The sequence below is a fragment of the Neodiprion lecontei genome, chromosome 4 (assembly GCF_021901455.1).
Source record: "Neodiprion lecontei isolate iyNeoLeco1 chromosome 4, iyNeoLeco1.1, whole genome shotgun sequence".
Taxonomy (NCBI): domain Eukaryota; kingdom Metazoa; phylum Arthropoda; class Insecta; order Hymenoptera; family Diprionidae; genus Neodiprion; species Neodiprion lecontei.
In genome coordinates, this window is record NC_060263.1 from 20,782,511 (window position 1) to 20,906,661 (window position 124,151).

Here is a 124,151-nt window from a genome sequence, read left to right on the forward strand (position 1 = left end):
CAGCCAAAAAACCAGAACCTCAGATTTCGACATTTTTCAGCAGGCGCATTTTCCTTCGTAACTTCTTTCCTGTTGATCCCACGCTCTTTTCGCTGCGTTCTCTGAGTTCCTGGGGATCCAATAAGTCAGGAAAGGGTCATACAAATCGAATTTGAGACCACAAATTTTTGGCTCTAAAAATGAAGAAAAAAGTAAGGCTAACCCCTTTGCATTTTTGGCGAAAATTTTCGAGATTTTGAAAAGTGCTGGAATAGATTCTTGCATGCCTTATTCCGACGTAATTTTGCGAGAGAAATCGATTGGGCGCAGTCCCAATACGCTGCGATCAACGCATCGAAAGTTACAGCCAAAAAACGATAACCTGTGTTTTCGTCATTTTTCAGCAGGTGCTCTTTTCCTCGTATCTTCTTTCCCGTTGATCCCACGCTCCTTTCGCTGCGTTTTCTGAGTTCCTGGGGGTCCGTTCAATCAGGAAAGGGTCATACAAATCGAATCGGAGACGAAAAGTTTTTCGCTCAAAAAAACAGCAAGGCCCCAGGTAACCCCTTAGTATTTTTTGCGAAAAATTTGGCGATTTTGAAAAGTGCTGGAATAAATTCGTTTATGCACTATATTGACGTAATTTTGAGGAATCGATCGGGCGCAGTCCCAATGCGATGCGAGCAACGGATCAGAAGTCACAGTGAAAAACCAGAACCTGTGTTTTTTGATATTTTTCAGCTTGTGCTCCTTCCTTTGTAACTTCTTCGCTGTTGATCCCAGGCTCTTTTTGTGCATTTTTTGAGTTCCTGGGGGCCTACTCAGTCGGATAACGATCATACAAATCGAATCTCAGATGAAAAATGTTTTGCACAAAAAAACAGTGAGCTCCAGGAGGGAGCCTTCTTTAGAGGCGTCAAAAAATCGGTATTTTCGAGGATTTTTTGGGGAAGGAAAGAAATATCCGATTAAAACGAAACTTCCAGGGTTTATTGTTATGTATTTCAACAGTCTTCTCGAATTTTTTCATTAGGATACATGTCATATTATGCCTGGTACAAGCATTTCACCGAGGCGTCTCGAGTATGCATTTGTCGTGCGGCGGGAAAGGTGCAGGTCGCAATTTCCATCTGAAACAAAGAAATCAAAAAATTTTTTATTTCTCAATAGTATAGCTTCTAGTTAAACCAAGAAAATTCCACAAGAATTGAAAAATTCAACAATTTTTTGCAAATTAAAAAAAAATTCATTCTTCTTGGGAAAAGAATTTACTTTAGATTGCTTAAAAAGTGGGTCAATCTTAACTTTCTTAAGGTTTTTTAGGTTCAACTAGAAGAGAATTTCATCCCGAGTACAATGCAATTTGTCTCGTTTCGATAGGACGTTTAGTTTTTTCCCTATCTTCCCGCCAATTAGGAAAAAGCGTAAAAATGAAAAATGGAGAAATCGTGCGTCAAAGTTTTCGTACATAAAAAATCGTAATTTTCTTGAACTTACCGCATTGATATGCTATTCAGCGATTCCTGGTCCATAGAGTTGCCCTTCAGACTCTTCAAAAAACTAGTTCAAAACTTCAAAAAACTGGTTCAGACTCTTCAAAAAACTTCAAAAAACCGCTCGTATACCTGCTCGACGCTTGCTCACTATTTCTTCTGTAACTCCGAAAATATTCCGAATTTGCGTCTGAAATTTCAGGGACACATTCTTGGATAGTTTGGGAAGACATTTATGCAAAAAAATGTACAGTACTGTATGGACGCCGTATACTTTACAACTACGCAAATTCATTCGGGCCAAATTCAGCAATATCAATCTTACTTCATCGGATCGACAAAATAATGTTACCGAAATAGATGCACGATAAACATACACCTGATCGACTGTTCACAGAACTCAAAACTTCTTCATGCAAACAATATGAGAAATAGTTGAAGAAGTTAATCAAAGGATGTAGATATGTATACAGTTGTATCTATCTGTTGTACCTCATGTTATTTGTGTACATATGTTCAATATACATAACTCATACCGTTGACTGGAAATATATATCTTCACTCACGCTCATACCTTCATTGTGACCGAATAGGCGGGTGACATATTAAAACAACTTCTTAACTTACGTTAGGATTTCCGTGGTTTTTTTTCAAATGAAGTTTATTTGCATCGGAAAACCTAGACCATTCTACACAAAACCACTACTTGTAAATATTTTTTGGAAATAAGGTAACACTCGATTGTTACTAATGTGCGAGCCCATGCTGTAACAAACCCCAATTAACCTCAGGTAACCATTATCACAAAAGCAATAAAAAATTAATTTAAAGATGATAAGGGTTGCTTTGTTCAACTTCTACTTAGATTAACTGGTTAGATTGGGACTCTGTCCGCTGATCCAAACACAAGATTGTTCATAAATTTATTAGCAAGTGGCCCAGATTATAATTACCCATATCTGTCCGCTTTATTATAGATCTGTGGCAGTGCCCGTGTTGATTATTAAGAATTTCGAGTTTGATAGTATGCATTCTCGACAAAGTCGATACTGTTTCATCCGGAATTGTGGCACTTTTGCGGTAACCCCTAATAAAAATATTACCCAGAGGATACAATTGTGTAATAATACTATACAGAATATCAGAAACTAACGACTTATATCACCTAAAGGTGGATTTTCTGAATTCTTTATATTCAAATTCTCATCAATTATCTACGATATCTCTGTCAAAAAAATATAGATGAAAGGTTGTAAGACCTATCGGAAGCTTCAAGAGTGTTCTGGATTCCAACAATTCATTAGTATTTTCTGAGACAAGATTCTGATCTATCGAAGTGTTTCTATAGTTTTCCGGAAATAGAATTTACAGATTTTTCGAACTTGGGTAGAAGAAGAGTTTTACGAAGGGAAGAGGAGACATTGGTGGAACGTTAATGAGTTACTTTATACATGTTAAAATTACAAGGAACTTATTAGAAATTTATGTAATTCCTTATTAATCATCGAAGAAATATGCATCGTTGATGAGTTATTGGAACGGCAACGGGTTCTGGTGATGGGCTCATTGTCCGTTTTGGAGAAATGTACGTAGCACCGTTACATTCCAAGTAATAGTCTTCCAATGCAAGTTATGATATTAGTTGCATTTATTTTTACGTATGTGATCACCCGTATCTCAAACGAAATAAATTTGAACATCGTTCTTTTTGTCATACTTAGTAGCCGGTATTGAATAAGCTTGGTTTTTTGTTCTTTAGTCACGGGAAACTTGCGCATTTGGTATCTAAATATCGTGTTTTATTGTAACAACTTGATCCTAGCACCGTGTTGATTGCGAATGAATATGATTCGACACAAACAGTAGTTGATAATTGTATGATCAATATCTGTACGTGACGCGTGTCAGCCACAGCAAAAGGCGCGGTTAAATTTGAATTTACGAATTCTTGTAATACAAAAAATTCAAGAAAGAAATGCTGTGCCGGATAGGCAATTGAAATTGAACTAATTTTATCGAAAAGTCGAGTTGTTCAATGAGTAGCGAGTAAAACTTTCGAATTTTACAATTCAACAATTTTACCGTGTCGACTGCGAAAGGTCAATCGGGGGAGAAAGTTATAGGAATTGCCAAACTCTAAATTTCCAAAGGTATGTGCACCTTATTGGCTTTAATTAGAAAACGAAATTAATCAAAAACAGAAAATGTATTTACGTGGAATTCACTCCGACTAAACTAGGGAAGTCCGAAGGTATTACGATTCCACATACGTTACACATCATCGAAACACGAGTTTTATTGACAATGAGTCAAATTTACGCAAGAATAAAATTGTCATTTGAAAAACTACGATACGTTAGTATTTGAACAGTGAAAATAAATTTACTTATGCTCGTTTCCACACCACCGCAAGCGGTAGAGCACACTAGTGCGTTTTTTTTACGTGGTATTCCCAGTAGGCCTACTACACGGAGAACAGTTGCAAGATCGATCTTACGTTCGTCGAAAAATTGCTGATAACTTTTTTTCACATATTAATTATGGTAAATCATTTACCCAATCAATTTGTACTCGTGTATATTCGCTGTTTATTCGAAATTTTTCAGTTCATATAACCCGTTGACTATTTATTATCGATAAAAGATGACTGTTTTAATTATGGATGAAATATGGCCGTTTTAGTTATGGATAATCACTAAAATAGAGGACCTGGGGAATACGCGAAACAATCAACAACTAAACCAAGATCGAAAACACGAATCGCTGTAAGATGTTGTCATTTGCCTATCGGAAGACGATACAGAAATCTTCGAAGAAATAGCAACAAATCGGAGTATAATAAGCACAACCACCAAAATACGACAGAGCTGTATTTTTAGCATTAATTGAATTGTTTTATTTCAGTAAAACGTAGGTGGTAAATTTATTAGTATCAGTGGTCAAACACATTATAAAACAGTGGAAAATGAATATTAATTGGCACAAAAAAATTCGTTACTTACAAATAGGCTGCTTGAAAAATGAGTAACAATTTGAAGCAAGCGCAAAAGTGAACCTGTGATTAGTTCGCTTCCGACTTGAACTTTTCCCACAGTACAAGCACTACACCATTATTATTAATTTACTTACTTTTTCTTAGCGTTAAGCACTAGGCTTTACCATTTATCGCAATTTGTTAACTTGCTCACTTCTATTTTATGTTCCGCCGCCATCGACCAATACACGCGTGAAATTGGTTAGCTTTGAATTGCCCGCTTCGAAACGGACCTGTAAAAATTGCAAATGGCGCTAATAGAGATTAGTGCGATTTCCTGTCAGAAGATGCTACTCAGGGTGCGTTCTAAAATTAGCTTCCAGTGTCGTTAACTATCTCTTTTGCGCTGCTGAGTTTGTAATTAGCTCTGCCTCTGTCCTAGGGAGTTTTCTACTCTGCCAGCTAGTTTCGAAAAGCACCTTGACTAGGGGATATGAAAATGCGATCGTGAGTTCTCTTCCCGGGTCTGAATCTGAATACTTTCGCTGTAGTTGAAGCAGAGAGGACACCGTGAAATGAACGATGAGGAAATTTATTTTGACAATTTGTTAACAATCAAGAGTCCATTATTTCGTTGCTCACATACAAATTGAACAGATTGAAATAAATGCATGGTAAGTATTGTTGGATCAATAACGTGCTAGACGAATTGACAGCTTGCTTCGTAACACAAAAACTATTAATTCATGATCACAGCCACTCACGAATCCAGCGTCCTACTGTCAATTTGCATTTTCTTGTCATGTTATTAGCATTTATTACATTATTCAAAAGTTTCAATCCATAAAGTTCAACTTCAGCAACGGTTCACTATTTATCACACCAACAATATGGGTATTTCCGAAAGTAACAACAATCGCACGACATAACCACAAAATCAGGAGATGAAAAATTTGAAACATCAATTCGTTATGTTTTCTATAAAATTTTACAAATTCCAGTTAAATGAGCGCCCCAAAAAGGCCGTCGGACGACCAAGATCCTGATTACGCATCGCCCGAACCACCAAATGCGAAGCAGCAAAAAATATATGAGGACACAGCGCGGGCCCATACGGCTAATAAGATAGTGACGATAGTAGAGAAGGAATTTACCAAGGAGATAGACCAGAAAGAGAAGGAGGTCCTAGAGATTCAGAGCAGGCTGCAGAAGGCTCTAAAGACATTGCACCTGCTGCGCTACGTTGTTGTAACAGACTTTTACAATCGCAAACAATGCCAGGCACCACAAGCTGCCGTCGAATCGAATCAGTCCCAAATACATCCAGCGATAAAACGTCTCATTGGTAAGACGCCGAGGCGGCAAAGAGTTGGACTTGCAGATCCTGGTCCATCGACTTCTAACAGCTATGAGAACGAGGTACAGGCCAGTCCCGATGTCTTGGAGATCAAGAAGCGATTGGGCCTGGACCTGGAGATCAAGAGTGAGAAGAGAATCTCGCCCGAAAAGAGCAATGCCGAAGTTAAAACTGATTCTGACCCACCTAAAAAAATTCCTAGATATATTCCACCGAAAAGCAACACTCCTGCCGTTACTAGCCCTGCCAGAGGAGTGAGGCATAAAGTCTGGAAACGAATCGTCATAGGCAACATATCCAAGTGGATTCCACCAGACTGGAGGGAGGACGGAGCTAGTCATAAATGGATGATGTACGTCAGAGGGAGTAAAGAGGCCCCTGACATCACTGACTTTGTTAGCAAAGTCAGGTTCTTTCTGCATCCTAGCTATCAGCCAAATGACGTCGTCCAAGTAACGTGAGTTTGAGTAAATTCTAAATAACAGTAAATATATTGTTATCAATACATGTTCTGATGTTCAATTAACGTTCTTACAGATCTCCTCCGTTTCATTTGTCCCGAAGAGGCTGGGGTGAATTTCCACTGAGAGTGCAGCTGCATTTTAAAAACGCATTGAATAAGCCAATGGATGTTATTCACTACCTAAAATTAGATCGGACTTATACTGGTCTGCAGACTCTTGGTAAATAGCTGGCCTCTTCACTGTGCATTAGTTTCTGTTTCAAACCCAAGTAGGTAAATTTAAAACTTCTACATTCCAGGCTCGGAGACAGTTGTCAACATTTGGATCCATACAACGAATCCCCAGAATTTCAAAAAGAGTCTGGATACAGTGCTTGACTGTGAAGATGATCCTAGTAAAAGAAATGACGCTAAAATGGTGCAGGAAAATAGTGAAATAAATTTATCAATTGTAAAAGAAGAATTTCAACCAACTGATTCACTAAACAATGTATCGAGCGTATTTGAAAGGTCTGTTAAGGTGGAACGGACTGAAAGCCAAGTCGTCAATGAGAACTGTATAAAAATCGAGCACAATTACGTCAGTAGTATGCTCAAAGAGGACGACCATGTAGATGTAGTAAATTGTATAGAAAATAATGTAACAATCAGACATTCTACGAATGATAAATGCCACACTATAGATAGGTCTTCTAAAAATGCAGGAAATTTGATAAATAACAACGTAAACTGTGACTTATTGAAGTTAGACGAAAATAATGCCGAATCCGTCGAGAAAATTGAAGATAATGAACAATGTGATGATAACATCAGACAGGATACAACGAGCAATGGGCAGTGCGTGGTTGAAACGAGTGTTTGCGAATCTTTGGTTACCACCAAAACCGACAAGGGTGTACACGTTTCTGAAAATACTTCGAAAACCAAGGAAATTGTCGAATCGAAACAGAAGAACTTTTCAAACAATGTAGAAACTAATGGCATTGTTTCACCAATTCCTATAAAACTGGTGAAATGTAACGATAAGTTTTTTTTCATGACTGATGTAGGAAAATTGGCAAGCAATTCGGTCGACTTAGCAAAAATGTCAAATGCTAACGTAGTTGAAAATATTTTAGCAAAGAAAATTCAGCCAGCAAAAGTAGCGCTGGTAAGAAAAGCTAGCACTGAATTAAAAAGACCTATTACTGAGGCTGTAGAGTTATTAAATAGTCAAAACGGAACGGAGAAAAATATCTCGATCACTGCGTCCAGTCGCAGGTCAGAGTATTTAACTTCGGGGTCCGAATTAGGAATGGATTCAAGCGCTAAATTATTGAAAATTGATACACAGCGATTGGAAATGCAGAGATTAGCTTCCAGCCTCAAATGCATGCCATCCAAATCTAAGCCGTTAAAGATTACAATACCACCACTAGACGAGCCGCAAAGAAAAAAGCAGAAATTAGTTTTGGAGAACAGTCAGTTCATTTCTATAAAGACTGGAAACAGCTCGTCATTAACTGCCGTCGTTAATCCAAGGCAATTATCAGCTAGGTCTATTCTTTACGATAAAAAAAGTCAAGACGGTATTGGAAAGGTTTCAATTTTTAACAAAGGTGTGAAGACCATGGAGAGAGTATCTCTGCTCAAGCCGAGTATTAGTATACTAAAAAAGTCAGATGGAAACAATAAATTAGACATGAATAACCAAAGCAAACCAGCTATAGTACTGAACATAAATCCATCTAAAAGCTTGTTACTTAATTCAAATTCCACTGTACCTGTACTCCAGATAGCTAAACCGTTGTATAACAATTTGCAAATTGATAAGCGAAACGTGATCGTGCCGAATCGAGTCGGACAGCTGAAGCTGAAACAATTACCTAGAACTGTGAAAATCGATGATCAGGACGATTCTAAGACCGTAAAAGTTAGCGTCACCCTTGGAAAAGATAAACAAAAGCTACTGAGCAAAAAGGAAAAATACGAGGACATTCTGAGGTAATTTATAAACTGAAAGAATATTGGATGTACAGCAAAAACTGAGATTTTGTTAGTTGTGAGTTAATTTTTTCTATTTTTAATCCACACAGGTCAATAGAAACTGTCGAAATAAAAGATATCATCGGAGCGCTGCGATACATCATGAAGCGAACTCCTCTGATTACCCAGGAGGCAAAAGACCCCGATTACAGACAATTACATCCTTACGCTTGCTGCACTCAAGAGGAATTTTTGAATTATCATTTGGGAAAGCAAAGAGCACATGAGGTGAAAATTGAATTATCATTGCCAGCCAAGTTTATACAGTTCTATGTTTTCACTACTAAACAATAGAAATTTTACAGTGGTTCAGAGCAAAGATGGTTAGATCGTTTCTAAAGAAGAAAGGATTCCAAGACAATCAGCTCTGGAGTGTTAAAGAGATTTTGAACTGGGCCAGAATTCACGGATACACACCTGTCCAAACCTCGCTAGATGTTGGAAACGCTGCGAAAACTAGTAAAAAAATACCTGAGGCTAGTAACAGCGTCCCGGTATCGACTTGTACCGAATCTCTGCAGTTCAATAAGTGGTTGGAAAACTGTAAGGATTTAAATATCTCAAACGAAGATAGCGACATAGAAGTTGATGTCGTTCACATAACGGAACCGAAAACAAAGATGGAGCGTAAGTTTTATTCCTGCGCATGCATACAAACTGGAAAGCTGTAACTCTGACCGCGTGAATAATTGACACAAACGCTCACTCGTTATATTTTTACAGTTAAAATCAAAGCAACAGGGCTGACGAAAGACACAATCACTCTGGACAGCGATCCTCTCCTCGAGCTGCCGTCAGTGTTTGTAGATGAAACAGCCAGGGAAATCGGTGTCCGGTTGCAGAGAGAAGAGATCATCCCTGGAGTCTTGCATTCGACTGCCGAACGAATGATGGTTGAGGTAAAATCCGCAGTTTTATTTGACTCTGAAGTTCATTTCCGATTTGTGCATTTGGAAAAGAAAAAAACAAGAGAAACATTGAATTTTACAGGCAATGCGATGTTTCGTCGACGACCTGATGCGGCGATCTCATGCTAAGGCCTGGGAAAGAAGCAACAACAAGTGAGTGTTTCCGTTTTTCTTTCGAACAGTTTTTATCAACTTTCAATGTGATTATAAGAGCAGGTATAATGAATAATTCTTATTTTGTTTATTCAGATTTCCAGATACAATAAAACTGGACGATGTACGAGGCGCTTTATTAACTCGTGATGAATTTGACGTATTCACGAACGAAGGGTTGGGATCGTCACAAAACATGGGTTGAAACGAGAATAAATCGTTTGGTTTACCTAACGGAAACTGCCATTCAAGTATTAAATAATCATTCGACATTGCTAGGAATTTTTCAAGCCATGCATTTATGTAGCAAAAAAGAAAAGAAAACAAATAGCTGAAAACAACTGGAAGTTAAGAAGTTAATTACCTACTTGAATCAGAACAACTGTTGGCGTCTGATTTTTATATTCTAACTATAATAGTTATCATTTTTTAAACTATTCTATGACTGTGTCATTGTAAATTTTAATCCCACTTTGTCATAATAACGATTATTATCGTTTTTACCATCATTACCAATACTGTGTAAAATTGTATAAGATATTATTACTTTTTCTAATTGCATTATACCTGCCTTTACTGGTCAAGAGAATTACCGTTACCTATGCCACATTGCTAATAGCTTCGTCCCAACCAACAGGAATGTCGTAATATTTCACTTGAAGCTTGAGCCACCTATATATTGGTTCATAATATTCCAGAAACGGTTCGACTCGATAGTTTTTAGTACCAGTCGCCAAGAAGAGTGGATATTTCCAATTCATGCTGCTCCCGAGCTCCATAAGATGTCTTGAATAAGAAACAACATTTCGATTAGACTATGTGATTTAGATATTTGAAAAAACAGCACAAGAATCGTGCTTATTACTTCCAGTAATTATGTTGCAAATATTGAGTAAACAAATGAACTAAATAATTATACTATGCGCTCTTCTAATTTGATCAGATTTGATGACGCACTTTTTTTTACCGATCCCTAATTCATAAGCCAAAATGATTATTATAATAGGAAATTTGTATTTATGATTACCTGCAATCACACTACGGTAAATTTTTTTATTATTATTTGTTTTTTACCAAACTGTTTTCTATTGTTTTCATAAGTAAAAATTACGAAAGAAATAGAAAATAAAAATACGTGAAAAGAAATTATGGTCGACGAATTTTGTAACACTAACGCCTAATCCAAAATCCCTGCATTCTAGTCTATTTCCATTTGAACCAATTCAGAAAAAATATTTGAGGTAAAACTTACTTCAACTTGTTCCCAGCGTTTTTTGATCCGTAAATATCGCATCTGTGTAGAGGAATATCGAAATTCGGATCGCCAACTTTACCCGTGACCGCAGCCTCGCACATGCCTTTGAAAATTTGCACTTGCAATATGTATCCGAGAAAATATCTGTTCGCAAAATAGAACAACAAAAAAATACGTAAACATGCGTATAATATGTATATTTAATAATAAATATAATACAAGGAACACAAACGGCGTTAGCGTTTTATTTCGACTAAGTGAATAAAAATACCGCTGATCTCTTTACTTGAAAAATACTCACCTAACGTAGGGTGTGTTGTCGGTAACGTGAAACTTTGCTGCGGGGTCGAAAAAGAAATCTGAGCGAGGTAAAGGCGGCTCGATTCCTTGATACCGCCTCGTTATCGCCCACCAAGCCTCGTTGTACTCAGACGATTTGATTTCCCCATTGAATACTTTCCATCGCCACTTATCAATGACTAAGCTGTGCGGAAGCTGCGGTACCTTGGATAGAGCTTGTCTCAAAAGAAATGGCAAATCTGTTAATAAAACAACCACATTTCGTTCGATATCATTTTGTCCGGAGATTTCAAATAGAAAACTCAATCTGCGCTCCGACCGCGCTCCCAAGTAGTAAACTCTACGTTATGATCAGCCAATAGATACGGCTGAACCACGACTAGACGAAGTGGTAAAACCTGGAATGGTCGGACGTACAGGCACGTAAATTTAGTTGCCGATAGTCAGGCGCAAGGCAATCGTGATTAGTAATGGCTGGCCTGTTGTGGAAACGGCTTGTTACGAACTGCGAGATCTTTCGTGAAACAGTTGTCAAACTTTCGGCCAATGTTTTTTAGAGATAAACGATTTATGAAAAAATAGAAAGGCAGGTATCAGTTCGGTTAACTAACCGACATTCCGTAGCGGTAAATCTGTCATGGATTAGACTGCTGATGTGTACGATTGGTTGCGGATCGGCGGACGCATTGTGGTTCAGATTTACTAAATTACGAATTTTTATACTCAACAATATACTGACCATCGTCCGGAGTCGAATCGGAAATGAGTCCGAGCCTCTGCATATGCTGCGGAGTCATGACACCGTACATCACGGCGTCGCCAACTGCCTCGTGAAATGCTGAATTCGCACCGTCCTACAGTATAAGAGCGATTAGCAAGAGACATTGTGTATAAAATGGAAAATGAGGATTGTTTACAGTCAGCGGTAATGATTCAACGAATCTCGCCAACAGACGGCAAAAAGAGAATTGCCACAGTGTATAGTATAAATTAATTTCACCATAAATATAGTAGGCTGGTCTTTATAAGCCATATAATAGTATACGTGGCCGAGTTCATGATGAATTACGTAAAAGTCTTCGGCGTTAACTTCAGCGCAGATGAGTATTCTGAAAAGGAGTAATTTTCCAGTAATTAACCAGCTAATTAGCTGTAAACTGAAAGCACCGAATGCTATTCAATGGGACAATTGTTATCTTCATAAAATCGATTTCTACCCCATCCGCTTACCTGTAGTCATTGTCTCGATACATGTTCGCGGCAGTGCCGTGACAGGCTATTTCCGACCTATTTTCTCTCTCGAACACGGAGTTCTCCCAAAACGAGGAAGTCAGCTGCGGCAGACCCATCGATACGTAAAAGTCCTCGGCAAGCTTCACCATCTTCGTAACAGTGACATTCTTTCTTTTCAAGGCGCCTGTGACGCTACCGTTGTCTTTTGCACGTGGCCAAATAATATCAATGAGAGATGCCCAGTTTTGAGCCCACATGTTACCTGAAAATGTAAAATCAGCGAATCGATTAGATAGACGAACAAATCCGATGGATAAATGGATCGATAACCTGACAATGAAATATGATTCGATAATTATAAGATTCACCAAGCAGGTGCGCTGGTATTGGTCCTCGAGGATCAACGATGTCCGGGTATTTTTGAACTAATCGAAACCGGGCAACCGCGTGGAGCAGCTTGTAAAGCGGTTCTATTTGCCGATACAAATCCTCCACCACGTTCTCCAAATCCGAAGTTTCCAGCTCCTCGCGCCAGCACTCGCCAATATCGAGGTATCCTGGTTTCCAGATTATACACACCATTACATTTTCGCATATGATACAAGATTCTGGACAGACAAAGACATGAAATAAAAATTTTCAGGTATGTCATCACCGTTGTTCCAGGCTCCCTGGTTCTGCAGAGCGACCGAGGTCGTGAAGAGTCCTTTCACTTTGCTCATTTCGTTCCTCCACGAGACCCAGGCCCATCGAAGTTCACTCTCGTTTCTAATTTGGCACCAAAAAGAAGATAATGCAATGTTCAAAAGTTACAGAATATCAGTCGAGCTGTCTGAACGATTTATACTAAAGATCATTTCACCTTGAGGTAGCGACGAGCCTCTCGAGTTCAGGTTCTCCGTGATAACATTTCTGCTCGTCATGTTCTTCGCTTCTGCAGACCAAAGCGTTGGCGTAGCTGGATGAGAGTTTTTCGAAAACGCTGGTCAACGCTCTGAAATATGAAAAACAGCGTTTTTATTTTCAATCAATCACAGCTAGCAACCGATGTACGGAGAATTACTCGCCTGGCTTGATACGGTGTGTATTTCGGACCCCTGCAGAGTAGACGAATCATCCTCTTCTCGGAGAAACCGAGACCGTTCGACTCTTTTCCGAGGTTCTTCATCCTGGAGCACCAAGTGTTTCGCCAGGTGGTTTTGAACCGCGACATCCCAGCGTTCAGACCTGAAACCTGCGACGATGGGCTCGTCGCGCTTTGCCATTCCAAAATCGCAATGGCTCGGTTCAAAACCAGCAGCTCGTCGTTCATTTGTTTCAAAAGACGTCCGGGGTGGTGATTCTTTTCGGCTGTGAAAAGACTCGGATAAGGACTTCGTGTGTTTCGTTCTTCATTTCGGATATCATAGAAAAAGAAAAGTCAATTGTGGTAGCCAGAGTTTCGAAGAAAAAGTTCGTTTTTCACGAATTGCTTTAATCAGACTTTTCCATCGCAAATTTGATTAATATACTCACCGATCACGTCGAGTCCGTAGATTATTCCATGCTGCAGGTGGTCGTGATCAAAAAACTGGGAGGCGAGCAACAAGTGAAACGAAGAGAAAATAAACCCGACTGCGAGGATCATTTTGAACGGATTGTTATATTCCGCCGTTCACTTCAGGGTTCGCATATTTTAAAATCGCTCTAGTTGCGAGCCTCGAGTAAACGAGACGATTTCGTTGCAATGGTGTCGCTTTCAAAACCTTAAACAAATCAGAACCGGAGCCTCGACTCGAACTTCCTTTTATCCCGTATTCTCCCGCCCCTTGCTGTCCTGCATCCGAAGCGCATGCTTCGCCCTGCCACCTGCTACCCAGATAACTGATGACGATTCCCCCGGTTCTTTAATTTCGCTCACTTATTTCCCTCTCTTCCTCAGTCCTTAATCTTCCCCTAAATCTCCGCTGATATTTCGAGTCCACTTTTTCTTTTTTTACTACTGCGCAGTTGATTTTTTAACGAGATGAATGTTTAATTTTTTACCTCCGCATTTTTTTTTTATCATTTTTTTTCGATTGGTAAACTGCGTGGGAGTAAACACTGCTGCAGGATAATTTAATTATAGCCCCCAATGTCACAGCGGCTCCCGTCGCGATTCGTATATCTTACGACGGGGCTCAAAAGGGATCAGAGCAAATTGAGAGAAAGAGAGTATTCTCGTCCGCTGGAGGACATTTATTGCGCAACGTTCCTTGAATAACAAAGGTCGCTCCTTCTACCTGGTATATAGAGCAGATGAGAAGGAGAACGGAGTACTAGAAAGCCTCACTCTTCTCTCACGATGTGTGTTTCTCTACGTGAACTTAATTACACAAACGTATATAAGCGTTAAATTGTTTCGTTGACTATTAAAGGTATATAAGAAAGGAAAGAGAGAGCGAGAGTGAAGAAAAGAAAAAGAAAAGCAAAAACGCTGAATTAATTTATCTAGAAGCCAAACCGCAGCTGATTTGCGGTACGCGATGTTAACACCAGATATAAGGTATCGCTATACGGGATAATAAAATTTGATTTTAATTAAAATTTATCAGTATAAACAAAGCGGTGATGCGTTTTTAATGTCACGTTGAAAAGATTAGATTCGTACCACTTCAGCGCAGCGCCAGGATTAACTTGGTCACACGTGTAAACACGTGTAATGATAATATTTTATCAACGAGTGGTTTCACTTCCAGGAATAAATACACTTTCCAGGTGAGATGATTCCATCGTATAAAAGATTACTCAGTTACTGTCCGATGATTCAGTACGATTTGCGAAATGATTAAATAAATACGAAATACGAAAGACACGCCGAGAAGTAGTATACCTATCAAATTACCTCAACCAGCCAATATTTGCGAAAGGAAAATTGGCGTCGCGCTTCTCGCCTCTCGGTTTCGTTGTCGTGTTTAAAATACATTCTATTCGAAGCGAACAGCAGCGTACTCAAATTTCTTACAAGCACTTTTTCCATCTGGATTAAAAAAAATTTCATCAAAGATTTTCAAGGGGATACAATTAAAATGCTGGAAAAAGAGTAATAAATTAAAGAATGAACAATGTATGAACGATCGATATCGAAGACACAAGATCATTTTTACGGTCTTGCTAGATTTTTACGATCGCGACACGACCTTTCTAATCTCACAAAGTGATCTGTGCGTATAGTATAAACGTTTTATTGTATCACCTGAGGATCGAGGAGAGACGGATTTATAACCAGTTCGTGGAAAAACAAAGATCCGACTTCGTGACTCTCGATGATCATTAAATTGTTCATTCGCCAAATGTCGACCTGAAGTTGCAGCATTTATATATCAAACGATACGAGCCCGTTAACCTGATAAAAATCACCGACAAATATGAGGAAATGTGGATGCTTCTCGTCTGCAGTCTGTTATCTTTCGTAACATACTCGGGGAGTTTGGAAAATGAAGAAAATCGAGTCGAAACAATCAAGATGAACGATTTCGCTGCGGAGCAGGAAAGATCAGGTAAAAGTTTCTGCCTCCTGTGAAATTCCCGTAAAAACCGTGCGACATAAAGCGTCCGGTGCACTTCAGAAAAACTGCAGGGTAAAAGAAGTATCATGGGCGATTCAGGGGACCGGAACTCAGCCGATCTGCGGCCTTTCGGGTTGCCAAACCGCCCTTACGGTATGGGAGAAGGAGCGAGACTGCGGCTCGATTTTTCACGTCCAAGTTTAAACGACTCTTCTCAGAACTTCCGGGGCTCGGCGGAGCTGCTGACGGGTTCGTGGGGCCTGATTCGACCGGAAGTGGCCAGGGACTGGTTGCCGGTGACGAGCACGAAGGAACCAGAACCGATGACGACGCCGAAGAAGGTCGGCTTCTTCAAGGGGATTCAGGAATTCTTCAGGAATTCGTTTCACCCCGGAAACACTACGCCGTCTCTTCGTTCGACGACCGTAATCCCGATGTCGGATTATCGGTTTCCGGGAATCCGGCTGCAACCACCCCTAATTCCTTTCCTGTCCAGAGAAAATCCGTTGCTTGGAGGCCACGACGCTACTTTTAACCTCCACATCAAGGCCGTGGCTATTCCTCAACCTCTATCAGGAATCCAGCTGAAGGGCCTCAAGGCCCTGAAAAACGGGGGTGAAACTGGATTAGTCCGTGCGAAAAGAAGGCCTAGTTTCGGTATCGGGAAAAGAAGATCTCGCCGGGCGAAGAGGCATGGAATTTGTTAATGAGTTTTCAAACTTACTTGCGTAATTACCGATTTCCAACCTTGATACTGATTATTTTTGCGACATGTGTATTATGTATTACATGCTATGTTTCTTGGGCGGGATCACGGCTTATTACAATATACAAATTATAATTATTGTTTTTGAAAATTGTGTATGTTGAAAAACGAAATGAAATAATAGTAGTAATAATAATAATAAATCTTTTATGTACAGTGGGAGTTAATAACGAGTGGAATTGACTTGCGAATATTTCTTATATAACGGCAGCTAATTATTGTTCGCATTTATATGTTCTGCTGATACGCGTGTATTTTCTTTGGTTTCCGTCCATTATCGTCTGACCTTTTGTAGCTTTGAAGTGGGGATCTCCATCCTTCGGCTTCGTAACCAGCAGCTATTATCTCGGCCAGCATTGAGGGGCTTGGATGAAGAGAGTTTTATGTATGACTTCTTTCTTAATTTTTTTTACTTATCGTTAATAATATTGTGACTAGGCTGTACAGATGAAATTCGAAAAGGTGTAAATCAAATTATAGAAGTTTACAAGATTCTCTTTTCAATGACTTCAATAAATCGTACATACAAGTTTTGGGAAACGATTAACGACAGTATACCTTTATCACCTTTATCAGTGCGAAGTTGAACGCATGCTGAAGATGAAGGGTAAGGAAGTTGGCCAAAGATAAAATTGCGTTGTTCTTTTTATCTCGATGGAAAATGAATCGACCTGTCAAAAAAAGATGATAGAAAAAACAAACATTGGAAGTGACACGAGTGTTACTCGGCAAACAGAGCGACCATATTTTATCAAGTACAATTTAATAAGAGGTTTAATTTACACAGGGATATAGCCATATACATACACACTGAACTTGGTGATCGAGGACCGATCGTAGTTATTTAGAAATACATATAATATACATATATATTTATTTTTATTTATTTATCTATGTTTCTTTTTTTTCATTTAAATGATAATCGCGGAGTGGGGTGAAAAAACCGCATGGTCAGCGACCGTCGGACAAACGTATTTTTTAAATTCTTTTCTATCGACTGTATTCTGAATCTGTGTATTGCTATAAACGTGGATAAAACGGAACGAGAAAAAAAAAGATAAGTAGACATCATTACACGGAAAACACGACGTCGAATTTTATACTATGACGAATGACATCGGCTACGCGGGCAAATGCGATATCACGTAATATACGGGTGAGTGTTCATGATCGACCCATTTGCATCCGCATAGTTTTACTCTTAACGGTGAACATTTGTTCTCTGAAAAATTTTACAGTGTGCTTTATACTATAATGTACGTTGCTCGAGGATCCGGGGACTACGAAACACTCAGTGGCATAACATCATCAGGAAATGTCGAGGCACCCCTGATATCGTATGAGGGTGAAGACGAAGTCCTGGGCCCGACAGACCCGAAGCTGTGCAGCTTCGATGACAGAGGATCACGTGAGTACGAAAGGGATGCCGAGTACGCAGGTCAAATTCACAGGTACAACAGGAGAAAGCGGGGCGGTGAAAGTGTCCGTAAAGCACTGCCCCGATTGCGTAGAAGGTACAGGAAAAAACCGCGACACAAAGCGAAGCACCGAAAGGACGGTAATAGGAAAAAAATCCATCACGAGAAACGCGATGACGAGGAGGAAATGATCATCGACAGTGACGGAATATTCACGCCGAATTCTGCAGGGTACAGATACGATAAAAAAGAGGAACTGTTTGGTGCCGGAGAAAGTGGAGAAGCCAAAAGTCTGTCGAACGATGAAAAGCAGGTGGAAAAACGCGCTGCAAACACAACGAGAAAACCGAGCACCAAGTTTCTGAAGCGAAAAGCTGCCGCACCTAGACATACGGCGATCAGGAACGAGAAATCGATTTCTGAGGACGAGCAAAGACTGCAGAGAGCTTATACAGCGGGTTTTGAAGTAGGCGTCCCGGAGGGTCAAGGATTTTCTGAAGGTTCGCTCGGCTCCTGGAATGCCGTCGGAAAATATCCGGGAGAAAGTTACCCAGCCGCTGAGCCAGCCTACATTTTGCCGTATGTGGCGACGGTGAATCTGGAGGCAGCAACCGACGAGACGTTGAATCAAAGATACCCGAATCAAGGCTTGGTGCACGAGCCGCAGCCCACGGAGCTGGCCCAAAATACAAGCTTGATAAACGTTTCCACAGAGACTATAAAGACCGCGATCAAAACGACAACCCCGACTCAAGGGCAGAGCGTGATTCAATCCGTGCTGCAGAAGCCGCTCCAGGAAGCGATTAACGGCACGAAAAGCTACGTGGTCAACTTCGGAATCTCTCAAATCCCGAACCGTGATCAGGCCCCTGATTCCGCGGCCTCGTCAAAGCCGCCCAGTGCCGGTCCCAATGTCGAGGTCAACGTGAAGGCCAAATTCCAGCCACCGCCGGCCCGCCGTCCCCCGAGCGGGGTCCGATACCTTCAGAATACTCGGGCCCCCGGGAATCGTTTCAGTCCAGTGCCCGTGTCTCTTCAGTACCTTCCAGTGCCGTACAACAGCTATAAGCCGTTGGTTCAGAGTGACCTGGAGGAAGATCAGGCCAAATTCAAGCGGGGATTTCGGCTGGTTCCATTGCCACAGAACATCTATGCTCTCGGAGCCGACGACCAGAGAACCGGCGACAGTGCCCAGTGGAGATCGAAGCTGAAGAACCAGGAGAAGAACGATAAGACGTCGGCCATGCTTTCCTTCAAGGCTCACATGCACCACCGCGTTCAGGACATCGGAAAGCCCTTTTTGAGGTACGGCCAGCCGCCGTACGGGCCGATTTACGGAAACCAGGAGCTCACCGACCCTTTGAACACTATCGACAACTCTTCGGTAGGGTTGCTGGGTTATGGTGAAGTCGACCCGGTTTTGTTTTACCCCGGTCAATGGTCGGATAGAATTGCACCGGGACTGGAATACGTGCCAAACCCTTATGGATTGGAGCAAGTAGAGAGTGTCGGACCTGAAGGGTACAACGAGTATCCGGTGGCAAACGTTGTGCCTGGGGTGACCGTCGACAATCCGACGCTGCAACGACCTCCACTTCGGGATCAAGGTGGGCAGAAAGAGCGATCATTCTCGACCGTGATAAAACCGCTCACTAACGAGCTGCAGAAGTTACTGGCAACTATTAAGCTGGTAAACAAAGATTTGATGGTCAGCGAGAAGAAACGGTCTCTTGAAAATGCCGCGGTGTCACCGAGGATAAAGAGGACCGATTGGGGAAAGGAGGCTTCTGCCGATCGCGATACCAAGGTCGATGATGTTCTGGAGAAGCTGAGTATCACCGAACCACCCCAGGCAAAGATACGGAAGTTTTTGGTCGAGGTCAACACGGAGCGCGACGCGGACCAGGAATCCACGTCGAAGAAACGGGCTATGGATCTTTACGCCAACGATCGTAAGTTCGAGGAGAACGTCGAAATGGAGAAGAAACTGTACGATAAAACGAAAATCGACAATACCGATCGCGATTCAACGATTCCGGAACGCTTGACCACAACCAGCCCTGAAAATGTGAAAGCAACAGTGCAAGCAAAGACTGACGGGACCTCGAAAAACTTGGAGACAACTGGCGTGGACAAGAATTCACCGACAAATCGAGACACGATACCAGCTGCTGACGCGTCTACAACGGAAGGACCAGAAACCTCATTAATGGTGATGATGACCATGGGGTCAGAAAACGATTCAACGACTGTACCACCATCGATAACAATGCATGATAATGATAATGGAACTCCGGTAACGGGTTCACCGGGTGAAATTAGGAGCAGTTCAGAATTGACGACGAAGTCAATGTCAAGTGTTATTACTCCCCGATTAACGACTACCGATAAAAGCGGAGAACACAGCACGACGGTGAAAAGTGGAGCAAGTGGGAAAAAAACGACTTGGGACATTGTGGTGGACAGGCAGCCGACAGTAAACATGATTTCCCAGCTTGGTACCAGCCCCACAACTGCCATTTCTGGTGAAACAATTGGTACGGGATCCACTGAGGCATCTTACACCTCGACGTTAAGTGGCTCGTCGGCTGTGAAAAATGTTGGGAATCTGGTTAACCCGCTGCCTGAAGAAAATTTTAATGAACGCGAAGACGAACGGTACGACAAGCTACTCGCTGAGATAAAACGTATCGAGACTGAGATGGAGGAGATGAAGGATGATGGTGAGAATGATCACGCTGTTGATGAGAGGTCACCTCGTGACGTTGTAGAAGCTGACGATGACTGGGACTCTCAGAGATCGATGGAAAGTCGCAACTACGAAAATGCCGAAGGTGGTGATAATCGAGGATCGGAGAAACGAAATTCACCAGATGTGAACAAGATCAGTGCGAGAATAAGTAGAGGATCGGTGAAAAAGAAACACAATTCCGATTCAGCGAAGAGACAGATGAAAAATAGCAAATCAACATCAGTGTCCAAGGGCACGCAGGCCATAAAGCCTCGGAAAGATAGCGCTACGAATGAGAATAAAAGTTCGTTAAAAAACCGTGGAAATGGCAGACGAAGAACGGCAGAGAAAAAATCGAAAGGTACTAGGAAGGGGATTAATGACAGTAATAATGCGAAAAAGAGGCAGTTCAAAAGCCAGCAAGAACGCGTCGCTCATTATCAAAGACGGATACAGTCCGCCGATCCGGAAGATAACGCGGGAGATTATGGCGAATTGGAAATTCAGGCCGAGCAAATAAAGACTCGAAATACTGATAACAAACTATCGACCGTTGACGAGGTACCCAAGTTCATACAGCGCAACCTAAGCTCGGACCGAGACCCATTTGAACAACCGACTTTTTGGGCTCGAAACGAAAAAGTGCCTCGACAATGGCTTACGGATTTGAAAAAACGTTTCATTGGCACAACGAGCCCTTTGAAGTATCGGGAAAAATCGTTCACGCCGTTCGAAAGAGGAAGTAAATGGATCACGCGTTCTACACAGGGTGAAAAATCCGAGGATTTGGTGAATAGGATTATCCTTAATCCTTACCTTCCAATCGTGGCGAATACTGAGACCAACCTGAAGGTCCATGAGACTGGTTCCGTCGAAGCGACAAAAAGTGGTCCCAGAAACTCTAAGACATCGGAGGACAGCCTGAAACAGAAAGAAACAGGTTACAATAGTCCAGGCTACGTGAGACTGGGTAGAAGTTTGAAATCCGTCGAAGAGTTTGTTCAACCGGAGGAGACAAGGATCGATGAAATTCAGGAGCCGGTACACCGGAAGCTGAAAGCATTGGGTTACAATATTTCGAGCTTACGTGATGATTTGGCGCCGCAAAAGGAGTCGAATTATTTAAACTCGGGCGATCAAAATTTACAGTATTACGATGGCCTTGATGAATACTTTCTGCCTTTTGAGGAACTCCAGAATCTCGATCTTCACGGGGTAGTCGGGCTCGAGCCAGCCGATTCTGGTGTAATTGTACACCGGGAAAAAGTTAGGAAGAAAAGGCAGCCGGAAGTACGAAACGCCAAAAGTAAAACGAAAGCTAAAACTGCTACGTCCAATAGTTTAGATCCGCAAATGCGTAAAAATGAGCAAATTAGTTTTAAAACTGAAAGTATGGAAAATAGGGCCAACAAAGACAGTAGCCATGGTCTGAATTACCGTGAATACGATGCGGAAAATGATGATGAGGAAAAAAAGTTTGCCTTCGAAGACAGCAGTGATAATCCGAGTTACAGAGATTATGGCGAATACGGTGGGGAGAATGGAGAAGTTGGGCTCACGCGAAACTACCAAGAGAAGGGCGAGACAACTACGGTAAAAACGTCAAGCGAAAATATCACCGCTGCATCAATCACCAGTTCCAAGGCACTGATTGCCAAAACGACGGCAAAAACCAGCACGAAGCAGGCAGTAAGTAGTACCGAATCCAAAACAACGAGCAAGCCACTTGGAGGAGCTTCAACTACGTCGAGTACCTCCGACATAGAAATTGAACTGGAATCTACAACTCAGAGCACCGCTAAGACTGCGGGGAAAACCAGCCCGTCTGAAATTACTGCCAGAAGCACAATTGACAAGGGAAACACAAAGGTGAAAAGTAACACAGAAGCTGTAACTGCAATGCTAAATGCGACCACAACTGAAAGTAAACCTGAACTATTATCGAGCAATGAAAAAACAGTACCGGAGTTCAATTCTTCAGAGATTGCGACAACTGCAGGACTTCAACTACAATCTGAATTTACGACTGCGACAACAATCTCCAGCAAAGAAATCACTGCAGGATTGGAAACCACGTCTGGAATGGTAAATGAATTGAGTTTCACCAACCAAAGTGCAAGTACAACGAGTACGATTGGATCTCAATTCGAACCTGAATCAACGGAGAACTTCATGCTTTCAAGCGATGCAACAACTCTGCCTGAAATTCCGTTTATATGGAGTGAAAACCATAAAACTATAAACGAAAGTACGGCGGTCTCGGAAATTATAGTGATACCGGAATCGACAAACATTGAGCCAAAATTCGTGCCTGATAGTACAAGAGCAGTCAAAGATGCGACTGCAGAATTTAAATTAATCTATGAATCTAGTTCCGAATCTACATTTGAGAAAATGGGTGAATCCACACTTGCAGCAAAGACAACTACCGATTTGATTCTCACTGTAGATAAGACTTCAACTGAATTTATTCAGGCAACAACTGTGCTTCAAGTGAATTTGAAAACGACTGCAGCATCAGAACTTACAACTGAAAGTACGAACGAACTAATCCAAGCAGCTGCTACCACCTCACAATCTGGCGAGACATTCGAGACAGCTACTACCATATTCAACAGTCTAGAAAGTACAACAAACACAGAAACTTCGATGGAAATAACAAGCACTGAAGTACAAGTCACGTCTGAGTCAACAACAAAAATGTCAACTTCGTCTGAAGAAACAACCACAACAGAATTGAGTTCATCAGGGACTGCAGCGCCGAAGAATACTAAACAAAGTTCCAGAGAGTTTGAAGTATTAACGACAGCGACCCTAATGACTGCAGAACAAACGCCTGAAACTAAAACTACGTCGCAGAAAACGAGCGAATCTACATTCGAAAAAAATACAACTTCTGAATTGATAATCGCCCAAGAAAAGAGTTCGACCGAATTTTTACAGGAAACAGGTGCGTCGCAAGTGAGCTTAAAACAGTCCGAAGTGCCAGAAGTTGCGAGTGAAAGTACAACCGAATTAATCAGCTCAACTGCGACCACCGCTAAACCTTACGAAGCATTCGAAACAAAAGCTAATATTTTGAGCACTGTAGCAGGGACAACAAAATTAGAAATTGCGATGGGGATAACGAGCAGTGAAGAACGACCTACGTCTGAGTCTACAGTAAAAATGTCAACTTCGATCGAAGAAACTACCACGTCAAAATTGAGTTCATCAGAAACTGCAGAACTAGAGAATACTAGACAAAGTACTAGAGAGTCTGAAGCATCAATGAGTGTAGTAGTCGTAACGACAGCTGAACAAACGCCTGGATCTCCGTCTCCCCAAATTAGCGAATCTACATTTGAAACACAAACAACAACTGAGTTGATAATCACAGAAGACAGGAGTTCGACCGAATTTTTACAGGAAACTACTGCGTCACAACCAAATTTGAAAACAGCCGACATGTCGGAAATTGCGACTGAAAGTACTGACGAACTAATCAGCTCAACTGCTGCCACCTCTCAATCTCACGAGGCATACGAGACAACTGTTAACATATTGAGCAGTCCGCACAGTACAACAAACTCAGAAACATCGATGAGAATAACGAGCACTGAAGTACAAGTCGCGTCTGAGTCAACAACAAAAATGTCAACGTCGAGCGAAGAAATGATGACAACAAAATTGAGCTTATCAGAGACTGCAGAGCTAGAGAATACTAGTCAAAGTACGAAAGAGTCTGAAGCATTAACGAACGTGATCGTAACGACTTCAGAACAAATACCTGAAATTCAAATTACATCTCAGAAAATGAGTAAATCTACATCCCAAGGAAACATAGCGACCGACTTGATAATCACTGAAGAAAAGGGCCCGACCGAATTTTATCAGCAAACGAGTACGTCAAATGTGAATTCGAGAACGTTTGAAATGTCAGAAGTTGTGACTGAGAGTACGACCGAATTAATAAGCTCAAATCCATCAACTACTAAATCTAGCGAAGCATTCGAACTAAATGTTGATATCTTTAGCACTACGGAAGGTACAACAAAAGCAGAATCTGCGATGGAGATAACGAGCACCGAAGTACAATTCACATCTGAGTCGATAGCAAAAATGTCAAGTTTGACCGAAGAAACAACCACGACAAAATTGGGTTCATCAGAAACTGCAGAGTCAAAGAATACTAGACACAGTACCAGAGAGTCTCAAGCATCAACCACTTTAGTAATTGTAACGAGTGCAGAACAAACACCTAAAACAGAAACTACGTCTCCGAAAATCGGCGAATATACATTCGAATCAAAACCAACGACAGAGTTGATAATCACCGAAGACAGGAGTTCGACCGAATTCGTACGGGAAACAACTGCGTCGCAAGTGAATTCAAAAACGACTCAAAGTACGACCGAGCTAATTATCAATTCAAGTACTACCACCGCTGAACCCCATGGTGAACTCGAGTTAACTGCTAATATCTTGAGTACTACGGAAGGCACAACAAAATCAGAAACTCTGACGGAGATAACGAGCACGGAAGAACAAGTCACGTCTCAGTCGACGAGAAATATGGCAACTTCGCCGAATGAAACGACGGCGACAGAATTTGGTTCATCGGAAACTGCAGAGCTAGAACGTACTAAACAAATCACCGCAGAATCTGAAACATCAACGACTGAAATCATAACGAAACCTGAACCAACAACTGAAAAACTAACCACTGGCACTAAAATTACGTCTCAGGCAATCGGCGAATCTACATTCGAAGCAGAGAGAACGGCCTCTTTAATAACGACGGAAAAAAGTACAACCGAACCTGACGAAACATTTGCGTCGCAGCTCACTTCCGAAGTGAATAAAGGATCTGAAGTTACAAGTACTGAGACCGAAATTTTAGAAGCAAGTAGTCAATCAACCACAACAAAATCGAGTTCGTTAGAGTCAGAATACATGGAAAATGCCAACAAAAGTACAACAAGATCGAAAACTTCGTTAGAAACCGTATCTGAAGTTGTAGCGGAAACCAGCGGAGGAACGACTGAACAAAAAACTACAAATGAGAAATTGAGCGGGTCATTCGAATTAACGTCAACGACCGAAGCTACATACTCGTCAGAAAATGGTACGACTGAATCTGGAATGACTTCGGAATCCACGATGGAATCGTCATCATCAAGCCAGGGATTAACCACAGTAGAGTTCAATTCTGTAATGATTGGTGAATCAGAAGTTTCAAATGAGAAAAGTACCGAATTAACCAGCGTGATATCTACGAACACCGAATCAAACAAATTGGTCTCCACGTCAACTTCGGAAGCAAAAGAATCTACGACTGACACCGCGGTCTACAGTGAACTAGAAATCACGATTAAATCCACTGCAGAAGTCGCGAGTTCATCGCAAGATACAACCGAGTTGGAAATCGTCTCCCAATATGAAAGTAGTACTCGAGTTTCGACGAAATCCATGGACGGACAAACGGTATCCAGTAAAGTAATGACAGAGCCGAAACAATCGATCACGGTACCCGGATCCTCATCAAAAACAGCTAACGAACTAGAAAAAGTCACTAAAAGTAGTGTGAAGCCTGAAACAACTAGGAAAGTGTCTGGCGTTACAGAATTTGCAAAGAAAACAACAAAAGAAGCAACGATTTCTAGTGGTTTGGAACATAATACTCAATCAACAATTAGTAAGAATTTGGAAACAGAAGTTAAAACTACTGAAAGACTCAAAAACTACACCGAATCGATAGTCACAGAGCCAAAATTCAGTCAGAGTTCTGGCCCGAAATTAACTACCACAGTTACTTCTGGATTTAAGACTGTATCAGAAGAATTCATAGAAACCGATGGCCCGACGGAATCAGACAAAGTAACTCGAAGCACTACTGAGTCAGAATTTTTCGAAGAAATTGACTCAGGTACTGAAACTACTTCGCAGATCGGCGTTACGGAATCAACGGAGTTGTCTGTTTCCCTAACTGAAGAAACATCTCAGGCTACTAACACTACTATATCTACCGAAAACTCGATAGTGTCTACGGAAACGCCTGTTACAACCGAAGTTTTAATTGAGCAGACCAGCGAAACTGATAATACTATCTCTGAATTGCCAACTGCAGGTTCATCTGAACCTGGTACAACAACTGAATTTTCATCAACACAAACAAATGAATTAGAGTCTGCAAAGAGCAGCGATACTGAATCGACGATAGAATCAGCAGTTTCATCTGGACGGACGACTATAACCTTGATGATGACCACTACACTTGAAGTTACGGAAAGTAGTTTTAACGAATTCACAGAAGAACCGACTGCTCTGAGTCAAAAAATTACTACGGTTGAAACTACAAAACAGACAAGCAAACTAAGATCAGAAATTTCAAGTGTAAACGCGACTTCGAATCAGTATGAATCTGAGGAGACAGGTGCTCGAAGCAGCACGAAAGAATACGGAACTCAAGAAACAACGCAAGGAAAATCTGAATCTCAATCAACGTCAAAAACGTCGATAGAAAATGAAGAAACTTCGAAATACACGAAAGAATCTGTAATTTCAAGTGAAGAAACAAACCCGACAGAAACTTCGCTAAAAAATATTAACGAGTCGACTGGAGAGTCTGTAGCTTCTTCCGTGAAAACAACTGTGACTCAATTTTTATCAACCCAGACAGTCAACTCAGAACCTAATAGCGAAATGAGTAGTAGTATCAGCCCGACCCAGGAATCAGTAGTTCCGATGGGAGAAGCGACTCCATCAGAATTTTCTACAAGCAGTGTTGTACGTGAAATGAAAAAGAAGTTGACAACTTCTTCAGAAGAAACAATTTCCACAAAACAAACTGGTGAATCGGAGTCAACGCAGAGTATTTCTGAATCTACAACTACCCAATTTGTTTCAACGAAAGAAGCCGATTCTTCTCCAGGGATTACAATTGAATCCATAGATACATCATCAACGGCAAAATTTACAGAAAGCAGCGTCACCGAAGTGACAAATGAGTTGGGAAGTTTTTCGAAAGACTTTCTCACTTCGTTATCTGTAACAACGGCTAGATCGAGCTCTGGTATCGAAAGTACAAGTGACAGTGAAATTTATCAACATTCTCATTCAACAAACGCAGAAGAATTTTCAAATTCAAATGACGAAACTGCTTCGTCAGAATCACAGATGACAGTTCGATTTTCGCCAGTAAAGACGAGCACTACCGTAGGTTTAACAGAGATAAGTAAAAATGCGGATTTGACTAAAGAGTCGATAGTTTCCTCGACAAAAACAACTTTGAATGAATATTCAGGAAAGGAAACAGACGAATCACGACCAAAAAGTGAAGAGCCTACTAAATCGAGTGAAACATACACTACCGAATCACCAATATTGTCTGAATCAACAAAAGAATCGATATCTTCGGAAGCTTCTAGTGGAGAAACTACTCTGTATATTTCCACATTAGAATTAATGCAGCGTGGGGAATCTGAAACTGCATCAGTCACGACTGGAAAAACAATATTTTCAGAATCAACAATGCATTCGTTATTTTCTAGTACCAAAACGATCTCAACTGGTTTTTCGGTTAGGGAATCAATGAATACAGATACATTCGAGATCTCATCGACTGAACCTGCTTCAACTGGGACAAAATATAAAAATCCTGAGCAAACGAAAAACAAGAACAATTTACAAAGTACAGAAAAAATCAATAGCAGTTCTGAAACAACCCTGTTAGAGAATTTAACAACCGGAAATGATCGACCATCGAATACTCACGAGTATTCGACTTCTTCAACTGGGACGATATCTGAAAATACTGAGCAAACGGAAAGTGGGAGCAATTCAGAAAGTACAGAAATAATCAACAGCAGTACTGAAACAACCCTGGTAGAGAATATAACAACCGGAAATGATCGATCATCGAATACTCACGAGTTGACTTCTTCAACTGGGACGGTATCCGAAAATTCTGTGCAAACGAAAAATGAGAACAATTTAGAAAGTACAGTAAAAATCAATAGCAGTACTGAAACAGCTCGGGTAGAAAATTTGACAACCGCAAATGATCGGTCATCGAATACTTACGAGTCGACTTCTTTAACTGGGACGATATCTGAAAATACTGAGCAAACGGAAAGTGGGAACAATTTACAAAGTACAGAAAAAATCAGTAGCAGTACTGAAACAACTCTGGTAGAGAATTTAACAACCGGAAATGATCGATCATCGAATACTCTCGAGTATTCGACTTCTTCAACTGGGACGATATCTGGATATTCTGAGCAAACGGAAAATGAAAACAATTTACAAAGTACAGAAAAAATCAATAGCAGTACTGAAACAACTCTGGTAGAGAATTTAACAACCGGAAATGATCGATCATCGAATACTCACGAGATGACTTCTTCAACTGGGATGATATTTGAAAATACTGAGCAAACGGAAAGTGGGAACAATTTACAAAGTACAGAAAAAATCAGTAGCACTACTGAAACGACTCTGGTAGAGAATTTAACAACCGGAAATGATCGATCATCGAATACTCACGAGTTGACTTCTTCAATTGGGACGGTATCCGAAAATTCTGAGCAAACGAAAAATGAGAACCAATCAGAAGGTACAGAAAAAATCAATAGCAGTACTGAAACAACCCTGGTAGAGAATTTAACAACCGGAAATGATCGATCATCGAATAGTCTCGAGTATTCGACTTCTTCAACTGGGACGATATCTGGATATTCTGAGCACACGGAGAGTGGGAGCAATTCAGAAAGTACAGAAATAATCAACAGCAGTACTGAAACAACCCTGGTGGAGAATTTAACAACCGGAAATGATCGACCATCGAATACTCTCGAGTATTCGACTTCTTCAACTGGGACGATATCTGGATATTCTGAGCAAACGGAAAATGAAAACAATTTACAAAGTACAGAAAAAATCAATAGCAGTACTGAAACAACTCTGGTAAAGAATTTAACAACCGGAAATGATCGATCATCGAATAGTCTCGAGTATTCGACTTCTTCAACTGGGACGATATCTGGATATTCTGAGCAAACGGAAAATGAAAACAATTTACAAAGTACAGAAAAAATCAATAGCAGTACTGAAACAACTCTGGTAGAGAATTTAACAACCGGAAATGATCGATCATCGAATACTCACGAGATGACTTCTTCAACTGGGATGATATTTGAAAATACTGAGCAAACGGAAAGTGGGAACAATTCACAAAGTACAGAAAAAATCAGTAGCACTACTGAAACGACTCTGGTAGAGAATTTAACAACCGGAAATGATCGATCATCGAATACTCACGAGTTGACTTCTTCAATTGGGACGGTATCCGAAAATTCTGAGCAAACGAAAAATGAGAACCAATCAGAAGGTACAGAAAAAATCAATAGCAGTACTGAAACAACCCTGGTAGAGAATTTAACAACCGGAAATGATCGATCATCGAATAGTCTCGAGTATTCGACTTCTTCAACTGGGACGATATCTGGATATTCTGAGCACACGGAGAGTGGGAGCAATTCAGAAAGTACAGAAATAATCAACAGCAGTACTGAAACAACCCTGGTGGAGAATTTAACAACCGGAAATGATCGACCATCGAATACTCTCGAGTATTCGACTTCTTCAACTGGGACGATATCTGGATATTCTGAGCAAACGGAAAATGAAAACAATTTAGAAAGTACAGAAAAAATTAATAGCACTACTGAAACAACCCTGCTTGAGAATTTAACAACCGGAAATGATCGATCATCGAATACTCTCGAGTATTCGACTTCTTCAACTGGGACGATATCTGGATATTCTGAGCAAACGGAAAATGAAAACAATTTACAAAGTACAGAAAAAATCAATAGCACTACTGAAACAACCCTGGTTGAGAATTTAACAACCGGAAATGATCGATCATCGAATACTCTCGAGTATTCGACTTCTTCAACTAGGTCGATATCTGAAAATCCTGAGCAAACGAAAAATGAGAACAAATTACAAAGTACAGAAAAAATCAGTAGCAGTTCTGAAACAACTCTGGTAGAGAATTTAACAACCGGAAGTGATCGATCATCGAATACTCTCGAGTATTCGACTTCTTCAATTGGGTCGATATCTGAAAATACTGAGCGAACGGAAAATGAGAACAATTTACAAAGTACAGAAAAAATCAATAGCAGTTCTGAAACAACCCTGGTAGAGAATTTAACGACCGGAAATGATCGACCATCGAATACTCACGAGTATTCGACTTCTTCAATTGGGTCGATATCTGAAAATACTGAGCGAACGGAAAATGAGAACAATTTACAAAGTACAGAAAAAATCAATAGCAGTTCTGAAACAACCCTGGTAGAGAATTTAACGACCGTAAATGATCGATCATCGAATAATCACGAGTTGACTTCTTCAACTGGGAGGATATTTAAAAATACTGAGCAAACGGAAAGTGGGAACAACTTACAAAGTACAGAAAAAATCAGTAGCACTACTGAAACAACTCTGGTAGAGAATTTAACAACCGGAAATGATCGATCATCGAATACCGACGAGTTGACTTCTTCAACTAGGACGGTATCTGAAAATTCTGAGCAAACGAAAAATGAGAACAATTTACAAAGTACAGAAAAAATCAGTAGCAGTACTGAAACAACTCTGGTAGAGAATTTAACAACCGGAAATGATCGATCATCGAATACTCACGAGTATTTGACTTCTTCAACTGGGATGATATCTGGATATTCTGAGCACACGGAGAGTGGGAGCAATTCAGAAAGTACAGAAATAATCAGTAGCAGTTCTGAAACAACTCTGGTAGAGAATTTAACAACCGGAAGTGATCGATCATCGAATACTCACGAGTATTTAACTTCTTCAACTGGGACGGTATCTCAAAATTCTGAGCAAACGAAAAATGAGAACCAATCAGAAGGTACAGAAATAATCAACAGCAGTACTGAAACAACCCTGGTAGAGAATATAACAACCGGAAATGATCGATCATCGAATACTCACGAGTATTCGGCTTCTTCAACTGGGACGATATCTGAAAATACTGAGCAAACGGAAAATGAGAACAATTTACAAAGTACAGAAAAAATGAATAACAGTACTGAAACAACGTTGGAAGAAAATTCCACAACCGGAAGTGATTTATCATCTAATATCCAAAAGCTTTCGACTGAATCTACAACTGGTACGGTATCTGAAAATTACGAAAAAACGGAATACGAGAATAATTTAGGAAGTACAGAACCAATTAATAACAGTACCGAAAAAACAATGGAAGAGAATTCAACAACCGAGAGTGATCTATCATCTATTACCCAAGAGTTTTCAACTGAAACTTCTGAGCAAACAGGAAACGAAAATGATTTGATAAAGACAGAAGTGACTGATAGTACTTCTGAATCAACACCGACTGTAAACATATCGACGGAAAAAGATCTATCATCTACTACCCAAGAGTCTTCAAGTGAATCTACTTCAACTGAAACTTCTGAGCAAACAGGAAACGAAAATGATTTGGTAAAGTCAGAAGTGACTGACAGTACTTCTGAATCAACAGCGACTGTAAACATATCGACGGAAAAAGATCTATCATCTACTACCCAAGAGTCTTCAAGTAAAACGGATACAATTGACTCGACTTCTGAAAGCACCGGACAAACTGAAATTGAAAGCGATTCAGGATACGAAGATGAAGAGTATGAGGTGAAAGAAGATGTACAGTATGAGGTAAATGAAGAAGATGAAACAACAGAGTCTAATACCCAAGAGCTTTCGACTGAATCTACGCCACCTGTTACGGTATCTGAAAATTCTGAACAAACGGAGGATGAGACTAATTCAGGAAGTACAGAAACAATTAATAGCACTACTGAAAGAACGATGGAAGAGAATTCAACAACCGAGAGTGATCTATCATCTATTACCCAAGAGTTTTCAACTGAAACTTCTGAGCAAACAGGAAACGAAAATGATTTGATAAAGACAGAAGTGACTGACAGTACTTCTGAATCAACACCGACTGTAAACATATCGACGGAAATTGATCTATCATCTACTACCCAAGAGTCTTCAAGTGAATCTACTTCAACTGAAACTTCTGAGCAAACAGGAAACGAAAATGATTTGGTAAAGTCAGAAGTGACTGACAGTACTTCTGAATCAACAGCGACTGTAAACATATCGACGGAAAAAGATCTATCATCTACTACCCAAGAGTCTTCAAGTAAAACGGATACAATTGACTCGACTTCTGAAAGCACCGGACAAACTGAAACTGAAAGCGATTCAGGATACGAAGGTGAAGAGTATGAGGTGAAAGAAGATGTACAGTATGAGGTAAATGAAGAAGATGAAACAACAGAGTCTAATACCCAAGAGCTTTCGACTGAATCTACGCCACCTGTTACGGTATCTGAAAATTCTGAACAAACGGAGGATGAGACTAATTCAGGAAGTACAGAAACAATTAATAGCACTACTGAAAGAACGATGGAAGAGAATTCAACAACCGAGAGTGATCTATCATCTAATACCCAAGAAGTTTCAACTGAAACTTCAGGGCAAACAGAAAACGAAAATGATTTGGTAAAAACAGAAGTGGCTGACAGTATTTCTAAATCAACGCCTACGGATTATGTATCAACGGAAAATGATCTATCATCCACTACCCAAGAGTCTTCGAGTGAATCGGATACAATTGACTGGATATCTGCAAGCACCGGACAAACTGAAACTGAAAGCGATTCAGAGTACGAAGATGAAGGCTATGAGGCTAAAGATGAATATGAAGACTATGAGGTAAATGAAGAAGATGAAACAACAGAGTCTAATACCCAAGATCTTTCGACTGAATCTATTCTATTTGTTACGGTATCTGAAAATTCTGAACAAACGGAATACGAGAATAATTCAGGAAGTACAAAAACAATTAATAGCAGTACTAAAAGAACGATGGAAGAGAATTCAACAACCGAGAGTGATCGATCATCTAATACCCAAGAATTTTCAACTAACTCTACTTCAACTGGAAGTTCTGAGCAAACAGAAAGCGAAAATGATTTGGTAAAGACAGAAGTGTCTGACACTACTTCTGAATCAACGCAGACAGATGACGTATCAACGGATAATGATCTATCATCTACTACCCAAGAATCTTCGAGTAAATCAGATACAATTGACTCGACATCTGAAAGCACCGAACAAACTGAACCTGAAAGCGATTCAGGGTACGAAGATGAAGAGTATGAGACAAAAGAAGATGAACAGTATGAGGTAAATGAAGAAGACGAAACAACAGAGTCATCAATCACTACAGTTGCGACATTTGTTTCACCAGCACACGCGAAGCTTCGTAAAGTATCAGCAAGTGGAAAAGTAAAATCTGGATATGAACCAAAGAAAGGTCCAACGCCTGCACCAGTTGTCGAAACTCCGTTTCCGTCGCCTGTACCCCCCGAGGAAACAACGTGCCCTACACAAACGGGTGAAACGAGAAAACCGCGTGTTACCTCCAGAATGAGAAGTGAAAGTACAGATTACGACGACGAGGAAACAACCGAAGCCGAAGAAATCACCGAAGAAAACGAAACCTTGTTACCGGATGAAGAGACGAATGATAATAATGATGAATACGACGAATCGGATGATGAAACTGAAACCAAAGACGAATATGACGGATGGGCAGAGACTACATCTACGGAATTAGGTGCCGAAGAAACGATTTCAGAAAATTCAGAAGAATCTACCGAGGAAAAAACTGCTTCGACAGAAGAATCGACAATTTCAGGTGAAGAAACTACAGCTTCAACAACACCCACTACGGAAGAATCGAGCGAATCTACGCTTTCTTCGAGTACGGGGTCCGAAATGACACAAGAAGTAACGACACTATCTGCAACATCTGGCATAACGGAATCCACGACTTCCACGCTGGATCTCGAAACTGCCATATCGCAGAGTACAGAAGGAACAGAAAATACTGAAGATGTAACATCAAGTAAACCCTCGACGACTGGCGACGAGACCAATGAAATTACGGATACAGAAAACCTAACTACAGAAATAAACACACCTTCAGAAACGACGGGTTCCTTGGACAAAAAGTCGTTAACTGAGGAAGTAGAGGATACGACACAAGCTACAAGCGTTGGCGGCAGAACAGAAACAACTGTTAGTGAATTTAGTATCGCTTCAAAGGAACAGCAAAGCTCTTCAAGCACATCGTCAAGTTCTAGCTACTCTATAATCGCTACAGATGTGACAGAAATACATAAAGAGACAAAAGGAAAAGTTGGAACAATCACAAGTCAATCTAGTACGGTTTCCACCATGGCAGAAGAGCAAGCTACTGGAGATAGTACAACATCGAGTATTAGTCAGACCAAAATTCAAACGGATGAAAAGATGCTGACGGAAACAGGGCGAACTAACATCTGGACATCCGATACAGCTGCGTCTACTTCTGAAAGTATGAGCGGAGCCTCGAGTTCGGAACATTCTCCTAATTTAACTGAAGGTGTAAGCCATGCGGATAACACGGGAACAATCGATGGTGAAGCAAACGAATCGACTATTGTGACAGAGAAGGAAAGTCCGACCCCAAAACCAGCAACGGAAAGCTACCTGACTACATCCTTCACCACAGCGCCGGGAAAAGGTGGAGAGTATACAATGGGTACGACGAAATCAGTGGAAGAAAAGAATGAAATGGATGATCTGGAGAAGAAGAGAAAAGATTTGGAAAAGAAGGAAAAAGAGTTGGATGAGAAATCGAAAGAGAAGGAAGAGACAGATTTGAAGAGAAAAGAAAACGAGTTAACTAACCAGCTGGATAAAGAACATGTGTGTGAAAAGAAGCTAATCGATCATGAGAACAGGGAAAAACATCTAGAGCAAGTTGTGACGGAAGTGAAAAAGCAGGCTGACGAGAAGATTCAAGTTAAGGAAAAAACGCTGAAGACGGAGATAGAAGAGAGAAAGGAGACTGAGGCGAAAATGAAGGAGTGCGAAGAAAGAAGAAAGGATCTGGAAGAAAAAGTGAGAGGAGTGGAGAAAATTGTCAATGGTGAAGTGAAGAAAAAAAATGATGCGCAAGAGAAATTGAAAAATGTGGTGATAGGAGTAAAAAACAAAGAAAAATATCTCGAAGAAAAGGAGAAAGCTTTAAACGAGAAGTTGAACGAAGATTTATACGATGAGCAGAAAAAAGCTGATGATCTAAAAAGAACGGTCACGGAAAGGAATATACAAGTATCGGAATTAGAAAATGAAAAGAATAGCTTAGCCAAAAAGTTGGAAATAAAGGAAAAAAAGTTAGACGATGATTCAAAGGAAAAGAGAAAGCTGGAAGAAAAGTTGAAAAACGAGAAGATGAAGAGATATAATGTAAAAAAAGGGGAGGAAGAATTAGAGGATAAGAAAATAGATTTGAAAAACAAGGTAAAAGATCTGTCACGGAAGTTGAAAGAGGTGGACGAAATGAACAGAAAATTAAGGGAAAAAGAAAAAAAGGAAAAAGACCTCGAAGAAAAAGAGACGAAGGTAGAAACGCAGGAGAAGGAATTAGAAGAAAAAGAAGAAAGCTTGGCTGACAATTTGGTGAAGAAGAAGAAAAATCTTGAGAAAGATGAGGAGAATAAATTGAAGGAAATAGAAGAAAGAGAGAAGGAGCTTAATGAAAAGGAAACTGACATAGATAAGAAGTGGAATGGCTTGGAGAAAAAAAGAATCAAGGATGAATTGGAAGGTAAAAACAAGAAGGAGAACGACTTGCGCGAAATAGAGGTAAAAGAGAAAGATCTTGAACGTGAGCGAGAGGAAATGAACGAAAGAAAAGACGAGTGGGTAAATCGAGAAGAAAAAGAGTTGGCAGACAGGATTGATAGGGAAAAAAAGCTGGACATAAAAGAGAAGGCGATAGAAGATGAGAGAAAAAAATTAAAGGAGAAAGAAAAAGACATAATAAATAACCGCGAAAACTGGGAAGTCGGTGCTGAGCGAACGACGAAAAAACACGCAATAGAAGAAACTGACGAAAAGGAAAAGTATAATGAAAACGCAGTTTGGACAACCGGTGAGGAAAAAACCATCGTAATGGAATCGCCAAAGATACAGTCTGAATGGACCGCGGAAAACTCAATGTCGACTGAAACAAAGACCGCAGACAACGGCGCAAGTTTAAAATCAACTGGCGAGGAAGGGAATAAGCATGACGCATTTGACACAGCAGAAAAGGACGATGAAGGAGGAAGTCAATATGGAGAACTTGAACGAACCACAGAAGAACCAGAAGTCACCGAAGAAACTGAAAGAACAACGGTGTTCGAAGAAAGCACGGGAAGATCGCAAGGATTTTTTCACTACGACGAGGACGAAGACATTTGGAAGTCTGGAGGTGGCGATGAAGAAAATCAGAATGAGTACAATGAAGACGCTGATGATGAAGAAAAGACAAATGACGAAGCAGAGGACTACAATGAAGATGGTAGAGTCACTTCAGAGAAGGTGAAGAAGAAAGTTTGCCTGAACGTTTTGGACTCGGAGGATGAACCAATTCCTCGCAGTCCGGTGAAGAAAAAGGTCTGTGTAAAATATTACCCAGATAAAAATACCAACGACAAATTGCCTTGGGGTGAACGTGGCCGTCTGGTGAGAAACCTTTTGAACTACGAGAACCGAGACGAGGATGAATCAAAAACTTTCAGACGGGATCAAGCAAGGCATAACCCAACGATTGAAAAACCGTTCAGAAGTTACACAAGAGAATACGAAATAACGAATGATAAAAATGAAAATCCTGAGGTCCAAAAACCGAAAAATAAGTTCATGCATGACAACTGGATCGTGAACGAGCAGGAAGAGAATCTTCAGCTGACGCCAGTTGGCCGTTTGAAGGAGGGAGACTTGAATGAGACTCCCATAAATGTGCCCGACTTAATTTACTATAAGATTAACGAGGGCAATGGAAATCGTGATTGTCGGGACAGGAATAGCAAGGATAAAGTGAAGAGGAGTGGCTACGGCACACCGGCGGAAGGACAATGTCCTGTGCCAACTGCACGGAGAAATCACGGTCCTGGAAATACTCCTAGCCCTGTTGCCGAAACAACGTTTTTGACACCTCGACCTCCCAAGGAAAAATACTGCTGCCAAAAAGACTACAAGCCTCCGGTCTGTACGAAAAAGCAACCGACGAACAATGAGAGCCAGGATGAAACTGACAAGGATAACGGTGATTACGATGACAATGGAAACGGGAACGACGATCTGAATGCAGGTGGGAACACCCCAGATGATAACAACGAAGAGAACGATGAGCAGGATACAGGGAAGAATAACCCGAATGATAACGATGAAGAGAACAATGAGCGGGATACAGAGGAGAATAACCCGGGTGATAACGCTGACCAGGATTCAGGGGAAAATAACCCGGATGATAACGGTGAAGAGAACGATGACCAGGATACATGGGAGAATAACCCAGATGATAACGATGAAGAGAACAATGAGCAGGATACAGGAGAGAATAACCCAGATGATAACGATGAAGAGAACAATGACCAGGATATATGGGAGAATAACCCAGATGATAACGATGAAGAGAACAATGAGCAGAATACAGGGGAGAATAACCCAGATGATAACGATGAAGAGAACAATGAGCAGGATACAGGGGAGAATAACCCGGATGATAACGACGAAGAAAAGGATGAAAACGACGAAGAAAAGGATGAAAACGACGAATACAAGGAAGGGGGCGACAATGGTGATGACGATTATAGTGGTGTGGAAACCGAGGCCCCCCATGGAGGTGACGAATATAACGACGAAGACGGAGGCGGCGAGAACTCAGTAACGGTGCCTGATGACATGAATGATTACGAAAGCAAGACTGCTGAAAACGACGATGAAGATCGAAATGCGACACCGAATACCGATTTGTATATAATGCCAACTACTGGAGAACCAGGAGTGTCGGATGAGGAAGATAAGCATGATCATACGGGGACGAGCAAACGGCCCGAAAACGATAACGATAAATTTAACGTTGGTGGGAAGTGTAAGGATGGTATTGATTATGATTACGGTGATGAATATTTTGAGTATAGTAACGGAGAACCGTTTTGGAGTGATTACGAATGGGACGAGACGATAAGTGATGCTGAATTTACGACAACTGGAACTGAAGTTTCGATAAACGAATTTGAAGCGACAACAAACACGGATGAAGTTACGACGACTGAAACGGGAATCACAACAAATGAAGTTAAATTTACGGGTAAGATCGAATTTCCAACGAATCAAGATGACCTTATAACAAGTAAAGATGAAATTAATATAAGTGGAGTTGAAGTTACGGGTAAGTTCGATTTTTCAACAAATCCAGTTCATCTTACAACGAAGAAAGATGAAGTTAATACGATCGACATTGGAGTTACGGGTAATTTTGAAATTACAATGAGCCCAGTTGAAGTTACGACAAGCAAAGTTGAAGTTACCACAAGCGAACTTCAGGTGACAAGAAACAAAGTTGAAGCCACGACAAGCAAAATTGAACTTACAAAAGACCAGGCTGATGTTGCAACAGGTAAAATTGACGTAACAACAAGCACCAGTGGAATTTCACCAGGCACGAATGAAATTTCAACACCTAAAGTTCAAGCGACACCTATACAGATTGAATTCACAACTATCGCTATTGGGGTTCAAACACCTGAGATTCACGCAACACCTGTGCAGATTGAATTCACAACCAGCGCAGTTGGAGTACCGACTGAGGAAAACATCGTTCAGTCGGAAGGAAAAGCGGAGGAAAAAATAGGAATGGCGATGAAGAACAGCGCGCAAAAGGTGAAGATACTGGAAAAGAGAGAAGGTGAAATAATAGAGATGGAGGAAGACCTATTGAAGGCTAAGAAAAAACTGCTAGAGAGGGAGGAAAAGTTGACAGCGACAGAGATACATGAATTGGCAAAGAAGGATAGAATGCCGATGGTGAACAAAAACGAGAAAATTACGAAGGGTGCGGATTCCATTGCGCCATCGCTGCCCGAGTACCCGGCCGTAATTATTCAAGGAACAACGAGTCGGTCCGACAGACACAAAACCTGGCTCCCCAAATACCAAGTAAGAAACAATAAGCGAAAGATGAATTTCGCGAGTAGAAGTAGCGCCAGAAATCCAAGTGCAACAATCGGGGTGTGGAGACAATCCGGAAAAAAAGTGGTCGGAGACAATTCGGAACCTGAATACGAGGGCGAGTATATCTACGTTGACAAAGAAAATGCAGACGCCGAACCGGAGAAGATGGAAGTTCAGAATTCGCAACCGACGATCCTGAACTATACGAGAAACTTCCGCCCGCGCACAAATCCGAGTAGAAAAACGTGTCTGAGATTTGATTGGAATACCGGCAAATGCGCAGACAAGACGTCAAAGAATGGCGAGACAAAGAAGAAGGAAATCTGCGCTGGGTGTGATAGTTTGAGATCGTCGAAGAAAAAATGGGCCAGGATATTGTCATCGATGATATCATCTCGGGTCAAAGAAGCAGCAAAGACCAAGGAAAACGGCGGAGAACGTTCGCCGGACGGTACCAAAGGTGAACAATACGTGGCATTTATACAATTATTGTTCCTGATTGCGTATTAGAAAAATGAACTTTTGATCAATTCGCGATGTATTCAGACATTCTACCGGCTTATTTCTATGATTTGCCTCATAAAGACCGAAATAACCCGGTATAATGACATGTTATAAAAATTTGTAACGCGTGACGGATTTTCAGACAACCCGGATGAACATCACGTCGCGAAACGAAGCGCCGATTCTCGTATACCGAAACCTAGAGTAACACCGGGACCGGAATGGCGGACCAAAGGTTACATGCAGCATCACATCGGGGTTGCAAAAACATGGGGTAAGGAGGTGGAACCCGACTCTTTGAGGTTGACGAAAAACAAGGATGGAGGCGATTGGGAAGGTGTAGAAGCTGAGGCTGATTCCAGGGGAACGGCAACGTGCTTCACGGTAGTCCTGCGAGAAGCCAAAGAGGGAAGCAAGGAATCTCGGGGAGGAAAGGAAATGGACCAAATTGAGAGACCATTTGTTGGAGATTCGAAAAGTCACTGGCCAAAACGACGGGCGGTAAAGACGATCGAAAATGTTAAAAAACCCCATCCATTCAACAGTCCGAACTTTAGAGGCGTTCGAAGGATGGTGAATAAACACTCGCGAAGGACCAGTCAGAATAGAGGACTCGTGAAGAAGGCTCGTCGGAAAAAGAAAATTTTAAAACACCCGTCTGTGGATTCGAACGAAAATGACGACGATGCAGCATCGGTCAAAAGTGAATCGTCAATTGACAGCGACTACTCGAAGCTCCGGAAAAATGACTGGAGTAACTTCTTGATTACTTCGAGACTAAATGAGTGGGAAATGAACAATCCTGAAGTCGGTTTGAACTTCGAGAAAAAAGAAAAGATCGATCCTGGATTAAAATCGGTAAATTTCGAAATGGAGAAGCCAGCCAGTGTCGAAGTATCGATAAAAAAGTATGAAGAAGCGTCTAAAAATGATGAATCCATCGCAACTACTACGGAAAGCGCAAACTACAAGTGGAATTTCCTCAAGAAGCCAGTCACAGTGAGAATAAACCTCGGTGATATTCTGCGAAAGGGTGGCATGGCAATGGTGGTAAAAAATTCCGAATCTGAAAGACAACCGATGAAAAAAAGGAGGGTGAAAAGCATGGGGGAAAACGATAACTCAATTCCCGAAGACACATTGGCTGAATTGACCGATGATTTGACGACCGAAGAAACTTCAACTATAGGGAATTTGGAAAATCGGCGAAAGCTATCCGCGGACGAATTTGAGTGTATTGGGGAAAACAGAGAGCCGGAAATTTTTGCCGCGTACGAAGTGCAGCACGGCTCTGAATCGGTTGCGAATAAACGGCGAGGACAGTACCTCCTGGAGTACGAAAACGGAGGGAATAGAAACGACGGTGAAATCGAGAGCCAGCAGGAAATACGGAGAGAGGCGACGGGCCCGACGGAGACGACGGGCGAAGATCGCACCTCGGAGATGATTGAACTGACGGAAACTACGTCGCGAGAAAAATCGACGGTATCTACGACGGAGTGCGATTTCTGCGACGAAATGATGGACCTTGAGTCTACCTCTCCGGCGGGGTCGACGGTCGCCGAAGCCGATTACCTGGCACTGAAAGAAAAGTACAAAAAAGCTATGGCGGCCCTAGCGACGCGGAAAATCGGCGTCACGCGGCAACCGAATCGGCAGAAATCGACACGGGACGGCGAACCGATCGACTTCTGGACGTCGTCAACCACCGGCGTTGGGGATTTCGGTCACTTCGTGCTCGACGTCGACGTCAACGTCATGACAGCGACGGAAATCGGCACCACGCGATCGCCGATCAACCCCTTCGGCTTGTTCCGGTCCAGACGGGGTGGAAAATCGCGGCTACCGGAAGCAAGGAGGGGTGGATTTTATCCCTGGGAAAAACAAATCCATCGATCGCTATTGGGTATTGAAAAAAGTCGGGAAGATTTGGAAGAATACTCGAAAAAGAACAAGGGATCTGAATCTTGTCACGAGATGTCGAGTGGTGAGAGCGGGCAACGCCGGTTATATCACTATTCGAAATTGATCAGGGATCCGGAAATAGAACCGACCCTGATCTCGCGAAATTTAAAAAATCCTGCGCTAATTGCTGGTAGTTATTCTCCGAATCGGCTGGAACCTCGAAGTCTCCTGGCCAAGGTGAAAGAGATACTGAACAAGGTTATAGGAGAATCCAGAGATAATAATGCCGATGAAAATAGTAACGAGAACATAGAAGAATTGAAAAGAATTGAGGGTAGTGCAAAATCGGGAGTTAATCACGACCGAGTACTGGAGCGGGAGGCGTCTTCGTTGAGTAAAAACGAATCGACCGAAAAACGATCGCCAGAGACGGGAATACACAGGGTACAAAAAGACGTGAAAAAAGTGCGCAAAAAATTGGGAGCGAACAGCAGCGATAAAAAAAAAAAATCGAAAGAAATAAAGCCGGATACGATGAAGGAGCAGTTCATACTTGTTACCAAGAAATTGAAGAGTTTTAAAAAACCGAGTGGTGAAAAACAAGTGGAAAAAGTAAAGATAAGCGCGAAGGAGAAGAAAGATGATAAGAAAGATCGAAATCACGGCAAGGCGCACGCGTCGAAAGGCAAAAAGGCGGTGAGTGCGAGGGTATTTTTATCGGATAAATGAATTTCTTGTGTGCGTTCTTCTTATTTTTGTTTTCCAGAAACCAAAAAGCGAGAAATCCACGACAGACGACGAAGATTCGGATATCAGCGAGGTTTTGCCGATGTTGAAAAAGTTGGTGAAAGACAACAACCTTGGGAATATCGAGAAGATAATTGTCTACATAGATAAGAATAAAAACGGCGATCATCTAATGAATAATAAGATCGAGAGCGGGCAGGAAGACGAAGAGTCGGAAGCTCCTGAAATCGAGGTGCTCGAATATCCGAGAAACAACACGACGAGGGGAAATTCTGAGAGGATTATGGAACGAAGTATCACGGAGCAAAGAAGAAAACCGGAAGTGAATGACTCGGCGAAGGTTTCAAAATCCTTGAACGCGGGGTCAAGATACGGCAAAGAGCTACGAATGAATTTAGCAAACGTACCAAATAAAAAACGCGCGAATTGGTTCGAGAAGATAAACCGCAACGGAAAAACGGACCTGAGAAAATTACGGCAAGCAATGATTCGCGAATTGAAACGGAGCGTAGAAATTGAAGGGAAATCTGTGACGAGACGAAAGTTAGATCGGGAGAAATCCAAGGTGGAAGAAGTTCCAAAGTCCCCGAAAAAACCGAGCGCGAAATTAAAGCAGCGTCAAAAGAGTGACGAAACGAAGGGAAAAGCTAAAGCGACGACGAAAGGTCGAGCAGTGGAGGGAAACATAAATGAGAAGATTAAGATTCTAGCGTCGCTTTTACGGGGAAAAAAATCGGGGAAACTAAACCGAACAACTACCGATCACGATCATCGTCATAATCGAACGACGCGAAGTTCGATACGAAATTTGTGGCTGGAGCGAAAACGCGACGAGCTCCGAATTCTGAACAACGAGAGAGAACGGATGGAGGAAGCGAGGCGTCGTCGAGACGAAAAAAGCGGAGAAGAAATTAAGCGGAAGTTTACCATTTCTGTTTTCGAGGGTAAAAACCGGGTCCGACGAAACGATTTTGACGGGAAAAATCTCTACGAAAATAAGGTGAAAATCGTCGGAAGCGTAGGTGAGGGTGGAATTGGTAAAATCGATCGAGGCGAGTCGGTAAAGAAAGAAGCGTCGAGTAAAAGATCTAGGTCTGATCGGTTCGGCGACGATATAACGGAGATGGCAAATGGGATCGCTCAGAAGTTAGTGAAATTCGCGATCGAGTTGCGTTCGAAGTTCGGCGAGAGATCGAAAAAGCGGGCGAGAGACGTCAGCGCAGCGGAAAACGATCGAGACGTAAATTTGCTCGTTGACGATTTTGGGAGCGATATTTTGGGCCTGACCGACGAACACGACAAGCAATCGCTGCGCAAGCTAATCAACGACATTGTAAACGTAGAGAAGAACGTTAATACAACTCTGGAGATAATTGAGGCCAGATTGAAGGACATGGAAACTCCGACGACAACGAGGTCAACGATAATTACGGCGAAGGCGCTTCCGACGATGGTGAAGAACTTGACGACGACGAAAATCTACAAGACGAAACGGAAAAAAATCCCCGAAAGCAAAACTGCCCATAAAATCAAAGCAATCCTTGACGGTCTCGTCAATATAAAGAATGGAACTAACGGTGATGAGAGAGAAGGTCTAATCGAGGCCAGGAAGAAGATGGAAAGCATTCTCGAAGATATTCTCAACAGCGAGGAGAAAGACGAACGGAAAGGGAAAGGCCAGGATAAAAATCACGACGCGGTTCACGTGCGGAAGCTTAATGAAACAAAAATTGAGAATGGAAAACGGGGCGGTGAAAAAAAGCACAAAAAAAAATTGGCAACAAAAGAAAAACCGTTGGCAAAAGATGAAGGTGGAAAGCACGGAAAATCGAGGCAGGATTCGATTAATAAAGAAAATTCTCCTTCACCTTCTACTTCTAGTACTCCTGTTCCGAAAGAAAAACTGTTGGCGAAGGATGAAGGTAGAAAGCACGAAAAATTGAGGCATGATTCGATTAACAAACAAAATTCTCCTTCTTCATCTTCTACTTCTATTACTCCTGCTCCAAAAGAAAAACTGTTGGCAAAGGGTGCAGGTAGAAAGCACGAAAAATTGAGTCAGGATTTGATTGAGAGAAAAAATTCTCCGTCTTCATTTTCTACTTCTATTACATCTGCTCCGAAAGAAAGACTGTTGGTGAAGCATAAAGGTGAAAAGCACAAAAAATTGAAGCAGGATTCGATTTATAAGGAACCTTCTCTTTCTCCGACTTCTACTTCTACTACTTCTGCTCCGAAAAAGACGGTAAAAATTGCGAAGTCGAAAGGAATTGAAAAAAGTGAGAAGAATAAAAAAAAGGAACCGAAGAAGCAGAAGAAAAAAACGAAAAAAGGGGAGAATGGTAAACCGAAAAGCGTGAAACCAAAAAACGACGAAGCTGAGGAAAAGAAGGTCGATCAGGAGATAAAGAGTATATTTTTAGAGGATGCAAAATTGCGCGAAAAGTACGTCGGTATAATTGACGATAAAAATGCGAATGAACCGAGTGCCGAATCGTCGAACGACGGTAATGATTTCGGGGATGAAAAAAAGGCGGGGATTTCGGTAAAAGACGATGATCAAAATTCCGTAGCGATAAGTAACGACGAATTGTATACGGGTATAGAGGGTTTTTCAAAAGCGCCGGGCTTCATCGGCAGAAAAGTACAATCGTCAAAAATCACTGGATACGAGCCGCGGAAGAAACTGAGGAATCGATCGGCTGAGAAGAAACCCGGAAAGTCGAAACCGACGAAAAAGCACAAGGATAACGCGAAAAGGAAATCCAAGCCCAATCCACAGCAAAGTTTTTTAGACAAGACAAAAAACCTGCCGGGCAAAAATGGGGTAAAAAAGAATCGACAAAAGAATGCGAACAGAAAAGCAGCGAAAGCGAAGGAAACGGAATCGAGAAAACGCGAGGAGATTAATAATAATAAGAGCGTGAAAAAATCGGCGAAAAAAAAACCGAGCGGCGGATCGAGCGAGGGTAAAAATGCGGCATCAAAGTCGGCGAAGCTCGAGGATAAATCTTTGACGATGTCAAAAAAGCGGTCAAAAACCGTCGCGAAAGTAGGAAGAGTCGCGTCGTTGACATCATCGGAAAATTTGGAAAGCGGAAAAATCCGAGGTGACCTGAATTTTTGCGATATTGAAAAATCGGGGTTTGAGATCGAGCGCAACGACTGTTCTCACCGCTTGTGCGACATCGGAAGAGCCGTTCGAGATCTGGGAAAAATGACGGGAAGGAAATCGCGGGCCGATTTTGCGTCGCGAATAAAGCTCTACAACTGCACGAGGTGTCGCGACATCGGAAACGAGATCGTCCTGACCGAGGAGGCCGAGGACCTCGGCCATCAACCTGATCCTAGGACTCGGAGGGACTTGAGAGAGTCAAAAAAAGACGCGAAGTACATCAGACCTGAGGAAGTCGAACGAGTTCTTGATGGAAATATCACGACGAAAAGAAAGAGTGCGTGTTTGAAATTTTGAAAACAAAAAAAAAAAAACAAATGTTGACCTCTGTTCCCGTCTAGACTGCACATCCGAATTACTGTCACTTCCTGTCAATTATTTAATGGGGATAATATTTTACCGATTATTTCGCAGAACGTGAGACTGTTTCGTTGCCTGGACTTACTTTGAATGTCCCGTGCAGCGGTGTGGACGATATTTTCGTAATGGGGTTGAACAGGCTCAATTACACCTGGGTGCATCCTGACGGCAGTCTCGCCTCAGGTATGCACTCGATTCAAATTCACCAAGGATTATTAGATTTCGCGATACCGCGTATTTATGCATTTTCTTTACATATTCAAGTTAATAATTGTAGTCAAGCTTTCGAACGTTGACTCCGTTTGTGAGATTTCCATAAATATTTTAAAACTGTGCAAAAATCTTGCAAAACTGATTGTAAGATAGTTTTTGTTTTTGTTTTTTGCACATTGTACGTCGCAAAAATTTTATAACAAAACAAAAACACTAAATCGATCAGGAATTTGACTAAAAATTTGAATACACTTTGGGAAAAATAAACTTCCAAGCACAGCTACGAACTTGAAAAAATCAAAAGTTATTATATCTATTCATAATAAACTATCGCAAAAATTCTAAACGAATTTCGAGCATAGCGGAGAAAATTTCTGAGTACAAATTATGTACTTAAATCAATTTTGCATTAACGTTCTGTAAAATTGCAATTTTTAATTTTATTTTTAAGAATTATTTCAATTTTTTTCTAAAAGCGTTTCTCGAAACAAAAATTAATTTTCGCATAAATATAAAAGTTCTTGAAGCAAATTATTTTAACAAATTACACGAAAAAAAGTGCTTTTACTTTCATTTTTTCTCTCCATGAATTTTTGAAACTTAATCATTTATTCGCATCGAATAACTAGCGTCGATAATTTGTGAAAAAAATTATCTAAGATCAGCTCGAAATTTGAACCGGTATTGTTCGCGCGGTAACTTTTCGATTGTTATTCAATATATTTCCCAATTAAAATCCCAATTCCTATGTACGCACAACCTTTTAAATAATCAGGAGCAATGGTACAGAGGAACGGCAACCTGAAGTTGTACGACGTGGATGTGAAAGACGCCGGAAAGTATTTGTGCATCGTGAGTTACATGAACCCAGAAACAGACGAGCAAATCAGAAACGTTTACAGTCACAGTATCGAAGGTAAAGAAAACTGAGTTGAACCAAAAGAGCGAAGTCTTCACACGTTGTCAAAATTTAAAAACATTGTAACAATATTGTCTAACAATTTCAGTCGTCACATTGCCAAGCTATTCGCTGCAGGGGGTAAACCGATACAAATTCGACACCTGCGATGAGACCGGACTGGACGCCTTGTCTACGTACTTGCCGAGGAAACTGAACAAGCTACTTTGCAGTAACGGCGAATGTGACGCTTACGTCGTCGAGCCACGATGCTCCCAGGGACAGGTAAATTAAACAAAAGGACAAAACCGCCAAGGGAACAACATCTTTCACCCCTTCTCTGACTTCAGATATCGATCAACACCCTCCTGATACCGTCTAGCAGCTCAGAGATTTTCCCACCGACTGGCACAGCTGCCTACGATATTCCTTGCCGCAGAGCGATCCAGAATAAAATAGCTCTGCTGCTGAGTCGAAACCTGAGGAGCGTTTTGCAGAAGACAAGTTAGTTTAAAAAATTCAAACCATCAAATTTTCTGCGGTTCTAAGACGAGGAAGCTAATCGGTCACGACATATCGAGACAAACATCCTGCGATAAAATAATCTATAAAATGAGTAGCAGTATAGTCATTTTTATCGACACTTTTTATAGAGATCTTAAACTACAGTTGTTTTCAGATTACCACATCGCCACGACAAGCTCACACCGATCACGAGCCGAAAACGCGCCTCAAAGACAAAGAGGAGGAAATCGTCGCATTCCGGGAGAAAGAGAAAAAGAGAGACGAACAAGAGACCCAATGCCCAAGTTGCTCTACTCATCGGCTGCCCTGGCGGATATGGTTTCAAAAATACAAATTGTTGTAAGTTAGCAAGGGATGAATATAATTGGAAAAATTAAATGAAACCTGACCAAAAAAATATCCACATCGATATCCTAACTCGTCAATGTGTCACGGATAATTCCAAACTTCCAGATCCTTGCACTCCTGGTCATTACAGCGAGGACGGAACGTTCAGATGCAAAAAATGTCCCGTGGGCACTTACCAGTCCGATCCTGGGGCCCGTTTTTGCAGGGCTTGTACAGACCCCTTCGTAGAGGGATGTTTTCAAACGGTAAGAATCCCCGAGGGACGAATTCCGTCCGCTGAATCGATTGACGAACAGACATTCGCTCCGCGTGTTTTACAGCTCTGGCAGCACAACTTAGCGATTATGATGATCGCAGCAGTCGCAGGGATCGTAGTGGTCGCTTTGATATCGTTTCTGAGTTGCTGCTTGATGCGAGGGCGTAAAGAATCCAGCTCGAGGTCGATTGAACTCCCGGCGAAATGTAAGTTTGGAAATCTGAGCGTCAGGGCGTTTCCTGTCGAGACGAAGAGCAGCACGAACTGCACGGAAGCGAAAAAACTTGGGGAGAATATGGAGGAAGGATTGAAGAGGCCAAGGGTCAACCGTACGAGAAAAATTAGTCCGGAATGTTCCATAGTAAAAAGATGCAGAGAGGCGGAGGCGCGCAGGACGAAATTACAAAAATGCTGTGACATTAGGCACAGCAAAGTTAAGAAGCAGGGCTACGAACCTGTCTGCCAAATTTTGACAGCGGCTGGCAGCTTGGAATCTTACAGATCGCATTTGGGACACAGAAATTGTGAGTTTCGATCGCGCGACCGTTTTTAATCGCAAGAACTTCAATTTCGGTGTAATATTTTATCAGTGTACCTCGGAAGATCGGATCGCTACGACAGGCAACCACCCGCCGTTCCTATGCCAGACTTCGACAGGTGAGGAAAAACTTGGAGGTGACGGAAAATCACGTTGAGAGAGAGTAAGGAGGCACCGACTCGTTTGGGCAAGAAGGGTCTAAAACAACGATGAAGCAAACTGCGTTTAACATCACGGATATACGACGTCAGAAACTAAAATACTTAATTTTAAGGAGCTATAAACAATAATCAAATTAACAATATAGGCTGTTAATTATTGTACACCAATTTCGCTGATATTCGCAAGACAATACAAGATGTACGCATCATTGGCTTAATTAGATATAATATATACATATATATAACGCATACATATACATTTGCATTATAAGCATGTGTGTGCATGTAAAACGATGCTTATGGTGATGATGATAAGAGTTGTTTATAAAATAAAATATATGACCAGTTATTGGTATTTAAATTTTTATTTTCGTTTCTTTGTATTCTTTATTCCTCATTCATAGTCATACCTGACAATATACAAAATGCCTTTCAAGATATACTCGTTACCCATTCAGGAATTCTCGCACTACCTCCGGTGTAACTAGATTCTGAAATGAAAAAAAGAAGATTTTGTTCCGTTGAATTTGACAGGAATCCTAATGAGCGAAGGCTGTAACGCGAGTGTTATGAGTCGCTGTTTCACAGTATCAATATTGTTACCAGACATTAGAGTATAGCAAAAATACAGGTATATTTAAAATATGAGAAGTCAACAGTTCGATCTGGAATATAAAATATTTACTGTCATCAAATTTAAATACACTCCAGATTTCAATTGTCATTTTCAACGATTGGTGTTCTAGCTCAGAGCACCGAAATATTCAGTGTTCTTCAAGGTGTAGAACAGTTTCCTCAGTGAGAATCATTTCCAAAACTGGTTCGTCTTTTTCATCCTAACTAGATCCTGATGATCCACATGATGCAGGGGTGGCTTCTCAATGACCGTGACAGGCAAGCCCAGTAAAATGGGGCCGAGTAATTTGTCGAGTTGAAACTTCCTTCCAGCCAACTCACAAGTTCTCAATTACCAAGTTCTAAATTACAAAGTGAAAAACGTACCTCTATACTTACAAATATCCATAATGCTGTCGCTCACTTCTTCAACAACTGGTGACGAACAAGAAGGTATGGAACGCCGAGACCGGTACCGAAGAAAAAGATGAAGTAGGCGGTGAGCTTGTACCTGTTGTTGATGCCGAACGGCAGGTTCTGCGAATGTGGAATAAAAACTGTAGTAAAGTAATAAGCTAAGACAAGAAAGCGTAACACAACAAAAGAAGACATGAACATCGCAATTCCTTTGATATTTTACGACATTCTTCAGCGACTTGTTCAGGCGGTTTTCAGCCAGAAGTTGAGCCAGAATTTTACTACCAGGTCGTCGACTCGGAGCAAATAGTCATCGTGTCAAATCAATCCAATTTCCAAGTGGCCAAGTACCGTGTGGTTATGCAACACGGCGAGGGCACAGCAGCTGATTTTGGGTAAGATCAAGTAGTGAATGATAAATGTACTCACGCCTCCGGGAACACCGCCGTGAAAATCGTCGGCCCCGCTTCGACGAGCAACCGTCGTCATGAAGTTTCTCACGATCTGGCGTGACAGCATTTTCGATTACTCCTTTTTCACAACTGTACGGAGTTACCTCGAATCCAAATCTTCTTCGATCGAGGTTTGTGCGACAGCAAAAGACGACCCAAGAACGCCACGAACTGCGAAGTGCGTAGAACACTGCGCTCTTTGGACAAAATTGTAATGTGATTTTCGATGCAAGATGGCGTCCCGTGCGCTCCCTAGCTGGCGCCATCTTCGTCTAGCTATATAGTTAGTCATTCTGATTAGTGGTTTTTGATCGGCAGCCGTAAATAACCGGTTGCCTGCAACAAGGATCACGCGTTTATATGCACTTGTATACAAATTCTGGCGACAAATTTCAACGTCACACCCAAGTTGCTAAAAATTAATTATTACCGGGAAATTCGTTATGTCATGTGACTGTTGGAATAATGACGATTCACTTATTTTAAATCATACTCTTAAATGCACGATTCAAGCCCGGTATCATTCATTTTTTTTAACTTTATAAAAGAGATTTCTGTTATGATCCAAAGTCGGAACGAGTATAAATGAGAGGTTTATATATTTTTGTAGTTACCAAAGTAGATTCGAAAATTTAAGAACGTCATCTACAGCTGTTCCTTAAATAATCAAATTCATCTAGCGAAGTTTATTAAACAATCGACTTACCCGATTCTGTTTATTTATGCTTCTCACTTATTACCGCAGTATAATACTACTATAAGGATAAAAGTTTCGTAACATTACACATATTCTCTGTTAATCGTAATGATTTGAATTTAATAGCTACGGTAACAGAATATATAGTATATTTGTGTGTGTGTGTGTGTGTGTGTTTGTGCGTGTGTAATAATAATAATAACAGCTTTTATGATATGTACATCAGGTATGTAATATAATTATACATATTATCGTACAGTTTAACGTAAATACTAACGATAAATATACATGTACAGTAGGGTAGTCCTTATTGAGAGGGTCGACGATTTTTTCCGGGTCGCCCTCCAAATCAACTTCAAATACTTCAAAAACAATTCCCTAATTTTTTCAGTTTTTTACCTCAACCCTAACCCATGCCTGTAAGAGGGTGGATTTCCCCATTTTAAATACAAGTGTTTCGGATACATTCTTAGTATATATTTTATAGTAAGAGTGATAATATTCAAAAAACTCTGTAACTGCGAGGTTTCATTGGGCATTAGTGCTAATATGCGATAAAAAATTCACATTATCATACCATACAATCTCGACAAATTGCACACCCTCGAAATTCGACTTTTTTCCATTTAGAGGAAGTGCAATTTGTCTAGATTACCTGGTATGATGGTGTGAATTTTATCTCAGATAGTAGCACTAATGCCCACTAAAACCTCGCAGTTACACATTTTTTTGAATGCTATTACTCTTGCAGTAAGATATATGTACTGAGAATGTGTCCAACATACGTGTATTTTAAATGAGAAAATCCTCCCTCTTACAGGCACTGATTAGAGTCGAGACAATAATCTGAAAAAAATTGGGAATTGTTTTTGAATTATTTAAAGTTGACTTGCCGGGCGGTTCGGAAAAAATTCATTCTACCTTGATAAGGACCACCCTAATGTACAGTATTGACATACATGATAACGGTAATAATGTTAATAATAATTTTCAGTGTTACCCGGTAAATACTGGATCATCATAATAAACACAAGACTCACCGCGTGCGGATAGTGAATCAAAACGCATAATGCATGTACATACGTATCATATAATATAGTAACAGTAATAATAATGATATAGTAATTATAATAATAATAATATATATCCTTAATAGAATTGTACTTTTCGCAATACATGTATACCCTAAATGTCTGTAATACGCGACGTGAGAAATAAATACTATTACGAACAGTTATATACGCATTTCTTTATATAATATATATGGTCATCACTAGTGCATTTATATCAATCGACTATACGAATACTATTCATACTGTATCAAGGCACTGTTAAAACGTTTTTCAAAATTGTAGCTTGGGGTATGCATATTTTTATATCAAAGCACTTATGTATCGAAAATACGATGGCTGCAGTTACTTTGCGATCAGACTCATTGTTTTGTGCGTGCGTAAAAATATTTTATAGGTATTTATTTTTTCATTTCATCTTTGTCTTTTCGTCATTTATATAAAATTTGTTACCTCGATCGTGGATATTTTAATCCGTAGATCTGCGCTCTTGAACACATTCTGCAATTATATTTAGATTAGTGTTTACAACTACTACAAGATATTAAAAAGACAATGTCCTCGCGAAAACGAATATTAAAGATCAGACCTGCTGTATAATATGTTATATACTTGATTCGAAACTGATAAATTTTTACCGCAAGTTCTCATTGTTTCTGTGAATGTATAAAAATGGTGTGAAATTATCGATGCTTCACCTTTCTAATATCTGTTCATTATAATAATAAGTATGTAGAGTTTAAAAAATTTATCTGTGCGTAAAATTGACAGAGATTTAGATTCTTTTTGCCCTTTCGCAGATTATAAACCATCAATAAAATATTATGATTTATGATTAATTATCGTTGCAAAATAAGATGTGCTTCGCCGGTTCAATGGACAAAAGATAAATAAAATGTGAATAGAATTACATTAGCCTAGGACCCTACACATTGGTACCCTTAACCCCATATAATTCTTACGACTTGCTAAAATCATTTTTCTTACTTCATTCAATGGAATTTTTCACGGTGAAAAATTCATATTAGGTTTTTATCGCATTAACTATTCTGTTCTCCAGTCTTTCAGCTTTTGAATGAAAAAAACAAAACGCTTCTACGACAAACAATCCGTTGGCATCGTTGATTTGAAGTTATGGGATGCGCGTAACCCCTGTGTAGGTTATTTGTTTCGTACAGATAGTGTAGGGTCCTAGGGTTAAAATAATCATGACTTGATTGAAAAGAGTGATCAACTCGACGCTAATTCCGAAATACTAATGAGAAGATGGAATAATACAAAAATTATTTAATTGTTAAAATTGAAAGAAAGCAACAAAGTACGCGAACAAGTTTTCTTCCCTGACTTGACTTACCTATCGGCAGCGTTTTTAGTCGTTCCCTATTATCTTACTCCGGTTCGATTTCTCGTACATAATATAATCACTCGGCGAGCTTCTCCGAAAATTTGTGAAAAAAATATATATATGTATAATAATATATGAAGTTTAAATACCTACATACTACTATATTATGTATATAGTATGATACAAAATATTCAGATTCGATCGTCCTCATCAGGTAATACGATATCAGAAATCCACCTGCACGAGCCAGCGTTACCGTCGTCGTAGTTATAATAATTAATCCCAAACATCGAATCTCAGTCGTCAAAATCGTGCCTCAGCTTGATGTAGAGACAGGAACCAAGGATGATACCGAACAACTCGAGGACCGAAAGGCCAAGACCAACGGCACCTAAAATGATCAGGTGATCCTTCGTCGTCTCGAGGAATTTGTATATGCAACCCTGTAAAAGAACATATGTATACATTATATAATGTGCAGCAGGTGAAAATATGGAGAAAGAAATATGATAAAGAGATAAATAATTCTTACCGTGTACTGTATGTTGGACGGATGGTCTCTGCGACCGCACAAAAGAGACGGGGTCTTGCAACAACTGTCCGGTACGAGGCTTCGATTCGAAATCACCTCCTTATCTTTTCTCCACTCGCTGTACAGCCAATCTTCGAATCTCATCGCTCCGCAGCATTTGAACTGCATGATATATCGGGTTATTTCGTGGAGATGTCAGATGAGCAAATTATCGTAGGACAAATGCACCTGCATTTATGCAATAGGTAAAAATAAACAATGACAACCGGTCACGTGTACATTCAGTTGCCGAAACGCAGGCGGATTTCGGACAGATGTACCCTGATTGCATAAATGCAGACGGATTTTTCGAATTACATGTGTCGATAAATTGTGAAGTGAAACAAAACTGTTGAACTGTATTCCAACATAAAACTATAATTACACGAAAATTGAATAAGTAACACAAAAAAATGAAACAAATTCTCGACAGTTAGAAAAATAGTTGTGTGTGGTGAGGACGATGACGACGACGACGACGACGACTAGGGAAAGCTGTGTATGAACGAATGGATGAATAATTTATCGTCAACCTCTGCTGTGCATTATTGTACACGGATAAAAAGTCGCGCAGAGCTAATCGGTGAAGTAGAACGGCTATTCACCTCCTTCTGCATTGCGTCAATGGCGGCGGTTTCCCTGGATCTTATGGAATACGTTTCGAGGAAGGTGCGATTCAGGTTCATCCTCATCTCCGGATCGACTTGCTCCTCGTAGAGTCGCGATATGGCTCCAACACCGGCTTCCAGCACCAGCACGGCCATCACAACGAATATATACTGCAGCAAAAAAGCAAAGAAACAGGATATGTTACTCTCATCTTCAAATATATAATCTTCGCCAAAAATTGCCGATAAACAATCGGTTTTCTATCAGTGATTTTACAGACGGTCAATTATTAACCAAATACCTAAAAAATTAAAAAATTAAAATAGCTTGTAATTGTGCAATAGAAAACAAAGAAGATGAATTAAACTGTAGTACCAAGATCGGCGTTTAGATTACAAGATATTATACACGTGGAAGACAGAGGAGTAAAATAAGAAAAACGAGAGAGGGGATCACTCGTTCCGTTCTCCTTTCCGCGGCTGTAATCTTGTTGTTGCCCATTACCGATGCCCTTATAGGCAGAACAAGCAGAAGTAGAAGAAGGTGCATTACGTATAGGAGTTCCTGGCCCAGAGGATGATGATCGGGATCGAGCTTGCATCGAGTAAAATCGTCGCTGCGTGTATGCATGGATGTGTTTTGGGTCCGATCCCACGCGTATACGTATAATACCGTTGTGTGTATATGCGTTAAATGCGCAGACTTGTTGAGAAAAAGAGAGAGAGGGAGAGAGAGAGAGAAAGTAAAAAAGAAGAGTTAGGGACCCAAAGACGCGTCCGACTCGCGATTGCGGCCCTTTTATGGTGAAAATTAACCGCCGCGCACAATTTTTCGTATGGATACATACGTGCATGTATATAAATATAGGTAAATCATATATAAGTCATTCCACGCCAACTCGACCAAGGACTGACCCTCGACCTCTTCGATATGGTCCACGATTTTTTATAATATTGTTCCAACTCCAAAAAGCACCCTCAATTATTTTCAAATGTTTTCGAGTAAAGTTTTACTTATAAGTTTTGAAAACCAACATATCATTGAATGTAATTTAAAAATGTGAAAAAATACTTAAAAACTCTGGATTAAGCAGCAACCAACAACAGACTGACTATACGTTTAATTTTTTTGAATTTATTTTCTTTCAAAAGCTAAAAAAAAGTCTCTCTAAGTCTAAACTTCCAAATCCTGATATCTGACACTAGATTTTGGAGAATTTTTTCAGAATTTTAAATTACGTCCAAAGACGTGTTCATTTTCAAAAATCGCAATTAAAACAAAATACTCAAAGAAAAATGTGAAAATAATTGAGAGTGCTTTTTAGAGTTGGAACATTACTAAAAACCGCAGACCAAATCCAAGAGGTCAAGGGTTAGATTCTGGTCGAGCTGGTGCACAATGATACATATGGATATACATGAATGATGAAAACAATTCAGGAAACTTGATGTTCAAGAATTTCCATCAATTGGAAGGAAAACAAACACAAGAAATGTATAAAATGAACAGAAAACCCTTCGTGCAGAGGGTATAATTAATTGTTGAATGTTGTAATCACAAATTTCCTTAGTACATTATGTGTATTTCTACACATATTTTTTTCAGATTCAAACCGAAATCTTTCAAAGTTCAACTGAACTCTCTTATAATTTCTCTGCGTGACACCAAAAAATTTCAAAGAAAAACAGAGAGTTCTGGAGCACAAACGCTAAGCAATGTATATCAGATTACAGGCATATACTCTGCTGCCCTGGAATTGGTTGTATAAGCATACGATTTGAAGTATAATAATACTAGTAGAATAATCGCGTTTCGTACATTGGAATCGCGTATATATGCCTCTACGTACAGCTATAAGCACATACAAATAATACACCGGTATTGTTTTTCATCATTGAGCAACGTGGATAATGGTGTTTGTAACGGTGGTTGGTTTAAATCCCGATACGTATGTATAGGAATGTTCACACTGTATAATGTGCCCGTCAGCAGGCATAATGGAGTCCCTTGTTTCGTTTACCAGGTGCTTTTTATTTTTTTTTATACAGGTTTAATATAACCCCATAAGCTGCTGCTGACTGACTGACTGACTGACTGAGTGATTGTGAAGAGTCGACCTTCGGCCTTGGCCTGATGATCGCTTTTCATTAATTTGGGTCCCTTCATAAATATGCCTACTAGCGAGGGTTTAATTTTAGGTTCTTATTATTGTTCTCCTTTCTCCTTTTGTATTTTTACAGTTTGATTATAATCGTTGTGTACACGTTCGTACCTGTGCTAAAGAAAAATCTTACGTCAATATAACATATAACAAAGGAATATTGCAGGGTATAAGAAAATAGAAAAAAAAAAAAAAACTAGTAGAACGATCAAAAACGTGATAAAAATTGCAAATTATAACTGATCCTGGACGAAGTTCAAGGGGCGGAGGGTCAAAAAGTTTTCACCGTTATTATTATGCTATGCGATCAGATATGCGACCGCGTTGCACTTACCACAATGAGGATGCATCTGTTTTCCGATGTAACGCCGCCGCATCCGAGCCAGCTAGCAATAATGGCCAAACCACCGGCAGCGATCAGAGCGTAGGCCAATATTGGATAAGTGGATGTAGAGAGTAGAGATATGTAGCTGTGCTTCGATACGACGGTCCAAATGCCGATGCCTCCAACCGCGATGCCGGAAAGCTGGAAAATGGAAACGACGAAAACGATTCGTTTGTCAGTCACATTTTTTTGACAAAACCTTTCGAGTTATTCGATACATTTTTTCGTTTCGTGGTCACTCGATGATTTTCACCAAGTGAGAAGTCGAAAACTTTAGTATTTGATTCCGACGTTATAATTTCAGATCGTTTCCATGTTCGGTTTTTGAATTAGCCAAGTGATTTCGAAGTAGTCAATTTTTTTGAATGTCAATAATTTCGAGGATAGTCTAGATTGATTGTAGAAATCGAAACTGGTATTAAAACCTACTTCGTATTTGAACTTTCCATATTTTTTACATTTTTTTCAAGTTTTGAAATTTTTAAACTTCCGATTACGATATCCCCATTTTTTTATTCATCGTATGAAAAACGTTTCGCCGTACTTAAAAATTCGATACTGTGATACTTCTACCGTGTGGCAAGTTTCTATTTTTTGACTCTTGTACCAAAGTTGAAAAAAGGTAACGAAAACGTAGAAGAACAGGATATGCGGAAGAAAATATACAATTTCAAACGAGACTAAACAGATCTTACGAAAGAAAAAGAAAAAAGAAGGGTAAAGTGGGTACATTGAGAAAAATTTCTAGTTTTTAATTATCATATACAATCCTTATCTATAAACCTTTTTTTTTTTAACCTAACAAAAAGAATATAGCAGTTCTGTGTAAAGAAAATCCAAAATGAGTTTCGTACGCATCAGAATCCTTTTTCATTATAATCACTCGTACCATATTTTCTGGTAACAATGGCGCTAATTTGATGTTGAAAGAATAAATTCATGTCCATGCCTTATTTCAGTGAAAAAACGCAGTCAATTGAACAGAACAGATAACCAGAAAATTTAGAATATTGCCAACTACTTAATAAATAGTTACTCTTACCATGTATATGTTTTCTTGCCATTCTTTCGATATTCAAACCGTGACAACCCAACGTAACATTGTTAAAAAAAATTCCGACACTACTGTAAGGAATGATGAAATTCATCTCAGCCTGGTATAAGAAAAATACGAATAAGGAGTAAAGAGGAAAAAAAAATAAAAATTGGGAAAATCAAAAAAAAAGACAAGGGACGTGAATACCGAATTTTTAAAAAAGCGAGAATTAAATTCATAGAATTTAAAAATCCAGAAATTCGAAATACGGAGAAGCAAAAAAACATATAGTTCAGAATATACAACGCCAAAATGTAAAATCCTCAGAATTCATTTCGGTAATAAAAAATCGTAAACAGATTCTAGATTTTACCGCTCTATGTTTCAACATTTCTGTATGTTGTCTTTCCGTACTTTGACTGTCTGAATATTGATAATTCTGGAAATTAGATATCAGCGTCTTTGAAAATCGGATACTTTGGTCCTTCGATAAATCGGTCACTCTGGTTAAAATAGCCCCGCGCCCCCTGAGCACGTGTTCAAAAAAGCGGTATTCCTTGAGGAGCTGCATGGGGGGGATTTAAAACTGATCAGGCATCGAGATTTGTGCCCTGACTGCGCCGCATTGGATGATCGCATGGCGACTAGACCAGGAGATTCCAGAAAACCAGTTTTCCCTACACGTCTAACTCTCGCTACTACACCTGTACATGGACACATATGTGTATATTGTGTCTACATAATACACTACATACGTAATACATGTGTGTACGTATATGTATATGTATGCGTAAGCGCGTGCGGCCCGTTACACCTTTTATATATGTACCTTCTTCGCCTAGATTCGTCCATCTATTGCCTACCTACACACTTCCTTTACCTGAACACCCGCGCTAACGGCAAAGCGTCTTAATTGGAAAGCAACGGAGCACAGGACAAGAGTTATGTCGTCGCCGCTTCGGCTTCTTCCGTCCGTTCCTTTCCAAACCGAGGCGTTCCCAATGAAAAACGACCATCGCGATATTCGCCTTGTTATTCTAGTAAGTATTTTTGCAATCTTGGCACAAAATTCGAGAATCCTGTTCGAGTGATGCATGGATATGTTCGATGCGGTGACAGAGAGAAAAAATTCAGATTACAAAATCGTATTTTTCACTAGTCGTTTGGATACTTTTGGTAGACATGATACCGATTTATTCAAACTCGAGAAAACCTTTTATGAACTATAAATATTGCATTTTTCAATTCGATACTTCGTTGATAATAATCTGCATTAAATTATTCCTAATAATTACAAACGCATGGATAAATGAATCGTAAATGTATATATATATATATGTACACTACTTACAAATAGAACAACGTTGTATATGTGAAGAACGCATTTGAGGAAATTGACGGAGCAGCATCCATCGTCCCTCGTCCTGATCCTGGACGAGGTGCCGGGAAGTCGTTCAGCGCCTTTGACCATTTTTCTTTATTTATTTACACATGCACACGCAACAAAACTGCGAACCACCGATCTGCGAGAAATCGTCGTCTTCCTTCCTTCTTCCGCCGAGTTTGATCTAGTTTCGTTACCTCGCAGCCATCGCTTCTGTGAATACAAAATTGAAAATCGGGATATCATTAATACATCGATGATTGGTAGATTGTTGCATTTTCGATAAAAACCATTAAATTCCACATGACAAAAGAGTAAAACAAAAGACGTATATTTTCATCTTTTGCATTTCGTTTTCTTAACCAAATACGAATAACATGATTGCGCCTTGGGATACGAAATCGTGCGGAGTTTTTTTCTACCTTTTTTACACCCGTTAATCGATGTTGCATGCCTGCATATACCTACTACGAAGATCCTTCGTTCCATTTCCGTGTAGCGTGCGGTTTAAAATTAAAAATAGATTGCTCTATTTATAAACCTCGATGAAATGATCGGCGTGCAGACGCCATGTAAGAATTCTACCTTGTAATGTATGTGCAACGTTGAACAGGATCTCGGAACATTCGTTCATTTTTTTATTCGTCATTTTCATCATAACGATGTGAAGATACGAAATTACACGTTGCATGTTTCCGAATCGGCTGAAAATAAAGAAACAAGGAAAAATATTCCAAGGACTGAATTTCAATCATTGTAAAAAGACTTGAAAAGTTTCCACCAGTGAAAATAATACAACTATTTAATCGTGAATTACTTCGTTAAATTAGCGTATTACTTTCGCAACTGCAATTTCCGAAGCATCGACCTGCTGCTTAATTCACCGTTTAAAACGGGAAGTTACGGAACGTGGGAGGAACGGCAGTAGGCTGACATAATTGTCTCCTTCCTTATATTCTCTTGAGAAGTAGAAAATGACGGACGTGCCCACACGCCTTCACAGCCGAACGACGAGGTGTTCGATAAATTACTTTTTTTCCGTGAACGACATGCGCAGAGAATCGCAGATTAGAAGGTAAAGATTAAGGAAACGGTAAACTAAGGAGAAAACAGGGTTTAGAATGATATTTTCCAATTCTTTTCTACTTGCCTCGTCGCACCTCCAATTCTAAAATTCAGCAAATATTCTACATGTATCGGTATTTATCTGTCGTGTTTAGTTTATCACATCGATGTTTTTATTTTTTTCCCATGATTACATGACCAGCGTATATGCAAATGTTTATATGTAACGTCCAAACACTATAATCCAGGAACTCAGTCCGTTCACCCAAATACCTACGTCTTTGAGTCTATCCTCACGCATTCCGTGTATCCAAGATTCATCTATCCAACATACATATTTATTATACAAACGCGCGCCGAGTGTTCCGACTCTCTCTTCTCTAATGATCGAAGGTGGACAAAGATTTATGTGACTGCATACTGAAATGTAATACAGGAAGAACAAGAAGGAGAAGAATACGCGTTTTTATCTCTCATACAATAATTTCAATCGAACGAAAGCATGATGCGATGTAAAAAGAAAAAAAAAATCAAATCAATCAATAATAAGAAAACAAATAACTAAATGACTAGAAAATTTTATGAAAACTTGTAAAAAACGACATATCTATAATATAATCGTGGAAATGAATATGTGTTGCTTTGTTTATCCCGTATGCGTTCCAATGCCATTCATCCGATTGCGATGAAACTTTGGTGAGTTGTTGTGCGCATACCCGCAAAGCTTTCTGAATCGGTACAACCATTTTATAATAAGCGGCGCGCGAGTCGTTTCAACAAATGAGCGTATTTCATATATTTTAGCGGCAGTTCGTATATTTTCAAAACTTTCATTCTTTGAACGGCGTTGCAACGCATGCCGGGAACGAAGTCGCGGGCAACAGCTATACCTATAATGTATAAAACTCAAAGTCTTTCCGACGTACGTTCCCTTATAACTCCGGAACGACTGAACCGATGTTGATTTAATTTTTTTTTTTTTTTTTTTGTGCATACCTACAACATCCGACCAGATTTTAGGCTATATTTCGTTACAGTCAGATTGATGTAAGCCAAATCAGAAGGAAATCCCACACTTATGCGAACGCCGACTAAACTCTTATAGATAGTGTTTTGGTTATATTCTATATATTGGATATTATCAATCTTCGTAGAAATATTCTTAACTGTAAGCAAGATTTTTTTTTATCTGAGTAGAATTTTCATTTCATCACGTTAAATTTGGATGCGGGCGAAGTCTCGACGGGCAGCTAGTCATGTGATATATTTAACCGAATAATTCTCAAGTCCGAAAGCCAACGCACAATATGTACACATATATTCATATTGTATAAATATGTATAATGTATATAATCGCACGGTGTCTTGCTGCAACGTATCATCCATGTATCGTATAGTAATGTATGCATATGATATACAGGCGTGTACATGCAGGCATATAACCCATAAAGCAGCGTGGGCGAAGCGGTTTCTTCGGGATCTTGGAGCGCGCTGCAGCTTTCTTCTTTCCAGCTGCCGTCGAATATAGCGCAATACACTCGACCAAATTTCCGTACATCTCACTTTTGACTCGTTGAAACGAATGTAACAATGTCGTAAGAAAAAATTTATGATTATTATTCCGACTTTTGACCACGAATTTCAGAAATACTATGAGATAGGAAGAGGACGAGATATTAACAGAATTCAACCACTCGGTTGCACGGTGGAAGAAAAATTGTTGGATCGTTAAATCGGAAATGTAAATAATCTGGACCGAGTATAGATGTAAAAAAAAAAAGTGGGGATAATTGGCCTGATAATCGACTATGTATGTAAACGTAATATACACATAGGTACAGTATGTATTATACAAATGCAGATATCTTGTTATTACTCTTTTTCTTATTATGCTCGTTCTTACGCAACGGATTTGATGCCCGACCGACTCGGTTGAAATTTATCAATGGACTGCTACTACTACACCACTACAACTGATACTCGAAGTATAAGCTGCCGCCTTTATGGCGCGCTGAAACTTCAATGAATAAGCGAAAGAACGAACGAGCGAACGAACGAACGGATGAATGAATGAATGAACGAACGAACAAACGAACGAATGAATAAATCAATGAATGAATAAGTGAAATGGCACGTCGATGAATTATTGTCAATGGTTTTTAACAGATTTTCATCGATCTTTCGAACGTGTTTGCAGCGTTCCTTATAATTCGTACGTAATTTTCAATTCGTATTCAAAATTCCACGAAACATCGAATGTAAAGAATACAGCATAGACCAAAAAACGATAAACAAAATCCATACATCTAAACGTCGAGTCCGAAGTATATTGCGAAATATAAGATATGATTTTTTCAATAAATATACTCGAAAGAAAATTTAAAAGAGCCGTTAAGACTCAGAATTGTAATAAAAAACATTTAATGTTTTTTTTTTTTTTTGTCAAGACTTATTATTATTAATTCACTTCTTCGTAACATCGAATGATTTCTATGGATGTATTCGTATAGTCATCAAACGAGATTAGGTACACGGGCTATTTTTTCATCCTAAGATCATCGAAAAGTTAAAATTTTTCTTTTACGGAATTAAACTGTAATTAATTTCAACACCTGATTGAAGATTTTTATTTTTAATTTTTTTTTTTTGTATAATGCATAATTGCATACTCATTAAATGAAGTTTATACGTAAAATATATGAACGTTTTATGTTTTTCTTGTTAAAAAATTACTGTATAACAGGGTGACGACAATTTTGCTGAAAAAAAATTCCCCAACGTTTCCCTGATTTTCCTCATCAAAAAATTCAAAATTCCTTATAAAATTGGGCACCTTTTATGACCAGCTCCAGAAATTGTGCACCTTCGATACATACACTCGAATTCAAAAACATACAAATAATCATAAATTTCAACAATACCATTTCCAAAAGGTAGCTTATTGTTAGCTGAAGGAGTTTAAGGTTCAGAAATTTCAAAAAATCCATAATAGCACGTCGTATCAAACATATTTTCCCAAAGTTTCAAGTCAATTAGAGTAAAAATCTAGGAGAGAGAGGTTTTGGAAATTCCTTTATTAAATTAGGGCTCGATCGGCCTCGAGCGTCGCAGTTATATCGGTCGTTTCTCAAAACTATATAATTGAATTCGGTGCACACGATTACTCAGAAACTAACGTACCGATCCTATTGATATTTGGCACACTTCTCCTAGATAAGATTGACTAGCGAATGAATTGAGGAATTTTTTTTTTCTCCTCGATCACAACTTATTTTACAAGGCAGTACATGGTGTAAGGTGTACCGAAAATCGTACTTTTTTTGCAAAAAGCTCTGTCAAAAATTCAAACTTCAATTTTTAAAAAATCCTTCGTACATTCATTAGCTATGCTCACCTATTGACAGAAAATATATTTTATTTTTTTTTTGATTTCAAGTAAAGCTAGCATGAATTATCGTGACCACGGCGAAAATTTTTATGAAATATCGTTGAAATATTGCTCTCTCCCTTAAGTTTGAATCAAATAATCCTTTTATTATATTAAAAAGAAATTACAACAAACGTGCTTTTTTATAACCTTCGAAACATGTAACACCTGAATTTACGAAGCATAGCCGAAGTTTGAAGATAATTTTAAGAAAAGTACATTTTACCCTATAGTCCGTCATAATTCCCTGACTTTTCGCAAACTATTCCGAATTTTCCCGTCTCTCGTCACCCTGTAAAATATATTCCTTCATTTTTCCACCCCATTCGATCACACAAACACAATAATAACACCTATACATTCCAAAGTAATTGGCGACACCTCGTTTCTCCCGCTTCGCAGACTGCACGCGTATGATATGTATATACGTACATAGGCGTAATGTAGCCTTAATTTATACCTATATACATCATCCGATACACGTACAAGACAGCAGGAACAAGCCAATAATAACACTTGTTAAGAGGAGATAGGGTGCAGGCAGAGGCAAGGTTAACGCGATTGCAGGGCGATTGGGGCGATTGGTAAATTGCCTCCTCTTCTGCTCCTCCTCGCAAATTGTCGTTTCTATTATCCGTCTCTCTCGTTCCGGGGGACATAGTTGAACGAATGAGGATACGTAACGTTTTGCTGCATACACGAGCCAAGGATGGGAACGGATCGCCGATCCGACCATGGATGTTTGTCGTGTGATAATATACAACGAATACTTTGCATAATCTGCATTGCGATTTATCTCACGTTAATTGAGAATTAACTACGCGGTGAGATTTCCTCGTTTATACCTAAAATTTCAAAGATCTTCGTCTACACTGGCCATCGTTAATTTTTATAATTCAAACCATATCAAAGTGTAATTAATCGTAATTTCACTCCTATAATGAGAATTTATTTTTACCTTGAAAATTCAGTTCGTGCGACAGTTTTCTTTTTTTTTTCTTCTTCTTCTTCTTCAAAGTTTTCACTTAAAAGTGCACCTTCTTTTTAACGTACTCGACACGTTGTAAAAAGAAACGAAAATACTTGTTTTTCTCATTTACGATCATTTTCGAATATCATGCATTTCGCAGACGCAGTTTCCTTTTTTTTTTTTTAAACCTTTTTCACTCGCATCTAATATAATTACACGAACGACGACGACGACGAGGCAAAATTACCGCAATGCACGCAGAAAGGCGACTCTCGGGGATGATAAGGTCTCGTCATTGCGTTTTCAACTTATTCAGCGCAATTTGACGCTTTGCCGTGCACGGAAGATTATTACATAGATTATTACAACAAGAAGCTAGATTCGCCGCCTTTATCACGTTGACGGTACCAAAATAACGAGGTGAATAACTTCAACTAAGTGAACACGATATTCAGATAGTTACAGAAATTGTTATTGTATAAAATATCATGCAACAGAATTCGAAAAATCAAACGAATGAATTCCTCTTTCGACATTACCGTCACGTTATAGAAATATTAATAAAATATCCCATTACACACGGATTGTAGGCAAATTTATTTCCTATATATTGTTGTTATGATTATTATACGATTATGCCCGTTGCATCCCACGCCATCCGCTCTCCTCCTGTTCATCTTCTCACAACGCGCGAACAGAATGAAACGAAACGGTACGAAACGAAATGGAATGAAATTGAACGGTAAATAGAAGAGGGGAAGAGCTATATATGTATAAGGTATATATTACATGAATTTACGGGATCTCTCGCTTACCTGAGGATAAAATCGGTGGATGTAAAGCTAAGCAGGGACGATGATGATGTAAATAATTGGTAGAGAAAAATATGGAAAACGGATCATAATGGAAAAAAAATGAGTTAAATTAATGCAGCAGCTTCCGCCTGTCGATTTTTTTATTATCGTCACGTTTCTCTGTTTGCAGAGAAAAATGAAAATTATTGTAACCACCTCGAAAATGAAAAGTTGAGTTTTCAGTAGTTCTCGACGTTTCGAGCGATGTTTCTAGATCTAGAAAATCACCTACGATGATTTACGGATAGACTTGTGTGTGTGTGTGTGTGTGATCAATTTTTTTGTCCGACGATATCTCGAGAACGAGACGCCGCTGCTTTTCCAAATTCAGAACTGACTAGATTTTGGCTTCGATCGGTTGAATATTTTTTTTTTCAATTGTTTCAATACCAAAATTTCAAAAAATTAAATAAAAATTATGATATCTAAATGGGAATTGGTACCGTGAGGTTGTTTGAATTGTTAATCACGAATCCGTGAGATTTGCAAAATTCAAATTTGACGCATTCAATAAGCTGACAAAAAAAAAAAAACTAAAAACATTTAGATTTTTATGAAAATTGGCACTCGTCGGTTTGTTGGGTGGCTGATCACGAATCCGAAGTCAGATTGCGAAATCCAAAACGGGGATCCATTATGGTGGAAAAAAATCCAAAGATATTCCAACTTTAGTGGAAATTGGTAGGCGGAGTCGTTTGTTGGCTCGCCGATAACGAAACCAAGGTCAGACGTACAAAATTTGTAATAGTGGATCCATTATAGTGGTAAAAAATAAAAAAATCGTCTCATTTTCATGTAATATGATATCCGAGGGTTTTAAGATCATTGATTACGAATTTCAATCTGTAGTTCGAAATTCGAATTTCCCTCCAAAGTAGGGAAAGTCGAATTTATAGGAGTTCTACTGTGTTATTCTTTTTTTGCCTCTGTGAACTTGGAACCTGCAGTGTGAAAGTTCGAACGAGAAGTTCGAGGTCTGGCTCACGGCCAGTGTAAAGCCGCTTTTTTTTTTTAATTTTTCTTTTTCCCCTTCTCGCTCTTTTTTCCTCTTTTACTTGAGTTGTAAGAGGAATTTCATTTTGTACGTATGGTGCAATTTTATATCGTAATAACAGTTGGTATGGAATCGATGCCGTCATAATTTCCGGCATTAATTTATTTATTTATTTTGGGAACAGGTAATTAAAAAAATTATTATCCATTTTTCTTTATCGATCAATTTATGTTAAACATTCATATCATTGTCATATCTCACGTCTATGAGATAAATATTGCGTAGAAGAAACAAAGTTCATGTTAGAAAAAAAAATTCAGAAAAATCAATATTGTGATTTAAAAAGAAGAGAATAAAACAACGATAAAAAGAATATAAGAGAAAACGGCGGAATGATAAATCAAGATACGATAAGATCGTGATATAAAGTAAAATGATACAGCTAATTAATTTTTTCTTATATATATATATATAATATACACCTAAAATAACGCGAAATGAACGTCAAAATAGCAAAATATTATACGTACGTACGTAGATAAAACACAAACAATCCGTTCTATTACAGTTTTTCGTTATAGTTGATCTGTCGCAAATAAAAAAAAACTTTTTAATGACGTCGAATATACATCATCTTAAAATAAGACGACGGTAACCGCGATTAGTTAGTAAAACGTTTCATAGTGAAAAAATAAATGAGGGGAGGTGGGGTTAATGGTACATAAATTAACGAATTAAAATTATGAGCAGACAACGCGGCTTTTCGGTTACGTCGTATAACTTCATACGTATTTTCATACGTACATAGAAAATAGGTAAACACAGACACGCACCTGCGTGCAACAACAGCAGCACCTGCAGCAATGTTATATCCAATTAGTATAATTACACGTCACGTATATGGATAGAATACATTATTATAACGGTGGCACGTTGCACAAATATTGAATCACGAATAGTGCATATTAAGCGTGGCTTATACGACGACCATTCGGTGTAGCGGATCCAGCGGTAAGATACAAATAATATAAAATAATGTTTAATTTTCTACGACGGGTAATCGGAATGAAGAAGAACTAATTATGCGTTAACCTAATTTGAAAGTCAAGTATAAAAACCTTTCACCGAAATTAAAAATCGTACTGTGAGGTTCGCTGAGAAAAATTTCATATGTTACGGTAACTAGAAAAATTCGGTAAAACAGGTATCGTTAAAAAGACTGTTTGAATATTGTTGGAATTACGAAAAACGAGGTACGCCTAACCATTTTTCGCTATCGTCGATCCTTTTTTGGTAGTTGCAACGCAAAATCAGTTTGTGAGGTTTGCTGTACTTTTTTAGTTAAACAAGGCTTTGACATTAATTTATCGTTGCACAAACGTTAAATTTTTGCAACAGTTACAAGAAAATAAAGTAACAGCGATCGTAATGAGAAAGAATAGTAACGAATACGAGACTTTCCGGTAACAGCTACGAAACTAATTTTAATTTTGTACCTAGAAAAATATTTTCCGATCGTGGTAAAAAATGAAAACAGTTAAGGACCGAACGGTAACTGGAACTAAAAATTTCTCTCATCGTTGGAGAGAAAAACTAAACAAAAATGAATAACAAAAAATAACAAAAATTAAAAATAAAAAAGCAAAAAATAGACCGTCGAGTTGGCAAGGAACGCCCCCTATGCAATTACGTCACGTGGTGGCGTATATCGTATCTATGTATCTAAATCTTTATCTACAAATATACGTATATATGTTATACGAGGTTGATAGGATAGTTACTAGGTACACGTAACTCATGTATAGCGGAACTGTTCTAGTTTCAGTATTGAATTTAGGTTACTGCGGTATATAACGCTCAGGTACACATGTATGACATACCGTGTATTAAGTGTATATACAGAATAGACACGCCGTTAAACACGCTATATACACGTATATTCGTACGTGTTGGTTGAAGTAGCAGAAAAAAAAAAAAAAAATCGTACGGCGATTGCAAATTATTACAATGAAAATTACATGAAAACGACGTAAAAGAAAATCTCAACGAAAATTGTTCAATTCTGGCGCTTTAGGTATTCATAAATTATTCATACGTATCTAAATTTTTTCATCTTTCTTCTTTACTTTTTTTTTCCACTCTCTCAGAGGAAAATACGATGTTAACCCTTCGCGGTCACACTGGGTCATACTTGTCCCCAGAAACCATGTACAAATTTCTTATGGGACGATAAATAAGTGCAATCGCAAAGGGTTAATTACTCAGAAATATTACTCGGAGTTAGGACAATCGTATAAAAAATTATAAACGATATCAAAAATGGTTAGAGAAAATCATTTCTCAATTTGGCGTAGAATAATACCTCACATATAAATGTAAATTTGGTGCAGTATAACTGTACGATATAATTTATATTAAATATAACATAATATACGTATATATAAGTAAGAAACCAAGGATTGAAATATCAAAAACAAATTGAATTGTTTTTTTTTTTTTTTTAAATCAACCAAAACTACGAGAATAGTATCACGTTGTATCTACATTGCACACGTATAGGTATAAGTGTAACATATACGCAAAATATCCATTAGGCGACGAAGCAAGGCAGGGAGAGGAAGAGGATTATTAAATTACACAGGCATGACCCAACAGCGAGGAGAGTTAGTGCCATCCACGCTACGGTGAAGAGAGAAAGAAAGAAAGAAAGAGAGAGAGAGAGAGAGAGAGAGAGAGAGAGAGAGACGCAGAGAGTTTAAAAAAAAGAAAAAAAGAACACAGCAGTCAAAAGTCAATTACTCTAATTAGGTTAACTGGTCTGATTTCAGTCAGAAATTCCAGAAACATACATACATACATACATACATACATACATATATATATTGTTATTTTGTTTTCATTTACAACGAGAAGTTGCTTATTGGACCAGATTCATCCGAGCCATAAAGCCCTACACTTAGCTCGCGTTATAATCATATCATCGAGCTTGTACCAGAGGCATTCATGAATACATCGTGTATACATATATATATATATCCTCCTACTCTTCCACCTCTAATTGATAATATCTGCAGCGTGCATGGCAAGATATCTATAAAGCGCGTCTGTTTCTTCTCTGGATATATGTTACATGTATATCATAAGCTATACATTATATGTATGTATACGTATACTGTATGACGCGCCATGTGGATAGTTTCGTGAAGAGATGGAAACTGAAAGAAAGAAAAAAAAAAAAAAAAGGGCCGAGAAAAGTCGAGAGAAAAGTAATATTCTACGCAAACAGTTTAGGCAACAAAAAGGGTGATTGAAAAAACGCTGGATTCAAATGAGCACTAATTAATCCTCTGCAACGAGAGATGAGAAAAGTGGAAAAGCGATTCTTCTCATTCTCCAAATATTAATCTTTCTTGCTTTCTTTGTTTTCTCTCTTTACTTTTATTTTCCTTTTTTTTCTGCTCTCGCCAAGTTTGTGGGGAGAATTATAATCAAATAATGAAGCTATCACAATGTAATAACACGGTGTAATATATTTCTCAATAAATTGACCCCGGTCAATTAACCGATTACTCAATTTACTCGATTAACGATTCTAATCGCTCTTTCTTTGTTTTTTCTTACCGCCAGGATCATCTTATTTCTACTCTTCTTTTTTGTCTGTTTGATCGTTAATTTCGGGTAGACATATTTTTCTACTTTTCCCGTCAACCCTCAGCTATGCATTTTATCTACAAACGTACGTACAAATAACGTAATAATTATCATTAAATATAAGCTCGGTAATAACCCCTGCATCATTTGTTGTTCCGTATATAACGACAATGCGCAGCATTCGTACATGCAACAACTCACGTTCTTTTTATTATAATCATTTTCGTCATCATTATTATATGCTGCGCACCAAACGACGGTATTATAAATTTTATTCATTATAAGGTACCTTATATAATCCCGTTCCCTACACAAATGTGGTTAGTTGCATAAATATGCAATCGTTTACGTACGCATGTATGTACGCATACATACGTATATATAGGCAACGTGACGCGTGCGTACTTATATGGAAAAGGCTTTCGGACTCGAGAAGTTTTGAACGTGTAACTATGCGCTGTATACTATTATGTACGCATACGCACACAAATGCATGATGTACTCTACTACATAATTATGATTGGAGAAAGTTTAACGAGAAATTATTGTAAGGCGGCTGTGTTACGATAAGAACAGTAATAATAATAAGAATAATATCAACAACAACAACAACAATCATAAAAAAAACGTGCTCTCTAAAACGGATCGTTGGAATTTGTAAATTACTGTCTTTTCGATTTTCTTTTAGTTTTCTGTTTATTTCTCTTATTTTTTTGCCAACACTTTGAAAATATTATGCGCACTGGCGCTAAGTAATAATAATAATTATAATAATAATAGGAATAATAATTATAATAATAGTGACATACGTTAAGTGAGAAATTAAAAGATACGTCTCAGAATTGAAAAATGAGAAGATAATAAAAAGAAGACGCAGAAACATTGTAAAACGCAATAAAGAACAGATTGTGCGAAACGGTTTGGATGCGTATAATACATACGGTATTTACACTATTATTACAGTTGAGAGAGTGACTCGTTACCATTTGTGGTTGTGCATGCGTGGATGCAGTAACTGTCAGCATCGTTTAGCATGATAATAGTTAAAGGAAAGTTCGGTCTCGGCCGTCGGATAATAGTTCTTAAAAGACGATATTGCCGGCCAGCTAGCCCCAGACTATACATAGCTTTGCATGCAAGCCCGTTTGTATAACACTTATCTCTCTATCGTCCACTTTATACGTACATGTATATATGTATACGTTACAATGGTATATATCTATGTATTATTTACCTACGGAGTTTTCTCACGATCGCCCACGAAGACCGTACGTTATGTATATAGGTAGAGGTATGCGTGTATTATGGATACACGTAACCAGTTATATCTTATTAGGTTGGTAAAATGCCATCGCACGTGTATATACATGTACACCTGATCCTTGCATTTATTTCATCTCATATGCGAATTCAATGACGTGTAATAATTGTGCATCATATTTTTAGACTTTTCTCCAAATCGTGAGAGAAAACGATAATACCTGTTATTCCTGCTACCTGTTGCAGATACATATATACATACATACATACATAAGGAATTTCGAAGCCGACCCTTAAATCCGCGCATCACCGAAAAAACGACGGGTGGTTTTCGACGAAATTTACGGATTTCTATCCTGCAGGTAGGTAGTATGTAAAAGGTACGTATACACAGGGGTTTCACTGCATTATATACCCCGGGTCCAAGGAGTAAATACACAAAATAACTGACAATGAGCCGCAGGTACAGCAGCTAGCACCGTTTCAAGTTCCTTTTTCCTTTTCCTTTCTTGTCTTTTCTTCAACGGTTTTCCCAAAACTTCACCTCCCACTTCCATTTCAATTTATTCTTTCATATTGCTCTGCGTATATCGATTGATTATCGTCTTTGTTGAATTATTAAATTTCTTAGCTCGAACAATGTATTAGACAATTTTATTTTCTATAACACAATATGTAACATCGTGTTTGTCTAATGCATACGATTTATATATATTTTATAAATAGTATATAATAATAGGAATAATAATAATATATATAAAATAAAATTGCTCGGGAAAAGAAATTTAATAATTTAACAACGACGAAAATCAATCTGATCATAATGTTTCAAGTAAATATGCTTGTGATTGCTCGCTATTTAACAGGCACGAAATTTCATACGGCTGCTGCTGCTGCTACGATTTGCTCGGATAAAAAGCGGTTTTTCACCAGCAAGGTAAATGCTAAGGTATGACCTTTGACACCCTCCTCCATCACCCCATTTAAAGATTCTTCGCGGCCGGTATGTTACACACTGCACATATCATATGCAGGTGCGTAGATATACATCCGACCTATGAAGTTGAACACAGGTTGTTGCAGCGAAATAATAAACGTAATTAAAAAGACTGTAATACTCACGGGAATTGGAAATATCAAATTATACGTATAGTACGGACATATGTGCAGGCGAAGAGCGTATTTGCATTTAGTACCTGCGGTATAATAATCCACAAATACCAGCATACGCGAAGAGCGATATCTTTGATATATTGCGCTGATTTTTTTTCCCTCCACATATTGTCTGACAGTATAACAATTACCGTTTCTGCAACGCGGTTAAAATAATTTAGAGAACACTCATATTCGGTACCTTAAACATTAATATTTTTTATACATTATCCGCAATATTCTTTTCAAATTTTCATATAATAGAAATACCTCGCTGTGTATTTAAGTCACGTATATCGTTATACGTACACAAATGTACGAATCTATATTATATGAACGTAATGTAACAATCATGACAGTACCTGAAGCTGCATGAGTAGGTATATCGTACATAGGATATGCGTGTAATTGTTGAGCGACTCGCAGCTCAAGGTTCGCCATAGATAAAAATAGAAGATTTCATGCACGCGTACGTACGTACACACGTAGAAACGCATCCATGTATTTAAGATAGGACGTCATCGTCGCCTTTGCTTCCCCCGCCGATCACAAAATATCTATCTCTGCTGTAACTATAAACCCGCAGCGCTGATCTGTCTTCTAAGAATTTCACATTTATTTATATCGCAAAATGTAATACACGGAACATTGTCGCAAAGCGTGCAATAATATATATATATATAATAATAAATAAAACTCGATTAGAAATCTGCATACTTTTCTCGGAACCGTGAGAGAAGAAGGAAAAGAAAAAGGAAATGGAAAAAGCAAGCACAGGTGTATGCGTCGAACTCAAAGTAACTGCATAACGTAAGTGTTGTGTACAAAAACATGAAACACAACACGCTCATGCGAGAGATGTAAAAACAAGCGAACGCCTATTCGGCGTCGAGATTATTGTTTAAACTTAATTATTTTTGGAAAGCGATTTTGACGAGAGAAAAAAACATTGAAAAAGGCTTTCACACCCCCGATATTCAACTCTGTCGACATTATCACCGTGACAATTGTTGGTCAATGCGCGTTTCACCGATTATCACTCGTCGTGCTCTTTCTCTCTTCTATCTACCATCGTGCAGACATTCGACCAGCGTGAAATCAATATATTCAATTTCCCGCGGGGCTACGATTTGCGATAAGCGTTACATTGAGAAGACTCTAGATCGCGATTACAATAGTGAACGAGGGAAATGGGAAAAACATCGCGGTGAATTAGAGACCGGAAAACATTTCAGACGTGCGTATGCGATGCGTTGTTTTAAATTTCTCACAATTATCTACACCTAAAAAACAAAACGAATAAACACAAACTCACCAATAAATCGCGAAGTAGTTTGGTAGATTCGTGAAGTGGAGATGTAACGAAAGATGCCGAAGTTGGCGTCGAATCTGGCCGGCAAAAAGTCCGTGGCAAGCTGCAAGTTCAAGTGTAAGGGAAAAAAAGGACCGCGAAGACTTGACGCTCTCTGAATCTCACTGATTATCACCAAACAGCACCAACACCAACAGTAACAGCAATAAGTTATCACACAAAATCTTGCTGTACCGAACTTTAATCGATGTGCACAGCACGCGTTTCGAATCAGCGAATGCAGAGCGAGGAGTGTCGGGTTCGCAAATGTATTTGATTTTAGAGATTCACGCCGCGACTCGAGTTACGTAACCCATACAGTTGGTAATTTTACATAAGTTTGTCGCGTGGTGCACGCACGTTTCACGGTTCGCCGCGGTCTTTTTATGCGCACTTGTAACAACAACTGCGATGCCGATAAGACCTTCCTGGTTCCGTTCCTCGTCTTTCCTTTCCTTTCCTTCCCGCCGACGAAGTCACGAAAAACTCGGAATTCCGAATTATCCACGCGAGCCAGGGTCTCCTTCTGTCTTCGCGGGATTATCCACGTGTCTGCGAACGATACTGATCGCGATACCGAAACAAAACAACGCGGTCACGTGACAGAGCGCGCGCTTATCCGCCGACAATTCTTACTGCGTCGAACGTCTCGGCGACACTGAGAAACGCGGCACGAAACACGAGTGAGATTCAAGATTCGAATCGAGCGCCACGCCTCTGTCGGTCGGTAAAGTAACTAACCGAATCCCGGCGAACTTCGGGGACTTCCACCGAAGGTGTATATAAAGACTGCCAGCCTAAATGCATTAAATGGGGCTTGCCGTAACTAAAAATAGACGCTCTCTGCGTCGCACAATTCAAGTCGGTAAGCGGCCAGTACGTAAAGATAAGAACTAATGTTACCATCACGTGTATCCAGGTGGATAATGCAGCATGACTATGAAATGAACGTCTATTGAAATTTTCGGGTAGCGCCGTATAGACATCACCCATTTCACCCAAATTCAGCAATGTTGATCTAACTGCATCTCAGTCACGTCGTCACAAATAATTTTATTTGAATCCCTGTCAGAAGCCAGTTTTATATATATACTATCTGAAAATAACTAAAGGAGTTATAAGAAAGGGATGAATTGTATAGCAGTATTTAAGATGTAACTTATGTACTTATAAGTTTAATATACATGACTGATATTTTCATCGCCAGCAAAAAGGGGGCTAATACTGAAAATCAATTTTTTATGCTTCAATTTACGCTAAATTTTCGAAGATTGTTTAAAGCCAGTGCATTTTTATCGGAAAACAGAGACTTTTTCATATAAAAATAGTATTTGCCAGTGGCGTAATTATGTCTTCGCGGATCCGTGTGCAATTATTCAACCTGTATCCCCTGTACTTGCCCACATTTTTAAATGCAATTACATTTTCAACAACCAAACTAAGAATTTCAATCATGGCTAATAGACGTAATATGAAAAGCAGAAATTCTGAACTTGCAGAAAACCACACGTCTTGAAATATCATTTGGTAAGCAAAGTCATTCATTTGTTATCCAAATCAATTGAACAAAATAATCAATGCCATTGATTCAATCAAACTGATCATATTCTCACAAAATAAATATATGATTAAATGATGTATAATTTTCTTTATATAGTACAATAGTGTGAAATTGCACGTAAAGTTTTCTAGTGAAGGCGCGCCTCCCGAAAAATTTTGTAAAAAAGAATTACGTCAGTTATGAATCTTCAAATCCGGATGGTTCGAGTACCCGAATAGTATAGCGATAGTCAGTCTGTTGCATTCATTCGAAGATGATGTGAGATTCAATTTGAAGAGTAATGTTTGCACTTCAAATTATGGAAACTTCATCTTAGTTCATTCTGATCGTTGTTATTCTGTATCTTACATTTATATCTGGTTCATTCGATCAAATCAGTCATTAAGAGTTCAAACCACAGTCGAATTAATTAAAACTGAAATTGTATATCAACATTGAAAAGGATTCGGAATGATTCAAATTTAATTTGAAGCCACTTCAAACGCCATTGAGCCCTGAACCTCAAAGTGCAGGATATCCATGTAATCAATGAAAATAAAAATCTATGAAAATTGTCGAAGAATAAATATAATAACAAGAAATAAATTGTGAACGTGTTCAATTCTGTTGAAAGTTCGATTATTTGTAGCCACGAATTCCCAATTGAGACGTGCAGCAACTCACCCTGTCTGTTCAATAAAATCAAAACCATTACCTTGATACAGTGATAATTTGACGCCAGAGTCTACCGAGCCTCTTAATGCATCGACGCACGCTAAAAGACTGGTCCCTGTAAAAAGAATATTCAACCAAATAGACTACGATGGATAAGTTGACGCTCACGATTATCAGCAACAGGATTTTTTCATCCGGTACCAACTCACGGGTTACGCTGATAATCTATTGATTATCACCTTGAAATCTCCATCTTCTAATAAGCGTCAAAAATTTTGTTATATTTTATAAGATTATTCAGAATTTTTTCAGATTTCAGAAAGTGAGGGCTTTTTTTTCGAGTTTTTAAATCATAACTCAGATACGCTGGGTCGAAAAAATCTGAAAAAATTACCGGATGAGTTTTTTGTCATGTACTTTCATACGAAAAATTATTAAAAAAATCTGAGACCTCGCCGTAGAATCTTGATCGTTTTGGTATGAAATGCCCCATAATTAAGTGACTCGTTTGGAAGCTAGGATGAAAGTGAAGAGTTTAGAGAAGGTAGAAGACTCGTTAGTTGCAGTTAAGAGATGTACCTGCTGACTCGGTGAAGATAAGGAGAGGATGCAGGGTGTAAAGTGACTAAGATTGTGGGAAAGGAATATGAGGTCTGGAGGACGTAACATTTAGAAAAAATCTGAGACAATTCTAGTTAATTAAAAATGAAAAAGGAAGCAAATTTTCTTACATGATATATTTCCCTAGATCCCCTAATTTCTAAATGGAGCCCCTCCACTCATCACAGTCTCAACCAAAAATTATTTGTAAAAATTCTGAAAAAATTCAAACTACTCCAGTGTGAGTCTGTGCAATTTTTTTCCCTCTTAACATTTCCTCAGAGACCCTCCAGTTATTGAATTACAGATTTTTTTCTGAAACATGTCTTTTTTTTTTAGTCAAAAATGCACGAAACTTTCTAAAAAAGAAAAATCTAGGTTTTGATATTTTTAAGTTTACCACAGAAAAAAAAGCGAGGAAAAAATTTTCCCTAAGATGTAGGGTTAATTTTCGGCGACTAAACAATAGCCGAAAATCGCCCATGTTAAAAAATACGTACCAGGGCCAAAAAATATTGTAGAGAATATTCCAAAAAATCAACATGAAGGTAAATTTGTCTTCTTCAAAACGCCGCTCAGAACGTTTGATTGATTATCTTAATTTTTTTGTCCACTATATAACTTTTATTTCGACGCTTGGCCGGCAGTGTATATCATGCTGCGAATGTATTTCACTGATTGACTATCGTTTGGCATGGTTGTGAAATCTAACTCGGTGATGAGAATGCTGCTTGGAAGACAGTATCTTTCAAGATGTTGCGTATCTTTCAACGATCAAGTCTTGTGCTACGTGACGTTTGCTAACCAAATTTTTTATTTCATCGTGCCTTATTCAGAAGCATGATTTACCTGGAGTTCCCCGATCGATAAACTTCAATAAAAAAAAACTCAGCTCAGTTGCACCGAGTGCTCAGTACATCGAATATAGTAAGTTGGATAAAGTCGAACTACCAAAGTATATCTTGGCAATTGCAATTGATCTTCCTGGACACGAGGCACATGAAGCTTCGAACAAGCGAAGTCAGCAATGGAACCACGGGGCCACAGACTGGCCCTCCTACAAGGAGGAACTTGAAAGAAGTCTCCAGGGACTCTGCAGCCAGCTGAGTAGCACAGGCGTGATGGAGAACGAAGTATCACACTTGCAATCCTCCATAATCCAGGCCCTCGAGACAGCGTGCCCCGCGGAGCCCAAGATAAGCAAGTCTAAAGTTGCCTGGTGGAGCAAAGAGTTGGACCAGCTCAAATCCAGCTCCCGAAAATTCTCTCCTGTGGGTGCCGGCACACAGTGGCATCCGAGGCAACGAGTTGGCACACAACCTAGCCAGGAAGGGCCCGACGCAAGGCGTCTATCCAAGGAACGGACGGAGGCCTGTTTTGCGAAACTTTGGGACAGAGCACCGGGTATGGCTCGTACGAGGGCCCCATTTCGAGGGTCGTCGCACAAATTGGGAGCACCGCTCACTAACCTAGACAGGATCGGGCACTGGTTCGCGGATAGACACCTCGAATGTCCCTGGATGTCGAAGATCGAGCTGTTTAGAGTTGGTTTCTAACTCGAATACTCATAGTGTACTGTAAAGCATATTCCGAAAATTTGTCGGTCGAAAATCAGCGCATTAGATTATGAACGTAACTGTACACAATGTGGAATGGAACTGTGTCAGTATTACTGTGTCGATCTTAAATTGCGGGAATTTCAATAGCCGATTAATAATTGAGCACTAATGAAATCAACTTCGAACCAGAAGCTTATACTTATAGTTAAAATACCGAAAATTCGATTGTTCTGTATAAGTGAATAAATAAGTACCTTCATTCGTGTATACGTACACACATGCACACATATACTATTACGTACATGACGTATATACATTTAGCGTAGTTTATTGCAAATTAAAGTATATTTTCAAAGTACCTATCGTATATTCATATTCATGTAAATAATTAATGCGTGATTACACTTACGTGCGATAATCAGTTTGGCAATCGATTGGGTGTAGTCGCCAGTGTATATTATATAACATAGTATAATGCATACTTATATCTAATATGTAAATATATTACACATTTACTTGCGAGTGTGTGCCGTTGCGTTTGCCTGTTTGCGATTGTAAACTCCTGTCAGTGACGTCATACGATTAGCGCGCGGATGAAGTACGATTTCATTTTCATAATCCTTCCCGATTCATGCTCTACGACGCTGGAGCTGCAGTGAGAGAAAAACAACGTTAGACAAAGTCTTCAACCCTTCGACCTTTTACCTTCGATCATTCCCCATTCTTTCGCACCCACCTTGCGGAGGCGCCGCTTCAGCTGGAGGTGGTAACGCAGCTTCGGCTGGAGGTGCAGCCGCGGGGGCGGTACCTTCCGCCGGTGGAGCTGCGGCAGCTTCCGGCGCGGGTGCGGCTGCGGGTGCGGCTGCGGCTGCGGCTGGCGCACTGCCGTCGGCTGGCGGAGCTGCGGGTGCGCCGTCTGCGGGGGCGGCAGGCGCTGGAGGCGCGGCTCCGTCGGCAGGGGTTCCATCAGCCGGTGGTGGTGCCGGGGTGCCTTGCAAATGTTGAATGAAGAAGTGAGTAACAATATCGTCAAGTAACGACAATAACGAAGAACCTTAAGCTAAGACTCCATGTATGCGTTGAGCGCCGGCGAATGCTGCGGTGACCAATCAGGAGCCCGGCGCAAGTCCGGCATGCCGCACCGCACTGCGTTGAGATCAAAATACTTTAATTTTTCGGCAGTACCGCACGTCATTCGGCTAAAGTTGAGAACCTTCGGGGCCATTCGGAATCTGGCAAAGCTCAAATCATGGCTGAAATAATAGTCAACGCGACGTAGGTTATGTCGTACAAAACAGTCTATGAAAACAAACCATCAATAACATCAACAAAAGGTTCCACTATGGAATATAATTGTGATGATGTGAATGAACTTGTAATTCATTACGTGAGAAACCGCCCGGAATTATGGGATAGAGTATTCCTTTCTTTTAGGTTATGTAGCTATCGTTTGTATACATTTTTACGACGCATCTTCGATTTCCGTACGTGGCGTGGCGCTAAAGTCTGCCGCGTGCATGAAGCGCCTTCCGCGTGCATGAAGCGCCTTCCGCATGCGTTTGCCGGAGCTCAACGCATACATGGAGTGGTGGCTTTAATTGAAACGATGATTCGAAACGAAAATCGTGGGAATATTTCTCCGGAATATGCCCCTACCTTCCGCTGGGACCGCCGCAGGCGCGCCTTCCGCTGGTGCCGCTGCTGGTGCAGCGCCATCTGCTGGCGGTGCCGCTGCTCCACCTTCGGCAGCTGGTGCAGGCGCGGAACCGTCAGCTGGGGGTGGAGCTGGTGTCGTTCCGTCGGCAGCTGGAGCTGGTGCCGTTCCGTCAGCTGGAGGCGCAGGTGCTGTTCCGTCAGCTGGAAGTGCCGGCACTGCGCCATCTGCAGGCGGGGCGCCATCTTGAACGGTAAAAAATAAAGTAAAACGTATCGTGCATTGGGATTTTCACTTGACGAAGAGTTGTTCGATTATTTTTGCAGCAGAGGCGTACGTCTGTGTTTTTTTTTTAATTTTTTTTTTAACAATGAACCGTTCGTTGTTAATCTGGAATTTTGAACTGCCGACTGGAAGCAAGTAATTCAAAAACTCTAATCTATGATATTTTTGTTGAAGAATATTCACATTCATATTCATTACTTAGCAAACCATCTACAATTTACAAAATCTGACAAAATCACTACAAAATGAAACTGCTCTCAACAATCGATCCCGTGCTGAAATTTCAATCCTCTAACCTGCAGGGGGAGGCGCCGTTCCGTCGGCTGGAGGTGGAGGCGCGGTTCCATCCGCAGGTGGAGGTGCTGGTGCCGTTCCGTCCGCTGGAGCCTCAGCTGGAGGAGCGGTTCCGTCGGCGGGAGGTGGAGGTGCCGTTCCATCCGCAGGTGGCGCTGCTGCTGGCGCAGGCGCACCCTCGGCGGGAGGCGCAGGTGCCGCGGCTGCTGCCGCGTCTGCCGCTGGTGGCGCTGCCGCCTCTGGAGGAGCGGCTGCGTCAGCTGGAGGAGGAGCCTCCCCTTCCTGCTTTTGAAAATAATATCAACGATGGAGCAATTTGTTTTCAGATACTTGTAAAAGGTTTTTTCAATGATTTTTTTTTCTAGAAAATGGCGGTTGTTTCAATTCCGAGTGACAAAAACGTGTTACAAAATCGAATTTAATAATACTGTACGATCGAATAAGAGCTTTTTGTATTTTTTGTTCAATGAAACGTTGTAAAAATAATTACGCCATATGTGTACATAGAGATTATTCAACTGCAGATTAAAGTTTATTAAGCTCGTGTATCTTGATTTTTGTTTTGCTTTTTAAACATTGCTGAATTATACCGTAGCAAAAAGAAATTGTAATATATTGCTGGGAAGATCGAAAATTGTGCGCGCAGAAAATGTTTTCTTTAAAACTCAACGATTAAAGTAAATGAATAATCGCGTACGTGTATAATAATAATCGATAAAAGTAAGTACCTACCCGTATACTTGAAAATAAAAGACATTTCGATGTGGTATATGCATGTGTAAAGTAAAAGTAGCGAATTCGTGAAAAAAAAATCAACACTGAAAGACACACTTCAACTTCGATTTATAATGTATAGTCCCAAGTAGCACACTTATCCGTACGCTGACTATCATTCGACAGCAAAAAGTCGATATTTTATCCAATAAAAAAAATAACAACGCATTGTTGGCAAAAAATAGACAAAAGGTCGACTATTTTTGAATAACTATAGATCGTCAAAAAAGTGGACTTAAAGTTGACATGCGGTATACTTTACGTTTACGAATGTCCTCTGAAATGCCAAGTATAAGGCAATTCGAGTAGAGAATCCATTGTCACCTTATGGAAAGTCAAGTCAAAAGTTTTTCATGTTTTTCAGACCAATAATTGTTTACGTGACCGCATCAATGTGCCAAACGAACGTCGTCGACGTCTGGCGGCAGTTACCGACTAACCGCTACCTCATATTTGACGTCAGCTGACTATCAGTCCACGTAATTAGCCTACCTGCAAATTAAATAATCCCCTTTTTGTCTTGACTGTGAGCAGTCGACTGAAAGCCTCGTAATAATTGACATCGAGTGTTGTCTTTACCGTGACATTTCAGAAGGCATTCACGCACTCCTAGTCAGCGTGCAGTCAACAATAGGCTCATGATACGCCTATTCCCAGTTGACTTGAAATAGTTGACAGAGAATTTCTGTCGATATCAAGTCAGCTAACAGCCAACAGTGTGCTATCTGGAAGCATACCTACGTAAAAGCAGGATGCAAGGAGATAGCGAACGTGTTTCGAAGCGGATTTGCGTGGGCATAAAAGATGAGAAAAAAGAATTGTAATTGAAAAAAATTACAGGTGATTTAGCACGTCTCACGCGTGAGAGTTGTTGCATATTGTAGCGAATGGTTAAAAAGCGAAAACCGGTTAGCGACAAGTACTCACCCGCTAAAAATACGCCGCCTACCTAAACTACGATAGTACATTACATTGCGATTCCCTTCTCGATATTTGCGAGACTTCCCTGAGTGCATATGTATCTCTGTATCTATGTATAACGTGGTAAATCACGTAGTCCTTAAATCCAGAAATTCTGCAGGCTTTTCGCTGGCAACAGAATTGGCAGCCCAGAAATAATACTGCGCAAACTCGAACCTTACTATTGCAGTTAATTGCAATTTGCAATACTGACGTTGCGAACTGTTGATTTGTATTCAATTGCGGCGAAGCCGCAGAAGGTTTCGGATTTCGGAACCGAGAGTAACGAATTTGGGTATTAGTTACACACAGTCGGAAAAATTCAACCTAATTGGGTAAAAGCTGTGTCTTTCTTTTTGGTTCTCTAAAAAATCAACGAAATTGGATATGGTTCAGGTCACAGAGTTAATTGATTCGAATTTTGGGTGCATTGTAAAGTTGCTGCGTTATAAAATAACGATGAACAAATACGCTATTCTAAATTTAAAAAAGGGGCGATGCGACTGATGCTTGTTCTTCTATTTTCTTATAATTAGGGGCACAGGATGGATGGGTGTAACACAAAAACAGTGATTCACGTGCACGGACGTTATTTACACAAAGATATTTCATTATTTTTATAATATATGCATTGATATTTTACACAGTAAAACTTACATATGGATCTTTCGTCTAGACGGACGTGCAACGGATCGGTTAAGAGGGTATCTCGGATTTGATTTTTTTTTTTTCTCCCCTACATTTTCTTGCTCTTTACACTCTCTTTTCAGAGGCGCAGATATTTCTTGCAAGGACGTGTCGAGTTATTATTTACACAAAGGTTGCGGGGAGAAACGAGAGTTACGATAATTACACGATATAAAATCACACGCAGGTGAACAACATGAATTTGTTTTTGGATTTTGGTTTTCCTTTTACATGGTCACAGACAAAAACCGGGTGAATTCGTTGTTTGTACGGTGTGAGATTTTCAGTACTACTCGCTGATCGATGTTTACACGTGTAAGAGTTATTGTCTAAAATGTCTGACGGACATATATAATGATAACAATAATAGTAGCATGTAATAGTAATCGTAGTAATATTAATATTAATAATTGTTTTGTGTGACTGTGTGTTTTTGTATATATTATACATATACACACGTATGTATATGTATACAATATATCACGTCAGCGAGATACAGAGATGTAAATCCGCGTGTGTGATTTTTTATTATTGATTTTTTTTTTCTGTATATCTCGAGTGTTTACTTGTGCGTTGTTATATGTTGTTCGTGTGTCAAACGTCATCCTCATGCCTCGACTTCTTCCTCCTTTACCTTCTTCTCTTCTGGCCCCTTCTTCGACCAGTCAGGTTTCTTCTGCAAATTTTAGAAATGACAAAATCAGCACCGCGCCGGATCGATTCGTTTCTGATAGGCAAAAAGTTTATTAAACCTGTAACTACGACTAATTTATTATACGGTTAAACAGCTACGGTCGAGGTGTTAAAAGATAATGAGAATACAAAACAAAATAAAGAAAAAACAACGATGAATAAATAAGATCACAAACACAGAACGACAAGAGGAGAAAATATAGTAATCAAATGAAAAAATAAACGTAAGGATTTCTAAACGAAGGATTGAGAAACAAGATAAATCATAATTATCTCGAGTCAAGATTACAATTTTTTTTTTCTTCTTCATTTCAACCTTTAATTTCTACCACAATTTTGTATTCCATTTCAACAATCCAATCGGGCAGGAATTAAGTTGTCACTCGAGATTTCAATTGCATGTAAAATATTTTTCAACCCAATTACATGCAATATCCATTTGTCAATTCGAAGCAAACAGAAAAAAAAAAAAACAAAAAGTAACGAAATTACAGTAACATAAAAACGAATACAAACAAACAAGCAAAGTGCGAGTAAACTATACAATAAAAAGTAAGAACAGCGACACGTCAGTCTGAAAATCAAAAACAAGAGAAAAATCCGTGTTCACGATGGCGTCTATTGAAAATTGTTTTGCTGAAAAGAGAAAAACGAATTATGTTTGTGCGCGGAAAAATTGCTAAGCTGTACGAAAACAAATCAAACTGTGATAAAAATATCTAATTGTAAGCTCCTTTAAATGATTCACAAATAATATATTTATATTATGTAAGTAATGATCGATATGTGGCGATCTATAATAGCGTTAATATTATTATGTGTATGTGAGTGAGTTAAACGGGCGAGTTTGCGCATACGGTGTAAAGAAAAATTAAACAATTGAGTTATATTGAAATCATTAGAATCATAGCGATCGCACGTTTTGTTGTTGTTGTGATTTTTTTTTTACCTTGTCTTTTGACGCGTTCTGCAATCATATAATGCAAAAGCAACGTTATTAGTTTTTAAATATTGCACATAATAATTATTATATTATATAACGAAAGAAAGAAAGTTTACGAAGCTATAGGCGTACATTTTTTTCGCAAATTATTACAATATCATGGTCAAATTTTAACTCTTTCAGTATTTATCATTATTATACATATTATATTACGATATAAGCTGAAACGAGATAAATGACAATCATGACCACACGTTTCAATCAGATAGCCTGAAAAAAAAGAAGCGATAGGTAATTTGCATGACGCTGAAAACGAAAACTGTGGAATGCCTGCGATTATTAATATTATTATTATTACTTTACGCACGGTGAATAAAATCGCACGTGATTCGAGGTGTTTTGCGGTTTATTTTAATAATTTTCATCTGTGTGTGAGTGTGATTAAAAAAGTAAGAAATTGAAAAAAAATATATATATATTATCGTGTGAGTAAAAGCGCTGAGCGAATAGTAACGTATTATACGAATAATAATACATTACTGTATAATGAATGTATATATAGCAAATTACTAATACACACGTGTATATGTATTATTATTATTTATATTATTTATATTATTATTATTATTATTATTATTATTATTATTATTATTATTATTATCATTACACTGTGAAGAATTATATATTATGATGCGTAATGTCAATAATATGTAATATTACAATATTATAGAGAAGAGCTCGCATGTCAGAATTAATGCGTGAAAAAGAATCACCAAGAATTATAGCCATATTATTTTCTCACCTTTTTTTTCTTTTTTTATATGTTTCATATTCTATGATTGTTTTTACGGCAATTCCATCCACAAATCAGTGATTATCGTTCGATTTTATCTCGTATCGTTTAGCTAATAAATTGCAATATTGATATTGCGCGAGAAATTGAAAAATGCGGTTATTTAAAGAAAAAAAAATGGTGATGGATGGCGAAAAGCAAAATTAAAAAAAATCAAAAGAAAACAAAATGAATTTGAACTGCGTGCAAAAATTTGCTTTCTTATTAAAAAAAAAAAAAAAAATACAATCATTCGCATCACCCGTAAGAATTAGGATTTTTTTGCCAATTATATTTACTAATTTATTTACAATTTTTTTCTTCCAAGCAGTTTTTAATTCACTGTTTATATATTCGGTTTAATTTTGACTCTTAATTTTATCGTTATCATCATAATCATCATCATCATTATCATTCAGGCGGTTTGATTAATTCGATGCACAGTATCACATGACGAAATAGAGAAAGAAGAAAACAAAATGGACGGAAGAAAACGTATACGACAAGACAGAACAGAAACTGAAAGTATGCGAATGTAATATACAATATAAATAATAAATGGTACGTATACGTACACGTAAAACAAAATGCAATAAACACGTTTAAAAAAAAAAAATTAAATTCAACATGAAAATCAGACGTAGAGCCAAAAAAACGAAAACCGGACGTCACAAATTATACAAGGCACGTATAATATTTATACACATGTACAACAGAAAAATAATTCGTCGAATCTGGAACCATCTGAAATCGCAGCAAGAGAAGAGGATTGAAAAAAATCCTGAGAAACGAATAAAACGTCATTACAAAGCGAACATTTTCTTCGATCATTTCAAAACACAATTTTTGCAGGACTCGACGTATTAAAAGATGCGCGATGCCATCGAAAAAAAAAGAAAAGAAAAAATATTCAAATCGCAATAAAAATTTTAAAAAATAGTAAATAAAAGTATGGCGGTGATGTATTATAATAACTGCATATAAGCTTCTACTTTGTTTTAATCCACGTGTTTTTCTTATCTGTCAAGATGCATAATTCGTTCGAACATTCATATATTTGATATTAATTAACGATATAACAGTAGAAGTAGTAACAGTAATAGTAATTATGATAATAATAATAATAATACCGAGATATTGCAGAAGATAATAGGAAAAAATTTTCGCGCATATTTCACATGCCGATGTTTTTGATTTTGTTTTTTTTTTTTTTCACGGTATATAAAAACACATAATATATTATTTATTGATAATCGTATTTCTCTGTGTATTCTAGATATTATCTGTCAATTATAATCGCGTGTGAATGTGAGCAGCATACCTATGTATTTAATTATATCATTTTTATGAATAAAAAATGAATATGTATAAATATATATATATATATATATATGCGTGTGCGCGAATATGATCGTGTTTTATTGATTTTTACGCATTCTCTCTCTTTTTTCCAATTTTAGTGTAAAACGATAAACTTCTGCAGTGTATAGATTTTTTTTTTCTTTGGTTATCTATTTCTTCGTCTGCCACTCTGCTTTCTCGGACTTCTTCGGCTGTGAACGAAGAACACATACATACATATTGCCTGGTCGAAACTGTACAGGTTTTTTTTTTTCTCCTCATTTTCTCGTTGAAAGAATGAAAGGGAAAAAAATTAACTTATTCTACATGCCCATATTTATGTCGCAATATCAAGTGTAATTTTAAAATGGAGTAAGAAGTATAAAAACAACAAAACATCGATTGAAAGACACTTTGGAAATTGGAAAGATACAGGGTAAGGACGTCACAAAAAACAAAAAAACAAAAAAAAAAAAAAAACAGACAACATACAAAAATTCGAATTAAAAATTTCCGACGTCGTCGTCGATAATCGCTGCACTTACTTGCACGTGACAATTTGTCGCATATAAATTGCAGATATGCGATGATCCGAGGTGAGTGAAAAATGAAAATGACGAAACAAGAAAAAAGACAATATTCGATCAAAAAAAACGGTCGTAAATCGATTTTGCAAAAAAAAAAAATACAAAAGAGTCGGAAGCAATATAAAAACGAAAATAACGAGTGTTTTACTCTAAACGAGTTTAACGGAGTAAAAAAAAAAATGCTTTATTAAACGTATGGACGCGTATTTTCGAATAATTTTGTCTTTCTTTTCCGTTTGAAATTATGGCAGATATCGAGAATCGAACGTGATATAAACGAATCAAAGTTGGAATAAAATTTTTCGGAATCTTACCTCTTTGTCCTCCTCCTCTAGGGTGAACTCCTTCTTCTTGACCTGTTTAAGTTGGTTACGGAAGTTGAACTCGGCCGCCTTTTTCTGTAGCTTGGCGAATTTGTTCTCGTACTTGGACACCTTCTTCAAGGTTGGCTTCATGCTGCGATTTTTAATCGCGGAAAGATGAGGAGGAGGAGGATAGAAAAAGAAAGAAATCGTCGTTTAAAAAATCGAAATTGCGATTACAAAAGAGAATAAAAATCATCAGAGTTAAAATGATGATTTTTCTAGAAAGGAAACGGTATGAACGAATACTTACAATTTACCTCGGAGATCGTTGACCTGGCTGTTCAAGTCTGCGATCTGTGCATCGTGAAATAAAAAATTAATGTCACATTTCGTATAAGCTGCAAATTCAAGTTACTAATTAACTATGAATTGATACAATTTTTCTATACTTTTAATAGATATTTTCATTCATCTTTGCATTGCTTCTTTTGTTATTATTTATTAAAGTTTGCCGAAAGAATTGAAAAAATTACTAATTCACAGGAAAAGTTTTTTTTCACGTCGTCTGCTAAATTTGTGAAAATTAAAAAGCACGTAAAAGACGATCTCTTTTTTTCAATTGAAGATATTTAACAATTGTTTTTGAATTTCTTTGATCAACATCGAAAAAATATATAAAGATGAACCTAAAATTGATCTGTCATTTGTTCTGTTATTTTTGAATTTTTTTATTCATATCAAGAATAATTTTGATGTCGAACTTAAAGATTAAAAAATTTATTAATACGTAAGGCAAATCAATTTTTATAAAAAAATATTGAAGCGTATATACAGTATAAAGACTGATAAAAATAAAAATATAATTAAAGAAAAGACACGAAAATTGCACATCAAACAAAACTGCACAATATTATTATTGTTATATTATATTAATCAACGTAATGGTAACGAGATTTTAGCAAAAAAGCAGAAAAAAGTGGAATATTGAACATAAAGTTTGTTATTGTTGGGTGAAAAAGAAGAATCGCGTTACATGTAACAACGATAAAACGATAAAATAAGAATAAGAAAGGTGAAAAACTAAACGACGCAGCTGCAGTATTCAACTCACAATCGTATAGCAGACAAGTATTGCAACAATATAAAAGTTACAATCAAATCAACGAATGAAAATTTAACATGTAATGTGTCTAGTGCACAGACATCGAGCAAATAGTAGGCGAATTGATTTGCACTCAAAATCGGCTTGCGTTTTGTTAATTGCTTAATATATATACATGGAAATTGGGAAATGTGTGAGGAGAAATACGCTCGAAACAGCCTGGACGAGATCCGGAAAAATTAAAAATGTTGTGAAAAAGAAAAACAACGGGATAAAAAGTTATCCAAAAATGATGCTGCGATAAAAAAAAAAAAAAAAAAAAAGAGAGAGAGAAACAGAAAAGAAGACAGTGAAAAAGAGGGAGAGGAGAAAACAAGAGAGAAATGTACAGAACATTGGCAATGAATAAAATCCAAACATATTTGCGAATAGAAAAAATAGTACAAAATTGGAAGAAAATTCAGTCGATTCCTCAGAGGTGCGATTTTCTTTCCATCCATGGAAACACCAAAAAAACACCGAGTTCATTCGGTGATTGATGTCTCGTACGTAATTAAGCAGTCGACGATAAATAAAAGGGGAAAAAAAAATAGTGAACGCAAAGAAAATAGTTGCAGGTTAAAAAATTTCATTTTCGGGCAATGACGCAACAATAAACGCCTGTACAAGGGATTATTTCAAGTGAACTTAAAGAGGGGGGGGGGTTGAAAATCTTTTTTAAAATCGGCGACGGGGTTTCTTCTTTTCACAATTGGCACATAATAACTGTACAAAATTCAAGGGCAGGTAAAATCGGATGGTTTTTTTTCTCTTTTTTCTTACCACCGACAAAAACCAAATGTTCTTTTCTTACTGTCCTTTCCCTGTTTGCGGTATTGATTTTTCTTTTTCTCTTCCTGTTTCATAAAATTTTTTTCCTGCCTCGTGTAAAAAATATTGTTAGAAAATCTGTCGTACGCTGAGACTTGGTTGCTCATACTTTTTACCCAAATATCGATCAGGGTAAACAGTGAAAAAGTGGCGTAAAAATTGCGAATCGTGTGGTGTAAAAAAGTGGAATACATTGTTGACGAAAAAAAGGTGACGGAAATCAACAATTGGAGGGAGAAAATTGCTGCAGGTGGATTTGCCCGATCCTGCAACGCGTCGCGAGATGGCCAACTGGTCCTGATCAGCTTCTCCACCTCATCCGATAATTAATAATATCTATATACTACTACAATCATCATGTACCATATTAATCTCGACTCGCAAACCCGATTTCTGTCCATTTTCATTCTTTCGCAATGCAAATATTTCCATCCGTCAAAATTTAATTCCGCCAATTCTATACTGATTATTGGTACACAATCATTATTCCTAGGCGAAAGCGAGTTTGGGAATCGAGTCTCGTTGTGCATAAACGCCAAGACATGTTTATTGTAATACAGTTAAACACCAGATAACACACATTTACAACGGTGCGTGGGCGCGCGGTGCAAAATCGAATTTTCGCTTTTTTCTTTTGTTCCTTTTTTTTTAGCAACTACTTTCTGTCAGGCAAGATTAAACTAAAAAATATGCATCGTTTATTGCTGTTTATCTTTCATTCGTTTTAAAAGCTCTACTATTCTATATGCATGTATTGTATATTATATCTGTACAGATTTTTTGATACATTCGTTTCGTGTGATTTTTTTTTTTTTTTTTGTTCCAGGTTTTTTTTAGTCACAGGCAAATTTATATCCATCGAGATTTGAACGGAGGAACGAATTCGGGGAAATGAATGGGAATGTTTTATGATATTAGATAACTTTTGCAGTCTGAGATACATACGATATATTATATGTGTATGTATGTAGAAAATAAGAGAATTTCGCAGCATGGCACTTTACATTTACTTGATGATTAAATGACCGAGATTCGGCATAATGTTTTTCGGTTTTATCAGAATGTAGAGATAAAAAAAAAATTTATTCGTATACGATAATTTATCCAACACAATCATCGTCGTACGATGGTAATGAAAATTTGTTCAATACAATCCGCTCATCCACTTTGTGAGGGTCTTAATTGCACGATTGATTCGTATTTTATTTTTTTTTTTGTTTTATATTTTCCATTTGTACTCGCATTTTGTCACGAATTCCTGATAATTGAATAACTTTCTTCTCAAAATATCACCCGATACTTTCGCATTCCCCCTCCTATAACTTTATGATACGTGTATATCTATACATATATGTGTGATACAGAATTACGATTAATGATTTAAGCACTCGTCGAGTATTACATGATATATGATAACATGCATACATACAATATATATGTATATGTGTATGAACAGATAGACAGATAGATAGATCGGTATATAATTATACACAGTTTCCGGTTTTAAATAAGAAAATGTATAATAAATAGAGAAATATGAAGTGCCATACTTTTCTTTTTGATTAATTTAACTCATTGTTATTATTATCATCGATAATATGTTTGCCATAAAACGGGGCAAAAAACAAGATTATGAAATTTTTTCGAGTGAGTAATCGAAAGAATACCAACAATTGGATTGAAAAAAAAATTGTCGGAAAAATTTGAATTTCACACCAACATGCGGGAACTGAAAATAAGTAATTCGAAATTGGTTTGAAAATATTTCAAAGATATTTCCTTTCTTTTCCAACTATCGAAACCAACTACTTTCTCATAAATTTTTTACAAAACTTAATACCGTTTGACGAGAGCCATGCAATTTTGTTATTGCGCCGTTCTAATGATAGAAATAATAATTATTATTACTATTAATGTTCGTTTTTTAAATCGTATATATTGGTAATAACCAGATGCATAAAACATATGATAATAATAACAGAGAGGGGAATAACGAATGAAATAAGAAAAGATGAAGATACAAAAGTATAAAAATTAAGCGAGTGGATAAATCAGTCGAGAATGGGGAGGAAAAAAACGATTGGATTATTTAATCACGTTTGTGTACTATAATAATACGGGGTGAATATAAATTGACAATTTTGCACCTGCGCACGCACACACCATTTGCATTATATAAACATAGAATAAAGAAATGACGATGTGAGAGGGTAAGAAGAAAAAAAAAAAAATTAAAAAAAATTATTACAAGTAAACAGCGAGGCAAATTTTGGCCACGTTTTTTTTTTCTTTTTTTCCAGGGAAAGGGATCGGTTTTTTTTTTTGAATTGCTATTTTTCTTTGGTTTCTTTCTCGTTTTACATTATTACGTTCTTGGTTCAAAACAACATCGAACATAATCGAATTTCTGCTCCATTCAAGCGGAACCGACGAATTTCAGATTTCTTACTCAACTTCATTTTTGCGTATGACGTGAATTTTTTTATTTTAATTTTTTTTATTTTTTTTTGCTTTACTTTTTTTCAATTTACAACGTTTTGAGAATTTTCTGTATTCAATCATAGTCAGATTTTATCAGAAATTCGTCAAGAACACCGCATCGTGAGAGGCAACAAATTTTCATTTCTTTTTTTCTCAAAGAATACTGGTAAATTATTATTTACATCGTACTTTGTTGTTGTTGTTGTTTTTTCTTTTTGTTTTCTACAAAATTTAAAATCGACCGACGATATCTCATAAGCTTGCCCAGCCCTGCAGCGCAGCAACAACTTGAGTGAAAAACGCGAGTATTAAAAAAATTGAGGATAAACTGGAAATGAGAATGCGATGTTTGAAAAAAGGAAAAAAAAAAATCAGATCAAACGAACGAATAAGCAGTAGGATAATCGTTCTGCTACTATTATTTTTTCCCCTTCATATTAAACTGACGTGATAAGAAAAATAATGATATGAATATGAACGTACGTGAAGTAAACTATTGTATAAACTGTCAGATTTGCGATATCGAGTTAGTAAAAAGCTGAGAAAAAATTTGCCCCTGATCTATGAATTGCGTGACATTATTATAATATGAAAATTGGACGATGACGAAGTAGAAACCGAATGAAAAAACGTCAAACCTAACGAAAAATTACGGCACTTCATATTTTCGCAAAAACGTGACGGAAAAAATATATTTAAAAAAAAAGAAAAGAAAAACACGAACACAAGAACATTATCATTGATTTTCTTTTCTCATTATCTGCAGTCGTTGAGAAGTGTGAGGAAAAATCACACTTCACTGCACAGTGAAATGATTATAAAATTGCTAGCGATGAAAAATAATTGATTAATAATAATAAAAGTCTCGTTTCGATTCTATTACAAATTCGCATTATCACCGTTGTGCATGCGATAATGTGCATAAGTTTTCCGGAAAATACAGACAGGACTGACCAAGTTTACAAGTAATTGGATTAATCAATCGTTTAGTAAAATTTCAAGATACAGCAATATTTCAGAATAAAAATCAGTAAGACACAACGAGAGTAAAAGAGAAAGAAAAAAAAAAAAACCGACTACCAAAAAAAATTTATCTTTTTTTTTTCAATGCGGTATAACGTAACGGAAATGCTTAGGGAAAAAGAAAAATCGTGGCAATATACAATATTGTATGTATGTACATACTTAGAAAATAGATTGTGTGCAAGGAAAGTGTATTATATACATGTGTATGTATGTATATTGTATATATACATATAATGTATAGTAATGCATTCATCGATGACTCGACATGGAAAAAGGAACGCAAGTCGGTACGTTTGTACAAAAACATGAGACAAAATCATTTTATCTTCATTTCGCATATTTGGACATATACTCGAATTTAAGGGAGACGGTCCGAAAAAAATAGTCGAGAATTTATTCATACATATTCGTATGGAATACTATTTTGTAAATTTCGTATTACTCCTATCGTCGCATGAATGCGAGATCGAAAAATTGAACAATTTAGAAGAAAGAGTGAATCAAAGAAAAAAAATAAGAAATTTACTTGCGTGTCCTTTTTTTACTACTTTGTATATCGTGTAACATCTGCATACATGTATGTATATATAGATTTGTAAAATTGGAATATCATAATTTAGATAAACCGTGGTTTTTTTTTGTTTGTTTTTTTTTTTTTTTTTATTTTTGAAACTTCTTTTTCGGGAATTAGGCATGTATGTTATACCTCGTAGTCCCTCTTTCTGACTTCGCGCTCCAAATCCCACTTCTGACCCTCACAAATGTAGACGCGGTCGTAATACTGTCGGATAATCTTCTTCAACTCGGCTACAAGAACCCAATGATCAATTTTTTTATTTTTCAATTATTTTCCTTTTCTTTTTGTTTCAATTGCATTGAAAAATATTAAAATTAACAATGACAGAAGAATACGATGAGGAAAAAGCGAATAATGTATAATTTGCATTTTAAATATTATACAATTAATAATTATACCGTATATAATATGTGTAAACAATATGCAGCCGCATATTGTCGACAAAGTAATTATTTGCGTCGCTGTATAAATATAAACTACAAACGACCTGCTCTGAAATCTCTTATTTTTATCGGACGATATTACAAATTATTCTACTTCAGGGTAATAATTGGGTGTGTCGATTAAATCCGACGTAATAAAAATACATATACTGTAGGTACTCTCAAACTTGGAGTAGAAAAAAAAAAAAAAAAAAAAAAAAGGTGAAAATAATATTAGTACACGTACATGTTGGTTTTTTTTGTTGGGAGGGATTTTGTGGTTTCAGATATAATTTTTTTTCTTTTTCTCTTCACAAGGGAGGAAATGGAGGGCAAAAAACGGGAGGGAACCGGTTTGTATTCGTATATATTATATAATGTGCATTTTTTAAATCAATGCTTATTATATATTGTAATACGTACAAACATGATGTATATATGTATATATGACTAGTTGCGAGCTCGAGATGAAAAAAATTGCTTCGTAGTAAAAATCTTAGTCGTTCCTGTGCTGGATTTTTGATTTTTTCTTTTTTCTATTTCACTTTTTACTGCGGTCCATTAATTTTCCGATTTTTGATTATTATTTTGTAAAAGATTTTTTTTTTTTGATTTTTACAACCGAGAGAGCGAGCGAGCACCTTTAAAATACTATCGTTTCTAAACAATATTTGTATGGATACATTGATACAAGTGTATAGCGAGGAATTATTATTCGTGATTTGAAATCAAATTCTTGATCCGATATTAAATTAAACAACAAATTGCTACAATTTCTTGTTTCGAGTACTTCTCTGAAGTGTTTTAAACGTGCCGCGCACAATCCAACGACGCTTTACCTGTGACGTAATTTCGGTGTAAAAAAAAAAAAAAAAACAATAATGTACATTTGTATGTACGTGTATAGCTCAATATTGAATATTTTCCCTTTTTTTCTGTTTTAAATGTGTGCCTTCGTGTTTTCTGTCTTCGCGCTAAGTTAACTTATAATTCATATTATTATTATTATTATTATTATATGTATACAACATATCAAAATAACTCTCATGCAAAACAGATGTAGGTACGTATGTGTCTATATATATATATAGCCATTTTTTTTTTTTTTCATTTTGTGGTTAATAAAATTTTCTATAAAAAAGTTATACGCCCTTTCACCACCAAAATCGCCTTTTTGCCGAACGGTAAGCATCTTTATTCATGTATTCGATGAACTTAACTTTGAACGTTCGTATCGAATACGAGATGAATATTTAGCTGTATAGTTGTATGGACCTTTTTTATAGAAAATTTTATTACCTAGAAAATGAAAAAAAAAACGGCTCCGTAACTTGCATAGTTTCCGAGATATCCCGATTAGAGTGTTTGCATAGCCCTCATCCTGTTCAACCCTTAATAGTCACACGGGGTTAAATTAACCCCAGCCGTTTTTCGACGTGCGATACCTTCCAGAAATTTTGAGAAAATGGGACACGTATCGCCATCTGTAGATTGGGGCAGCCGCTCGAGCAAGACTGCTCGAAAATCTGGGGTTCGAATAAATATGGTTTTTGGAACGGTCGTTAATTTAATCATTCCCACCTGAAAGTATGCTATTTCAGGTTTATGAAACGATTTTTTTTTTTCTCAAATTTAAAATTCAAATCTCTGCATGATTTTTTGTGAAGAGTTCTTTTTTCTGAATCTTTTTTTTTCAACATTTTTTTTTATGTTAATAATTACACGACTTCAAAATATTCGGCATGGTCTTACACACAAGGGTTGAAAATACATTGCAGTAATTTTCTTTTTCTTTTTTCAATTTTTCTATTATTTCTCACTCTCCAAAGTGAGCGGGGTTGATTACACCCCCAATGACTTTTACGTCACAATTTGGAGGTGTGACTATTAAGGGTCAATCAAATGGGAAAAATTCAAACCGGATGCGTCACCTTTTAGAATTAAGCCACCGTGCTCCGGTTTCGCGAGGCTTCGTTTGAGGCTCAAAACTAACTTTTTCGAAGGTACGTAAGAAGAAAAAAAAAGAAGTTAGAAAAAAAAACCACCCTAATGTGTATGTATGTGGGTATATAATACATAAAAAGATCGATAAGTTAAAAATTAATAAATCGTAATTTCTCTTTGATAATATTGAAATAATTTGTATGAATTTTTATATTGAATAGCAGCGAAATGTAAAAAAGCGTGTATAGATATGTTCTATAAATGTATATGTCTTCAGAATGCGTTTTTTCTCTTTGTTTTCGGTTTGATTTTTTCGATGGGATAATTACACCGAGTCGCATAGTCGAAATCACAGATATCTATGTTGTTCGACTCGGGATTGATGAAAACAGAAGATTGAAAAATAGAAGAAGAAGAATTAGAATAAGAACAAGAATTAGAAGAAGAAAAGGCACGGAAATTACGTCACACCGAAACGGTCGGAGTATTCGGCACTATTAATCCCGTGTATATACTCTATGTATATTTAACAGATAGTATTGAAGTATTTATAATTATATATATACGCGAGAAAAAACATCAGTCATAAAAAAAACGTATATATATATAATATATACATGTATGGGGTATTCCACGCCAACTCGACCAACGTCGGACCCTCACCATTTTTGATTGACTTCAAAAAATTTTATGCAATTGTTCCAACTCCAAAATAGAACCCTGAATTTTTTCTAATTTTTTTGAGCAAACTTGTCGTAAATATGATTTTTGAAAACCAACGTGTTCTTGGACGTAATTTAGAAAATTTGAAAAAACTCTCAAAAGTCTTGTGTGGGATAAAAAAAATTTTACGCCCAAACCCAGAATGGGTCGGCATTCAGTTCTATGTTTTTTGAGCTTTTGGAAGGAACAAATTCAAAAAAATCAGAAGCAACAAGCTGTATTTTTTGGTTCGCTACTCGAACATTTAAGAAGACATGCGCCAGAATTTGTAAGAATTGTTTTTAAATTTTACTAGAGAGATTTTTTTTCAAGAAAAAAAAATTGCAAATAAATAATTAGCTTGAGAAAAATTTGAACAAATTCTCAAATATTCGGTGTTATACATGAAAATGTTTGAGCATGCGCCCATAGTAAGCTGACTCAACTTTCTAATTTTTAAAAAACTTTTCTTCCGAAAAAAAAACAAGAACGGAACACCGGCTCACTCTGGATCTAGGCTTCAAAATTTTTATGCCTGACGCAAGATTTTTGAGAATTATTTAAAATTTTTAAACTACGTTCAAAGATATGTTGGTTTTCAGAAATCATAAGTAAAACAAATTTACTGAGAAAAATCTGAAAAAATTCAGGGTACTCTTTTGAACTTGGGATAAACTTGTAAAAAATTTTCAACGACATCAAAAATGGCGAGCGTCCGACGTTGGTTGAATTGCCGTGGAATCCTCCATATATAGTATATGTATACATGTATACCACGCGTAACGAGTAACACGTGCGCAAATCCTTCACGTTACATCCATCGTTAAAAATAATTATATACGTAATATCTACAATGTTTCAAATATCATGAAAATAGAAGACTAACAGGAAATGAAAAATCAACAATTGCCGCCGTGCCAAACGTGCGCGGGTATATTGTATAATTTGAAGAAAAAAAAGATGAAATAACGAAATAATAATTATAATATAAATAATGGGGTGCAAAATGCTCGCAAGGCATGAAAATAATGATAGTTTAATAATGATAATAATAATAATGAAAATGAAAATCAATTGGCAGTAAAACGTTGTAGTATGTATGTATGTATATATATATATATATATATGCATATATATATACATATAGTATGTAATTAAAACTTTATAAATATGTACATACATGCATATATATATATATACATATACATATATATATATATACACATATATATGCGCAGCTGTCAAGATTACCTCGAAAGATTTCAATTTAATTTTCCACTCGAGGTCAAACTTATCTCCCTCAAGACCGTAAAGTCTTTGCCAGTAAGCCGCGCAAATCGTCTGGAGCTCGGCTAAAAAAATAACAAATCACAAAACGGAGGGAACCGGAAATAAATTTTTGGGTTGACGAGAGGTGGGGGGCGGCGGTTGGCCAAAAAAAAAAAATTAAAAATTAGGGAAAAACTACATCGACTAAAATAAAAAGAAAAGGTATAGAAAAACAAAATAAGTACACAAACACACCCACATACGACTAATTGTGTAAAATAATTTCTCCCGAGTCTTTTCGTAATATCTTGCACTTGCATAATCACGTGACAAAATTAATCATAACATATCAACGACGAATTCAAGTGATATACTTGCGTGTGCGTGTGTGTGTATGTGTGAATTAAAAAAAATAACAATTGTAAATTAAAAGTGATTCTTGCGGTGCGGAAAAACATAATGTAGAGATGAAAAGAAAAGAAAAATCAAAGGAACTCAACCAAGAAGGGAAAATTAAAATTGGTAAATGAAATAAGATAATGTGAAAACAAAATTGGTGAACGAAAATCTGGGAATATATTGCGGTATGTACGGTTTGAGAAAACTGTTATTGTCTAAGTATATCCTACGATTTTTTAATATACGGAGTGAATTCCTTACGACTGCACGGACCGTTGGCTGCTACAATTTAATGCGGATGCGCTACGATTCGAGAGCAGTTGTTCGTCGGGGCAACAAACCATTATAAATTTAATTGACAGGTCGCCGCGATGTATGTAACCTCAAGAATCTCGGAAGCTGCCGGTGCCAGTTGTGTTCAACTGCCAACTGTGAAATTTTTTGAGGTTATACCGGGATAATCTTTTGAAACTTGAAAATCAACCGCGCATGCGCTAAATCATTCAATCTCATTGGTAGGCGAAATCTCCCCGCAGCGATATTCTTGTCTGCGAAGCAGGCGAGCCAACGTACGCAAAATGTGTACGTTTGAATTTTCAAAGAGCACAAGTATTAAATTCCAACCGTTCTTTGAAGAATCAACCTTCCGACCCAATAACTAATGCTTCCCACACCTTTCCAAGTCACTACCTCAATTATTTAAGATTCTAACTTGAAAAATTCGTATCAACTACATCACCGGTAGAAACAGAGTTTGACAGCTGAAACTCGGGATGGCCAGCCTGCACGAACAGCCGATAAAACTCGCGCATGCGCGGTTGATCTTCAAGTTTCGAGATATTGTCCCGGTATACATGGCGGATGGTTGGTAGCCCTGGCAAACAACTGCTCTCCAATTGTAGCGCGTGCGCAATGAATGTTAGCAGACGACGGTCCGTGCAATCGTTAAAAATTCACTCTGCATATAATACGACTAAGGATGACACGCAATGTCTAAACCAAAGGAAATCTCAGAGAGGAGAACATAAACGATAAGTAAATAATGAGAGTGATTAGATAAATTGTGGAAACTTAACGTAAATAAACGAGATTTACAACAAGAATGTCGGGACGGAAAATTGTTAAAATTTTAACGATTAATCTTATACATACAGAGTATGATGAAAATGTTTGTTCATACCTTACATAAATAGATTGGAGAGAAAAAAAAGTTATTCATTCAATTGTTAGTTACCCGTATTATTGAATACAGAAGACGTAACAATAAATTCGCAATTTTTTTTTTTTTTTGGTCTCTCGCCTTTTGTCCCTGTTTTTTTGTTTTTTTCTACTCATATCGTCGTCGATTCGTTGCGTAAATTGGGACAAATCGGGGGCTAAATGGGAAAGGGCTGAAAATCGTTTCACGGATCATTACGACCATTGCCGGCGAGAAAAATTTGATAATCGCATTAAGATTACAGTGTGTCTCTTTTTCTGCTCTTGGTTTTGTTGTTCTTTGGTTCGTTCCTTCTCCTTTCAATGTCAAGACTCATCTCACCTCGTAATTGATAATTTTTTTTTCATAATCAACAACAATTTATTTAACCGTCTACAATCGACGAATTTATTTCCATTGTGTTTTTAATCGATTAGTTCATAAATTAAACTTGTTTTCCACGGTGCATACGTATAAAATCTATGGCCTCCAATAAAAATTCACTCAACTCTAGAGACGTTGATTATAAAAGACCCAACTTTGGCGTAACGATTATAATCCAAGTAACTCTACGGACCTCGATGATAAAACAGTTAATTATTATATATACATAAGCATAGAAGATAATTGTTTCATCATCGGAATCCGTAGAGTTACTTGGATTATAATTGTTACGCCGAAGTTGACTCTTTCAGAACCACCCTCTCCAAGGTTGAGTAAATTTTATTAGGTTCCATCGAAATGTCATATTGTAACATGTATAATAGGTAAATAATATACCTATATTTATACTATATGACGAACGAATGATCGATAGAATAATAAATTAATGTGTGTACATAACTCTCTGTAGAAATAAAATAACGAAAAGAAAAATCCCCATAACGTGATGATATTTCGAATCGTTTCTTCAATTCGCAAACGTCGTATGTAAGATCGAAAGGTTTGTATGCATGAGGTTAAAAGTATATTATATATATATATATACGGGGTATATATTATGTAACGATGAGTGTCTGTACACACATATACGTACGTATAAAAAATTTTATATCATGTATACATAAGTATATGTATGTATTTATAAATAAAGCAAAGCACAAAGCTCACTGGGGTGTACAGGGGTATAAAACTATGGATGATGTGCGAGTGTATAATTATAGCTTCCGTGTTTGCGGACGTGAATAAATGACAAAATGGAAAATAAAAAAACGTAACATGAAAGAAGAAAGGGGCGGGGCGGGGGATGCAAGGTGGAAAGACCGCCGATGACTTGTTATTATAGAGACCGATGGTAAAAACGAAAGGTGAGGAGGAACGCTGAAAAGAGTTTTCGGGTTTTTCTTTCTCTTCGTATGTCACGTGCTGATTGTTTTTCACATCGTTGACGAAGAAAAACATATACGATTGCGGATATATGTGAGAATAAAACGACGTGAACGAAGGAAAATGAAGGTGCAAAATGCACTTACACTTGCATTACACGTGCAGATAATAATTGTAAATATCAGGTAATCGATTAATCAATATACAACCAATACGGATACGTTATATGGATGTAACATAAAAGTAATACCACACATAGATATGTATGATCGTGTTTATACAATGTGTGTAAGTTTGAAAGAAAATGTTGAAAAATCGAACAAATGGAAGCATCGATATCTACGAGATTCAAAAACAATTTACAGTGTTGAAAAATAAAATACCAAGAATAATAAGTCTGCGAGAAAAAAATTAAATTCTATGTCTCTGACAATGGATAAAAAATGTTAACTCTCGTGCCCGTCTGATTTGATGTTAATTATTTTTTATCTGTATGTTCTGTAATTTTTTGATACCATCGACTAAAAAATGCAACCGATTTTGGATTTTTTACTTCTTTATCGCCGAATTCACTCTGTTTTATGTTATTTTGTCTTTATGGATCGACGAATACGGGTTTGCGTGTACTTGATCTGTGTGTGGGTACACATAAATATATATAAATGTATATATAAACCTCGAAACCCTTCTTGATAACTTCGTATTCAAGATCGTATTTCTGCTCTTCAAGGACGCTGATCTTCTTATGATAGTCGATCAGAAACTCCCTCAGATCGTCTGTCAAAATTCACGTACATAGAGATTTTCGTTTGAGAGACATGATTAGACTAAAATAAAAACGTACAAGACGAAAGAGCCACAAAATTACACACGCAATTCTATTCGTGTAACAGATTCGCAAATGCCGTATTCAAGTGTCTTTTTGTTCGTTTAACTCTTTTTTTCCTTTTATGCAAAATACCCTAATCAGCGATCTCTATAACAACTTGCGGTGAGTGCGACTAGAAAGTTTATGAGCTTGCAACAGGAAGTCCTGCATACCTGTCTAGATTAACGAACGATTTTTTCGTCATATTTTGAGGGATAAAAAGCTAGGGATGAGAATAGAAACTGCGAGGAATTAGAATTAACATCGAATAAAGCGCAATGAGTAAATGAATGATGGGATGAATGAGTGATCGAATGAATAATTTATAAGCGCGGATCATGTGGGTTTGTGTGTATAGGGAAAATATTTTTGAGTGCAAGCAATTTGATTTGGAAAAAAAAAAAAAGAAAAAACAAGTAACGTATCCAACAATTATTTGTCTAGGGTAAAAAAAAAGATATTCGTCAATAACGATCGTCAATCAAAATTATACATCGAAAAAAAAATCCTCACGGAATTGTTTAAAAACCTCTGCTCATACTTGTTGCAAAAAGCAAAAATAATAACAAATCGTTAAGCAATTGCTGGAGCAGAAAAAGATATACCAAAAATTAAGAAAGACTAAAAAATGCACAGAAGTTAAACGTCGACTGTTCTGCGTGTGGAAAATGTATGATAAGAGAAAGATACAGAAAGGGAGGCCACGTAAGAAACAATAGTGATTGTTATGAACGATTGCACGTTCACGTAACATCGCAACAACGCGTCGTGCGAAAAGACGATTATAGCAGTTTTTTTTTCGTACAAGAATACAAAGAAAACAACCAAACTTTACAGCTACAATAGTAATAGCGACAAGAAACAAACTGAATAAAAATAAAGTAAGTGAATAAAAATTTTATGACATTAAAATAAAAAATAAAAAAATAACAACGCCGACTGTATATATACTATATATAATAATATGGACAAAAATCATCTGAAATAAGATATAGAAACACAGCTTCAAATACGATCAAACTAACCAACGATAATTGTAAATGAAAAAAGAAAACATGGTTAAGACAAGAATGCGAAGCAAATTTTCTTTTCATGTTTTTGTTTTGTTTGGTTTTTTCTCCTTCTCTTTTGTTGTGATTGTTGCATAATTTTGAAATTATTGTTCGTGTTTATGTGCGTGTGTGTGTGTGTGTGTTTGTGTGTTTGTTTTGCGTGTTTGTAATTGTCCAACAACATTTTGTGTGTGTTTTAAATTTTTCGTTCTAGCCTCAAATAGTACAAATAAAAATAAAATGTGTTGTCCGTTGCATCGATTATCATTGTACAGCGACATTTATTTTTTGTTATTATTATTATTACGATTATTATTGTTGTTGTGTTTATTATTATTATTAATATTAAAAATACGAAAGAACATTAAAAATATAATAAATATATAATATGATAAAATAAAAGTTGCCGGGTGCAGAGATAAAATAAAAAAAAAAAAAGTCACCTTCGTATTCATATACTTATTTTTAGCGACGAGAGTGAGAGTAATTGGAAAAAAAAAAGAAAAAAAAAACAACGAAGTAAGAGAAAGAGAGAAAAAGAAAGAAAGAGAGAGAGAGAGAGAGAGAGTGCGAGCGAGCGTGAGAGTGAGAGTGAACTGAAAAAATACCTCGTAGTCCTTCCGCTTAACGATATATTCAAAGTCGAATTTCTGATCCTCCAACTTGTTGATCCTATCGTGGTATTCGCGCAGCACGCGTTTCACTGTTTCTGTGTGTGTATATTATCATATAATAGTATATCATTTGTCGATGTGAAATTCGTGTGTGTACATCATCGTTTCGTTTTGATTAATTTTTTTTTTTTTTTTTCTCTTTTTCGGGGTGGTGAGGGTGGGGGGGTTTCTCGAATTTCTCGTTACTCGTTTTTTGTTCAGGTTGTAAAATAAAGTTGTGTATTTCGGTGACGTTTTCGCAAGCTTACTTTTTCCTCGTGTTCCCTTTATTTCCGGCAGATTTTTGGTTACTTTAATTTTGTGTTTTACGAAATAAGATTGTGTAACGTGAAGCGTAAAGCGTGCGTCATATAAGTAATGTTTAACCTGCTTTTTGTACGAATGAGAAAAAAAAAATTTAGTCAGGTCACATTTTTCTTTGCGTCAATTTTTGTTACCTCGTTTGGGTGATTGAAAAAGTGGAATGAAGATGACGACAAAAAATATACATCTATATTTGTCCAATTTACATATGACGCGAAAGAAAAAAAGGGAGAGGGAGATATATATGTATATATAAAAAAAAAGTATTCCGTTATTTCAACTCTGTAATCTTTGTGTTATTCATCAACGGCTATGAATAAAACACAAGTTTCCGTTTTCGTATTAATTTCTTTTTTCGTAGGGAAATCGTATTCGGGGGTTCGGATTTTTTACGTGAAGCACGAAACGGTACTTCCGAAATTAAGTAAACGTCCCACAACTCCGATTCTACGCTACATTGATTTTTCAGTAAAATAAAATAAAAAAAATAAAAAAAAAAATTCAACACACATTTTTTTTTTCTAATCGTATCAAACCGAATATTATATCGACAAACCTGAAAGAAATAATTTCCACACAAAATTTTGCTCATTGTCGTCTGCAGAGCAAAATATCAGCTATACACGACAATATATTAAAAACTATATTTTTCAACACATTTCCTCTGTATCGTAATGATCATCATATCAAAGACGTGTCCCATAAGAAAAAAAAAACATCTAAATAAATTAGAAATAAAATTGGTCAGGTCAAAGAGACGATTTCTAATTCAACCGTCTCGGGTTTTCATTTCGATTCGGTTATTTACTTATATAACGGACATAATTGATGTCTCTTATTTTTATATACATAGTAGTAAGTAAAGGGGTGAAATTCTGAAATTCATCAATTTCCTTCCCTTCCTTATCCCTCTCTTTGTTTTAAAGATAAATTAAGATGAATCAATCGATTCGGAACGATCATCGGTTTTTCTCTTTATCGGCAATTTTTCCCAAGGCGTAATTTACTTTCTCAGTGAATGATAAAGCCCGTAAAAAAATAATATAAATAGAGAGAGAGAGAGAGAGAGAGTGATGAGAAAAGGGGGAAAACATCCGAAGAATAACAAAAACGAAATAAAAGAATTCAAGAAAGTAGGATATGAAAATTTATCCCGCAAATTGATGGATAAACGAATAAACGAACGAACGAATGGAATAAATACCTTCGTTCGCGTCGTCGACGTTTTTCGGCTTTCCGCAACGTTCCTCGATGATGCGCCTCCTCTCAGCGGCCTTCCTTTCCTGTTCTTTCTTCAGCTCTTCGGCGGCTTTCTTACGCAGCAGCAGCTGAATTCGAGAAAAAACAAAAGAAAGATAAATAATGAAGACGGGTTGAAAACCGGAGGAAAAAAACTTTTTTATTTGTTTTTTCAATTCATGTTTCGAAAATCGCGCTTACCCTGAGTTTCTTCTTCCTGTCCGGAGTCATGAAACCCTTCTTGGCCTTCTTGGCCTTGGAGGCCTCCTCGAGTCGAGCGCGGACTTCCGCCCTCTTCCTGTCGGTTTCCGCCTGTTTCCTCTTCTTTTCCTGCATTAATTTTGGGCGTGAAAGAAAACGTGAAAAAAAACCAGCTACTCTCAGAAAACTCCCCACGGGAATAAAAGAAGAAGAAGAAAAAAAAAAAACAACTTCGCGTTACAGATGCGAACGTTTTTTTTTTTTTTCCTCTTTTTTTATCTCAAAATCGAGAATCCGAAATTTACTTGCACGCTTCTGAAACCTGAGCAAAAAAAAAAAAAAAACAAAATAAACAACCGTCTATTATTTTCGATTTCAAGCGATTCCGGATTTTTTAAAAACCAAAAATAAGAAAAATCGATAAAAAAAAAATATATTCCCGACAGACTCGATCTTCTTCTCGAAATTTGAGCTTTAGCCGACGAGTTTTTAATTTCTCTTTTCGCTTTGATATTTGATTTTTTTTTTTTCAAACGATGCTCCCTGTCTCTTACGTACATCCTCGATGCGCTTCCGCTGTAAAAGAGAGAGAAAAAATATCGTTAGAATTGGTCGGTGTGTCGAGGCGGGCGTTGATTGTGGATAAATCGAAAAACTCGAAACGCTATTCTTGAAACGCACTGCAGGTAAATTGATAATGACATGAATTAAACGTTGGTTTCGAATTCTTCGACTTTTTCACTATGCGAAAAAAGCTTTGATATACATATATACATAATTATATAAACGCGCGATCAAACGATATATTATGCAATTATATGCTGCAGAGATAGCAGATAATATTTTTTTTTTCCAGCAAACATTAAGTACGCACATCAAGAAATTTATCAAAAAGATTTTATCTTCGTTCAATATTCTCTGTTTAGTTTTGAAAGGAAGAAAATTTTCTCTCTTTCGTTACATCCAATTATTTTTCATCCCTTTAAAACTGCTACTTTTTATGATAGAAAATTGGTTGTCAGAGAAGACAATTGTGAAATTCGAAATATTTCACGAAACAGGATTAAGCTTGCTATTTTGATATCATTCTTACGTATCCATTCTTTGCTGCTTTTACATTACGCACGATTTTAAAGATCTGATTTCGAAGCCTATAGCAAAATCTTTAACAATAATTATTCTTTCAAACAACAATTTTGGAAATTTCGGAAACGTTGTAATAGAAGATCTAAGAATTATGCTTACAATTAATAACACATTCATGCGACGAAAGATCGATTGGCAGAAAGTCACGTTAAAAGCGGGATTCTAAAACGACACTTAGCATGCGGTTTGTGTATATTAGGGTGTTACAGTTAAAATAAAATTTCCTCCAAACAAGTTGAAAAGTTGCATTTAGGTGTAAAAATACGCCCGTTGAAATTTGAACTCTTAATATTAACATTAGGAGGTTGCGTATGGTACTTTTCTATTTTCCATAAGAATAACATGGAAAAAATGATTTTTGCTCAGTTTGATTTCGATAACTAGCTAACAATGCGTCGTAACGAAAATTCACAGACATATTTTTGTAAAGAATTGAACGCTTTTCAAAACAGGTCTGTGACTATTTTCTGATAAATTCACTCGTTCAAAAGTTATTTAAGGTTAAATGTTATTCAAGGACCTTAAATAATTTTTGAAAGCGTAGATTTATCGTACAATTATAACAGACGTTTTTTAAAGAGCATTCAATTCTCTACAAAAATGTGTTCGTGAATTTTCTGTACGTCGAATGGTTAGCTAGATATAAAAATCAAAAGGAGCAGAAACCTGTTTGGAAGAAAAAATATAATTTTTTTTGAAACACCCTAGTGTATACACGTATACTTTTATTTTACACATATATATATATATATATATATATATATGTGAAATAAATAAATATATACATGTAAAGTATATATACGTGTGTGAGTGTGCTTGTGTGCGTGTATGTGTTTGTGTTTTACCGTGCGATACTCGCCACTGTGTTCTTGTAGTTGTTCTTGTTGTTGTTGTTGTTTTTTTTTTTTTTTTTTATTTTTAGTAAACACGTCTGAGGTTTGTTGTCATTTTTATTTACCAAAATCACACAATCTCTACGGTGAATTACATTTTTCACAAAACTTTTTGGGTTGGTTTTTGGCATTTCACATTCGTTGAGTTTCAGAGAGCTGTATACGATATACATATATGCGAAGGATGGAAGAAGGTAATTTATTTAAAGGAAAACAATTGGGGGTGAAAGAAAAACAGGTGAGTGAGTGATTATTGTGATAGTGAAAAAATCAAAAGTGCGAAAATGAAGAAAAAAAAAAATGAAAGAAGAAGAAGAAGAAAACGTTGTGAAGATAAAATAAAACGGTAAAAGAAACCATGGTAGTTGTTGGCAGTGGAATGTATGTACATTGTTTACATAGGTATATACGGAGTGTGGTGCGTTGGACGTGTGATAAATCATACTGAAATTAAAAATGTATAGTAGAAACAGAGGTGTAATAAGAAATTGTATAAAGGAGGGTGAAGAAATGTATGCGTTGATACGTAAAAAACAAGAATAAAACGGAAAAAAAGAATAATTGAAATACAGAACGACTGAGAAGATATTTATTGATATTGAAATAGTGACTAAAGTATTTAATTTTTCAGATCAAAGTTACGTAGAAAAGTTTGTAAAAAGAGAGCGAATAAAAATAACAATACATCGTTCAATGTCAAATTGTTGTACAGCAAATCTCAGCTGAAAATATGGAAAAATAAAACACGATTTATAAACATAGTAAATTTCATGTAGAAAAACAAACGTAATGGTTGATAGTATAAATGATTAAAAGTCAGACTAAATGAAAGAAGGAGAAGAAAAAATAGAAAGTAGAGACGATATTGTGAAAGAAAATTATACGTATAAGACGAAAAGGGAAATGGATGTAAATAAATAAGAAATACATTATATATGTGAAGAGGTGGAGAGAAAAAGTTTTTAAACAAAACGAAAATCGGATAAAAATTATGGTAGCCAAATTTTTAACCCCTTATCGAAAATTGAACAAAACATGTTCAACGGTTTGATAGATTTTCTTCCGGTTCACGCGACGCGTACATCTTTTTTTTTTTTCTTTTTCTATTATAAAATTTCGACGCGGGGTAAAAAATTCGGTTCCAATTTTCCACATATATGTGTAACAATGCGAATGTAATTATATACGTGAATGTTTTCGGGAGTACTACGATAACTTCTAATAGTAACAAAATCGTTGTCAATTGGGGTTGATTGGGGGGGGGGGGGGGGACGACACACTCAGGGTTACAAAGCATTTACCTTTCATATAGCGGAAGTATACTGCTCGAGCCGAATTAAAGGCGCGGAAGGATATGAAGTCGATTGCAAGTAATGAAAAAAATGGCAAAAATCGAGTAAAAAAACGACGAGGAAAAATGAAAATTCGCGTCCCAACGTCGGATGAAGAATCACGGAGTGGCGGATCGGCGTTTCATTCAGAGACGCATTGTGGAATGCGTAACGCACATGTAACAGAAAGAGCATGTAATTAGAGATCTCGATCGATCGATGAGAGGTGAAGATAAAATTTTGGTACATTGTCGGTCGGATTGTCCAACGATACTTACCTAACCTCATCGTCAGCCATGATGATATTTGTTGGTGTTAATTAACGTCTACCTGAAAAATGAAACCACAATTTGGCGACGAGAAAGGAAAAATAAATGAATAAACGGATTTCACGCAATGTATTTTATTCCCGCATTTCTGGACTGTACCGGTCGTGATCAAATTTGTCGAAACCTGATTACACCTGTGCAGAAAAACCTCGGTAATTGGGTTTAAGAATGAAAATGAAGTAGTAACTACGTCTGGGAAGAAAAAAAATTTTCGTACAGTTGATGAAATTTTTGATAATCGCAAAAAATGAAAGAACCTCACGATTATTTGAACCTGGATAATTGTTTTGCTTTCGTTTTTGTTTCATATTTTCTTCGACTTTTTCTCCAGGCGAATGCAGAGAAAGGATTTATCAACCAGCTAACCAAACGTGGAGACCTAATATGACAAAATCGTCGGACTGTTTTTTTTTTCCTTGTATTCAAAGATATGTCATTTTTCAGATTCGAGGATAGAAAAAAAATATCGACATTTACCAGAGCAACAATTTTTGCTGTACGAAACTACGAAAATATAAAGAGAAAACCGTTATTTAACCCGTTCACTTCGAAATGAAAATATCGACTTAGATGAAATTTTGAAATGTTTTCGACAAGCTTCAAAAACTGAGTTTGTTTCTGCTTCAAAATTTGCATTTTTTTTCGCAATGTGAGAATAATTCTACAAAACAAATAGCGACGATCGATTTGTTACAAAATTTTGCCCCTGCTTCGTACACTTGACAATTATTCGATACGCAATATGCCTCGAAAAAATCGTTAAAAAACGAAAATCAAGACTGCACACGATAGTGTAAGAAAAGCGCACGAGTCAAAAATGTTCGCTGTGACATTTCATCGGCGTATCCTGATCGAATTAATTGACCAAATTAAATCGCTAGACTCCGTTACAATTATCCTGGCAATAAAATTAAGGTCGACGCTGAAAATGAAAACCTCGTTCCAGCCATACCTGGTTGTGTACACACGTTATAAAATGTACACGGTAGGTCTGCATGTATGCATATCACATAGAGGCATGGGGGGTGCTTTAAAAGCGTAACTCGCGCCGATCGTCGCGGTGTAATGTGTCGGTGGTTCGGAAATAGACGCCCTGCTTCTGCCTCTCTTCTTGCACCTTCGGGCGTCGCGACGCCGCAACGCGAGCCAAATTTGGCTACCCGCGGCATCGTCGACGTCGAACGCGTACGTCAAGACGAGAGGACTACGCCCTCCCAAAAAGAGGGGAAAAAATTTTGGTATCAAACGTCGATTACGTCCGATTTCGAATATTGAGAACAATTTTTGGAAAATATAAAAATGATTTTTTTTTAAACATAAACTCGGAAAAAAAAAAGAAAAAAAATTCAACCCGGATTTGGAAACAGTTTCCTTTTTTCGAATTTTCAAATCGTAAGATGAAGAATGAACAAGGAAAGCTATCGTACAACGTTGAAGTAATTGACATCAGTCGATTATCTATTTTTTCAATCTAAATCGAAGTTGTTTTTCTTTTTTTTTTTCTTTTTTTTTTCTGTAAACCACCGGCGAATTTCTATTCTTTTTTTAACCACCGGCTATAACACAATCCGCGTTGGATTCGATCGCTCGCGGCTAAGTTTAGAATCTAAGCAGCGTCGGTCCATTCCGAGTCATTTTATCGCAGCAGCAGCAGCTTCCCGAAAGCCGATATTCACGAGGCGACGATTTTACACGCACAGCGACCCGTTTTTCTAATCACTTGTTTTACAATTAATCTTCACGGTTTTTTGTCGTTCGCCTCGGTTATGCATGGACTTTCGAATTTCCACAAGTCAACGAAGTATGAAAAATATGTCACGTATAAGAGATTCGTAGGAGGAAAAAATGAACAAGAAAAAAAAAAAAATATGAAATATATATTATGAATGAAAATATTTTTCCCCAAAACTTTAATCGATGTAGAAGACTTTGTAAAACATCATCTATACATACATAAATAGAACATGTGTACATAAGTACGTGTATGAAAAACTGATTGAACGAAGAAGATAAAAGTTTTATGAAATGTAATTATTATATTATACCCGATAAACGAATAAGTTCGTTGCTCTTCGCTACGATTTAATATTGATACCACTTTGCTTGAGAGAAAACATCAGAATAATAAAAAAAAAATCAATCGAAAGAGAAGAAGAAAATGCTACGAAATAGTTTGGAATTGACTATTGAATTTTCTATTGATATAACTGTAATAAATTTATTAATAATCATTCGCTATCATGGAAATAACTTGCAAAACGAATTGCACCACTGCACGTTTTTTTTTTTCCTCCTTCTTTCGCACAGATTTCATTTCCCTTAGTTTCCATCGTTATGCCAAATCACAAATATCATCACCTTACATGCATATAACATTTATAATACAAGTAAGTAAAAATTATACGCATATGTGTAAATTTTTTTTTCTCCTAAACCTTCAAAGAAAATACGCAAGAGTCGAACCGAACAAGTATCCGAAAATCGCGCACTTCTCACACTTTGACATTATACATATACATACTTTTTTATCGTCGTTTTATTTATATTTTTGTTGTCGTTATTACCGTTACAACTAATTCTCCGTGGTTTTTTATTAAAAGATCGTCGATCAGATCGGTTGTTTTGCAATTTTCTTTTTTTCCTTTTTTTTTTTTTTTCATTCCCCCATTGAAATGAGATTCGATCCTTACCTGAGAAGCGAACAACTGGGACGGTGACTAGTCAACCGGAGTTTCGGCAGCTGACTGTGATGGGAATCGGTGCTTTTAGCCGGGGGTTCGGCGGGACGACGCCTCTGCAAAACCGGGTCACGTGACCAGACGACGATTGGCCGACAATTTTTAGAACGAGTCGAGATTATGCCGCTGCCGATGCCGCTGATGCTGGTAACGGGTCCAAAAATATCAGTAAACCCGACTGAAAACGGATCTTCGCTCCGTCTTTCGCTCTTCTATCACACACTAACGCACACGGACGGACAACGGCATGGAAATATCAGCAAAAATTTGCTACGAATTTTTTTCTTTTGCTTTTCCATCTTCTCAATGTTATGCATCCGGTACGATCGCTTTGGAAATATTTTGTAACACTGTGGTTTTTTTTTTGTTTCTTTTTTTTTGTTTTGAAAACGGAAAATTTTTAAATACAACGGCAATAGACATTCGTCAAATGACATTCGTCTTCTGTTTTATTTTTAGGTCATTCTTTTTTGCCTTCAAAATTCGAAGAGTTTGGTCTAAGATTATATGAAAAAGGAACGATCTTCCGGCGTTAAGAATGTCGAAAAATACTTGATCTACATTGTTTCATTGAAATCTCGTTCTCACATTCTTGATAACTAGCTTGACGACTTTTCGAAGATCGTGAAAAAGATGTGGATTAAAAAATGAAGCAGAATTTTCGTAACAAAATTGTCAAGGTTTTGGGGGGAAAAAATTTGGGTTTTTCATCGCTGATCATTAATTAAAGGCGTTTATCTTCAACGCGTGATGCAGGTTACAGAATTTCAAATCTGCTGGGTTTATTTATATAACCGTTCTGTGTTTGTGTATGGGTTTGTGTATCGGACGAGTTCCATATCGAATAACTAACTACGGCTTTACGATGCGACGGGGAATAGTAGCTGCGAGAGTAGCTGCGTTAAATTAAGAAAATTGGCAAAAGGGAGAAGAAAAAGAAGAAGAAGATGAAATAAAGAAATGAGCGAATAAAAAAGTAGAAAGCAGAATCGCCACGGAGCTGGATCTGAAACAAATGATAGATTTCGCATAACAAGTTTCAACTCTTGACACCAGTTTCATAATAATAATGATGAAAGTATCTATTTAGTTAGTTCGTGGAAAGTATTCGACGTATCGTTACGAAATATCATTTAAAGAAGTACATAAATGCCATTTTTCGTTTGTCACGGAGATTATTACGTAATGCAAAATATCAACGTTCATCAAAATAGACCTACATACTTTCAATTTCTCAATTTTGAATATTTCTAATTTTTTTTATAATATTTTCACATCTTTATACAGATAGCAGGATGTGTATTGAATATCTCGCACATTCGGGACACAATTTAATAAACGTCGAAAGCTCTACGAATGTTTCTTTTTTTTCGAAATGCGAGTTTTCTGCACAAAAATTTCTGAAAGCTTTGGAAACGCAGCGCAATCTACGAATATTCAAGAGAAAAGCTCTGGCATGTGGAGCCAAGCTGGCAAGAAAGCTCTCGCAAGCTCGAAACAACGACGAAGAATTAACCGACAAGTCGTTACGGACGGTCGATAAGAGGAACCCCAACATCGAAAATGTAGCATAGAATGATAAATACAGAACAATTGAAACTGCATGATAACGAATAAAGAAAATTTCTGGGAAAGCTCGCTTTGAGTTTCTTTAAAGTCAAATCGAATCTTCGATAAAGCAGCCCTGAAAAAATAAAGAAGAATTATCGATCCATGTAGGTAACCGATATTACCGATTGTGCAAAGCGAAATCGCCCTTGAGTAGAGCTTTTTCGAAAGATTATTGCTCCGCAAATATAGGTTATCTTGTGCACGGGTACAATCAATTGCAAGCTCTTGCGGACTTTTTGAGATACACCAAAATTTAGACATAGATAATTATAATACATTTAGGGTAAGATTTCTGCACGTTTCTATCGTGATTTAATATATTATCTTAACGATGAAGAAAAGAATAAGTTTTGTGTGTTTCAGTTATATTTGTTGTTGTGGATTAGGATTATTTTATTACCAACATCGTCAAGATTGTCGTTCGCGTTTGTGTGAAAGAAAAAAATAAATAAATAAATAAATCAACACTTGCAACAGTTTCAAAACCGTGGCTAAACGTAACAGCGTTTAGCTTTGTAGCTCCTTCGTTTCTACATTTGTTCGTGATTCGTTCAACTGAAATATACTAATAATTTGCGCAAAAATCCTGCGTGTGTAAGTTCGATCGATTTGAAAAATTGATCAAGCAGTTGCGTTAATCGAATCGAAATAAAAAAAAAAAAATACACGAAATGAAAAAAATAACCACGGTAGGAGATAATTGACAGAATGACAAGGACTTGTTAATAGGCGATGAAAAAAAAAAACATTCTGAAAGAGGGATAAAATTTTTTGCAAAAAACGGGGGGCGCGTTTATAGGGCGTTCCGGTGGATGACCCGGCGTCCCGGTTACCAGGGAAACAGTCCCGTGACGTCACGGGACGACCTCGGGGTTTATGGGTGACCCACATTCTAAATATAGAATCTCTGTAAATGTCGGTATAATGTACCTTGCGGAGGAATTGCAAGTTACAGAGGAAAATTGTATCGATTTTATACATACGTATATTATTACAAATATTTTTCTTGTTGTTGTTGTTGTTGTTGTTATTATTATTATTATTGTTGTTGTTGTTGTTGTTGTTGTTGTTGTTGTTGTTATACACAAGGAGAGATTATTATCAATATCGCGTCATACGCATTCAGGGTATAATTTGATGGGCTGAATCGACCCAGCTTTTATCTTTTACAAATTTGTCCCATTCGGGTTTTGAAAACTACGTCAGTGTAATAATTATTATCGCTGATAATCGGTTATTGATCGTGTGCAGCCATTTTTATATTTCATCAATCACAGGTCAACGAATTTATATGTAATAATATGTGGGTATATAAATGTATTCTAAATTCCGATCGATAAACTTACTAAAGAAAGATACTAAATGCCTCACAAATTATCAGTCTATGCATCATGCGAATGATTGGAAACGTTTTATTTTCTCACTATTCTGAAATTCAAATGGAGATCAAAAAATTTTATCTGTACAAATTTCGCTTTATTTCCTTTTTCTTTTAGTTCAACCAATTTGTGTCTTTTTTCTCTCTGTATTTTTATGATGAATGTCTGATGTGTACATACATGCGCTATAATTATTTTCGGGCGATATTAACACGTGCAAAAGAAAACTCTCAATTTCTTCTGTCAAGAAAATCAACGTTTCTTAAAAAAAAATCTAAATAAGCGATTTTTTTAAATATGGTGTTCACAGTTGATTTTTTTCAAAAATTTTAAAACCCGTCACTTTCATCGATGAAAATAATTCGAAAAAATTGCAATATCGTCAGCCGAGAAATGAGTTTTTAACAGAACCAGAAAAGATGATTAAAAAAAAAAACAACATGGTGTTTAGGGAAATTTTGTTGTTGTTGAAAATGCTGTTCATCCAACATTTTTATCGATGACAATAATTCGTATCGATTTATCTCTCCTATACTAAGTCGTACTTTAAGTATCTCAGGAAATGAAAAACTTTCGATCACAGTAAGAAAAGAAAAATCGACTTATCGTTCATTGTTTTGTAGATTTGAAAAATCAATAATAAAATTCAACTAAAATTTGATTCACCGCAAAAGTAAACGAAATTTATCTTTGTTTCTTTCTCACTTGTCCGAGATAAAAAATTTATTCCTCGGTCCCTTGTGGCGAAGAAAAAAAAATCCTCACACGATGAGCGCGGGTTAACGAAGGCGCATAAAACGGTGAAAAAAAGCGACATAACGAAATAGGTAAAATCGAAGGTTCGCAGGTTGACAGAATCGCGTACCGACCGTGTTTCGACCCGGCGGCCGAGTTCTCACCCCGTGACGTCACTGGCGACGTCATTGCCCGGGCGAAATTGGGTCAGTCAACAGCGTCGCGCGTCTGGGCTTCATCGTTTGAATACCCTCCACCCCCCTTTTTTTGCGCGGACAAGAATTTAGAGAAAACAGAACAAGGGATAGAAAAAACGAGGCCAGGAAAGAAACAAATAATTCCTGCACGACGCGGCTTTTTTTTAAATTTATACAAATTTTTCTATCTTACACATCGCATGTTTATTTTCCTCTTTATTATCTCTCGCTTTTGAAAATTTTTGCACTGAATTATTCTGTATTTGTATAAAATATATATACATATACGAAATAATACGATATATATTGTTCGAAAATAATTTACGGTTTTTTTTTCAAAAGTCACGTCTAAAATATTGTTCGAAATGACAAAAAATTAAAAACATGCTGTCCAAGTTCCAGCTCTTCATTATACAATATTTAAAGGTGCCTCATCCCGATTTTCTATTTCCCATTAAAATAGCATGGGAAATTTTTTTAAACGCATTAGTGTACCGATAAGGCCAAAACGTATTTTTTCAGGGTATTGAACGCTCTACAAATAAGGTCTCTTATCATTTGATGATAAATCTACTGTTTCAAAAGTTATTTAAGGTTGGAGATATAAATTTGAAAAACTGGTTCTTTGTTGACCTTTGACCTTAAATAACTTTTGAAAGAATGGATTAGGCATAAAATGATAGGCGACCATTTTTGTAGAGCGTTCAATTCCCTAGAAAAATAAGTTCTGGTTTTATGAGTACACTAATGCGTTGACGAATTATAAAAGTCTAAAGTTAAAAAAAAAAAACAAATTTCCCATCTCGTTTAAATGCGAAATAGAAAATCTAGATGAGGCATCTCTAAACATCGATATTAAGAGATCAAACTTGGACAGCATCTTTTTTTCGTCATTTGGAACAAGATTTTCGACGTAAATTTTGAAAAAAAAAGATAGTCGATTTTATGTATTATGTCAAGGATGACGAAATAACGGAGTTGTCGTTGCCTTCTTCTCTTATTCTGAAGAGATGTCGTTGTAAAAAGAGGAACGAAGATCAGTCGTCAAGAGAATCGTAGTTCAGAGTTCTTCTTGTGAAATAAAAAGTTCGAGATGCGTTCCACACGTAAGACACAAGTCCGCGATTGATAGTTGGCCATTCTTCGTCATATACAATAATGAAAACATTAAACTGGATCAAATTGAATTGAATTCTATATTATCATATCTCTTATCGATGTTCAAAACGGTTGACTCGAAAAACTTGGAAACTTTTTTCCGTGGGATCGTTGAAAACCCACTTTGAAAAATCGGGGGCAACAATCCAAAAAACAAATCAAAATGTAGAAGGCAAAATCGCTGAACGGGATTGAAAAATAGATTAAAGAAAGATACGAATGAAATAAGCTTGAATAATTTTCTTCAGCTCCTGGCGTTTAGTCGACACGCATGAATTTTAACATCCTTAATATAGGGATAAGTGATGACGATAGATTCAGGGGTTTAAAGAAATGTAGAAACATCCGTAAACATAAGTGTCATAATATCGAATTTCGAAAAATGTAACAAGTTTATTTCACAGAATATCGAAACGCGGAAGCTTGCGAAGTAGAAGAGTAAAAATATAATGAGACCGAATTACAGCAAATTAAAACATCAAATAGCAAAAATTCTTTCGATCTTATAATACGTTAACACTTACGACGTTACAACTTTTCAATGTAATTCGACTTCTGAACAATCTTAAAATTCTATGAAACATATTGGTTACGTTATACGTTTTTACCCCCCCCCCTTTCCCCGTCCTCCAAAAATAATAAATAAATATTCGTTAGACAGAGAAATCCGACATCATAACAAACCGCCTGGCCGGGATGCGAAATGGGTTTCGTTGGCAGATCTCATGAATGGTGGTGCAGGCGGCAGCGATGGCGGTAATGTGAATGGAGCTCCAGTGACCTACTTTCTGCCTCTTCCCCTTCACCCTCCCCCATCATCCCCATCTGCCCATGTTCCGAACGCAGGCGAAAAAGTTAGGCGGACAGTGATAAGAAACTACAAATATGTACGCAAATCGACGCAGAATTATTAAAAACAGCGTCCAAGTTTTGAATTGCGTGATGTTTCGCTGTCGGAAAAAAAAAAAAAAAAAATTGAACGGTCTTCGCAAAATTTATTCACTGTTAAATTATCGATTTTCAAGAAAATAATTGCAGAAGTAACAAAAATAACGATGATGGTGATGATGATGATGAAGATGATGATGATAAAGCGAAATTACTGTTTAAACTGAAATTGAAAATTATTACATCGACGGTGAGGAGGTATAATAATAAAAACAATCATGAGAATGACGATAATTAATGTCGAATAATGATATAATTAGCGTACTGATAAAATAAAAATGACGATAGGTATAATTTATACGTTATATTCGCGTCATATGAAATCGATAAGCGTCGTGTATTATAATAATATATCCACACTCGCATATGTATGTAGAATAATTCGTAGACGACCCAGTTTTGTACAATTTCACCCCCGACCTATCCAACCAACGGCGAATAGAACTGCATATGGGGGTTACCTATTGCGGCAATTGCAACCGTGTCTCTGTGCCTGTGTAGGGATGGATGTAGATATGTAGAGCGAGTCGCGGACGCGGATGACGTCATCGGGGGATGGACGACGAACCGGAACCGTCGGGGTGCATCGACCTGCAGCTGCAGCCTGCAGTGCATCCCTCTTTCTCGCTCTCTCGACGTCCCTGGGAGTCCTGCAGCCTCCGGCTCACTCCCAGGATTCTATAATGCGCTTACACGACGTTACATTGTGCGTAAAGCAGCATTTTTACTATTATCGTTACGCACATTGGCATATCTTGTAAACTTTCAAATTAAACTGCGCTAGGATGCATACTTCACGTTATTATATTGTGATTTGGATAAAAGAATTTATGTTCGTTCTTCTGTTTCATTTTGTTCTTCCCTTTTGTTTTTTTTTTTTTTTTTTTATTTAAAATATCCACTCTTACAATTATCTGCAGGCTACGTTCGATGTGAATAATTGTTAATATGTTAATTTGAGACTAACCGAAAGTCGGATTCATTTGATTTGCAAAATTGATTGTAATCAGGAATAATTATGAACAAGTTTTTTTTCAGCTTTCGTTATTTTTCTCGATGTGTAGATTTGGTGGGCAATTTTTTAGACGCGACACTGCAGTTATCAAAACTTTGATATTGATACTACGATACTCAGAAGACAGAAAAAAATACGAAACAATGTTTCGCATGCGTTACAGGTCACTGCAGCGCAGGAGGAATCGTTTTTAAGTAGTAAGAGTCAACGGTTGGCTCGGTGTAACTTAATCGGTTATTTTCCATGTCAAGATTCACGCTTTAGTTAATTTTGTATTCATACGCGTACATATTACATGTGATTTTGTAAAGTAGAGTTATTCAACCATCCAACGATACATTCTAATTTACATAGTATAATAATTTCGATTGAATAAACATTAGCATTGCGGAGTAATTACATCAGGCAGAAACTGAAGAAACCGTGTTCAAGAAAAAAATAAGTATTAAACGGATGAATAAATGAATGAGTGAACGAAAAAATGAATGTACGAACGATGCATGAATGAAAAAGAAAGGAATCAATTGATTGATGATTACTAAAAATAACAGAAGTGAACGAACAAATGATTAATCAAATGAATGACGAATGAATGAGTGAATAAATTAATAATAAAAGAAAAAAAAACAAATAAACGAGCGAACGAATGATCAAATGAATAATTATATGAACGAATGAACAAACAAACAAATTACGAATGAATGATGCGTGGAAGGAACGAACGAACGAATGAATAAATGAATATTCAAATGAATGAATGAACAAATCAACGAACGAATGAATCAATGAACAAGAAAGAAGCGAATGAAGGACGGATCGAACTCAGCAAATTCAAAATCTTCCAAGCCAGCTATAATCGTTGACGATTGGTAGTTGAAAATAAAGGAAAAAAAAAGAAAAAAAAAACAGTTCAGACAGGAAAAGCTCAAAATCGAATGCGTTCCGATAGCGAATGCAAAATAATTTGGGCCTCGATATGTGTGTGTAGAAGGTGGGAGAGGGGGTGGGAGGGAGGAGGATAAGCTCGCAGACACGGACACACGGAAGGCCTGAACCACTTCGACGAGGCCACGTGGTGTGGAGCGCGGGGAACAATCAATGCAGTGACGTCATTCCGGCGAGAGCCAATCCGCGGCCGGCTCCATTCAACCCGCGAAGGCTCCGGCCAAGTAGAAGCTGTTCGAGTTATGTCAGACTCCGCCGGACTGCAGTTACTCCTCTACCACTGCGTGCCCGAAACGGATTTCTGCGGAAACGGGGATCATCGAGGATCCTGTCAGTTCGGTACATATACGGAATATTGGAAGAGAATACCGGGAGTGATTTTTCGATGATTTCGAAGGGGAGGATTTGAAAGTTTTACAAATTTCTTTTTATTTTTCATCTTTTTTTTTTGTATTCCGTGTCCGAGTGATCTCGTTCGGAAGTTGGCAATTTTCGTACGTGATGGGAAAGGAAAAGAAAAGAAAAAAAAAAAAATAAGACAGCGTATTTCATTGATTATAATAATTAAATAGAAATCCAATTCGATCGTGCATAGAGGTGATGAAAAAATTTGTGGCAATTTGTAATCGAGTTCATCATCCGCAGACCGCCGATCATCTTGTGAATAATTCAGCCGACTTTCATTATAAACGTAAGTTTGCAGAGGTAGTCGCTTTTTCGTATGATAAGTATCATTCTGTGGCACGTATTTTGGTCAGACGTCATCCGCGGAAACGGAATACGCGTACGAAGACTGCATGCAAAATGGTTTCGGTGATCGGGAGAAAAGTTTTTTTGTATAAAAGGAATCGTACAGGAAATCCCTTTTCCGTACGCCAAGTTTTATCCCAAGTTACATAATTTGGTCAAATATAAAATCTGCGGTAATAAATAACACGCATAAAATCTGTAAGATGATTTCTGCAGGGATGAAAAAATTAAATTTCTTTCCCTCTTCCTTGCACCGAGTTTCTGCCGTTATTTTCAATACGGCGAAAGTCCCACAAGGCATTAGTAATGTTCTGAACTTTTCGCGAACGTTGCGAGACAAAAACACGTGGATCTAAGGGGGTCAAATTCGGGCACCCAAATACACGCCCACGCAATATTCTCTCGCATTCGGAAGTCTCGACCGACGCCCACGCCATGAAAATTCAACGCGTGTATTCCGATGTCTGTCTGTCTGGAAAAAAGTAAAACTTATACCCACAGAAAGTGGCGCGATTTTTAATTTTTTGGCAAACAAAAAAAAAAACAATCACTGCAAATTGATTGATTGATTGATTGATCGGTCGATAGATTCTTAGCAGTTAGAATCAGTTTACTTATTAATGTTTAGTTTTGTTTGACATTCTACCTTTTTCAAAGAACAATGACCAAAACAAAAAAATCGGAAGGAGAGAAAAAAACGATGAAGGTAATAGCAATAAGTAACATTTAGAAGATGAATATGAAAGAAAGGAGGAAGACTAGGTGAAATCTGAATAAACAGAAAAACGTTATACTACAGAGATAAATACTAGCGAAATTGCAAAACAAAGAATGAAAGACAAGGATGAGAAACAATACCTTCAGTGAACTCCGTGTGAAAAAAATCTCAATTTTTACGATTATTGAATTCGCTGTCATATGTTGCAAAACAAATTTAGCTCTCTCACAAGCGAAGAACAAACTAAGAAAAAAAACACGTCAAATCATGACGTCAATTTTAATTTAAATATAATTTCCTCAAAGATAAATATTACATATTTTAATGCAACAATGCAAAAGTAAAATAATTCGCTTTCGACCGAAATAAATCTGATCTTCGTTTTTCCAACGTTTCTCCAGCGTATGAATAAAAAGAGGAAAGAAAAAACAAAACAGATTACACAGAAGCGAAAGTTTTTAATCACCGTATGAAACATCTAAAGGTCGATGAAAATTTCAAACAAAAACTCGAACAATCGACAACAAGATTCGGAAACAAGAGAAGAGAGATAAGCCGCACCTAGTGTAGTAAAAAAATACAATTTGGGGCATTATGAAAGAATGTTAACGCGCATGGGGTCCGTTTTCGATGAACTGGGTCAACTTGTCCCATCCTTCGAAGCTTCCGCGGTTCTTCCGGTTCCCTGCCCCCCCCCCCCCCCCCCCCAACATCCCTCCTTGCGGATAAATGCGCGTCACGTTGGCGACGGAAGGGGGAGGGGGAGGGGGATCGAAATGCAGTGACGTCAGTCGAGCCACGACCCCTTATTGGCCAGTCGGGCTCCGACGTCACGGGACGACGAGGCTCTCTGTGTTCGACCCCTTCCCTTCCTCCCCCCTCCCACCCTCCTTCCTTCCTTCCGTCCTTCCTTCCTTCACCCCTGCAACAGGGTGCAACCGGGTTCAAAGTCCCAGTTTTCCAAGGCTGCGAGATATCCCAGCCGAGATTTCACGGGATAGACGGATATACGTATACGTTGGGTGTTATAGATCGGAGAAATGCGATTCCTGTGAATCGAACTTAGGGAGGTTCGTTCGAAACGAGTCGATACTTTCTTTCAGCGTTATTATGCAAGATTGCATAGCCGCAAGTTACGAATGATTTGTCAATTTATTGCGTTTTCCAACCTGCTGAGATCTCACGATCGGTTCGAAAGTATGGAAATAGAAAATGTGTACTCGAGTTGCGGTGGAGAAATGCTTGGACATATTCGTTGCTTCGTGACGAATCGATTCAAAAACGTATTTTTATATTGTTTTCTTACAAACTTGGTCAAAGAAATTTTCATCTTTTTTTCGCACTGGTCGACTAGGTATTCCTATGTGTTTAAAAACCGTAATCGATACCGTCGCAATGTTGTAAATTTAGATACTGGGGATTGTAAAATTAGATATTCAACGATGCCAAAGTGACGGAGAAAATGAGAAGAAATCTAATTCATTTTTTTGGAAACAGTCTTCTGAATAAAATCATGAGCCATCGTATAACGAATCCGAACGAATTTACCAGATTTTTCATCATTTCGAAACTATTCAAAAAGAATCACCGTATTTGTTTATAATTACAGTATTTTCAAATTTATTCAAACGATAAGTAAGAATATCAATTGGTGTAAAAAATCGGTTGTTTTGTTGTTTTTTTTTTTTTTTCTCTTCATTCAAGGTTACAAATCCTTTCCTCGAATTTAATTTTCATGCAATCCGAAAGAGTTTCTTTCGTGATAAATCAGATGAGAGTAAGAAAAACTAGTAAAAAACGAAAGAGAAATTAAAAACACCGTTTGAGCTGTGTTTACCGTGTTTTGCCAAATGTTTTTTTTTTCTATCATAAACATGTATACGTTTTTCTTTTCACATGTAGAGTGAGAGATGGAAAAATTCCGTAAAAAAAAAAACAAACTCACTATTACATTTCGTATAACGTACAATTTTTCGCACTCTTGTATGAAGTAAAAAATGAAAATATGTATTCAATTAATTTCATATCTATCGTGTTTATTGCATCACATGATTT

The 124,151-nt window shown here is 37.7% G+C and overlaps 7 protein-coding genes and 2 long non-coding RNA genes across 27 annotated transcripts; 2 read left to right on the forward strand and 7 right to left on the reverse strand.

Moving 5' to 3' along the window:
* Positions 1 to 962: 962 nt before the first annotated feature.
* LOC124293872 lies at positions 963 to 1,956 on the reverse strand. The gene is made up of 2 exons (XR_006903743.1): positions 1,477 to 1,956; positions 963 to 1,109 (listed from the first exon to the last, which is right to left on the reverse strand). It is a non-coding gene; the product is annotated as an uncharacterized LOC124293872 (long non-coding RNA).
* A 144-nt stretch (positions 1,957 to 2,100) lies between these two features.
* LOC124293871 lies at positions 2,101 to 3,317 on the reverse strand. The gene is made up of 2 exons (XR_006903742.1): positions 2,937 to 3,317; positions 2,101 to 2,559 (listed from the first exon to the last, which is right to left on the reverse strand). It is a non-coding gene; the product is annotated as an uncharacterized LOC124293871 (long non-coding RNA).
* A 1,572-nt stretch (positions 3,318 to 4,889) lies between these two features.
* On the forward strand, positions 4,890 to 10,286 carry LOC107216854 (YEATS domain-containing protein 2). The gene is made up of 9 exons (XM_015654171.2): positions 4,890 to 5,120; positions 5,448 to 6,260; positions 6,341 to 6,486; positions 6,566 to 8,249; positions 8,342 to 8,519; positions 8,597 to 8,918; positions 9,015 to 9,190; positions 9,282 to 9,352; positions 9,449 to 10,286. Exons 2-9 carry the CDS (start codon positions 5,452 to 5,454, stop codon positions 9,555 to 9,557), a joined length of 3,495 nt encoding a protein of 1,164 aa, XP_015509657.1. The 5' UTR covers positions 4,890 to 5,120; positions 5,448 to 5,451; the 3' UTR covers positions 9,558 to 10,286.
* On the reverse strand, positions 9,952 to 49,383 carry LOC107216843 (angiotensin-converting enzyme-like). The gene is made up of 13 exons (XM_046736977.1): positions 49,252 to 49,383; positions 21,399 to 21,503; positions 13,656 to 13,710; positions 13,208 to 13,529; positions 13,003 to 13,134; positions 12,796 to 12,908; positions 12,509 to 12,697; positions 12,138 to 12,402; positions 11,908 to 12,016; positions 11,647 to 11,761; positions 10,909 to 11,146; positions 10,605 to 10,751; positions 9,952 to 10,138 (listed from the first exon to the last, which is right to left on the reverse strand). The coding sequence occupies exons 2-13, from the start codon at positions 21,438 to 21,440 to the stop codon at positions 9,952 to 9,954; spliced, it is 1,914 nt and encodes a 637-aa protein (XP_046592933.1). The 5' UTR covers positions 21,441 to 21,503; positions 49,252 to 49,383.
* On the forward strand, positions 48,718 to 49,405 carry LOC124293937. The gene is made up of 2 exons (XM_046736978.1): positions 48,718 to 49,180; positions 49,247 to 49,405. Exons 1-2 carry the CDS (start codon positions 48,745 to 48,747, stop codon positions 49,315 to 49,317), a joined length of 507 nt encoding a protein of 168 aa, XP_046592934.1. The 5' UTR covers positions 48,718 to 48,744; the 3' UTR covers positions 49,318 to 49,405.
* Positions 49,406 to 49,701: 296 nt separating this feature from the next.
* LOC107216844 (cytochrome c oxidase subunit 7C, mitochondrial) lies at positions 49,702 to 51,037 on the reverse strand. Of its 2 annotated transcripts, none has more exons than XM_046738860.1 (3): positions 50,817 to 51,037; positions 50,358 to 50,507; positions 49,702 to 49,846 (listed from the first exon to the last, which is right to left on the reverse strand). In XM_046738860.1, the coding sequence occupies exons 1-2, from the start codon at positions 50,904 to 50,906 to the stop codon at positions 50,391 to 50,393; spliced, it is 207 nt and encodes a 68-aa protein (XP_046594816.1). In that variant the 5' UTR covers positions 50,907 to 51,037; the 3' UTR covers positions 49,702 to 49,846; positions 50,358 to 50,390. The 2 variants fall into 2 exon arrangements, with proteins under 2 accessions (XP_046594816.1, XP_015509630.1); XM_015654144.2 differs by having other exon boundaries at positions 50,370 to 50,507; positions 50,817 to 51,029.
* Positions 51,038 to 51,524: 487 nt separating this feature from the next.
* Positions 51,525 to 75,486, reverse strand: LOC107216852 (CD151 antigen). Of its 4 annotated transcripts, none has more exons than XM_015654167.2 (6): positions 74,786 to 75,486; positions 60,065 to 60,310; positions 57,627 to 57,818; positions 55,128 to 55,301; positions 54,484 to 54,645; positions 51,525 to 54,394 (listed from the first exon to the last, which is right to left on the reverse strand). In XM_015654167.2, exons 2-6 carry the CDS (start codon positions 60,182 to 60,184, stop codon positions 54,248 to 54,250), a joined length of 795 nt encoding a protein of 264 aa, XP_015509653.1. In that variant the 5' UTR covers positions 60,185 to 60,310; positions 74,786 to 75,486; the 3' UTR covers positions 51,525 to 54,247. The 4 variants fall into 4 exon arrangements, with proteins under 4 accessions (XP_015509653.1, XP_015509654.1, XP_046594807.1 ...); XM_015654168.2 differs by lacking the exon at positions 74,786 to 75,486 and adding an exon at positions 63,039 to 63,118; XM_046738851.1 differs by lacking the exon at positions 74,786 to 75,486 and adding an exon at positions 63,066 to 63,117.
* A 4,021-nt stretch (positions 75,487 to 79,507) lies between these two features.
* LOC107216842 (skin secretory protein xP2-like) lies at positions 79,508 to 82,592 on the reverse strand. Its single transcript, XM_046737954.1, has 6 exons — positions 82,583 to 82,592; positions 82,465 to 82,526; positions 81,431 to 81,713; positions 80,852 to 81,094; positions 79,932 to 80,186; positions 79,508 to 79,845 (listed from the first exon to the last, which is right to left on the reverse strand). The coding sequence occupies exons 1-6, from the start codon at positions 82,590 to 82,592 to the stop codon at positions 79,832 to 79,834; spliced, it is 867 nt and encodes a 288-aa protein (XP_046593910.1). The 3' UTR covers positions 79,508 to 79,831.
* A 1,159-nt stretch (positions 82,593 to 83,751) lies between these two features.
* LOC107216845 (troponin I) lies at positions 83,752 to 112,746 on the reverse strand. Of its 15 annotated transcripts, none has more exons than XM_046738852.1 (10): positions 112,593 to 112,746; positions 109,857 to 109,903; positions 106,762 to 106,779; positions 106,204 to 106,332; positions 105,968 to 106,091; positions 94,736 to 94,836; positions 88,861 to 88,904; positions 88,560 to 88,701; positions 85,492 to 85,509; positions 83,752 to 84,525 (listed from the first exon to the last, which is right to left on the reverse strand). In XM_046738852.1, exons 2-10 carry the CDS (start codon positions 109,869 to 109,871, stop codon positions 84,457 to 84,459), a joined length of 660 nt encoding a protein of 219 aa, XP_046594808.1. In that variant the 5' UTR covers positions 109,872 to 109,903; positions 112,593 to 112,746; the 3' UTR covers positions 83,752 to 84,456. The 15 variants fall into 15 exon arrangements, with proteins under 15 accessions (XP_046594808.1, XP_046594809.1, XP_046594810.1 ...); XM_046738853.1 differs by lacking the exon at positions 94,736 to 94,836 and adding an exon at positions 98,926 to 99,026; XM_046738854.1 differs by lacking the exon at positions 94,736 to 94,836 and adding an exon at positions 104,395 to 104,495 and having other exon boundaries at positions 112,593 to 112,745.
* Positions 112,747 to 124,151: the final 11,405 nt, after the last annotated feature.

Excerpts from the sequence above, each read along its gene's own strand:
- LOC107216854 (XM_015654171.2), top strand. The coding sequence starts at position 5,452 with ATGAGCGCCCCAAAAAGGCCGTCGGACGACCAAGATCCTGATTACGCA. Across the intron at positions 6,487-6,565 it reads TACTGGTCTGCAGACTCTTG|GCTCGGAGACAGTTGTCAAC; the intron begins GTAAATAGCTGG and ends TCTACATTCCAG. Across the intron at positions 9,353-9,448 it reads TGGGAAAGAAGCAACAACAA|ATTTCCAGATACAATAAAAC; the intron begins GTGAGTGTTTCC and ends TTGTTTATTCAG.
- LOC107216843 (XM_046736977.1), bottom strand. The coding sequence starts at position 21,440 with ATGGACCTTCAGGTTGGTCTCAGTATTCGCCACGATTGGAAG. Across the intron at positions 13,711-21,398 it reads GTATTCGCCACGATTGGAAG|TTTTTTGATCACGACCACCT; the intron begins GTAAGGATTAAG and ends CTCGCCTCCCAG. Across the intron at positions 10,752-10,908 it reads GACAACACACCCTACGTTAG|ATATTTTCTCGGATACATAT; the intron begins GTGAGTATTTTT and ends TTTTGCGAACAG.
- LOC124293937 (XM_046736978.1), top strand. The coding sequence starts at position 48,745 with ATGATGATCGCAGCAGTCGCAGGGATCGTAGTGGTCGCTTTGATATCG. Across the intron at positions 49,181-49,246 it reads GCATTTGGGACACAGAAATT|TGTACCTCGGAAGATCGGAT; the intron begins GTGAGTTTCGAT and ends ATATTTTATCAG.
- LOC107216844 (XM_046738860.1), bottom strand. The coding sequence starts at position 50,906 with ATGCTGTCACGCCAGATCGTGAGAAACTTCATGACGACGGTTGCTCGT. Across the intron at positions 50,508-50,816 it reads ACGGCGGTGTTCCCGGAGGC|AACCTGCCGTTCGGCATCAA; the intron begins GTGAGTACATTT and ends CCACATTCGCAG.
- LOC107216852 (XM_015654167.2), bottom strand. The coding sequence starts at position 60,184 with ATGGTCAAAGGCGCTGAACGACTTCCCGGCACCTCGTCCAGGATCAGG. Across the intron at positions 54,646-55,127 it reads TTGACGCAATGCAGAAGGAG|TTCAAATGCTGCGGAGCGAT; the intron begins GTGAATAGCCGT and ends TATATCATGCAG. Across the intron at positions 54,395-54,483 it reads CGTCCAACATACAGTACACG|GGTTGCATATACAAATTCCT; the intron begins GTAAGAATTATT and ends GTTCTTTTACAG.
- LOC107216842 (XM_046737954.1), bottom strand. Across the intron at positions 81,095-81,430 it reads AACGGCGCCTCCCCCTGCAG|ATGGCGCCCCGCCTGCAGAT; the intron begins GTTAGAGGATTG and ends TTACCGTTCAAG. Across the intron at positions 80,187-80,851 it reads TGCGGCGGTCCCAGCGGAAG|GCACCCCGGCACCACCACCG; the intron begins GTAGGGGCATAT and ends AACATTTGCAAG.
- LOC107216845 (XM_046738852.1), bottom strand. Across the intron at positions 88,905-94,735 it reads TCAGAAAGAGGGACTACGAG|ATCGCAGACTTGAACAGCCA; the intron begins GTATAACATACA and ends CACGATGCACAG. Across the intron at positions 88,702-88,860 it reads AACGATCTCCGAGGTAAATT|CATGAAGCCAACCTTGAAGA; the intron begins GTAAGTATTCGT and ends TAAAAATCGCAG.